The 130,274-nt window shown below is 49.7% G+C and overlaps 2 protein-coding genes, 1 non-coding gene and 1 pseudogene across 12 annotated transcripts; all 4 read right to left on the bottom strand.

Moving 5' to 3' along the window:
- Positions 1 to 4,371: 4,371 nt before the first annotated feature.
- On the bottom strand, positions 4,372 to 30,654 carry CAPN15 (calpain 15). 6 transcript variants are annotated; one of them, XM_045570317.1, is made up of 13 exons: positions 30,369 to 30,653; positions 20,334 to 20,613; positions 10,377 to 11,823; positions 9,040 to 9,248; positions 8,777 to 8,960; positions 8,477 to 8,700; positions 7,589 to 7,714; positions 7,356 to 7,523; positions 6,779 to 6,940; positions 6,398 to 6,630; positions 6,155 to 6,321; positions 5,895 to 6,073; positions 4,372 to 5,829 (listed from the first exon to the last, which is right to left on the bottom strand). In XM_045570317.1, exons 2-13 carry the CDS (start codon positions 20,513 to 20,515, stop codon positions 5,652 to 5,654), a joined length of 3,459 nt encoding a protein of 1,152 aa, XP_045426273.1. In that variant the 5' UTR covers positions 20,516 to 20,613; positions 30,369 to 30,653; the 3' UTR covers positions 4,372 to 5,651. The 6 variants fall into 6 exon arrangements, with proteins under 6 accessions (XP_045426273.1, XP_045426274.1, XP_036316241.1 ...); XM_045570318.1 differs by having other exon boundaries at positions 8,477 to 8,622; XM_036460348.2 differs by having other exon boundaries at positions 7,356 to 7,508; positions 30,369 to 30,651.
- Positions 30,655 to 35,979: 5,325 nt separating this feature from the next.
- Positions 35,980 to 127,277, bottom strand: RAB11FIP3 (RAB11 family interacting protein 3). Of its 5 annotated transcripts, none has more exons than XM_045570310.1 (16): positions 126,639 to 127,277; positions 80,114 to 80,207; positions 70,427 to 70,518; positions 58,728 to 58,939; positions 55,719 to 55,868; positions 54,423 to 54,557; positions 51,309 to 51,344; positions 46,183 to 46,276; positions 44,958 to 45,061; positions 41,768 to 41,908; positions 39,503 to 39,584; positions 38,410 to 38,547; positions 38,029 to 38,184; positions 37,773 to 37,913; positions 37,536 to 37,655; positions 35,980 to 36,557 (listed from the first exon to the last, which is right to left on the bottom strand). In XM_045570310.1, the coding sequence occupies exons 1-15, from the start codon at positions 127,275 to 127,277 to the stop codon at positions 37,542 to 37,544; spliced, it is 2,328 nt and encodes a 775-aa protein (XP_045426266.1). In that variant the 3' UTR covers positions 35,980 to 36,557; positions 37,536 to 37,541. The 5 variants fall into 5 exon arrangements, with proteins under 5 accessions (XP_045426266.1, XP_036316027.1, XP_036316026.1 ...); XM_036460134.2 differs by having other exon boundaries at positions 35,980 to 37,655; positions 126,639 to 127,048; positions 127,079 to 127,277; XM_036460133.2 differs by having other exon boundaries at positions 35,980 to 37,655.
- On the bottom strand, positions 87,242 to 87,367 carry LOC118731689 (annotated as a pseudogene).
- LOC118731677 lies at positions 120,160 to 120,262 on the bottom strand. The gene has a single exon (XR_004991935.1). It is a non-coding gene; the product is annotated as a U6 spliceosomal RNA (small nuclear RNA).
- Positions 127,278 to 130,274: the final 2,997 nt, after the last annotated feature.

Here is a 130,274-nt window from a genome sequence, read left to right as displayed (position 1 = left end):
ATGTTTTGGGCCCTGTGAGCCAGGCCTCAGTTTCCCAATTTGTGCAGGAGGGTGACAGGCCATGGCCCAGTTACTGGCACAGGTGTCCTTGTCCAACCCACACGCGTTCATAAGGAACAGAGTCCCGAGGTCCGGGGGGCAGCCAGTGCGAAGGCACTGATGTGAGGGTGAGCGAGCCGGTCGGTCTCCCTTCTGCTCCAGTGCCACCTTCCCTGATGCAGCTTGGGGTGCTCCATTTCTCCCCCTCAAGTCATGGCGCAGGAAGGGCTGCTGTGGGTGGCACGGCATGCCAGCTTCCCCCGCTGCCGGCCTGGCCTGGCCCGGCTGACCAGCTGACCGTGCAGGCAGCCCCGGGCCGGGAGACAGCTTGAGCCGCCGTCACGCCAGCAGTCCTGTGGAGAGCGGGGGCCAGGAGGCCTGCTCTGTGCACACAAACCCAACCCTGCTGTGCCCAGCCGGGCCCCGGCCCCTCACCACAGGCGCTGCCCGGAGAGGGCAGTGGGCACAGGTCATCTTGAGACAGTGTGAGTGGGGACCCCAGATCTTGGCCACATGGTCCCAGAACCAGCTTTGTGCTTCCCTGCCCCTCACTGGCTGACCCCTTTGAGAGGCCACAGCTGCCTCCACAGGGGATGGGCTGGCTAGAGGCTGTTGCCATCATCCAGGGGAGGGAAAGGTATTGGATTAGAAAGTTTGCTCGAAGCACGAAGAACAGGCCAGTGAAGTCAGGTGACCAAGCCCCCCCCCTTCTGAGAAGAGACTCGGACTGGGTTCTGGGAAAAGGAGGAGGTGGCCTGGAAAGTGAGTTCAGCACCAGCCATGGTGGCTGCGGTTGGGGCTGTTTCCCCCGCCAGAAATTTGGGTGAGAGGAGATGGCAGCACCTCCAGGGGGACTCAGCACCCAAGGGGTATGTTTCCAGGCTTCCAGGAGGGGTCTGTGCAGGGGCTTTCTGGGGTGGTGGGGGAGGCCCTGGGAGCTCGGCTGCAGCCGCAGCCCAGGGGCCTGGCGTGTGTCAGGCCAGTCCATCGGGTGCAAAGATGGCCATCCCCACCACCCGAGACCGGGCGAGGCCAGGACGGCAGTGCCAGCCCCCCACACCCTGTGCTTTCTGCTCGAGGCTCTGCGGGCACAGCTGCTCCCGCACAGCTGGTACACACTGTGCCTGGGGCCTGTCCCACTTTCCGCCCAAGTGGGCTGTGGGGGTGGGTGATAACCTGCCCAGTGGGACTCACCCCACATACTGGGGTAAACCGGCCCAGGGAGGCTGGCTGTCTCCTTGGCACGGGGCTTGGTCCCCATGTTGCCGAGTCCTGAAACCCTTGCTTCGGTGCCCTCAGGTGCAGAATGGGAGGTGGAGCCTGACTTAGTCTCTGGGTGCTTCTGGCACCAGGTCCTGGGGAGCAGCCTTCTCTCCTCAGCGGGTCCTGGAACAGGGTGGTGTGGGGACCCACAGCCCCCTTCTGCCCTCAGAGCTCATCTCGCCCATTAACCTCTGCCCCTCTTGCCCACAGCCCACTGCCTGTCACCTCCACTAGCACTTGTATGTGTGCCTGGGGGCGGGGTGTAGGGGTAGAGGGGATGGGGGCCCAGGGAAGGCAGGGCGGTGGCACGGTGCTCAGTAGGCCTGTCTCGCCCCCTCAGGGTACACACACTAGGGCAGGGGTAGGGACTGAGTTAGCCTGCCCAATGGAGAGAGGAATGGGGGTGGGGCAGCGGGAGCCCCAGGCAGGGTCGGACAGACTCTGAGAGGGGTCAGCACCACACAGGGTGATGGCATGGCTCGCTCACCCACACGCTGATGAGCCCCGGGACATATGGCAGCCTTGGTGTCACACGCCCCTGGGGCCCAGAGCACGGGTCATCCTTAGCACTCCCCCCACCTTGCCCACTCGAGGTGGCCTCAGGGAGCCAAGGCTGGGAGGGGTGGGCCCCACAGCAGGGTGGAGGGGCGGGGCAGAGCCGGTGATGGGGCTGGGTGACTGTGTGGATGGGGATCCCAGCAAGTGTTCACCACTCCACTCAGTGACATGGAGGGAACCTGTGAGGGGCTGCTGGAGTGGCCCCCCTGAAGGGAAGGGGCCCAGCTGGGACCCTAGCAGGCCTCTGCATCCGCTGTCCCGGGCCGGCAGGCTGTCCCGGGCCTACTTCAAATGTGCCGCGCCATCCAACCAGCTGCCCTCCCACGTGCTGTACCCGGATGCATCAGGTCCCCAGTGGCTCTGGCGTGGGGTGTGGAGACGGTGCCTCAGACGGCTGTGATGAGGCTGCAGCGGGAGTGAGCTCCCCGTTGCGGGAGGCACGCGGACTGGCCCGGGAGCCTTGGATCAGAGGGAGCAGCCTGGCCAGGTGGGTGGGATTGAGCGGCTTGGGCCCCCTGAGCCCCCACCCAGCTTCAGCCGGCACCGGCCAAGCAGCGCCCCAGGCCGACAGCAACCATATGTTGGAAGAGGAGCTGTGCACGCTGCTCTTCGGCCCCCGGGGCCTGGCCTTCCTGGGCCTGTCACAGGCGATTTTTCCTGCCTGAGTGGCAGGCTGGCCAGCGAGCGGGGGCTGCAAAGCCTCTGCATGGCTCCCGTCTGTCCCCCATGGCTCTCAACGGGGACCTGACATGGGGTGGATCCAGGTGCTGGCCCCCGATATATCCCTGCACGCCCCACCCTCTGAGGTCCCACCCAGATCAGGTTGGGTCCTCGAGAGAAGCCCTGGCGGCTGTGGGTGGGTGGCCAGGGGTGCACGGGCCTGGCGCCCCAGCCCTGGGGCAGGCGGGAGAGGGCCGGGAGCCTCAGCCTTGTCAGTCCAGCGCCCAGAGCTGTGTGAGGGAGGCGGGAGGCAGAGGCTAATTTGTACACTAAGTGCTTCTGACAGGGATGCCTCACAAGTGAGAACACAGCACCGCCCGCCGTGGGAAGGCTGCCTTGGCCAACGGGTGGGCAGAGACAGCCTGGGACAGGGGCTGGGAGAGGGGGCAGTGGGGGCACACAGGGCCAACCCAAGTGGCAGAGAGGAGGAGGGGGCCAGGGGTGCTGGGAACGGGAGGGCAGGGAAGAGAAGGGGAGAAAGGAGAGCCTGCAAGCAGGAGCCCCAGCAGTCAGGGGGGATGCAGCAGGCTGTGTGGCGCCCAGCCCCACAGTGAGGAGGGTGGCAGTACCCATCTCATGCCCTCCCCTGCTGTGGCCATTTGCCCGGTCCACTCCCTGGCCTGGGGTCCAGGTGCCACCCTGTACGGCTGAGAGCACAACCGGTGGCTCACTCCTCAGGCTGGGTTGGCTCCCCCATCCTCTCACCACCAGCGGCCTCAGCCCCTCTGGTGGTTGGCCCTGCCAGCCCATCCCTCAAGCTTCAGTGCCATGACTAAGGGTCTTTCCTGTGGGCCCCCCAACTCCTTGGACACTGTGCCCTCCAGGGCTGGGGGCACCTGGGCCTTCTCTTACTCTCTCCCTGTTGGAACCTCTTCCCTTCCAGGCTGGGGCCCAAGGGGAGGTGCTGGCTGGGGGGGAGCAGGGTCTCCAGGCTGGCCGAGGGGATCGGCATGCAGCCCCATGACCCGCCGTGCGGACCGCTGCCTGGCTGACACCGCAGACGCCGTTGGAACAGGTCCAGGCTGCCTGAACGCCGCAGGGGCGACCGAGCCAGCTTCCCGACGGCTGGAGGGTCTGCGAGGCCCGGCCCCGCCCCACGGGAGAGGGTCTGGCCGGCCCGCACAGCGCCTGGATCGGGGCGGGCGTCTCTGGGCGTCGAGGTGAGATGTGTTGTGGCAGCTCCCCCGCTGCCCGAGGCCCGCCCGGAGGGAACACTGCTGGTGGCTTTAATTGCTTTCACATTCGATAGGCTGGCCTGTGACAGGCCTCTTACACTCGCTGAGTGCCAGCCTCTGTACCCCAGACCCACCCCCCAATCAGGGAGGAGCCTAGACTGAGACCAAAAACCCCAGACCAGAGGGGGAGCTGGCCTTCGACAGGAGGATGGGGCCTCTGAGAATGGACGGGAGGGACCACCCGGGGCCAGACAGTAGCAGGTCGCAACCCCCAGGAGAATGGAAACTTTTCTTCCTCATCGGCCCCCACGCTCCACCTGCTCCTGCCTGATGACTGATGACCCCAGAAGGCACCCCAGAAAGATGGCTCTGGGAAAGCCGCACCTCCGTACTATCCCGTCTGCGTGCGGCCGAGGCCTGTGGGGACCAGCCTGCCGACCCCACACGTCCGACCCACCCTCTGGACACTTGCTCCTTTCTGGGTCAAAGGCAGCTGTGAGCAGGTGGCCCTAACAGCTCCCTGTGAGGGTGAACTCCGGTACCAGGAAGCCACCCCACCATCACGGCTCTGCACATACAGGCGGGGGGCGGGGTACAGACAGATGAGGCGGCAGCATTATAAAACAAAACATTTCATTTGGTCCATCAGAGCCTGAGTCTGGAAACACCATGGAGGATCATCCTAAGGGGCGGGGATGGCTGATAAAATAGTCTCTGTGTCAGAAGAGCTGGCTGTATGTACAGGGTTAAAAATATTCACAGCTCGAGAGTAAAAGGAGAAAATATAAAGGAGGCCCAAAGGGGAGTGTAGTGCTTCCTGGTGTTTCTCCAGTTGTAAACCCCCCGCAAACCCTAGGGGAGTGAGGGGCGGTGGGCAGAGCTGCCCCCTGCCTGGGGGCGGGAGGGCAGAGGCCAGGCGGGCCCCTGGAGGCTGGCCTCAGGTGCACAGGCAGGTGCAGGACTCTGAGCAGCCATGGGGGAGGGCGGCCGGGAGGCTTGAGGCAGGGGAGAGCCACACCTCCGTGTGTGCCGGACGGGGCTGGCCAGGACTTCTGTTTGGACCCTGGTCTTCCTGGCAGAGTCAGTGGTGCTGAGGACAAACCACCTCACCAATGGCAGCTCCTGACCCGCGGTCCCCGGGGCATGGCTTCGATCCTGACTAGCGGTCCAGGAATTGCATAGTGTCGCCAGAGGGGGCAGGCAGCTAGGACCCTCCCCATCCCTGGCCCTGAGCCCATGGTCGCCAGGCACCTGCCTCCTGGGATACACTGCTGGGATTCCAGGGGCCCCTGCTTGTCTTGTGGGGGTCCAAGGGTTGGGAAGATGGGCTCTTGAAGCAAGCTGGGGATAGGAGGCTCATGCCCCACCAGGGGCTGGTCCCTGCTCACACTGGGGTCCTGGCCTCTGACCCCACAAGAGGGTGGTCTCTGCTCACCCTGGAGTCCTGGCCTTTGACTCCCACAAGGGTGGTCCCTGCTCATCCTGGGGTCCCAGGCTCTGATCCCCACAAGGGGGGATGGGGTGGTCCCTGCTCACCCTGGGGCCCCAGCCTCTGACATGCCCAGATTTGGTTTTGCAAATGGAGCTCTTGGCTGCCTCACCCAGGCAGGAGGCCCCAGGCCCACAGGAGACGGGCGGCCACAGCTCAGCCCTGGCAATCTGAGCCCGGCCTCGAGGCAGGCTGGTCAGAGGAGCTGGCGCAGGCCCCTCGCGCTGGAAGCGGGTGGAGGTATTCTGCTTGGTGGCGGGGAGGCCCAGGGAGGAAGGCCCGGGGGAAGGTCTGCTCTGTGGCTTGCAGCTCCCTGGGTGGGGTCCTGAGATTCTGGTTCAAGCATCTTCTGTTGGGGTCTCCCTCCTAAAGTGCATGTGGGAGGCAGGCAGGCGGGGGCAGGGCGGTCACAACGGCCGGGGCGTGTGCAGGCCGGCAACCTCGGGTGTGAGGGGGGGGCTGTGGGTGCCCTTGGAGGCGGTCCAGTCGCTGAGGAAGGCCTGGGCTGCCTTGCGGTGTGCCAGGCGGTGGGTGATGGAGAAGCCGGCGTTGCCCTCGAGCTGGGACAGGATCACCAGGACCTGCCTGGGGGAGGGGGCCGGTGAGGGCCAGCGGAGGCCGGGGAGGGGGCGGGGCGGGGCGGCGCCCACCTGTGCAGGGGCGGCACGCTGTCCTGGGTGCGCAGGCTGCCGCGGGTGGACACCACGTTGAAGCTGTCGGAGCAGTCACACTGCACGTGCAGGTAGGACTTGGGGTGCCGGTTCTCCACCACCACGATGAGCCCCGCCCAGCCGTGCGTCAGGTAGTAGCAGGTCATGCCCTCACGTCCCTGCAGGGGCAGGGCAGGCGTGGGTGGGTGAGGCCTCCTCCTCCGGCCCCGCCCCGCCCCCCGCCCCCCTGCCCACCTCACCTCATGCCGCTCCCCTCGGCTCTCCGTGAGCAGGATGATGGCGTCTGCCAGCGTGGTTGGCTGGGCCTCCACGGGCTCCACCATGACCAGCCTTGAGCTGTACACAGCCAGCACATGGCCGGGCGGCTCCGGGGAGCAGCGCGGAACCCCCGCTGAGGGGCTGGAGGCTGTGGAGGGTGTGAGTGAGGGGGCCTGGGGCTGCGGTGGGGAGGGTCGGGGATGGGGCTCAGGGGGCCACGTTACCTTGTGTGGTGGCCAGTGGGCCCGGCGTGGTGGGGCTCCAGTGGTTAAAGGCACAGCACACCACGGCGTACTCGCCGGGCTCCAGCATCACGTCACAGTTGACAAACTTCTTGACAGCTCGCTTGCTGTGGGCCAGCAGGCGGCCCAGGCTCAGGCGGCCGCCGCTGCCGAAGGAGGCTCGGAAAACCAGGACGCACAGGTCCAGGAGGTGGCTGTCAGCAGAGTCCGCACGCCTACGGCCAGACCCAGCACCTGCTGTCTGTGGCTCCACCGCCCCACGGCACCACCCAGTCCCGTTTCCACAAACCCCCAGATCCACGTGCCCACCCCAACCAGTGCTCTCGTCCCCCCACCTTTCCCCCCGAGCACAGCCTCCCTCACCTGCTACCCTCCTGGAAGAGGGCGAACTCCAGGGACGCACGCTCCAGCACGGTGAGTGCCGTCACCCCGACGGGCCCGCTGGCCGAGCTGGGGAAGCAGCCCTGCACCCGCACCTCCTGCCAGTCCGAGTGCACTTTGCAGATGTCCACGGAGTCGAAGTACCTGAGCAGGGAGAGACAGCCCACTGGACAGCTCCAGACACAGGAGCCGTTCCCAACAGGAGTCCAGTTCTCCCTTCCCAATCTCCGCCCCACTGTGCCCTGGCCACTTCTGGGGACCAACGTCCTAAAACCTTGTCCTGGCTGTTGCCCACGAACACCACTAGGAGGCCCCATGCCCAAGGATGACCCCGAGAGGAAAGAGTCCTCAGGGCAGAACCCACCTCCCACAGTCTCTCTCAGCACCCCACCTCCGCCTCAGGTCTGCCGAGGGACAGGCCAGGCTCCCCAGCAGGACATACTGGGGTCAGGGCAAGGGAGTGAGGGAGACAGGTCAGGCGGGCCGAAGTGAGGGTGGCTAGAGCACAGCGGGGCCGTGCGGAAGACACCGGACGCCCCCTGCTGCGGAGTCCAGGTACCTGATGAAGTCGCTGTACTCCATCCAAAAGACTCCTTCGCTGCTGCCGTGCGGCATGAGCTCACCACGCAGGTGCCCCGGCCAGTGCGGCCACTCGTCCGACCAGCTGCCGTTCCAGGAGAAGCGGCCCCACGGGTTCCGGAGGCGCAGGAGCCTGCGGACCACGGGGCTGAGGGCCACGGCTGCCACCACACTCTCACATGCCCCGGCTACCCACGGCCACCCAGCGCCTACCTGGAGCCCTGGACATCGCGGACGTCCAGGACGGAGTAGGCGTGGCGGGGGCGCAAGCCCAGGCTCTCGTAGGCAGCATCGTCCACCTTCATGTTGCCTCCCCCACAGGAGGCGCCCATGAGGAACCTGTGTGGGCAGAGCGGCCTCGCTGACCGGACAGGCTTGCCGACCAGGGGTTCTTAATGATGGGGCCCCTTAGCAACAGGAGCCTCCCTCACTGAGGAGGGCTCACTCACCGGGGGCCTCTGCTACCCTAGAGCGGGGCCCTGCCTGCCTGCCTGCCTGCCTGTGGGGGGAGAGCGGATCCCAGGAACACAGGAAAGACACCCAGGGCTCAGGGAGTGTGGGCCTGCTCCCTACAGTGGCCCCAGAGCTCCCAGCGTTTGGGCTGGGCGTCGGGAGGCCTGGGCCCCATCAGCTCCGGGCCACACGTCCTGAGGGGATGGGGCGGTGGTAATGCCTGCTATCAGCTGAGAGCAGGGGGTCTCAGCACCACGCCATCTCTCTCGGGCTTAGGATTCTGTGCCCTTACAGCCACGCTGGCCAATGCCTGCCAGGTCTCAGAAGGCAGCCCACCCCCACCAGGTGCCTCCACCGGTGTCCAGGCAGGTGCCGATGGTCACCCTGGCCCAGGTCTGATCAGCAGTATTCTGCCTACCGCCCTGGACTGGCAGGCGGGACCCATGAGCCAGCAGTGGGAGAGGACGGGGCTGCAGATCAGGCCTTCTAACTACCTGTGGTCAGCCCACACTGGAAACGCCTTGTGAAACACAGGCTGCTGGTCAGAGGGTACTTGCCCCTGAGTAGCCCCCCGGCCTGGCTGTCCCCTCGCCTCCTCTTTCCTCTCCTCCCAAAGCTGCTGACCGCCGCAGCACCCGCCCCTCTTACCCAGCCTCCTTAGAACTCAGCATTTTGGCCCAGATGAGGTCAGTGTCAACGGGTTCCTCTCGGGGGTTAGTGGAGCTGACCTGCAGCGCCAGGCTCTCACAGGGGGCCCCGGTGAGGGTGGCCAGGCCTTCGATGGCGCGCCCTGCCTGGAGGGCAAAGTAGGAGCCGTGCAGCTTGGCCAGCGCCTTCTCAATGAGGGCCACCCACAGCTGCTTCCGCTGGGCCTGCAGGGAGGGGCCGAAGTCACGAGGCCCACCGGGACCCGCCCCGCGCCCGCCCCGCGCCCGCCCCCCCTACCACCTGCGAGAAGAGGAGGAAGCCGGCCTCGTCGCAGGGCAGCATGTCGTCCACCAGCACCGTCGTCCACGTGCCGTCCTTGCAGAGCCGCACCTGGTAGGCGCCCTCCGCGCACAGGCTGCGCGTGACCATCACCCGCTCCACCAGGTCCGGCCGCTCGGCCAGCACGGCCAGGGCGCTCAGGAACCTGCACAGAGCCGGGGCCTCACTGGAAAGCCCGGCCAGGCTGTCCCACCTCCCGGCCCGCGCAGACACCCCAAACTCACCAGCAGTTGCCCAGCAGCCCCTGGAGGATGTCTGAGGGCCGGAGGGTGTGGAACACGGACCAGGAGGCGCCGTGGTCCCTGAAGACGGAGCAGTTGATCTCGTGGGGCCGCAGCCACTGTCTCACGCGCTGCTGGACGCTGTCGCCTGCAGGGAAGCCCACAGACTCGGGCCCGGGGGGGAAGCTGTCATCCACGAAGTTCACGCTGTTCTGCAGAGACCAGAGCCACACATGCTGAGCTGAGTTGGGCCGCCCCAGGCCTGAGTGCACCCCGCTCCACCTGGCAGGCCAGGACAGCACTGAAAATGCTACCTGAGTCCCAGAGGAAAGGGGGCAGGTATGAGCAGCCACCCTGACCTGCGTGGTGAGCTCAGCCGTGCAGGCATGGGGGCCGGTAGCAAACCACGTCACTGAAGCCTGGCGACAGGTCAACGGGAGGTGTGTATGCCCCGAGGAAATGGTGACGCCACCAGCTTGGAGGCTGCAGACGTGGAGGGCATGGGGCACAGGGAACTGGGGCAGCATCGCCAGGTAGTCCATGGGCCACCACATAAAGGCCCAGGAGGAAGGTGGAAGGACCCAACCGGGATGGGGAAGGCAGGACCCAAGACCAGATGGGCCCTCCCTGGTTTGGCTCAGTGGATAGAGCATCAGCCTGAGGACTGAAGGGTCCGGGTTTGACTCCAGCCAAGGGCACGTGCCCCGGCTGTGTGCTCGATCCCCAGTGGGGGGCGTGCAGGAGGCAGCCGATCCATGATTCTCTCTCATCTTTGACGTTTCTGTCGCTCTCCCACTCCCTTCCTCTCTGAAATCAATAAAAATATATTAAAAACGAAAAAAAGACCAGATGGGCTGTCAGGGTGGGCGACTGGCAGTGACAGGGGCAGCAGCCCCCCCAGTTGACCTGAAGTGACACTACCCTGGGCTCAGGCCTCCCACAGCTCCAAGGGCATGAGAACCCCGAGTTCTGGCCATGCCTCCCCAGCTGAAGGAAACAGCGCTGCCTGCTGACGTGAAGCCTGTCCCCACCTCCTCGCTTCAATGTCTGTGGGAAGTCACACCTGAGAGGGGTCAGGACCAGAGACTAGGCGGCCAGGGACTCTGTGGGCAGAGACAAAAGGGACAAGACATGGATAGTGGGGGCCAGTCGCACTCAGGTGAGGGGTGAGTGGGTGCCAGGCGAATGCTCAGAGCCCGGGGAAGAGAATGCTGCCTCTCTTGCCGCCGGTCCCTCCCTCTCCGTGGCTGAAGAAGGCGGGAGGACAAAAGACACAGAGAGAGGCCCACGGGAAGGGGAGCACCGGCCCCGGGGTGGACCACGGTCCCGAGGGGACTCACCTCCCGGCAGAAGGCCACGATGTTCTCCCAGAGGGCCTTGGCCTCCCCCTCATCCGTCTGCCGCCGCTTCTCCACCAGCATACTCTCCCTGCGCCTCAGGGGCACGGCCCCCCGGCGCTGGGCCTCCAGGAGCTGGGGCGTGTGGCAGGCGGCACAGTGCTTGGCCCGCGGCCCGTTGAGCAGCGTGCAGGCGGGGCAGGCCCACTGGCCGGGGCGCTCCGGGGCCTCGGGGAAGAGGCGGCCGGCTCTGTGGGCAGCGCAGGGGCTGGGCTTGTCGGCGCTGCAGTCGGGGCAGCGCACCGGGGGCTCGCTGTGCTCCTGGAAGCCGTGCAGCTTGGAGCAGCCGCACACCGTGCACCGAGGGGCCACCGTGGGGTTCTTGAGCGTGCACTTGGCGCACGACCACGTGGTGAAGTCGGGGCTGGAGGGGCTGGCTGGCGTGAAGCGCACAGTGTCACCGGCCAGGTCAATGACATCGCTGCCCGGAGCGGCACCGCAGGCTTCGCACAGGCTCGAGGGGCCGGGGGCCGAGCAGGAGCTGCAGCGGCGCAGCACGGAGCCCGCCTCGGCCTCCTCCTCCTCCAGGGCGCTCAGCCGCTTGCCTGCCAGCTGCTCTGCCAGGCGGGAGGCCCCAGTTGGAGTCCACCCTGGGCTCTGGGGGGGCCCCTTGAAGCCAGCAGGGGGTGAGGGCTGGGCGGCCTCAGGCACCGGTGGCTGCAGCTGGGGGGGTACCTCACGGCGGCTGCGAGGCACGGGGTTGTTCTGTAAGGTGGGCAAGAAGGGGCTGAAGGGTGGCAAGCGGGGCGGCTCCTGGTCAGCAGCAGAGGGAGGGTCGGCCTCGGCACCTTCCCCCGGCTGGGGTGGGGCAGGTGTGATGTGGAAGCCGGCGGGAGCCACAACCTCGGGGACCACCAGAGCCTCCGGAGGGATCCTGGGCAGCGAGAGTTTCCGGGGGCCCCCGCAGGCAGAGCAGGAGCTGGCGACGGGCGTGTTGTGCAGCGTGCAGCGCGGGCAGGCCCAGCCGCTCCCGGGTCCTGCCGCCCCCTCCTCCTCCGCGGGCCGGCCCACCGCTGGCTCCATGGCCACTGGCTCTTCTGGCTGCGCTGGACCCGCCTCCTCCTTGCAGCGGCCCTTGGGCTCCACCGGGACGGTGGGCGGCTTGGACAGGACCCCGTTGATGACTGGCAACAGGGAGGTGCCAGGCACGGGCTCTGGGGCGAAGCCGCACACCTCGCAGGCCTCCTTGCCCAGGAAGTTCCGGAATGTGCATCGGGCGCAGGGCCATTTCTGCTCCTCCACGCTGAGCCGCAAGATCTGGTCGAGGTCGGGCTTGTGCCGGGGGGCCTCGCAGATGGAGCACTGGCGCTGGCCGGCCGGGTTCAGGAAGGTGCAGCGCGCGCAGGACCACTCTCCCACCGTGGCCATGGGCCCGGGCGAGGGCGTGTGGCTGCAAGGGAAGGCCCCGTCAGTGGAGGCCCGCGGGATGGCGCCCGCGTCGCCACCTGGGATGAGGGGGGTCAGGCCAGCGGGACCTGTGCCTTTCTGGGCTGTGACAGACATCAGGCCTGTGAGGGGCAAGGACTCTGAGGAGAAGAGGCCCCCCAAAGCCTCTGAAGAACCCCTTAGCTCTGTCCTCAAATCCTTTCTGGAGGGGTGGACCTGTGGGCACAGAGGAATGGGCTGAGCCACACCATCTTGGTAACCACAGGGCCCTGGCCGTTCAGTCAGGAAGGAGTAGGAGTACCTCCTCCGCAGGAGAAAGGGCATCAGCCAAGCACCCAGAGCGAGCGGCACGCCCTGAGGCGAAGGCATGCATGCTGTCCTCCAGGTCAGGAACTCCACATGCTAGCAACACTGCACTGCAGGTCTAGCCAGAGCAATTAGGCAAGAAAAAGAGATAAAAGGCATCTAATTGTAAAGGAAGAAGTAAAACTATCTCCGTTTGCAGGTAATATAATTCTACACAAAATCCCAAGAATCTTTAAAGTAAGGAAAGAATGACTAGAGCTAATAAATGAATTCAGCAAAGTTGTTAGGCACGAGATCAACACACACACAAATCAGCCATATGTCTGTGCCAGCAGTGACCAATCTGAAAAGGCAGTTAAGAAAAAGTACTGTCCTGGCCAGTGTAACTCAGTGGTTACAGAACGTCCCATGTACCAGAGGATCACAGGTTCGATTCCTGTCAGGACACATACCATGTTTCGAGTTCAATCCCTGGCCCGGGCTTGTGCGTGAGGCAACCAATGGATGCTTCCTTCTCACATTGATGTTCCTTTTTTCCTCTCCCTCTCCCTTCTCTCTCTCTAGTCAATGAAAAAGCATGTCCGTGGGTGAGAATTAAAAAAAGAAAACAATACCTTTTAAAAATAGCACCTAATAAAACACCTAGAAATAAATTTAACTAAGGAGGTGAAAGATTTGTATTCAGAGTTACAAAAATTGCTCAAATTAAAGACCTAAATAAATAGAAAAATCCTATGTTCATGGATTAAAAGACAATATAATTATGACAATACTACTCAAAGTGACCTATAGATTCAATGCAATCCCTATCAAAATCCCTACGGCTTTTTGTTTTTTGCAGCCATTGAAAAGTTGTTTCTAAAATTCACAATATATTACAGGAGCCCCCCAAGTGGCCAAAGCAATCTTGAAGAGAGGTAGAAAGTCGACAGTGTGATACTGGTGTAAGGACAGACTATATGTCTATACTATATGGTTTTTATGACCAATGGGACAGAATGAGGAGTCCAGAAATACAACCTCCCTCACATATGTGGTGGAGTGATTTTTTAATAAGGGTTCCAAGACCATTCAATGGGGAAAAGATAGTCTTTTTAACAAATGGTGCTAGACAATTAGATATAAACACTAAAGAATGAAGTTGGGCTCTTACCTCATTGTATTAAAAAATCAACTGAAAATGGAGCAGTGACCTAAGTGTAGGAACAAAAGCTGCAGAATTCTTAGAAGAAAACATAGGTAAAATTTCATGACCTTGGATTCAGCAATGGATTAGTTGACATGACACAAAAGCATGGGCAAATAAAGAAAAAAATGGACTTCAAAAAAAAAAAAAAAAAAAGAAAAGACAACTTGCAAAATGGAAGGAAATATTTTCAAGCTGTATTATCTGATAAGGGTCTTGGTCCAGAATATGTAAAGAACCCTTAAAACCAAACAACAAAAACAACCTGTTTTAAAAGTCCACAAAGGACTTGCATAGACATTTCTACAAAGAAGATACACAAATGGCCAGTAAGCACATGGAAAGATGCTCACCACTAGTTATCAGGGAAATGCAAATCACAACTCCTGACACACCACTTCACACCCACTAGGATGGCCAATATCAAACCTGCAGGTAAGTGCTGCTGAAACTGGAGAAGCTGGAGCCCTCCCCTGCAGTGCCGATGGGAATGCAAAATAACAAATCGCACAGCGGCTATGGAAAACAGTTCTTCAAAAAGGTAAGCTGACCTACCATATGACCCAGCAATTGCACCCATAGGTCTCTACCCCACAGAAGTAAAAAGTAGTATTCTACACACACACACACACACACACACACTATATTATAACAGCCAAAGATGGAAACAACCCAAATGCCCACCAATGAATAAAGAATGAAATTCTGACGTATGCTATAACATGGATAATCTTGAAAACATGCCAAGTGAAAGGTGCCAGACACGAAAGACTACATGTTGTATAATTCTATTTACAGGAAACGTCCAGGACAGGTAAACCCATGGAGGCAGAAAGAAGACTGGTGGTTCCAGGGGCCGGACAGCAGTTGTGTGCTGGGCACAGGTTTTCTTCCGGGATGGTGAAGATGTTTTGGCTCTAGGTAGAAGTGATGGCTGCACACTGTGAATTTACTAAATAATTCATTGTTTACTTTGAAATAGTTTTATCACGTGAATTTCATCTCATAAAAAAAGCTTGAGTACATGAGGAGAGGGCAAGGGTGTGCATGGTCATCTCCCAGCTGGCTCCCGGCTGGCCCTCTGCTTCTGGAGTTTCCTGGGTGGGAGCCAATCCCGACAAGTGCTGAGGGATACAAGTATCTGACCACAAAGTGAACCTAGCAGAGTTCGCAGCACCCCCTGAGTCTGTCCCTATGCCAAGGCCCTTGGACTGACCGTCTCCAGCCACGGGCAGTGATCCATCTGCACTCCAGCAGCCCCTGAGCTCTGTGGGGGCTGAGGAATCTCCACTCATCTGCCCACTTGGACCACTGCTGGCCCAGTCCTGCTTGACGGAGGTTAAGGAGGCAGCTCAGTGTCTTGAAGCAACATGCAAACCCTCTTCCTCTCGTAGCCCGGGTCCCAAGGTGGTGGGGCCACGGTAGGCCCACAGAGTGGTGGTGGGGGACAGGCTGCCGAGCCCGGGGAGAGCGAGTGTTTGTGGGGATATCCAAGCAAAGAGGAGGGAAGGGGCAGGGAGACCAGTGTCCTGAGCAGCCTCAGCCAGACCTGAGAGATCCTGTGTGCAGCAGGGCACTGCCCTTTTGAGACGGATGGAGACTGGCGGGGGGGGGGGGGGGAGGAAGATGCACCTGGGTGTGGCTATAGAGCTGACAACACTCAGGGTGGCTCCACCCTCCGGAGCTTCTATCCCAGGAGGCCTCTGGCTGTGCAGCAGGGGGTGGGGGAGCTGCTGTCAGACATACCAGGATGGGTTTCACCTCAGGGGGATGGCAGACCCTCAAGCCCTGGTCCTGGAGCAGGGCCCCAAGGGAGCCTTGCACCACAGGCCAGGTGTGGCCAGAGGACACGGTACCCCCAAAGTTGCCAGGCCTGAAGGACAGGGAGGTGGGAGTCTGGAGACCTGCACTTGGCTCTCAGGACGCTGCTGGGGTGCAGAGCAGGGCAGGGCACCCACCTCCCACCCTCTTAGGGTCTCCTTGCACAGCCTGCCCTGAGAGCTGCTTGGAGCCTTGGAATGCAGCTCACATTGCTGGGTGGGTTCTTGGACATCGGGCCTGCCCACCTCCCCCGAGGCTGGGCCTCGGCTTCTCCCGGGGGCAGAAGGCGCTCAGGCCCACAGCAGGGCAGGTGGGATGCCCGCGAATGGTTCCTCCCACCCATTTGGGGTAATAGGTCTGAGGGGAGGGTGAGGTTGACCCCCTTAACCTGCCTCTCAAGGGCTAACCTGGCCTCAAGGGGGTGCCCAGACACCACAACACACACTCTCCTTCACGGCTGCTCTGCTGGCCAAAAAATCAATTGTTCTCTACAACAAGGCATGAAACTTGTCTTCTAATGCGAGACTCACACCAAGCTCTTTTGGTTCAGGAAGAAAGAAAACTTGCCTCTTCAATAACAAATAGAAAAATCCACCCTGGGCAACACGACTGTTTCCCAAGATCCAAAGCAAACTCTGTGAAGCCGACTCCTGTGGACTAGGCCTCGGGTGAGCAAGTGGGCACCAGCACCGGCATAGGGGCCTGGCCTGGCTTCGGTGCTGTGTGAACCTAAGAAATCTGCCTGGATACCTCTTCCCGCTGCTCCTCATCAGAGAAGGGCCCATAGTCAAGATGTGGCATGCCGTGTTCCCACCGCACCACGTGCACACACAGGCCGGGGCCCAGGCAGCCTCCGCCCAACCCCAGGCTCAGGCGATGGTCACCCGTCTTGCGCACCCCACCTGGCCTGGGAGGTCTCCAGAGAAAAGCCTCAGGACCCTCCCAGGACGCACGCCTGCAGGTCCCAGGCACACTGAGCAAGGACAGCCTTGCAAACACCAGAGGGCACAGATCCCAAGTCCTGTTCACTGTGTGACCCACCCGCTGGCCAGTCCCTGGCCTGGGCCGGCTGCACACAAGGCAAGGTGTCTGCAGGTCCTGGACAGCACCCGGGACAGGGCAGGTTCCACAGCCGTTCCGGGACAAGAATCAGGAAGGTTTTGTCTGGAGTTCAGAAAAGTTTCAATGAAAACGGGGCCTAGAAATCCAATTTATCCCTGGGGAAACAGTGAGCTGGGCAGCCTCTGGCTAGCAGGAGGCTCTGGGGATGGTGCTGGCCCAGCTGCAGGATTGGCACAGTGCTCCCTCCCCGACCAGCAACCCACACCTTACAGCTCACACCCATCTTGGTGCCATCGGTGGTGAGAAGTGGCTCAGGGGTCAGTCAGTGATGAGTGATAGAGGAACGCTGAGCAGGGGAGCAGTGTGGCCACCCTCGACGGCCACCCTGACACGTCTGGGGCGCAGGAGACACTCGGCGAGGCCTAGAGGCGTGAAATCCCTGGAGTGTCCAAAGGTGAGGCCAGATCGCCAAGCAAAGCCTAGAAATAAGAGAAGGATGGGCCCTGGCTGGTTTGGCTCAGTGGATAGAGCATTGGCATGCGGACTGAAGTTTCTTAGAAAGTTAAATACAGTACAGCCAAACTGGCCAGGGCCCAACTGAAGGGTTCGATTTCAGTCAAGGGCATGTACAGTGGGGCGTGTGCAGGAGGCAGCTGATTGATGTTTCTCTCTCGTCGATGTTTCTCTCTATTCCCTCTCCCTTCCTCTGTAAAAAAAATCAATAAAATATATATATATATATATATATATATATATATATATATATATATGTTTATATTTTTTTTTTTTTAAAAGAGAGAGAAGGTTGGGAACCTGGAGTCAAACCAAACTCTCAACATAAAATGTTCCCAAGTTCTACGACACTCACTCAAGAGGCTGAGTCACTTGTGCTCCAAGACACAGAAGCAATCACTTCTGGGGGAGGAAACTGGCTGCCCAAGTTACTCCTTCCAACAGGAAGACCAAGTAAAATGGAATACTGAGACAACTGTCCAGAAAAACTCAACAACAAATACCTTCTCTACCCTCATTATCCGAGTCACCAACACTCACTTCTAAGTCAAAAGGGAGGCTTTGGAACTGCTCTTGGGGCTCTCTGTGAAGTCCACCCAGCGCCCAGGACATGCATGTTTGCAGGGATGTGAGCGGCCCAATCCTGGGAGATGACCTTTTTGCTTCCCTGGAAAGCTGAGAGCAGTAAGTAGTGTCCACACACAAGGCCAAGCCACTGAACCTGAGGCTGGGCTCCTGGCAGACCACGCCAGGAAGTCTGAATTGTGGCAGCACAATCCCGGACACCCTGCTAGTTCCAAAACGTGCTGGGGCCTCATCTAAGGCCACCTTCAGCCGGCCTTGGATCATCTTCCTGTCTCTGTGTTCCAAGGGAAGGCCCAGAGTTGAACACAGCCCATGCTCCCACCAAATGTTTGTTTGTTTATTTATCTTTGTTATTGATTTCAGAGAGGAAGGAGAGGGAGTGAGAGATAGAAACATCAATGATGAAAGAGAATCACTGATTGATTGGCTCCCTTTTGCACGCCCCCTTCTAGGGATAGAACCTGCAACCCGGGCACGTGCCCTTGACTGGCGTTAAACCTGAAACCCTTCAGTCCATAGGCCGAGGCTCTACCTACTGAGCCACACTGGCCAGGGCCCAATAATTTATTAAGATGAATAGCTCCTGGGGCATCAAAGTTCCTGCCCCCAGACTGGTAGTCTGATGTGGCCACACCTAGCTCTCTTTGCTCCAGCACTGCCATGGGGCTCTCCTGGCCAAGGAGGCTGCATGCTGATGTGGAGGCAGTTTCTTAGATTGAGAAAGGGCAACCCAAGTCACCAGGCAGTTGGTTTAAGGGTGTGAGTCAAGGTCCAAAGTCTAACACACACACACACACACACACACACACACACACACACTAACACACACACACACACACACACACACACACACACACACACACACTAACACACACACACACACACACACACACACACACAGTGCTCGCAAGGCCTCAGGAAACTGCCTGGCAAACGCCACCGGGTCCACAGCTCAGTTGCTGCTCACCCGGGGGTCCAGCCTCTTTCCGTGGGATCCAATAATTCTACTTTTACCAACTTACCCTAAGGAAATAAGTGAAAGTAAAAAGACGTCTGTGGATAGATGGACATTTGAAATGATGCTCAACGTCGCCAACCATCAGGAAAATGCAAATCAAACCACCACGAGACACCACCTCACACCCACAAGAAGGGCCAGGACCAAAACCATGGATGATAAGTGTTAACTAGAGCTCTCTGTGCTGGTGGGAATGCAAAATGGTACAGCTACTTTGGAAAACTGTCCAGCAGTTTCTTAGAAAGTTAAATACAGCACAGCCAGCATGCTCACTGGTTGAGCGTCGACCAATGTACCATGAGGTCACCGCCTGGTTCCTGATCAGGGCACATGCCAGGTTTCAGGCACGATCCCCAGTGTGGGGCATACAGCTGATGTCTGTCTGTCTGTCTGTCCGTCCGTCCATCCATCCATTCATCCATCTATCTTTCCATCTCTGAAGTAAATAAAAATATACTTTTAAAAAGTTAAATATAAATTTGCAATAAACTTCAGAAATTCCATCCCAGGTATCTACCCAAGAGAAATGAAAACATACATCACCCAAAAACTTATATACAAATGTTCCGAGAAGCGCAATACATAAAAAACAGGGGGAACAACCCAAATTCCAGCAACTAAGGGATGGGTAAACAGATGTGCTACCCGGACAGTGGAATACTATGCAGCCATAAAAAGAATGAAGCATTAACACACGCTGTACATGGACAGACCCTGAAAACATTAGGCTCAGTGAAAGAAGCTAGACACAGAACACATAGGATTCTTCTGATGGGAAATTTCTAGAAAAGGCAAATCTGTAGACACACAGGAAGCTGAGTGGTGGTCTGGGGAGAGAGAGGCATTGCAAACAAGCAGGATCTTTGTGAGGCAGAAAGATGCTGAAAACTGGATTGTGGTGATGGTAGCACAACTCTATGGACAGACTAAAAATACCTGCACTGTATGCTTGTGAGGGGTGCATTTGATTGTAGAAAGTTATATCTCAATAAAGCTGGGACATAGAAATGCTCACTAGTGCATCATCAACACAGTAACAAGGGGATATTCGCTAAGAATTCACTGCACTTCATTCCCAACTCTCACCAGTCCCTCCACCGACCTGCTCCTGGACCTCAAGCCCCATTCTTGTAAGCTATTAGGGTGACCTCCAAGACTCTCCCACACAGCTCTGCTAGCCCCTCTCCCCCTCCCAGACGCCTCCTCTGCCAGGGACTCAAGCCTCAGCTCCCATGCCATCGCACGTGTCTGGCCCCCTCCTCATGCCCATCAGGACCTGCTCGGTGCCCACCTGGCAGGAAAGCCCAGGACATGCTTTTGCGACAGGAAGAAGCTATCTATGACCCATTGAACCCGCGCCGGGCCCCTGAGAGAGCAGGAGCTCCCCCACCTCTGCTCCAAGGTCTGCGGAACCTGAGTGTGTGCTGAGCACCGGGCACCCCTCACCCGGCAAGGCCTCGGGACAGGGTGAGAGGGCGTCAATGCCAGGGTGGGACACGGAGCCTGCCCTGCCCTCACACCAGTCACCCCAGCACCTCTGAGGGGTGATCCAACAGGCAGCCCGAGCTGGGAAACCTGGACCAGTCCGGCCACAGCCGGAGGAAGCTGGCATGTGAAGGTCTGCCCCTGTGGCACAATCCCGCCCCCCGCAGGCAGCTGTGTCAGAGCAGGGGTGACACGCACAGATGGGTCCGTGAGCAGTGTCCCCCAAACCCGATGGGAAGCAAGCCAGCATTCTCTGCGCGTGCCAGCACCACCCAGGCCTGGGGTTGGCAGACTCCCCACCCGCCAGGCAAAATGCCCCAGAAGCTGCCCCATCACAAGCACCAGACGGAGGCCCAGCCAGCTCCTCCGCCAAGCATGGAGCAGCCCCAGAGCCTTGCAGGTCTCGTGCCATTAAGGGGAAGCAGGTCACCAGAGGACCCTAAGATATAGGATCCCCACTTCTCTGCAAGCCCCTCTGCCAAAGGAGGGGCGCCAGCAGGGCAGCACGCCCACCCCTGGGGCCCGCCATCTTTCTTACCTTCGGGCCTGGGGGCGTGGGGTGTGGTGCTGCCGGGTAAGCAGGGCACTGCCCCAGACAGGTGCCCCGGGACCGCTCCTACAGCAGCCGGCCGCTGCCGGGGGCCCTGGGAAGGATGGCCCCCCGGGAAAGCTGTGGTCCGACTCGGTCTCGGCGGCCAGCGAGGAAGCGGAGTTCCCCATGGCCCCCGTGCCGGCAGCCGCACTGAGAGCCGGGCCCGGTCACATGCGGCCGGAGCATGGAGGGAGGTGAGCACCCGCACAGGAGTCAGGGTGGCCGGCTGGTCAGAGTCACACGACAAAAATAAACAGAGAGAATAAAGAGAAAGAGAAGAAACAGCATGACTCACAGGATCAAAGCCCCCAGGAATCCGGGAGGGTCGCCCAGGGCACGTGGCCTTGAGGCGGGAAGGGGACAGCCATGGAGCGGGAGCGGAGGGCCCGCCTGACCCACAGCAGGCACCCTGCACACCCACTCCAGGCTCCTCCACAGCAGAGGTTCCCACGGGGCTGAGGGACCGGCATCGACAGAGTGTACCCCCAACACAGGCACACTGGGCCAGGAGCAGGGCTGCAGGTGCTCAGCCCCTGGCCCCATAACCTCTGCTCTTGAAAACCCGCATCAGCCCATCAGCTGCCACCAGGAAAGGGATGATGGTGCCACCAGCCACCGGTCTCCAAAGACACTTATCTTCAGTGAGAAGAGAAGGACACACTTTTGCTTTCTTGTGGAGGAAAGAATCAAGAGGACATTTAACCAAAGGAAGAGGAAAAACAAGGGGAGTGAGCACAGGGGAGCACGTGCAGCCCTGCAAAGCCGGGCAGAGACCTGCACAAACCTGTACCCACCGCCCCCGAAGGAGAGCCGCCTGCCCGAGAGGAACATCAGGGCCCCAAAAGGAGCTGAGTGACGTGAGAGGCACTGGGAGGCTGGCCAGTGGCAGCCTGTCTACTGCAGGGAGGCCCTACCTCCACTGGCCAAGAGGAGGAATGAACACAATCCAAGAGCATCCACCATGAGATGGAGGTGGCACATCTCATTTCTTTCTTTTTTAATATATTTTGTTGATTTTTTTACAGAGAGGAAGAGAGAGGGATAGAGAGTTAGAAACATCGATGAGAAAGAATCATTTATCAGCTGCCTCTTGTACACCCCCTACTAGGGATGTGCCCGCAACTAAGGTACATGCCCTTGACCGGAATCGAACCTGGGACCTTTCAGGTGATCTCTATCCACTGAGCCAAACCGGTTTTGACGGCATATCTCATTTCAAATGAGGCAGGTCACAGTCAGGTTAAGGAAGATGCCATCCAGCCTCCTTTCACCCACTCGGCCAGGCTCTGGGCCAAGATGGACATCTGCTTGGCCATCCAGCTGTGCAGGTGACCTCCAGCAGAGCCCCATCCCCAGGTCCACTGTTACCACTGACACCCTTCTCCCAGCTCCCAGGTAAGCCGCACGGTAACGGGGCGAGGGGCTGGAGGGAACTGGGAGTGCATCCTTGCGGTGCAGGCCTAGGGTTTGTGGGTGGGGCTGTGCCGGACTCCCTACACGACACAGAAGCCTGTGACCCCTACCCCATAAGAGCTTTGGTCAGACAGGCCGAGGACCCCTGTAGCAATAATGTTCGCCCGGATGCCTTTTCTCCAAGGGACATGGGTGGGACACAGCAGCACCAGCCCTGATTGGCATGGTGGCCCCACAAGTCACCTGACACTCAGGCTTTCAGCACAAAACACAATACAACTGCCACACAAGGGAGTGGCAGACCCCCGTGGTGGTCCACAAAGCTGACACCATCCCTACCTGGCCCCAGAACGGTTGTCTGCTGGCTCCAGCCTCCAGGAACTAGAGTGTCCATGCAAGTGTCCAGAAGGAGCAGCATGCAAGCCACAGAAGTGGTTTCCAATTCACCAACAGCCACGTAAGAACGTTACCACGGACAGGTTATGGGAATCTCGATAACCTATCGATACCTCACATAATCCAACGCACCGAAAACATTATTGTTACCACGTCAGTATGAGGCCGGTGGAGCCATGCGGGAGTCCCGTGACACCATCGTGGGTCAAGGTCTTTGGCCTCCGTCTACTGCGGTCCATGCCCATCTCTGCACGGACGAGCCACGCGTGCCGGTAGCTTCTGTGCCGGAGCCTCTGAGCAGGCGCAGAGCACACCACCAGGGTCAGCTCCACATCAGCCGGGGTCACTCAGATCACCTGCCTCTCCCATGATTACAAGTTCATCAGAATATGAACGGCCCCCCAGAGTTTAACCACCACTCCACATAGGAGCCCCCTGAGGGGAATGGGCCCGGAGTTTCTGACACTCCCCTTCCGTGGCTCACCTGAGCAGGTGAGGGGAGGAGAGAGACAGGTGAAGCCTGAAGTAGAGCATGCCCAGCAGAGGTTCATGGAGCAGACTGCTCGTAACTGGGTCCAGGGCTGGTTTGTCTCTGACAACGAGCTCTGCCTTTGGAGAACAGAGGACTAGGCAGTGAGGGGAAGCCTGGCCAAGAATGCCAGAACAGTGGGTGGGGATAGGGTCCACAGTGCCATCCAGGTCTGAGCTAACACCTGGCCATGCCCCGGGTGACACCACCCTGTGCCCTGATGCAGGTAGAGCCCGAGGGAAGCCGGCCCCAGCGCAGTGAGGATGTGGCCCTCAGGTGTGGGGCCTCAGGCGCCAGGCTCTGCCTGGAGGAAGGAGCAACGAGGCCGGTGTGGGCTGGACGTGCTGCCCAAAGTGCAAGCTCCCGAGGACCACCTGCTCCTCAGCAGGGCCCTGGCAGGAGGGCAGCGAGAGCTCAGGCCTGTCACGGACAGTTGGGGTGTGTGCTGGTCCCCCAGACCTGCACATGAAAAGAGCAAAAGGCACCTAAGCAGGGCCAGCTCCCTGACACGCCGTTAGGAGACTCTGACCCTGCAGACCGATGGGGGCAGGTGGGAGGCCTGCTGAGGGGTAGGCGAGGTGGCAGCTGCTCCTTGGAGGGCAGGGGCAGCACAGGCCCTTCGCTGGGGGCTTGAGGACAGAGGCGGTCTGCAAAGCCTCCAGAGAGCAGCGGGTTCCAGAAGGGCCTCTCTGGGGGTGACACCCACACCCTGTCTTGGCCCAAAGGGAGTGGGGAAGAGCTCCCCGGAGTGAGTCCAACACAGGATCACCCTGGCTGGGCAACGCACGTGGCCACGTGTGGGCTCGGCTAACCTGAGGGCTCCACCTGCGTGGCGGAGACGTGGGAAACTCTGCCAGGGCAGGGCGGGTCTGCCCACGGCTGCCGACTCCTCATCAGAATAACCGGGAAAGAAGCTTTCACAAGTACCTCGCCCAGGGGCCGTCCTCTGATGCGGACCCCAGAGCAGAACAGACCTGCTCCCAGGTGACGAGCCCTGCTGTAGGCACTGGATCGGCAGCACTGGGGAACTCTGCCGGCAGGGCGCTCACTTGTTGGCTGCTGCGTCTCAGGAAGAGCGTGATGTATAGAACACGCCTCCAGGCAGAAGCCGGAGAGCACAGATGATGGCAGCAGCAGCCTCCTGGATTGTGCAAAGGGGCAGGCCTCAGGAGGAGCCACTCTCCCAGACCCCCGCCCCACCCGTCCTGCCCTCTCAGGAGCTGCTGCCCCAGATTTAAAGGGGCAGAGGCCCACATCTGGCCTGGGAAGCACGAAGGTGGGGCTGCCGCCGCCCCCAGAGCACGGGTGTGTGTTAACCCACAGGAGCTGCCTGGACTGTCTGCCAACCCCGTGTGAGGCGTGTGCCTGGCATGGCACCCTGAGGACAGCGGGGTCCCTCCACCAAGATGAGGGTGACCCTGATGGGGTACCCTGTCTTAACCGCGGCAGGTTGGATCCCAGTAATCACACACACACACACACACACACACACACACACAGGACCCCCCCCCCCCCCCCCGCTCCCCACAGCTCTGTGGGCCCCTGAGGGTGCATGCTGAGACCTCAGCATGCGAGTTGCTGTCACCAAGTGAGTTTCCCCGCTCAGGGATGGGGTGAGCAGACACCAGAAGCCTGCAGCCATGGGGGCCGGTACCGAAGCTACCGGCCACAACCAGATCCCAATGGAGAGAGATTGGGGTTTATGCCCTGTTGTTCCAGCTCCCACCCCTGGGCTCCCTGAGTCCGTGTCCCCCCGTCCTGTTAAAGCGAATCAAGCCCTATCGCCCCATCCTGCAATAATGGTCCTTTTCCAACCGCAGCAGCCGGACGGGCCACCTGACATCAGCCCCAGGACGGGGCCCAGGCCAGGGACAGAGGGAGAGTGGCCCCCAGGGACACCAAGCTTTTCTGGAGCATTGCTGCTTGTGCCAGGAAGGATACCATGGCCACCACCCACCGTACCCCGAATTCACCCACCAGACGTGAAGCCAGGGCTTGCAGGTAGGTCCCCGCGGCCTGAGGACGCTGCTACCAGGGCGGACACCGAGGGCGGACGTGAAGCTCTCGCCCGAGTGAGGGAGGCCTCTCGTCTCTACCAGAACCGGCTGGGATCCCACCCCGAGGCGCCCCACCCCAGGGAGGGCCCAGACTTTGACCTCCTGGCTCCCGGGGACTGGCAGGACAGCATTCTCCTGCTGCCATCTGCTTCCTCCAGTGGGTTAGCAGCTCCCCCACTGACAGCTCCCCTGGAGATGGAGGACAGCAGGGCGGAGCCAGGGGATGGGCCCTCTGGGGCATGGCTGTTCCATCGCCGGGGGGTGTGTGTGTGTGTGTGTGTGTGTGTGTGTGGAATACCAAAGGAACGACAGACTGCCCAGCAAAACAGGTCTGACTTGCAGTGTGCCCCTGAATAACAGACCACAGCCCCGAGCCTCTGTGAGGCCATGAGAACCAGGCTTTGTTAGGGCAGGGGCCAGGCAGAGGGGGGCAGGGGCAGGCTGAGGGGGGCCAGGCTGAGGGGGACCAGGCAGAGGAGAATCAGGCGGGGGGGGCAGAGGGGGGCCAGGCAGAGGGGGGCCAGGCAGAGGGGGATCAGGCAGAGGGGGGCGCACAGGGGGGCCAGGCAGAGGGGTCAGGAAGAGGGGTTCTGCAGAGGGGGCACCCACACTGCCCTCCAGCCCCACCATCCACCGCTGGTCCGTAGCCCCAGCAAACCCATAGCACCTGGAGGAGACGCACCCCCACCGGGAGATGGCTGAGCTCTCCCATGCCCGGTCAGTGGCACAGTGAGCTTGCCAACAGCACATCCACCCAGAGGACATGCCCCTTCTCCTAGAAGATGCTGGACTCTGGCCTTGGAACAGATCCAGCTCCCAGGCTTCATGGCTCAAGCCAGAGTCCACTGAAGGCCATGGTGACCAGCCATATGCTCCAGGCTTGGTGGCCACCGTGGCTTCTGTGCTGGCCCATGTCTTCACCCCAGGCCAGGCCACAGGGAGGACTGCCCCCTCCACACACAAGGGCCTGAACAGGGAACTGCCCTCAGGTGCCCTGAGAAAATTCCCACGTGGGAAATGGTCCAGGGACTATCCCCGCCCCCAACTTTTAAAAATCTTTTTATTGATTTTCAAGAGAGAGGAAGAGGGAAAAACATCAATGTGAGAAACATTGATCGTTTGCCTCCTATATGCATCCCAACCAGGGACCAAACCTGCAACCGGGGCGTGCCCTGACCGGAATCAAACCAGTGACCTTTCAGTATGTGGGATGACACCACCCAACTGAGCCACACCGGCCAGGCAGGACTCTGTCCCTTTGAAGCTACATCTGTCCCTCACCCAGAAGAGACCAGGGGTCTCAGGGGGTGACGTGGCTCAGCCCGCTCCTCACTGCCTAGTCCAAGGCCCTATCTCTGGGCCAACCGATGTGGCAGGCGGTCTGGGCTGTTCAAGACCCAGGGCCCAAGGGAACAGGGAAAGTGTCCCGGGGGACAGGGCTCCGGACAAGCAGCCAGGCATCCGCTGAGACTCATCGGGACCCAGATCCCGGCACCTCCAGGCGGCTGTAACCTCCAACTACTGCTGCAGGCGAGTGGCCCCAGCCTGCCCCTCCTGTCCTTCCTGGGTGTGGTGCAGGGGGCCCAGGACTGCCTGCAGCAGCCTCCCCCACTCTCACCTTTGCCCTCAGACAAACACCAAGGATGGCCACTCCCTACCCGAAGGGCCTGCCCTCACCAACAGCAAATGTCGCAACACTGCTGACCCCTGAGAGGCTCAGAACAAAGGCCGTGGGCTCCAAGAGTGTCACTACCACTTCCTGCCCCAAATACCTGCCCATCAGCCATGCTAAAAGGCAGTCCCTCTTCCCCAAGCTCTTTAGTCCCTGAAGGTCCAGGCCACCGGCTCTCGGACAGAAGTCAGGGCTCCTTGCCCCGTGCCCCTCCCCGTTTCCTCGGCCGGCCCACCCTGAGCACCGCGGAGACGCTGCTCACTGAGGACCAGGGGCAGGCAGACCCGCTCTGCTTCCTGAGGCACCTGCCTTCTGGGGCGGAGGAGACAGGCCCTCCCAGTCAGAGGCTCAGTGAGGAGGCTGAGGGCAGCCTGTCGGGACAGCGGGGCCCCTGTGCCTCTGCTGCCTCTGGAGCCGTACACGGCCTCAGTGGTGCACCATAAAAAAGGAAACTGTTTTCATACGGCTCTATCAGAGAAACCAGACACGCGCAGGATTTTAATTTCTGGTTACAAGTTCGATACTGGTCCAAGTCGAATACTGTTTTTAATGGGAAAAGAGAAGGTGCCAGACAAGCACTCTTGCTTTCTGGCAGTCCTGTCATTTGTTTGCCAGGTGGCAGGAGCAGCCCTGGTCCAGGCGGCCCTGCTGGCACCCACCAGCCCACACCGCTGCACGGAGCACTCCAGCCTTCAGCTCTCCCCGGAGGCGGGCGGATGGGGCTCTCGGCAGCCCCCTCCAGGCCTGCCGCCGTCCCTGCGATGTGGCAGGAGCGCAGCGTCAGGCAGGGGCAGAAGGTCCTTGAGACTTTACCTGCCCGGTGATCTTAGCGCCAAAGCACAGCTTTTCTGAGAGATGTGGCTGTGAGGAGGGGCTGGCCGAGCAGGAGCTTCAGGTGGGGCTGTGATGACACAGGAGGAGCAGCGAGCCGCAATGGCTGCCTTCCTCTAGACGCAGACACACGTGACAGTTCCGAGTAGCAGCTCCGGACCTGCTTTCCTCCTGATACCTGGAGCACCGCCCGGGCACAGCCCCCAGCCCAGCCACCGGGAGGTGGATGCAGCCTTGTAAGCAACCCAGACTTCGGAAAAGCCAAGGAGCAGGGCCCGGAGCCCCGCTGGAGGGTGCCAGTGTCTGCAGGACGGGAAGCGCACACTCACGTCCTCGCAGAGGGACAGGAAGTCACTGACCTCTACAGTGGCCCCTCCTATGGCATCGGGAGGCCTCACACTGCCCATCCTGGGGCCTCTGTGCTGGGCTAGGACACCTCTGTCCTCCACAGCCCCCGCTCTCTGCAGCCTGGCAACAGGCCTTGGCCTGGTGACACCAACGCAGCCATCCGCAGAGTCCCCGCTCAGACCCCTCCGCACACCACCACCTCAGTTGTGCATCACAAAAAGGAAATTGTTTTTCACACAGTCCTGCTGCCATGACCCACAGTGACATGATGAGGGGAGGCTGGGCAGGTCCCCAAGCCTGAGAAGTGGAGGCAGCCCAGCCTCAATCCACAGCCTCCTTGCAGTTCATTCAAAGAGGGTAGAGGCCAGGGAGTCTACTCATCTCCAAAGAAGCCTTGGGGTGCCATCCCAGACGCCCTAGGAGTTCCCTTTGGACCTCAGGGCAGGGTGGCCACAGAGGACACGCACTGACCATCTAGTGTAGGGGTGTCGAACTCAATCAGAGAAGGGGCCAAAATCTAAAATCCAGCCTAAATCGCGGGCCGAATGGTTTACTGAACAGTCATAAACTGTCATTGTGATGGAAACACAGCGGAGTGCAGTGATGACAGCGCGGTGCGGGCCACATTGCAAGGCCTGGCGGGACGGATTTGGCCCGCGGGACGGATTTGGCCCGCGGGCCTTGTGTTTGACACATGTGATCTAGTGAGTGGGACCATGCTGGGCAGCCAGGTGCGGCGTCAGAGCCCAGCGGAGTGGGGAGGGGGAAAGAGAGAGAAGCTATCTGTTCTGAGAGGTTTGGCGGAAGAGATTCAGAGAAATGAGATTATACTGTATTAAGGCTGTGAGTCAGTCCCATGAGTGCTGATGCTGAACAATGGGCACAGATGGAACCAGAGGAACAGGTAGTGAGTGAGGACATGCCGGGCAGTCCAGGCAACACAGAGTGTGAAGAGAAGCTGGCTGTGCCAAGAGCCCCCGCAGAGTCCTGGGGGCACGGGGTGCCCTTGCTCAGGATCTGGGTGTGAACTTTTAATGTCAGATGAAGACACCGTCAAACCCAGAAAACCCACCCCGCCAACCCAAACCATTTCCACTGACTCACGCCACCTGCCTCGCCAGCACCCTCTGTGCCTGGGGTGCGAGCAGCACGCAGAGGGCCAAACCAGAGGCTGCTCCCTCCAAAACGCCATGATTGGGGGTAGTTGGTCCTGTCAGGCTCTTCACTGATCAGCTGGGACTCATGAATGACATCTGGGTTTGGGGGCATTTTTAGGGCCGCTCCTCAGTAAAATGGGGCTCACAAGAGTGCTGCCTATGAGACAGGGGCCGGAGAGCTTGGTGCAGAGGAGTGCAAAGGAGCTTCAGTAAATGTTACCACTGTCAAGCCAGCCACGTCTGGCCTCTCTGGTGAAGAAGGGCAGAGAAACCCAGAGTTTCCAGGATGACTGGGATAGAAAGGGTTCTATGCAGATGCAGGATTAGGGGGTATAGTCACTTCCTGCTCTCAGAGCTCAGGTCTGGGGGGCTCAAAACAGACACAAGATCAGATAGAGACACTAAGCCTTGGGCCCAGCAGAACTTAAATCTGTTTGTCAGAAGGTCATGAGGTCATGGGTCTGTCTGCTTAGGAAAAGCAGCTCCAGGGTTTTCAGGTGCAGAAGGGAAGGAGTGCTCGTCCTGGGAGCAGACCAACCTGGGAGGAAGTAAGATGTGCCCATCCCCAAGGCCAGGCTGCACTGCCTTCCTGCAATGCCCTCTTCCTGCAACGCCACCAGCCAGGCCACAGAGCTGAGATCCAGGCTCCCCCGTCCCTGAGGCTCTCCTGCGACTTGGACCAGGAAACACTATCTCTCACTTCACAGTTGAGAAAGTCACTTAGAGAGGAAGGATGGAATTACCCCACCGGCTGCCCAGCGTCTGGGGGCTGGAGATAATCACTCTCCACACCTGACTGACACAGCAATCCAGATCTGGGCAAAGGGATCCCCAAAGGAGGAGTTCCTGGGACGAGCTCAGACCCAATTCAGCACCAAGCTGAGCCATTTCCCCCAAGTTGCAGCTCCCTGGCCTGGTTTCCTGGAATTCCTGTTGCCTGCAGTCTGGTCCCTGAAAGCCATCCAGTCAGGGCTACGCGACCACACAACAGGGGTTCCCTCCTCAGGGCCAGAAGGGTCCCTTTGTGGCCAACAGGAAGAACCGGCTCCACCCGGCAAACATTCGCAGAGATTATCCTCTGTAACTTCCTCGTGCAGCTCCAGCGCCAGCCCAGAAGGGGAACAGAGAAGAGGAAGCGTGGGGTGGTCAGTGGGCACACAGGACGCGCCTGCGCAGGGGCCCCCCATTCCATGGGGCGACCCCCAGGCAGTGTCCAGAGTCCTTGAGCGGGGAGGGCTTCGGGCACTACGGGGCACATCCCCTAATGCAACCAAACCAGGACGTTGCCTGGAAGATAAGGGCACTCAAGGGCAGGCAGGAGCTGAGGCCGCCGTCTGTGTCCGCAGCATCCTGGGGCTGGTTTCCCAGTGACTAAGATGACCAGGCCCTCGTCTCCCCTCTCCAAGCAATGAACCCATCCCTGCCTGGGCTCTGTCTAATGCCCAGGAGGCGCCAGCGAAGCAGCAGGTTGACCTTCGCTGTGAGGCCGGCAGTCCTGGCGCTGAGAAGCGCAGCCCACCAGGCTCGGGCTCCGGCGAGGGTCCAGGCCGCGCCCCCGGCCCGGCTGGCTGGACTCACCTCTGCAACCCGGCGGCGGCGCCTCCTCCGTCCGTGCGGCCTGGGGGAAAGGGCCCCCGGCCCGCTCGCCCCAGCCGACTGACTTACAACTTCTGCCACTGGCCGCCCTGCCCCGCCGGCCCGCCGCGCTGAGTGGACAAGCCGCCAAACGCCCAGACCCTGCTGGACACGGCCCGCGTCCGGAGCCTATCCTACGCCGCCTCCGTAGCGTAGCGCCGGGCCCGGGCCCCGCGGCTACGGCGCGCCCCGGGCGCACGCGGCGCTGTGAATCGCGCGCCGGGACTACAGTTCCCACAGGGCAGCGCGGCGCCGCCCGGCAGAAAGCTCGGGGCGGTGCTGGGGGCGCGAGGCAATCCGGGAGTTGTAGTCCTGGGGGTGGCGGCCTCAGCGGCCCCAACTAGCGCCCTCTAGGCGCTATCCGACTTTCTCGGCCTCCCCACCCACTACCGCCACTGGAGATGGCTGAACCCCGGGTATCAGGGAGCACTGCCGAGTTGAGTAGCAAGGAGGTGAGCTGAGTATGGGACTGGGACTACAGTTCCCAGGATGCCCTGCGCTGGAGGAAGAGACAGGGCCTCAGTATCCGCCTCAGCCTAAGCGCTTCCGCCTGCGACTGCCGGGCTCTCCGTACCAGCAGCCAGCTCCGCTCTGGCCCTACGAGCCCACGGGGCCCGTATACCTTATTTTTCTCCAGGGCCTCTTCAGTCCCTACCTCACCCGTCAGCTGCTTCGAGCCATCTGTGCAACTTCTCCGTTTCTCGGTTCCTCCCAAGGGCTTCACGTCAAAAGCTTCAGTTTCAGTGGGACTGACCCGATTCTAAGACACGGCCTTGGCACTTAGAGTGTGACCATGTGTGGCAGAGAAATCACTTCGGGGCAAGTTCTCTGAGCCTCAGTTTCTTCCTCGTTAATAGAGGGAAATTAATAACTAAATGGGCCAGTGGGAGGACGAAATGAGATACCACCCCAGAACAGGTAGCCCAGGGCCTAGCCGGAAGGAAGTCCTGACACCAGGGAAGCTGGTGTTACTCCTTAGAGGCCTCTGAACGGAACCCGCCCCCTGCACAAGAGAGCCTCCTCAGGCTCAGTCTCCGTTAAAGTTCCTTTTGTACACCCCTGAGGTCACTCATCCTGCTGCCACCAAATTGGAGCCCTCTGCCCTCTGTTGCCTACATGCCCTGGAGGCAGCAGGACTTGCAGGAAAACTGAGTCACCAGTTCACCAGACGCAACTTGAGAGGCTGCAGTGGGAAGAGGAGATGCAGAGCCCCAAGGACTCTAGCACTCAGGGACACTTGGGGTTCATGGGAAGGCACTGGCCATGCAGAAGGAGATACAGAAGCAAAGCCCATCAGCTAAGATTCAGTGAGTGTTTGGTTGTGGTTCAATTCTGCCTCAAGATGGAGTGGAGTTTGACAAATAGGAGTTTGGGTAATGTTTGCTCCAGCGCCCATAAAGGCTAAGCTGACCTCAGGATGACCTACAGGGACAGGGGTCTGCTCTGGGAGAACATTCCAGCCCCAGGGAAGCTTCCGTCTTACCCTCCAGATGCCGCAGGGTCCCAATGTAGAGACTTGGGCTTCAGCTGCAACCAAGACGCTGCTTCCTGAAGGCCCCAAGGTAACCAGCTGCCTGCAGCACTGGGCCATAGTGACTCAGCCCACCTCCAGCTTCCTTTTCTGCACTAAGGTGACGAGGCTTCTGACCATGTGTGGCTGAGAGGACTGAGTCAAGGGCTGACTCCCACTGCTTCCCTTCCCTGAGTCTGTTTGCGGGGCAGATCGGGGGTGGTGGCCTGGGGGTGGTTGTGTCAAGACTGGTTGTGTCCACAACCCTGTAACCTCTCAATAAAAGGAAGTTGGTGTTGAGCCAGCGATCAGGTAGCCCATGTTCCTGCCTGCTCGCTGCAGATTTCAGAAGAGCCAGGCCATACAGGGGGTAAGGAGAGAGCAGGAGGATCCTAGCCCTCCCCAGTAAGGAACCAAGGCCTGCCACCAGAAGAAGGTCTTGGGAGGAGTCTTCTAGTCTGTCGAGGTGTATACTGTCCCAGCAGGGAGCTGGAAAGAATGGGTTCGATGTGTAGTGGGTTGCAGGAGGACCAAAGCAGCAAGATGAAGGACACATCTGTAGAGTCAACTTGTGATCATCTTAAATATTCTGAGGCACACAGATGTAAATTTTAAATAAATAGAGAGTAGAAGATAAGTGATCTTTGACTACCCAGACCTTGACCAGTACCATCCCAGCCAGTACCCTCACAACTCTAAAGATGTAGAAGATAACCCGGCCAGTGTGGCTCAGTGGTTGAGCGTCGACCTATGAACCAGGAGGTCAGGGTTCGATTCCCAGCCAGGGCACATGTCCAGGTTGTAAGCTTGATCCCCAATAGGGGGTACAGAAGACAGCCAATCAGTGAGTCTCATCATTGATGTTTCTATTTCTCCTCCCTCTCTGAAATAAAAATATGTATTTAAAAAGGTACAGAAGATAGATCCTATGAAGGGAGAAAGAAGAGGGAGGTGTGAACCCACCTAGAGAAGGGGTAGGAAGGGTCAAGCAGAAAGATCATTAATTCAATCATTCCTGTGCAAATCTACTTGTACCCTCACTGTCCTCGGCTTTGAGACACAGCAGTGAACACATGGCCAGATGCCCTGTGAGCAGAGATTTAGCAGGATGGAGACACAGGAACCTTCATTGGTGTGACAGGCATGTGGGACCCAAGGCCAGAGGCAGGCCAAAGTACACCTGTGTTGGGAAAGACTCATGTGCTGGTTGATTTTATGGAATGATCCATAATCAATTGCCTGCTTTGTGAGATGCCCTCACAGTTAAAATATAAGGGCCCTTCAACTCTGCATCTCTGAAATGCCAGCAGGTGGAGGGGCAGGTCCTGGGGCACCTGGGAGCAAAGACAGGTACTCCCTTTTTCCCTTCTTTTGTTAATCCTCACCTGAGGATATTTTCCCATTAATTTTTAGAGAGAGTGAGAAGTGGGGTGGGGTGGGGGTGGGAGGGAGAGAGACACATTGCCTCCCGCATGCACCCTGACCGGGGCTGGGGATTGAAGCTGCAACCCAGATATGTGCCATAAATTGAACCTGAGACCCTTCGTTGTGCAGACTGATCCTAGACACTGAGTGACACCAGCTAGGGCCAGGTATTCTTTCTTTAGTGGGGACAAGCTGGAGCAGGCCTGAGCTGAGGGCCCAGGCTGTGCACATGGGACAGTTGGAGGAACCAGGGCCTGTCAATCAGTCTTCTTTCAGGGAAGGGTCAGAGCCTTGCTCTCTGCACTTCAGAACTGACCACTTTGCGGGAGAGAGGGGAGCTTTGTGGCCAGGTACTTCAGGGTTGGGCGTGAGCATCCCCCCAATGGGAGAGATGCACTCAGGCATGCCTTGACACTGGCACTGGCTTCACATGTCCCACTGTGGCCCCCTCCAGCACACTCTTTGGGGTTTGCCCAGGCCCCCTGCCCCCAATCCTGACCCTGGAGAAACTCTCCAGGTAGCTCATCCTGGGGAGCAGCCAAACACTGCCCTGTATCCATTTACAATGTTTTCATCCTTTGTTTCATCCCAAGTGTTTCCCATGGGGCTAGACTCCTCCCTGCAGGGCCAGGGCAGGGACTTTAGCTACTGGGGGCCACCAGGTGTGAAGAGCGGAAGTGAACGGTAGGGCCTGGCAGGCCTCAGTGGGGTAAAGAGGAGGAAGCAGCTCCCCACCTCCCCTTCCTGGCTCTGGCCTCATCTGGTGGACCCCTCCCCACTTCCAGCTTCTCCTCCTAGGCATAGATGGTCCTGCAGGCGCCAGACAGACAGGGTAGGTGGGAGGCAGGTGTCATCCGGCATCAAAGCAGAGGCACCGGCCTCTTCCTGGGCCCGCAGAGATCCCTCTGCAGCAGGGCTGGGAACAGGCCCTCTAGGATACCCGCTGATCTAGGACCCCTCGCTGACATTCTAAACCTGGCTAGGCAGTGCTTCGGCGCCCCGAAGTGACGGAGTGGGCCCGGAAGCCCCAGGCTCCAGCACAAGGCTGCCCTATTGACCAGGATTGGGCCCAATGGGTGGCCTGGTGTAAGTTCACCATCTCTCTGATGGTGGCCCGGGGGAGCTTTATCTTCTAAGCACCAGCAGCACAGGTGGAGACCAGACAGACTAGATAAGGGCCGTGCGCTCCACACTGTCCTGGCCCTCCCCGGGAATCCTGGTGGAAGGTTGGCTCCAGGCAGAACCACACCGTCCTAAGCTTCTTAGTGCCACCCCAGTGTCTACGGCTCCCAGGCCAAACTCTGGGGACCCCTGGAGTCCTGCTACATCCTCACTGATGAGGCCTCCGGCCCTGCTTGCTGCTGGGATGGATGTATCCACCTATCACTACCCTCAGGTCATCAACCCCATGGAAAGCAGTTGGGGCCAGCAAACCTGAGCTAAGCTCCTTTATGTTGGCTGGGTGGTTGGGGCAAGGTCCTCAGTTTCTCCATTTGCGGCTGGCATGCAGGTGTAAGGGGGAAGTGGGGGAGATGCAGTTTGGGAGACTTTTAGCTAACTCCTTCCAAGTCAGATTCAGTCACTTACCGTTAGTAACCTTCTTGGTGGTGTCCCTGACTGTGGTAGCAGTTGAGCTCTCCTCCCAGCCTGCCTCCCCTTTGTCCCTCCCCTCAAGCCCAAGCCTGTTGGGATCTTAGCCTTTTCCGTGCCTTTGATTTGAGTAGTGTACATGGCCGTGCCTGGGGCCCTGATTACATGCCCCATGGGAACAGCTTGTTCACGAACCCCAGAGACTTGCAGTGCTGCCCACTCGGCCCAGCTGGCCCCGGGTGTCATGTTGGCAGCCGGGCTGCACTCGGGCCAGGTCCTATCATGATCTCATGGCCCCACATGGCCCTGCTCCAGGAGTGCCCTTGGACAAGCTCTGCTGGGGGCCCAGCCTGCAGGTGTCATCCTGGGACCTCAGAGGTTTACAGCGAGGCCAGGACCAGGAGGGGCTGGCTTGACTAGGTCACCTCCTGCTGTCTGAATTCCGATGACACATGGTTCCCAGTACCTCCACCACCACCAGGGGGTGCGAGCCAGGCCCACTGCACGCCACCTCTTGGCCCCACAGGGAAAGGAGCAGACTGTGTGTGATCACTACAGCGTTAATCTGTGGTGACACTGTCCTAGCTTTGCCCTTCTGTATCCAGGCCGCCGTCACTCTGCCTGGAAGTCTTTTTTTCCCCCCCAAAAAATATTTTTACTGATTTTAGGGAAGGAGAGGTAATAGATAGAAACATCAATGATGAGAGAGAATCATTGATTGGCTGTTTTTTGCATGCCCCCCACTGGTGGGGGGGAGGAATCGAGTATGCAACCCAGTCATGTGCCCTTGGCTGGAACTGAACCTGGGACCCTTCAGTCTGCAGACTGACGCTCTATCCACTGAGCCAAACCAGCGAGGGCTGGAAGAGTCTTTCTTGAGAGGATGAAAATAGGGTCAGTGTGCAAGTCAGTGCCTGGGTATTTGTGTGAAACATCTCTGGGCAATTTGTCTTTAGTTACAGTACTGCAGAAACAAACAAACCGAAATAGACTCAAGGCTGTCAGCAGGGTGAGGCTGGGCACAGAAAGCAGAGTTCTCATATTTATTATCATACATACATACATATATATATATATTTCATGTGTATACACAGATAGTTTTCTCTCTTGAAGTATTAAAAAATTGATCAACCTTCAATCTATAAAAAATACCTACTCTACATGATAGAAAAATCTCTCCTCCAAGTTTACACTGATTTACACCCAAGGCTTTCCCCAAAATATACAATACGAGGCAACGTCTTAAGTCTTAGTGTAGAAGGTGGGCCATGTAGAAGATGGAGGGATGCAGGGCAACACACATGCTTACACGCACACACACATGCATACACCTCCCATACGCAGTCACACACAGCAGCAGCCAGTTTGTGGTGGGTCTTGGCCCACCGGGGTGTGCCTGGAGGCTCCTGGCCAGTGCTCGGGCTAAGGTGGGCGGCAGGCCCAGCATCCCTGTGGGGTGACACTGCTGCTCCTGGCAGCGCAGGTGCTGGGCAGTGGTCATGTAGAGCTGGGCAAGAGGCCCCCCAAGCCGCTGGGAAGGCCTTGTTCTCTGCTCTTGATCTGTGTCCTTGGACAGCCTGCCCTGCTCGGCCTTCTGCAGAATGTACCTGGGGAAGAAGGATGACTTCTAATGAATTCGGACTCCTGGAAGAAACATTTGGACTCTGGCCCGGGAGAGTGGACTTCACCCAAGGCAGCAAAATCTGCACAGGGGATGGGGTAATCCAGGAGGCCAGGAAGGCCATGCCCCTGGCGAGGCAGCACCTCACCCTGGCTCTGTCTATGCGCCAGGAGTCAGAGGGATCTGGCAATGTCCACCCTTCCAGATAGTACATTCCACACCATTAGACTCTGAAGCCCTGATTTCAGAGCAGAGGCCCCAGCTCCCACAGGAGGACCAGAGCTCCCAAAGGTTATGGTAGAGGGTCCAACTGTGAGGACGGACGCATGGCTGGAAGCCCCTGGGCCTGAAGCTGGACTAGATGCCCCTTCTGGCTGGGGGACACCTGAGCAGCTCAGGGAGATAGCCTCAGAGAAGCTTGGGGGAACAGAGGGGTGGGCTACAGCTTCTGGTCAGACCCTGACTCGCACCAGCCTCACTGCCTGTCTTCCTTTCACATGCCACCACATCTGGTGCAAGGGTCCTGGGGCCTCTCGATGGCCCAGGACTTGAGTGGCACCAGATCAGGATGCCTGTGCAGACGGGGACAGCCGCACCCCAGGCGGGGACCCATTTCCTTCCTTTCCTTTCTTCCCTGACAGAGCGGGATAACGGGAGGGTCCACTACGCGCGAGGGAGCTCATGGAGAGGCTCATCCCAGCATAAGATACCGCTCACATCTCTGCAGAGGAGGGGGCGGGGGAGGCCAGAGCTAGAGCAGGCCCAATGCCACCTGCATCTGCGGTGGGTTCCACACCAAAGGCTTCTCTTTCCTCTCCCCTCCCACCACCCCATCTTCATGTGCCCCAGCTCAGCTGTGTGCTCTGGGCTCAGTGGGCATGGGACCTGCTATTCTTGGCCCATGTGTGCCGTGGCCATCGCTGGGGTGTTGGTGGAGTCCAGAATCAGCCTGGGCTGGGCTTGCCTGCTTCTACTTGACCTCCAGGATGGACGGGTTGGTCTCCATGATGGCCACGATGATCCTGTCAATGTAGTCCTGCAGGCGAAAGTTGATCTCTTCCTGCTTTTGAATTGCTTCCATGAGCTGTGGGAGAAGCAAGAGGTGGGCACTGGGCACAGGCTATGGGCACTTCCTTTTTTTCTCTGGAGACTGTGGGCCCTTTACGGTAGAGCCCTAGGCCTCGGAGAGTGGATACATTACCTCATCGCGGGAGACGGAGCTGATCTCTGCAGCCAGAGACTCAGAGAAGGATGTGGAGAAGAGGTTCTTGGCGCCCTGGATGCTCAGGTTTATGATCTGTCCATTGAGCTCATCGTTCTGCTCCTTCAGGTTACGGTTATCCTAGGGTGGGCAGCACGACAGTGTCATTGCTGGGCTGTGACCCTCCAGAGACCCCTCTTCCAATGCGGGCTGCCAGGAAGCTTCTTCAGGTGTAAGGGTGTCTGCCCAGCAGTACCTGCTTCAGCCTGCGGACCTCCTGCTCCAGCTCGCTCTCCCGGGTGCGGCTGTTGTACTCCTGTAGGCCGACACTGTTGCTCCGGCCCCTCCTCTGCTCCGCCTCCAACTTGAAGAGCTGTAGGTGCTCCAGCTGCTTCCGCAGGTCCTCAATTAGCTGTGTGGAAGTGCAGAGTGAGCAGCCAACCCAGTCCCTGGTTTCAAATCTCTGCATCGGTCTAAATGCCATTTCTGAGGAGGAGGATGCCACACTTCCCAAACACCACCATGCACCCAGTACCCCCCTCCTCCCCTGCTGAAAGCAGTGGGCCCCCAGCTCACTCCCAATGGGCCCTATGGATCCTTGGACCTCACTAAGTGACAGTTCTGGGCTTGTGTTCACCTCCTGGGTTGCCTCCTTGTCTTTCTGGAATTGGTGTCTCTCATGACTCAGCCTGTCCCCCAGCTTCCTCCTGTTTTCCTGCTCGTCATTGAGCCGCAGTGACAACTCTTCAATCTCATCCAACAACTTCCGTTTCTCCTGCAAAGTTAAACACTTGCCATAGACATACTCACCTGCCACCCCATATACATGGCTTCCCTCAGCTGCACGTGTCCTGAGTCTGTTCACTGACGTCCACAGTGCTGCACCTGAGCCTTCCTGTCAGAGTCCAGGTGCACACACACAGGCATGCACTCAGGGCCTGTGCCTGCCCGAGTGTAGTTCATATGGAAGGTGGGATCTCGGTGTGGGGCAGGAAGTGGAAGATGGGGAGGAGAAACCTCTCAGTGAACATCTACAGAATAGGGTGCAAGGGGTCCAGCTGAAGTCAGCCCCTCCAAGATACCACTGGGTTCAAACCTCAGGTCAAGTGAAGCATGAACCTCTGGACCCAGGGATCCTGTGTCTGGGAAAGCTGAGGAGCCAGGCAGGCTCCCCCAGCAAAGGGACAGTGGCCTGAGCTGCGCTTGTTCCCTCACACTCAGCCTGATAGGCCCGGCATCAGCCTGCCTTTGGAGCAGCCCAGTTCCCGAGCCTGTGGTGCCCCCCTTGGCTGGTCATATCCCTGCAGACCCTTAAAAATATGAGGAACGGGCCCTAGCTGGTTTGGCCCCGTGGATAGAGTATCAGCCTGTGGACTGAAGGGTCCCGGCTTCAATTCCAGTCAAGGGTACATGACTGGATTGTGGGCCCCATCCCCAGTAGGGGGCATGCAGGAGGCAGCCTATCAATGACTCTCTCTCATAATTGATGTTTCTATGTCTCTCCTCTCTTCCTTCCTCTCTGAAATCAATAAAAATATATTTTTAAAAATGAGAAACATTTTAAATTAATAAAATAAAAAAATAAATTAGCTGGCGGTGTGATTGCCCTGCTTTGGATAACCTGTCTCGGCAAATCCCGATCCAGAAGGAGTGGGAAAGCACGTAGGCCAGCATGACTGCACACAGAGGTCCTGGCCCTGCCCACTCACCGCTCCTGGCAGGCAGCTTACCTCCTCCAGGCGTTCGATGTTGGCCTTCAGACAGGGTGTGCAGGACCTCAGCTCACCGTTCTCTTCGTCCAGTTGCTGCAGCCTGGGATATAGAATGAGGCTAGGACCCACTTCCTAGGAGTTCATCTCCTTGGGGTGAGGGGGGCTGAGTGTCTTGGAAACCTCAATGGGGGCTTCCCAGGGATCCACAGAGGTTACTCCCCAATGCCTACAGCCCAGCCCTCACACACACAGGTGCTCTGGGCCAAAACTTTTTGCGGACTAGGACAGATGTTCAATACACTCTGGGGGTGGGGATCATTTCAGGTCACAGAGCAGCTGCAGACACAGTGCAGAGTCCCCGTGGACCCTTCCAGCTTCCTCTTGAAGCATCTGCTCATCACCGCAGCAGGTTTGTCACAGCCCATCACTCTCACCTCAACACTGGTCACCAAACCTTGGATGCAATTCAGCTTGTCCACAAGTGCCCCTCTGCCTAGGATCCCTCCCAGGACCACACTGTGGTTATCTGTCTCCATTGTTCCTATGTGCTGGGCAGTCCCGCAGATTTTCCTGGTGTTCATTCCTTTGACAGTTTTGATTACGTATCTAGTCTTTCTTGTGTGTTCTCATGAGTAGATGGGTTATGATTTGGGGAAGAATCCCACAGAAGTGAGGTGCTGCTCTTATCACATCCGATTAGGATGCCTACGTCTAAATGGGTGATGCCTACGTCTAAACGGGTGATGCTACGTCTAAATGGGTGATGCCTACGTCTAAATGGGTGATGCCTACGTCTAAATGGGTGATGCCTACGTCTAAACGGGTGATGCCTACGTCTAAATGGGTGATGCTGACCTGGATCGCCTGGTTAAGGTGTGTCTGCCAGGTGTTTCCTCTGTCAAGTTCTACTTTCCCCGCCCGTTCTCTGTATCTGGAAGACGGTCACCGAGCCCAGCCCACGTTCCATGGAAGGCAGGACTCGGCGCCACCCCTGGGAAGGGGGTCTCCATGTATTATTTGTAATTCCTCCTCTGTGAGGAAGGTTAGTGTCTTCTCCCTGTTTGCCAACCGTCACGTTTAGTTACACTTTGGGTTGTGGTCCAGTGGTGTCAGCAGTCGTGTGTTGCTCAAACTGTCCCACCTTCGACCTTCAGCTGGCTTGTGTCCTTGGCTACGCACCCATCACTGTGTGTATGCTTTTGTATGAGCACTTCCCTGCTTTCTGGCACCGCAAGGTGCTCTAGGCTCTGCTGGTCTACCCTGTCCCGGCCATAAACACAGCCCTTCCTCTAGGACCCCTGGTTCCTTTCCATAATCCAGTCGTCCTCACCACTAAGTTGCTCTGAAGCCCCCTCACTGAGGGTGTCTTCCTATACACCATAATGGGCCGAGGCCATGCTGGGGAGGCCCCTGACCTTAGGGTGCTGACCCAGGGCCGCAAGGGCTTCTGAGGATTTGAGCAGCCCCCCAAGAACCACAAGCCTCCTCTGTCCCCCATCACACTCCCAGGGAGCTGCAGGAGGCTGATGAGGTCCGGGCACACAGAGCCAGTGACCCTAGGTGCACAGGGCAGGCAGCAAGTTTGGCCAGAAGAAGCTGTGACACCACTCCTGCGGCATGAGACCCCATCCACCATGTGCCCCTCCATGCTGCTATCTGGTGTGGCCAGCAGGGCCCCCTGGCTGTGTAGGCTCAATGGACAACCAGTGGAGGTGCTCTGGGAGTGAGAATGGAAGAGAACTCTAAGGTGACCATTTTTCTGCGGACAGACATCTAAGTATCTGTACAAAGAGTATTTTCACAGAACCAGCACTCACATGCGTAATATGAGCGTGTGTCATTTGCTCTAGCTTGAGGGCCGAGCAGCACAGGACTGCTGCACCTCCTTCAAGGTATGCTTTATGTACAAGGTGCTCATCTCTCTCTATTCCCTCCTTTTCCTGACTCATGCAAGGCTTATGCCTCCAGAGAGGCATAAAGGTAATTTTAATTTTGTCAAGTTGCCTTAAAAAAGATTGATACTTTGACAGAGATAATATCCAACTAGAGATAGATTTAGAGAAACTGATATCTATGGTCATTCTTTGAATTTAGATCTTTTGTGGCCTTCGGTAGTTTTACAGTTTTCACCACGTAGATTTTCCAATTTTTCTAAAATAAAATTTGCTCCTAGTCCCTGTATCTTCCTGGGTGGGAGGGTAGGGCCGTTATTCATGAAAGCACCCACTTTTCATTTTCACTTTCTCACTGACTCCTCTGGAGAGTTGCGGCAGCCTTGCCTACCTGGCCTGCAGGTTCTCGATCTCAATGCTCTTCTCTCTCTCCATCTTGCACAAGAGCTCCTTCTGCTTCCGCGTCTCTTCCAGAATCATCTCACAAGCTCTCAGCTCTTGCTCCTTCAATTGCTCCTCAAGGGCATTGGCTCTGTGAAGGCCAAGGCAGGAGGTGAGACGGTCTGCCCTCCAACCAGGGCTAGATGCCGCCCAGGACCCTGGGAGAGCTGCCCTGCCTCGAGAGGGACAGGAGGCGGTGAGACTTTCCCCCTACAGCTCCAGAGCTAAGGGCAGTCTGAAGCAGGAGGTGCGCCACCTCCAGTCTCTGCTCCCCCCACACTAAGAATTGCATGTGGACCGGAGACCCCCTGATGGGCACAAGTCCCTGAATGTCCCTTGCACTGACACACCAGGATCTGGTGTACAAACCACCCACCCATTTCATCAGCAGAGATAAGGGAAGGTATCATCAAGAACACATGAACAAAGGAATATTCAGATGGGGACCATGGCCCTGGCCCTTTCCCAGACCATTATGTCAGGAGACAGAAACTGACCATCCCAAAGAGAAGGGCTCCAGGCCCTGCCCACGGGGGGCGTGGAGCCCATAAGCTGTCCCTGCACACAGGGCTTCTCGTCTGCTTCTTGGGCCTCACACCTAAGAGAAAACGGATGGCCAAAGACCCCCAGCTATCACAGGAGAGCTTTAACGCAGAGTGGCCAAACAACAAAAGGACCTCAGAGGAAATGCACACCGTGTGTAACTAACAGACCTAAGTTCCACATCCACAAAACAGAGGTGATGTCCCAGAAGGAACAGATGGCAGAAGTAACTTAGAAATTAAAAGCATGAGGAACATTGCCCTAGCTGGCTTGGCTTAGTGGATAGAATGTCTGTCTGCAGACTGAAGGATCCTGGGTTCGATTCTGGTCAAGGGCACATGCCTGGGTTGTGGGCCTCATTCCCCCAGTAGGGAACATGCAGGAGGCAGCCTATCAATGATTCTCTCTCATCATTGATGTTTCTATGTCTCTCCTCTCTCCCTCTCTGAAATCAATAAAAATATATTTTTAAAAATATGAGAAACATTTTAAATTAATAGAAGAGTTGGAGACAAAAAAGGGTATTACATAGAGGTGGGGAAAAGAACAGGAAAGTCGAGGACATGGGAGGAAAGGTCTAGAAGGTCTAATATTTGAGGAATAGAGGTTCAGATAGACGAGAGAAGTAAAGACACTGGAGAAATTCTAGAAATCTTCCTGAAGCTGAGGGGCACTCGTTCCAGGTTTAAAGGTTGAAAAGCACGGGCCCAGCACAGGAAAGAGCAGGAAGCCTCGTGCTGAGGATGCGAACAGGCTACACAGCGGGCCAGGCATCCCACCCACAGTTCAGGCTGGAGGCAGCAGGGCCATCAGGCTCTCAGGGAACCTACTTCCAATTAGAATCCCAGCCTCGGCCCCGCTGTCAGTGCAGGTGAAACAGTCTCAGATGTGCAAGGTCTCAAAGGACCTGTTGCTATGCACCCTTTCCCAGGCAACAGTGGGTGATATCCTCACAATATGAAAAAAAACGGGGAACCCAGAAAATAAAGAACCAAAGGCAGAGGCAGCATGTGGAATTCAACGCCAAGAGACGGCATCAGAAGCACGCTGTTTAGGAGCGGGGCCAACACAGAGAAACCCCTGCAGGAACTGCGGCCGCCCCCTGTGAAAACCCCCAGAGGCTCTTGACTGCACAACAGAGCTCGTTTTAACTCCATTGAAGTGATGTGGCCCGGGTTGGCGTGGCTAAGTGATAAGAGTATTGGTCTGTGCACCAGAGGATCATGGGTTCAATTCCCAGTCAAGGGCACATACTTGGGTTACAGATTTGAGCCCCAGGCATGTGGGAGGCAATCAATCAATGTGTCTCATATCGATGTTATTCTCTTCCCGCCTCTCCCGCCCTTCCACTCTCTCTAAAAACCAATGGAACAATATCCTTGGGTGAGAATCAAAAGAAAATAAAGTGGTGTCATCAGTAGCATCCAGGATGAAAGCATTACGACAGGAACCAAGCATAACCCTGAGTCTATGATGCGAATGCCATGGGAGTGTGTGGGCCTACGTCCCATGCTATTTAAAGCACTCGGAGTCCACCTGTTCAGGTCCTGGGTGCGAAAACAAGGCTTCGAAAACAGGGCTCTTCTTGCCTGTAGCCGGAGTGTGTGGCAGAGCCAGCTTTCGGCTCCGGCAGCCGGCGTGGGGGACCTCTTGTGGAGATCCCACACACCATGCTGCCTGCCTCCCAGGCCCCTCGGGACTCTCCTCTGCCTGGCTTCCACACCAGATGCACTTGTGCAGCCCGGCCTGGCAGCTGATGCTTCTGGGCCACGCTCCCCTCTCACACTCCGCACAAGCACATTGCTGCGAGCAGCATGAGGTTACACAGAGTGACTACTGAAACTCACATGGTACTCTATAAAGTCTGCACAACAGGAGTGGGTAGTAACAGTAGTTTCTCCTCAGTTCACACATCTATACCCTCACTATCAGAATCAGACTGTGCATCCCACCATGTGTCCAGCGGTTCCTGCTGGTTTCCATGGCGAAGGATCTGTGAGGACAGGTCATGCCTCCAAAGCAAAGGGCTCTGAAGGCACTGGCTCTCACTCCCAAAGCCCCTCTTGCTGTCGGAGGCCCTGGCAATCATGTGATCTTCCTCGCCTTGGTTTCCTCTTTGGTAAAATGGGAACAGTAGTATCTGCCTCACAGGGATTATAAAGATGGAACCAGATGATGTGAGGGGAGTGAGCAAATCACAGCAACTCTCAAAGCCAAGGAGCCCGTGTCCAGGACCGAAGGCCTGTAGTTAATACTATTTCCCCTGGATGGGCTCTCAGAGTGGGACAAAGCCAGGGCCTCACATTAGAACCCAGAATGCTCCTCTCACCTGTAGCCTCTGCCACCCCTGAGATCAGGCTCCCTCCCCGGGCACTCTGTGCAGGCAGTGCGGGTGCTGGCCTCAGCTGCTCCTGAGGGAGGGGTGAGGCGGCACTCTCTCCACACTCTTTCCTCTGAGGCCCTACATGGGCTGGAGACAGTACTAAGTCGAAGCCACACTCAAAAGGCAGCCCGGCACCATCCCCTGGGCTGGCTCCCAGCAGCAGGATGGAGGGCAGCTCCAGGTGAGAGCCAGCCTCTGCACAGCAGCTGCTCACCTGTGCACCAGCTGGAGATTCTCCTGCCTCAGGCGGCTGTGTTGCTCCCCGTTGGCAGCGGTGTCCTTCTCCAGCTCTGACACGCGCTTCTCCAGGTAGACAACCTTGGGAGCAAGACAGTTTTCATTCGGCTCCAGTTGGGTCTATGTTGTTATGGAGACTCTCCCCGTAAATGAGGCAGAACGGCCCCCACAGGCGTCAGTATGGACGGGGACACTCCCTGGCCTCAAAACTACAAGTGCAGATGTTAGCCGGTGACCTGGAGAGGCCTGAGGTGCCGACAGTGCCTTTGTGATGGATCTGTGATGGCTCGTGGGCATCTGCTCTCTGCCAGCCCCAGCCCTTGGAGACATCACAAGACAGGGGACTCAGAGAACAGCAAGGCCCCAAGATTTGGTACCTCTCTTCTCAGAGAGCTCACTGACAAGATAGGAGACAGATGCCTAACAGGTGATAAACAGACTGAGACCTGCAAAGTAGATATTGTAGGTGCTACAGAGAGAAGATGAGGGGAGACAGGAAAGGGTACAGAAGAGGTGAGGGAGTAGTACAGGAGGAGGTGAAGAGGGGGGACAGGATGGAGTGAGGGTACAGGATGGGGTGAAGGGCATAGAAGGAGGTGACGGGGGACAGAAAGAGGTGAGTACCTGCTCAGGTGCCCATGGCTGAGGACTGAAGCAAGGAGCTTCCAGAGTGTGGAGCCCCAGGGGTGCTGCCACTTTCCTCTTCCCCTCTCTCTGAAGCTGGTCCTCATGAAGTATGGGTCTGTCCCCACATAACCCATTTAGCAGGCTTCTCTCAGGGAACAGCCCGTTCTACACATTGTTTAATTCTGCCGTCACTGCTGGGCGAGTGCCCTCCTCCCCAAAACCTCCAGTGCCCCCAAATCCTGCCTCCATGGCCCTGGTGAGCTGGGTCTGAGTCAGTGCACCCTGAGCGGACACTACAAATATGGGCTGATAGCCACTGGCGCTCACTGTTCTGTTCCCATCGCCTCAGTCCCCTCTATCTTTGCATGTGAAATGCTAGAGATGGGCAGGGCTGGCAGAGGGTCAAATTAATTAACTCTGTGGTGCTGTCACTACTGATGTGCTCTGCTTGCCAGGATGAGGCCTGGTCCCCTCAACAAATACACCCCAATGTGGGTCCACACCCTGAGCATAAGTCGTGAGACTGGGACCTTCCTGTCCACAGGTGTCCTCTGGTGTCCCCCTCCAGGGCCTACCTTGTCCGCAATGTCTTCTTCCATGCCCTCCACGGCGTCTGGGGGAGGGTCCTGCAGGGCCTCCATGGTCAGAGCCCCTGACTGATGCAGGTGCCTGTGGAAAAGAAACAACAGCCCAGTCCAGAGAAAGTCTTTCACCAGAACGAAGAGAGGAAAGACGACGTGAGAGACCAAGGCAAGTTCTTCAAATATGAGCATTTCTAGGTCAGTCTGAAAAGCAGATCCCAGCAGCCTGGGACCTCTGGGCAGGACACTATTACCGAGGGGCTAGAGTAAGCCAGCTGTACTCTGTGTTCAAAGAGTCCTCCTGCTGCTCTTTGGAGCCTGATAAGCCCAGCCTTCTCTCACCAGCTGATGGGGCAAGGGTACTTTGTACTTGGATAATAAAATACGACGTGGTTCCTCCCTGAGATACGATATAATCTCATATTCCACTGGCCCATGAAATACTAATTCGGGTCCATGACTTTTACACACAACGTCACCTACATGTATCTTAATATCTGACTTCAAATGTACTTCCAACAGCAGCAACAGTGAGAGACTTGGGGGGTGGTGTCTTTCTGGGAAAGGCATATAGGCCCGACAGCCCTCTGCCAGAGCAGCTCCAAGCACCTGGCTCCAGTGGGCACAGGTCTCCAGCCATGTGGGCCATGCTGGGTGGCGTGCAACCTAGGACATAGGTGACACGAGCCCCGGCTGTCTGTGGAAACCCCTGGGGCTCCACACTCTTGAAGCTCCTTGCTTCAGTCCTCAGCCATTGGCACCTTAGCAAGTACTCAGCAAATATATGTTCAAAGTCACCCGAGAGATGATCTTGTTAGTTGTGGTGATACTAGATCAGCTGTTATTTACCTGGTGCCTGTGAAACTCTCAGAGCATTTGGACAGAGTCTGCATATACTGAGCCAGGTTCCAAGTTGTCAGTCTGATACTCAGTTGTGTGACCTTGAAAAAGCTACTCACCCTCTCTGAAACTCATTCTCCTATAAAATGGGGATCTGCAGGCTATTATGGGGTTTAAATGAGGTTTTTAATATATAAACAGCTCCGATAAGGACATAGCACAAGGTAAGGATTCAAAAATATACTATTAAAAATCACATTGAAATTTTCTACATTATCTTTATAAAACGTATCACCTTCTATTTCCTTTTTAGTGCTGACTTAGCTTGTACATTTCTTTAAGTTTTTTTGACTCCAAAAATGTTCTAAGGGGAACAGAAAAGAAGGGCATCTTCGTCCCTGGGGACCACGAGTCCCTTAAATGTGCCCAAGCTAAGACACAGGAACACCTCCTGGATCTCATCTCATTCGCTGAAGGTCACTGAACCCTAAGGGCAGGGCCACCATGTTCTTGTCCAATTGGTGTTCTCAAACTCCAGTGACTTTGACCCCAAACACAAGCTCCTGGTGCCAATCCTGAGATAGAAAGCTGCCCACACAGACTCAGAGACCATGCTGAGGAGGGGCTATGGCCTAGGGCCTGTCACACAATCCTGAGCTCCTACTAGGGGCTCACGGCACTTCTGAACAGCTGAACCTAGGGCTGGGAGGTGGCACCCAGTCCCCAAGTACCCAGCGTGCGGCCCCAGCATGTGGCTGCTTCGGGGAAAGGCCAGGTTTCTTGGCACTGTGGGTGAGGGTCTTGTTTATTTAAACCCACCCTACTTAGGAGGCCTCCCCGGAGAGGGGACTATGGGAAATGCCTGATCATCCCAAAGGGAGGCAGGTAAAGCCCGGCAGGTGCCAGCACACTCAGGGTCAAAACCTGCTTTCTGCTCTGAGGCAGTGCCACTGGCGCTCCCTCTGGTCCTGAGGCTGGCTCTGTGCCAGTGCTTTGCGGTTGTCGCTTGCACACTGACCCCAGAGCCCTTTCCATCCATGTTAGATACAAGTCAGGTCACAGAGGCCAGAGCTGGTGGCTCCAAAACCCATACTCCAGCCACACTGCCACGTGAAAAGGGCTAAAACACTGTGAAGAGTGAAGTTACAACAGTTATTTTGAGTTTTCTTTAAATTCTGGTGGTGGTATTAAGAGCAAAATAGCAGCAGATTAAAACTGCATCTACCGACCACAAAACATGCCTCTGTAAACTCTAAGTGCACATTCCTGCAGATTGAGCTTTTCTATACCAAAGGGTAGCTGTGAAGGAAAAGGAAGTTCTCAGAGGGTGTTTCATGGAGGGAGCAGACACAAAGCCCAACCGTCGAGGCAGCCTGGGCCCTCAACAACCCAGGGGCCCCCAGTGTCCCAGAGGTGGGAGGCTGAGGAGATGACTCCGATTTTTACCTTCCTTAGTTTTACTAGCTGTAGCCTCTTTGGGGTAAACTATGAAAGTGGTGTTAAGACTGTAATACAGTGTGGTTTGGAATTAAGATTATAGCCTTAAAAACTTGGATGCTTTTCTGAAAGGGGTGATGTGAGAAAACAAATGGAAGTGAACTGATGATAGGCAGCTATGCTTACTCTGGATCCTAAGACCTCACGATGATAGAGGAGAGAAGAGAACACCACACACAAATGTTTACATGCCCAAGGACAAGGAGAACAGAAGAGAAAATGGCATCAGAAAAGAGATGTCCAGTGGTTAGAGCCCACGCACCAAAGGGTCGCAGGTTGGATTCCCAGTCAAGGTTGCAGGTTTGGTCAGGGTGTGTATGGGAGGCAACCAATCAATTTGTCGCTCTTCCAATCCCTCCCTCGCTCTTCCACTCTCTCTAACAATCAGTGGAAAAAAGAGCAACAAATGTCCTGGGCACTGGAGGGCAGAGGAGGGCCACAGCCAGCCAGTGAGACACTGGAGCCAGCCGCTTCCTCCGGACAGCCCTGAGAACGGGGCCTAGAGATGAACATAGAGGGTGGGAGGGGCGGCATCTACCGCACCCTTGAAAAGGACTGTCCTAGACCAGGAGCAGCCCTGACCTCAGGACACAGGGCTTACAAACAGAATGCACCCCCAGTCTGCAAACTAAACGGTGGGCCCAGCACAGCTCCCCTAACGCTGGCAGCTGGCAGCTGGCAGCCAGGCAGAGTTCACTCTGTGAGAACAGGCCAGCCTGGCTGGAGAAAAAACCTACTGACACAGGGGCCTGCCCACACCACATGTTGGCCAGCTGTGAGCAACCACTTCAATAAGCACAGAGAGTGTGCCCCCACTTGTTTGAGAGAGACCTCTAGAGTGACAGAGCCCAGATGAGAACCCAGGAAGAGATGGGAGGAACAGCTGGTGGCATGTGGGTCATGGGAGACAAAGCCAGAGTAGAGAGAGGCATGTGGGGCCACAAGCGGGAGTCCTAGAAAAAGCAGGAAGTGGAACAGAGAGCACTGTCAGAGAAACAGGCTGACAAAGCTCCCAAAACTAAGGGACAGAAGCTTCCACAATGAAACAGCACACCTTTCATACAGCCCAGCATAAGTAATGGGAATAAGGACTCACAAGACTGATCACTACCAGGACAAAGAAGAAAACATCTTAAAAAGCCCCCAGAGAGGGAAAATGAGAAAGCATCCGACCTCTTAGCCGCAGCAGTCCTAGTAGAAGGCAATGAGCAACGCCTTAAAACACTCTAAAGGGAAATCACTTACAGCCCTGACGTCTACGCTAAGCCAAACTGTAAGAGTACAATATCTAGCACGGTCTCAACATATCTCCTGGTAAGGGGTGGGGGGGATTTATCTGCTGGGTACCTCTTTTTCCAACATGCTACAAGAATATATGCTGGACAAAAAAATGGAGATAAAAAAAAAAAGGAAGACATTATCAGGGAGTGAGATGATCCAACACCTGAAACAAATATCTCGATCCCAAAAGTGTGTGGGGGAAACAGGACCACAGCAATGCAGCCTGCACACACCTGTGCAAAGGGCAGAGGCTCTGGGAGGGAATGGCCAGGAGGCCCAGGGCTGCCTCGTGGCCCTGAGAGAGGGCTGGGCAGAGCAGCACTGAAGATGACATAAGGGCTGGGCAGAGATAGGCAGGGGGGAGGGGTGGGGAGTGGGAACAGCTGTATTAGCATCAACAATAAAACTAAAACCTAGCCGAAACCGGTTTGGCTCAGTGGATAGAGTGTCGGCTTGGGGACTGAAGGGTCCCGGGTTCGATTCCGGTCAAGGACATGTACCTTGGTTGTGGGCATATCCCCAGTGGGGGGTGTGCAAGAGGCAGCTGATCGATGACTCTCTCTCATCGATGTTTCTAACTCTCTATCTCTCTCCCTTCCTCTCTGTACAAAATCAATAAAATATATTTAAAACAAAACAAAACAAAACCCTAACCAATGGACACAGACACCAGGGGGCTGAGAGCATGAGTGAGGGTGGGGGTGGAGGGATAAGGACACATATGTAATACTTTAATCAATAAAAAGAGAAAAAAATAATTAAAAATTAAATTAAATTTAAAAAGAGTTGAGAAAATTTAGAATAAATATTACTTAAAAATAAATAACTAAAAGATGAAGCAAATAAAAACATGAAGACAATCACTGACTCCAGGAGAAACAATGACTTGTGTTAAAAAGGAAATAAAGTACATGGTTCCTATAGAGAATTCTTATAAATCCTGTGAAAATTGTTTTCAGAATTAGCATAGAAGGGGAGAGGATAAAGGTATATGCTGTCATCTTTCACTGTAGGAAGCCAATAAATAGTATCTAAAACTGAAGAATGAAGAAATGACCACAGAAACATGTTCTTTAGAAACCCAGAATCAGGCACATCTCCTTCCTCTTCTAACCCTGGGGAATCAGGGGATGTAAAAGGCAGATCCAGATCTTCTGACTGTGAAATCAGGCCCCTTATAGACTCTCTCTACAGCAGACATGGAGATACGGCCCCCTTCTGGACCTTGTTGGTAAATACTCAATAAAACAGAAGGGATGTCACACACTTTCAACATAAACTTTCTGGTCACAAATTCAGGTCCCAATCCACAGCTATGAAAATTATTTTGACAATCCATCTTGAATTATTTTTAGTCTCAAACCATGAAAAGCAACTTTCAAAAGTTAAAAATAATAATAATACATTGGAACATAGCATTTTCTAAACATGTTTTTGAAAAGAGCTATAATTAATGAGACATTTCAGAAGAATATCTCAATAAATAACAAATGGTTTCCTACCTTGCCACCTTCTTGCTGGAGAGCCGCTTCGTTGGACTGTGCAAATCAAAATAAACAGGAAAATCGTGTCAGAGAACAGACAGGGAGGAACGGGAGGAAACAGGAAATTCGGGCTGAAGAGATATGGGGATGGGGGTGCGTCCATAGGCATGCAGCACCGTGCTTGCCAGGCCAGCTCCATGCATAGAAAGGCCCACTCAGCAAAACGTTCAGGAACATGGGAGCAATCTCAGGGGCTTGTCAGGGACTCAGCAAACTGTTATTTCATGCCCCAAGAAACTTCCAATAGGTCCACAGTCGGACCTCAGTTCAGAGGCCGACCCCCGTGTCGACCCTCCAGCTGGTTGCACTGGATCCAAGCCATTGGCCAATGCCACATCCCAAATGCTTTTGGAGCAAATTACCCTCCAAACAGTGGGCCCCCACATGAAACTTAACATGGGCCTGTTTGTAACAGCAAAGTGTTGTCATCAATTTAACTTAGGCACTAATACTTCACGCTCTGAAATCCCACCTGGACAGCTTCCCTGGTGCCAGCACCCAGCAGCACCCAATGCCCAGCAGCTTCTCCTGACACATCCTACAGCAGTTTTGTAGCAAAGTACTGGTGAGACTCCTCCCAACGAATAGCTTTCCTGGCAGCCGGAGAGCAGATTTCCAGCAAGTTCTAGATGGTAGATCCCAAAAACGTCGCCTCTCACAGCCCCCCATCTGTGAAGCACCACAGTGGCTTACTTGCCATCCAGTTTGCCATGGCTACACCTTCTACGGCAGGGTCAGCCCTGGGTGAGGTGGGTGGCTGGCTGTTCCATATAGATGCTATTCTTACATTCTTCCAAGTTCTCTCTACTCTTACTGGCTGACCCCTTGTTATATTATAGTTAGGCATAACTTAACCACACTCTCAGGGAGTAGACTGGCAGTCTAGTGACTAGGTTTATAATTTGAAAATATGCCTCTGGGTAAAGCAGATATCTATAACAGTTCTGTAAAATTAATTGTTTTTACAGAGGCTCCTGGGTACCTGGAAAATATGATAGCTATCAGCATCTTCTGAAGCTCACCGAGTAGAAATTGTATCTGATGTCAAAGCTTCCACATATAGTTTGGATTATAACGCCTTTTATCTTCCACAAACCATGACCAAATACATTTATTTGGAGGCAATTCCATGGACAGCAACATGCAAGACTCAGATATCTTTGAGTGTTTAGGGGAAAATGACTGACAGCTGTGTCCTCATCATAATAACTTTAATGATATATTAACCAACCTTGGTAGAGTCTTTCTTAGGGAATGGGTGGCTGAAACGGGGTGAGACCCCACTAAATTTGCTGGCCATACTATCCACGTGTCCGAGTTTATTATCTGCCCCAGAAAGCCTAGCAGAAGTGACCATGGCAGTCCTGGGACAGAGTCTCCAGATGGGAAAAAAAAATTTCTCTGGCCGAAACCGGTTTGGCTCAGTGGTAGAGCGGACTGAAAGGTCCCAGGTTCGATTCCGGTCAGGGGCATGTACGTGGGTTGCGGGCACATCCCCGGTAGGGGGTGTGCAGGAGGCAGCTGGTCGATGTTTCTCTCTCATCGACGTTTCTAGCTCTCTATCTCTCTCCCTTCTTCTCTGTAAAAAAAATCAATAAAATATATTTTTAAAAAGTAAATAATAATTTCTCTGTCAAAAATCTTCAGAGAATAAGAGATGTCATACCTGTACTGGAACCTACTTATCAGGAAGGCAAGTCTTCACATGAAAAGGATAAATGACCTCTCACCAGAGCACCCATGTAACACACAGAGGTTAAACTGGTTTTCCCTAAACAGGCCAGTGGATCTTTGGGATCACAAGACATCACATTTTCTCAAGTCTGCCTGGAAGGCACTTTTCAAAGAACACTTCCCATTTCTCATCAGTGCTGCTGGGGATCCACCAGGCTCCCTTCTGAAGCTGCCAATGGGCCACGATGTTGGGGTCCACCTAACTGGGCACTTGCTGGACTCCAGCCTGTGTTGGCATGTTGCACAGAACAAAAGAAAAAGTGTCCAAGATGTAAAACTCACTGGAATTGGAACTAGGGGCAGAACAGCAGGTACAACAGGGCCAAGGTCACGAGGACCCACCAGAAAGACCTAGCTGGCACTGGCTGAGGCCCAAAGGGAAGGCTCCTTGGATGTGTAAGTGGTTTTCAGAAGACTACTCTAAACATGCTGAAACCATCAGGGTAGTTCAAATGTCTGCCCATCTTTACGTAACCTTCCAGCCCTTCTCCAAAAAGCTCCCTGGATTACTGCCTGGGAGCCCACAGCCCTCATCAGCACACACCAAGTAGCCCACCCAGGGGTTTGCCCATATGACCGGCTAAGTCAACAATAAGCTTAATGGGCATGTCAGTACCCAAAAATGTTTTCTGTAACTGGAGCTTGTGAAGTTGTGAAAAACCAGCAAAAGGATCTGTTTCCTCCTAAAACTGTGACCTGAGCTGGGACTGGGTATTGGGGACGAAAGGGGAGCAAATGGTCTGACACAAACTGGAGCCAGGAGATGGAGGAGAACAGACTCATGAGGGCAGGGAGCAGCGGTACATGCTGGGGTCCTGTTTTAAAAACAGGGCAGCAAAGCTGGATTCTTCTGGAAACGGTGTCTGAGGCAGCCTTATGAAAGCAAGTTCAGGAAAGGGGCTCACCTAGAGACTGCGTACCTGATTTAAAACAACATTCCTGAAAGCTGACTGCAAATATTTTGAAAGACCAAATCTTACTTTAAATTTCCCATGCTGTTTCAGGTGACTCCCAATTAAAGAAATCTTTCAGTAAAATGAAGAAAGTATCTCTAAGAACAAACTTTCATGAGCTGGACTTCCTTACGCAGGATACATAGCATCTAAGATTGTCTCCTCCCTCGTTTCCTCCCAAACAGCTGATTAGGCTGCGGCATGCACAGGAGCAAGTAGGGTGAAGGGCACCAAACAGGCTCAGCGCATGCAGGGAGCGGGGGCAGGGCTAGGGAACAGTCCGGCGTCTGCATGCTCATCTTCAATTCAGGACCACCAGCCAGGGGCAGCTGTGGACAAGAGTGCCCTCACCCTGGAACACAGAGCCAGGCTCTACACCAGTTACCTATTCTTTTCAAGATCATTCAGGCGAGCCGAAAGATCCTCTAGGCGGTTGATTTGTTTATGGCACTGGCTACAGTAAAACTCAAAGGCCTCATCAGTGAGGATGCTGTGTAGCTTTGTGGCAAGCGGGTCGGCGCTAGAGAGACAAGAAGTGTCAGTTCAGGAGACAGCGAGGACTGTTCAGGTTACCTGTGACTCCACACAGGGCTAGAACTGGCCAGGCAAAAGCATATTGTCAGGTAACTGGCTGTGGAAGATTCTGACTCTTAACTTTCAGACTGTTGTACACCCACCTCCTCAACGTCATCTATGATTCATGACACACACCAGGTCACGTTGCAGGGGGCTCAGCCACACACCTGCTCCTTCCTGCTCAGGTGCTCAGAGGAAACAAAGTGGCCCATCAAGTACCCTTAACAAGAAGGAAGTGCCTGCACACTCTGCTTCCTCCTTGGTTAAGCACTCATCAAAGCGAGCGCAAAGCATGTCTCCAGGTAGGTTTTACTTACTATACTATAACTGCTTTAATACACTCTGAAAATCACCAATAGCAGCCCTGGTCGGTATGGCTGTGGTTAGTGTCGACCCACGCACCAAAGGGTCTTGGGTTCAATTCCCGGTTAAGGGCACGTACCTGGGCTGCAGGTTCGCCCCCTACTGCCTGTTGGATACAGTGCTGGCTTTCTCCCAGGGCCTCCAGGAAGGACAGCTGAGAGTAGCCAGCTCCATAGTGTGAATCTCACCCTTTAGATATTTCAGTGCAAAGCCAGAACTTTCCAGACAGTTTGGGGAGGTCAGATAATTATAAGGAAATGAATCAAAGAATTGGTTGTGATGTTCAAGGCTCCCGCAGAGGTTGGTCAAAGGGTACATATTTTTAGCTACAAGAAGAATAAGGTCTGAGGATCTAACGTAAAACAGAGCAGAACTTACATGTTCTCTTATACATACATGCACACATTCATATAGCTACCCTCAAAGCCAGCTACCAACCATAATGAGATCACAACTAGTGGCTAAGGAACCCACAAAGCTGAGTGTGCCAACACAGGCTCTGTGCCATGTGGTTCAGCTGAAGCCTCAGATACGTGGAGCAATCTGGGGATATAAGTGGATGAGGAAAACTTCAGCTAACTTTCACTGAGGCATAAAAATAAAATTTTGAATGTGTATGTTAGTTATATTACAATGAATGCAACAAATTCTCTTTTACCAATTTATGAACCAAAAGGGGAAACTTCCCCACAACTAACTATGGGTGAGCGGGAGGAGGACGTGTGCTCCAGGGGTGCGTTACCTGGGGGTGAGAAAAGCAGGGTCTCCGCAGCCGTGCTCCCCATTGCAGAGGGTCTCTAGGGACAGTTCTGCCTCACTGCCCTCACCATAGTCCTCAAAATGCTCCTCATCACCTATCACCGTGACGACAGACTGGCTGTGGAGGTGGGATCTGAAAAGGCAAAACAGAAAAGACACACTGTGCTCAGGGCCATGACAGCCCTAGAACCGAAGGTGTGACGAGCGCTTTCCAGCAGAAATGAGTTCAGATGTAGGCACCTCACGGGACCAAGGTGACACCTGCACAGGAAGAAGGAGGAATCTTTCCAGAATAAGGCTGAGTTGTTTGGATATCAAAGTGGAGAAAATTATTCCTACCTCACATCATACACAAAAAAGAAAAATAACAGAAATGGACCTCTGTCTCTGTCTCTGTCTCTGCTAAGCTCCAAGGCCCTTCTTTTGCTGTAACTTGTTTCCTGAGCCCATTTCTTCTAGGGCTCACTTATACCTCTGTGACTTTCTAAATAAATTTTCTCTTATTAAAAAAAAGAAAAAGATATCTGCAAAGCACACAGAGGTTAAGGGACTCATCTAAAATATATTAAGAACTACTACAAATCAGTACGGAAAAGACAGACCCCAGGACCGACAGACGTTGAGAGATCAAATCCCACCTACTTATGTGCCACTCTGCACTTCAACAGCACAGGTGAACAGCAGCCAGGAAGACCAGATGGCCTCCAAGCCAAAAAAAAGTTGTATTATCTGGCTTTTTACAGAAACGGTTTAAAAAACGGGTAAAAGACATGAGCAGCAACTTCACAAAAGAGGATCTCCAAATAGGCATAAAGGCAAGGAAAGATACAAAAGGTGCTCATCCTCATGAGGCTCCTGGGAAATGCTAGTAGGAGCGATCCCACACCAATATTGTACTCCATGTACTCCAGAAAGCCAACATGAAGAAAGCGGGCTGTGCCAGTGCTGCCAAGGACGGGGAGCAACCAGAACCCACAGCACTGGCCCGTTAACTACTAAAGCCCTGACTGTAGCCACCAGTAAGTAAATAACTTCTAAAACTGAACATGTGTGCTCCAGATGCACTACTGACATGTAATGTTTACAGCAGCTTCAGTCATAAAACCAAAGTACATTAAATTAAAAAGCTGCAGCACATTCATACAATGTAATGCTCTACTAATAAAGTAAATGATTTATAGCTGTGCATAAAAATATGAATAAATCTCATAACTGCAATATGAAGGGAAAGAAGTCAGGTGTAAAAGATATTTCAATCTTGCCGAAACCGGTTTGGCTCAGTGGATAGAGCGTCCGTCTGTGAACTCAGGGGTCCCAGGTTTGATTCCGTCAAGGGCATGTACCTTGGTTGTGGGCACATTCCCGGTGAGGTGTGTACAGGAGGCAGCTGGTCAATGTTTGTCTCTCATTGATGTTTCTAGCTCTCTATCCCTGTTCCTTCCTCTCTGTAAAAAATCAATAAAATGTATTTTTTTAAAAAGGTATTTCAATCTTAAGGTATAAAACCAGAAAGAGCAATCCTGCCATTAAAAAACCAGGATAGCCCTCCCTGGTTTGGCTCAGTGGATAAGACCTGAGGACTGAGGAGTCCTGGGTTGGATTCCAGTCAAGGGCACATACTGGTTGCAGGCTCTATCCCCAGTAGAGGGTGTGCAAGGAGGCAGCCTATCAATGATTCTCAGTAATTATTGATGTTTCTCTCTCTCTCTCTCTTTCCCCCTTTCCCTTCCTCTCTGAAACCTATAATAAAATACAAAAAATAATAATAAAAACCAGGGTGGCTCTAGCTGGTTTTCTCAGTGGGTAGAGCACCAGCCCGCAGACTGAAGAGTTGTGGGTTCGATTCCAGTCAAGGGCACATACCTTGGTTGCAGGCTCAATCCTGGAATGTGGGAGGCAACGTCTGTCTCTCATAAAGATGTCTCTCTCTCTCTTTCTCTCCCCTTCCTTTCCACTATCTCTAAAAATTAATGAAAAAATATCCCCGGTGAGGATTAACAATAACAAAAAGCCAGGGCAGCCCTGGCCAGTGCTGTTCAGTGGATAGAGCATAGGATTGTGGGTTCCATTCCAGGTCAAGGGCTTGTACCTGGATTTGATCCCCGACCCCTGTAGCAACCAATTGTTGTGTCTCTCTCACACCAACACACCAATGATTCACTCCCTTTCTCTCTCTCCCTCTTTTCCTGCCTCCCTTCTAAGATATAAAAAAAAATCAATGGAAAAAATATTCTCATGTGAGGATTAACAACAACAACAAAAAAAGCCAGGGCACCTGCTGGGGAGCTGGAAGGTCTCCTATGTGGCATGTCTGTACTGTTATGACAGGTACACTTGCATGTCATTATATAATACTTCAATTAAAGAGGAAAAAAATGAAAAATTCTGTGAGGACCAAACAAAAAATAAAATAAGCTGAAAATAAAACCCAACCACTTCCAAGGTTGCTAAGCATGGTGGCTTCCTAAGTAGCAGAGGGGAAACCACAAGCTGTCATTCAGGTCCACATGGGCCACGGGCACCTCTCCTACCCTTCCCCTTTCTCTCACCGCTCCTCAAATGCATTGGGCACCAGGAGCGGTTGGGCAAACAGGAGGTCTGATTAGGGATGCCACGAAGATGAGTTTCTAAGATCCTGCCAGAAGACATTTACTGAATGTTGTGTCTTGACTGGTTTCCATCACAATTCCTGGAAAATCCAAAGACCAAGTTAATGTTTTCTCCTAGAATTTCTACTTCTGTGGCCAAAGAAGTTGTGCAGCATTTGTAACCACTATAATGTGCTGTCAGCAGGAGGGGCATCTCCTGACAGCTGACAGGGAAGCCAGCTGTGACCAGGAGTGGCTCAGGGCCACTCTGCAGGGTCCACATTCTCTCCCACATCCTGTGATGATTCTGAGCCACTCTGACTTACACCCCTACATGAACCGAATCTGCCCATCAGACACATCTTACGCACAATATCCAGACCGTGCTGCGGTGGGTTACAGACCTGCCTGGGAGCAGCAGCAGAGCACCATGGCCAGGCTCCTCCATGGCATCCAGGCACTCAGAGGGCACGACTGAGCCGCCCGCACTATCCACGTCCCCTTCAGGCTGTAGCTCAGGATGCACCAGGTTGCTTGTGTCCTCATCGGTGAAGGTTTCGCACTCGCTGTAGGTGCTCTCGGAGCCCATGTATGCGCTGTCTGTTACCTCATTGGCCTAAAAGAGAGTGCCAAGAGTCAGTCCTGGCACCTGGAGATAACAATGTCCATGTGTGACATTTGGTGCAAAACACCCCAATACCGCCCCTAACTAGTTTGGCTCTGTTGATAGAGCATCAGCCTGAGACTCAAGGGTCCTAGGTTCGATTCTGATTAAGGTCAAATATACCTTGGTTGCAGGCACATCCCCAGTAGAGAGTGTGCAGGAGGCAGCTGATTGATGTTTCTCTCTCATCGATGTTTCTAACTCTCCCTCTCCTTTCCTTTCTGTAAAAAAAATGAAATACAATGAAAACAAAACAAAGCAAACAAAAAAACCCAACACCAAACGTAACATACTGCTTCTGCGGAAGTCAAAATGACCACATGGAGGGGGTAGCTCTCACACATGAAAAAAGTCCCTGCTATATTTCTAAGCAGAAACATTAGCTTACAAAACAATTTAATATTGTTTTAAAATGAAACATAGGCACTATGTCCAAGTACAGAAACTAATGAAGTAATTTTTTAAATATATATATATACTAGAGGCCCAGTGTATGAAATTTGTGCACAGGGAAGGGAATGTCCCTCAGCCCAACCTGCACCCTCTCCAATCTGGACCCCTCGAGGGATGTCCGACTGCCCATTTAGACCCAATCCCACTGGGCAGTCGGATATCCCTCTCACAATTCAGGACTGCTGGCTCCCAACTGCTCGCCTGCCTGCCTTCCTTTGTGACTGCCCCTAACCAGCCTGCCAGCCTGATCACCCCTTAACCACTCCCCTGCCAGCCTGATTGATGTCTAACTGCTCCCCTGACAGCCTGTTTGCCCCCAACTTCCCTCCTCTGCCAGCCTGGCCACCCCTAAGTGCCCTCCTCTACAGGGTTGATCGCCTCCAACTGCCCTCCCTTGTATACTTGGTCCCTTTCAACTGCCTTCCCTTGCAGGCCTGGTGCCTCCCAACTGCCCTCCCCTGCTGGCCATCTTGTGGTGGCCATCTTGTGTCCACATGGGGGCAGGATCTTTGACCACATGGGGCAGCTATTGTGTGTTGGAGTGATGGTCAATCTGCATATTCCTCTTTTATTAGATAGAATAGAGGCCTGGTGCACAGGTGGGGGCCAGTTGATTTGTCCTGAAGGGTGTCCTGGATCAGAGTGGGGGTTCCCTTGGGGTGTGGGGCAGCCTGGGCGAGGGGCCTGTGTTGTCAGGGAAACACAAGCCTCCCAACTGCTCTCTGTGGCTGCAGCCATCTTGGTTGGGATTAATTTGCATACTCACTCTGATTGGCTGGTGGGTGTGGCTGGTGGATATGGTTTGCATGGAGTGATGGTTAATTTGCATATTACTCTTTTATTAGGTAGCATGCATATATATATATATATATATATATATATATAGATAGATAGATAGATATAGATATATTATATATATTTTTTTTTTTTTAAGAAAGAGGACGGGAGAGGGAGAGAAACATCGATGTAAGAAACTGATTGCCTCCTACAAGCCCCCATACTGGGGATCAAGCTTGAATCCAGGCATGTGTCCTTATCAGAATTGAACTGGAGGCTTTTTGGTGTATGGGATGGTGCTCAAGCAACTAAGCGTATGCATACTGGCCAAGTCTGGAGAAATCTTTATAGTTAATAATTATACTTAAAAAATATATAAAGCATCTCAACACATGGTATATCTCAGAACAATCATCTATTTTGTGACTTCCAGCATTAGAATTATTTATACCTAAGAATTAGTATTCAAGAATATGCATTTTAATTTAAAAAGTCACCATGAAGCACAGGCTCGTGTGGCTCAGTTGGTTGGGCATTGTCTTATACAACAGAAGGTCACTGGTTTGACTCCAGGTTAGGGGCATACTCTCACATCAATGTTTCTTTCTCTCTTACAATCAAGAAACTATTATTAAAAAAAATATATATGTGTTTGTGTGTGTGTGTATTTTTTGTTTTTACTTTTTTTATTGATTTCAGAGAGAAAGGGAGAGAGAGATATATATAGATTGAAATATCAATGATAAGAAAAAAATCATCGATTAGCTGCCTCCTACATGCTCCACAATGGGGACTGAGCCTACAACCTGGTCATGTGCCCTGACCTGGAATTAAACCATGACCTCCTGGTTCGTAGGTCGACGCTCAACCACTAGGTCACGCCAGCCAGGCAATAAACTATTCTTTAAAAATTTTTTTTTTTTTTTTTTTTTTTTAAAGAAAAGTCACCATGAAGCCCTGGCCAGGGTGGCTCAGTTGGTTGGGCATCATTTGGTGCACCAAAGGGTTGCTGGTTCAATTCCCGGTCACACCCAGGTTGCAGGTTCAATCCCTGATCAGGATGGGTATGAGAGGCCATCAACAGATATTTTCTCTCTCCTTCTCCCTAAAAAAATGAATAAAAACATACCCTTTGGTGAGAATTTAAAAAAAAGAAAAATTCAAAAAGGCGTCATGAATACCTATTATATATGTTCCAGGCTATGGAAATGAAATTCAATTATGTGCTGCCCTAGCCTGTTTGGCGCAGTTGATAGAATGTCCATCTGTGGGCTGAAAAGTCCTAGGTTCGATTTTGGTCAAAGGCACATGCCCAGGTTGTGGGCTCGATCCCCAGTAGGGGGCATGCAGGAGGCAGCTGATCGATGATTCTCTCTCATCACTGATGTTTCTATCTCTCCCTCTCCCTTCCTCTCTGAAATAAAAAAAAATACTTAAAAAAAAAATACTAATTAGCCCTAATCAGATTGGCTCAGTGGTTAAAGCGTCAGCCTTCGGACTAAAAGGTCCCAGGTTCGATTCTGGTCAAGGGCATGTACCTTGGTTGCAGGCACATCCCCAGTGGGGGTTGTGCAAGAGAGAGCTGATTGATGTTTCTAACTCTATCCCTCACCCTTCCTCTCTGTAAAAAAATCAATAAAATATATTTCTAAAAGTATTAAATAATCAAATTTGAACCAATTAATTATGTTCATTGGTTAAATGTCTACTTTCGCACTAAACTTATCTTTATTTTTACCCATGTGGACTCAGTACCTAGCACAGGTCAGCACATAGCAGACAGGAAGTATCTGTGAACTATACAAATTAACTTAATCTCAGCTCTAATTAAAACACAATTGCACTGGCTAAGAAATGTAGCCAACTTGTCATGCTTAAAAGATCCCAAGTTTAATAATTTACAAACAGGCAAGATTTCAGAAAGTAGCTGGGAGAAGTACACTTTGTACTCGGGTTCAGGTATCACGGTTGGTGGACAGTCTGCTCAGATGTGCGAGGGCAGTGGTTGGCAAACTCATTAGTCAACAGAGCCAAATACTAACAGTACAACGATTGAAATTTCTTTCTTTAAAAAAAAAAAAAAGTATTTTATTGATTTTTACAGAGAGGAAGAGAGAGGGATAGAGAGTTAGAAACATCGATGAGAGAGAATCATGGATCAGCTGCCTCTTGCACACACACACATACACACACACACACTCCCCGGGATGTGCCCACAACCAAGACACATGCCCTTGACCGGAATCAAATCCAGGACCCTTCGGTCTGGAGGCTGATGCTCTATCCACTGAGCCAAACTGGTTTCAGCTGAAATTTCTTTTGAGAGCCATTTAGGTCTCATTTGTAAAAGAGGGGTTGTATGCCTGGTTTGGCTCAGTAGATAGAGCATCAGCCTGCGAACTGAAGGGTCCTAGATTCGATTCCAGTCAGGGGCATGTGCCTTGGTTGCAGGCACATCCCCAGTGGGCAGTGTGCAGGAGGCAGCTGATCAATGTTTCTCTCTCACTGATGTTTCTAACTCTCTAACAAAAAATTAATGTTTTTCTCTTCCTTCCTCTCTAAAAAATCAATGAAATATATTTTTTTAAAAAGGGGGGTCAACAGGTTAAAACCATATGGGATCAAAAGAGGCCACAAAGGCAGGTCTCGAAACAGAAAATCAGAAACGAGTTCATGTGTTATGGGTGGGTGGAATCCCTGCCAGCTGCTTGTAAGGCCAGAATAAAATAGGCAATGGATGTTACTTATGTTTTTAACAGAAAAACCAATCTTCCTTGGAATCTATGGCAACTAGGTTCACTTCAAAATCTGAAACCAGGAAATCACTTCAAGAGGCTCTAGTTCTACTCATCAACCCTGAGCAGGCTGGCTGTGCGCTTGTTCTGCAGGTGGCATCGGCAGAGGAGTTACCTGAGCTGGGGAGAAATGCCACTCTGTCAGGGGGGAGCGAGAAGGGGGAACACAACCAAGGCGGCACAAAATCCATTCAATCCCTGATGTCCTCTGAGGTGTGGCAGCTAATCGGCTACCCAGATGGCACTGCTCACTTGCATGGGATACACCCAAGAACCGCCCAAGGGCACCAGGAAGACCCCCACACCACATTTCTAACGATGATGGCAAAGACCAGTCAGCTATTCAGCATTCAGCTGAAAACTCCTCCAAGAGCACGGCTCCTTCCCTGCAGGACGATCCCATGGACCTCCCCCACCTCAACCTCAGTCCTCAGTCCTCAGACCGAGGAAGCAGGCAGGGCCCACACACCCTAATCCTCACTACACAGGCTATTGAGGGCCTCCCAGATACTCTCTGTAACAGTTTTCTGTGAGAAACATTATTTGACTCTTCAAATTTTTTTAATTTATTGATTGTAGAGAAAGAGAAAGGAAGAGAAAAACATCAATTTTTTGTTCCACTGATGAATTTGGGGGGCGGGGGGGAAGAGAGAGAGAGAGAGAGAGAGAGAGAGAGAGAGAGGGGGGGGGAGAGAGAGAGAGAGAGAGAGAGAGAGAGAGAGAGAGAGAGAGAGAGTGAGAGATGGCGGGAGAGAAAACATTAATTTATTATTTCACTTATTTATGCATTCATTGGTTGATTCTTATATATGCCCTGACTAGGGATTGAGCACACTACTTTGTTGCATCAGGATGATGCTCTAACTAACAATTGAGCCACCCAGTCAGGGCCAGAACTTGACTGTTAAGGTCAGCTTTTAAAAAGCTAACCACATCCTGGCTGGTGTACTCAGTGGTTAGAGCACCAGCCTGCGCACTGAAGGGCCATGGGTTCGATTCCAGGTCATGGGCATGTAACTGGGTTGCAGGCTCAATCCCCAGCCCTGGTTGGAGAGCGTATGAAAGGCAACCAATTGATCTCTCTCTCCCTCCCGGGCCCCCCACCCTCCTTCTCACCCTCCCTTCCACTCTTTTTAAAAATCAATAGAAAACATATCCTCAGGTAAGGATTAAAAAAAAAGAAAAAAAAAAAAGGCCAACCAACCAGCGCCTCTAACAGATGCATGATGCTCTTCTCTGGGCTGCATGGGCCCTCGATGGCAGCTCAGCATCTATTATATAAGGGCAAGTCAACTCAGCACCCAGCATTTCTCTCCAGGAAGAAGGTCCAGGCACGTGGGCCTGTTATTTCACCCGGAAGGAACTGCCATCACTCATGCAGGTGAGACTGGGGCTGCAGCTCAAACTCCCTTGAAGCTTGGCTAGAATGGAAATAGCTCTCCACTGTCACAGAAACAATGAGGCAGAAGCTATAAAACTCAACTGTTTCAAGCTAGGCACTTATACTCTCCATTCTGGGCATCTCCCCATCTTTTAAACAGATAGAGGAGGGCAAACACTCTCCCCCCTTCACCCTCCTTTCTAAAGCAAACCTGTTTCCCTGCACCAAATGAGTCGTACACTGATGAATACTGTTCACCACTTCACAAAAGGTTTGTGTTTGCACTTACATCTTCATTTGCCCAAAATTATAAGCAAACAGGGTGGTGAAGGTACGTCCCCACAGCACAGCTACAAACGTGCAGACATCCTGATGAGGGTACTGGTAAACAGCCTCTATCTGGAGCTCCCCACACAGACTGAGGACACGACAGCAGCCCAAAGGGGACAGAGACTGGTCGGCTCCATGAGCACCCAGGGAGGGTCAAGCAGCCAGGAGAGGGACAGCTCATTTCCCAGGTGCTGCCCCACCGGTGCAGCCCCTGAGGGTCAGTTTCTATTGGTCAACGCTGCTCTGAACAAATGGCAGCCAGCGGGTAGTTTTCCAGGGCACCTGGGTGAGCACCTACATTTCAAGAGTGGCAGAAAGGCATCTTAGATGGTGGTGCGTGCTCACCCACAGCCTACTAGACAAAACGTAAGAGCAGCTCACGGACATGCCCCCCCCCCCATTCATATTTGCCACCAGACAGGACCTAGCTTTGCCCAGAAGCCCACAAGTCTATGCCACCAACTATAAAAATGTTTAAAATTACACGTTAAAATGAACTCTTGTGCATCTTAGCAAACTTCACATGTTAATGACACCTTCACCAGTTAATAAACAATCTGCCAACAGACAGATAAGGAAGGCTGCATGCAGAGCCACCAGTAAGGAACTCCTGTGTGGCCAACCCTGCCTGGGGTCCCCACTCTCCAGGCTGCGGTCCCTCAGAGGGAAAGTAACTGCTGGGCATGGTGTGAGCCTTGTCCCGCCACACACAGCCTCCTCTTACCCTCAGATGCGAGCCCGCGCCAGCTCCGGCCAGGGCCCGCTCGTGGAGACAGCTGCCCCATCGTATCAGAAGTGCGAGGGCCTTCCGTCCAGACTCTCAACAGACAGGTTGTGCTGGGGTTTCTGCCAAACCTGTGTTCACCTGAAGGCACATCGCTCCCAGGGAAAAAGTTTAACCTGCTCCCAGACATGCTCTGTTAAACCTGCTGTGGCCGTGGTGGGTGTGGGGGTGTGGAGGTAGGAGCAAAGTTCAGGAAGTGCCCTCCTAGGTTCTTAACAAACAGTCACATCTCAAAACAGAATGGCTTTTGTTTTTGACTCTCTAACCTCAGATAACAGTGTGTACAAAAGACACATTTCCCTGTTATATTTTATTAAGGCAGCTCTTTTCTGCAGCTGCTGATAGTGGGAGAAGGAGGGAGGAACAGAGGCGGTACAGCAGGGACAATTCCTATCAGTTCTGTTTGTGCCCGTTCTATGACTCTCCCATCCCCTTCCAGAAATCCTGGTACACGAGATCACCCCCTGCAGGCCTCCAGCACTCCTCCATCCTCTCCCTCACTCAGATTCTCAGAGCAGCAGCTTTCCCCTCATTCCCTGAACGTCAGTGATAAAGCCTAAGTCACTTCCTCACTTCTTCCCCCCTCAGACATGCCACATCAGCGACTTTCTTCTAGGAATTCTGTTACAACAACCAGCTCGGAATGCCGGGAGCTACGGAACCCACTACACAGCCCTGGCAGGAAAAGGACAGAGCAGCAGCCCATCAACAGGGTCCCCTGACCAACACTGTCGTGTGCCCAGCCAGAAAAATCAAAAAGGCCTATCTCTGAGGATCTCCAGCAGAGGATCTCCAAATGTGGCATTTGGATGTAATGCACAGTCTCCACTCATATTTTTATTGGACTTTTAAAGACTATATAATGTAGCCGAAGCCGGTTTGGCTCAGTGGTGGAGCGTCGGTCTGCGGACTGAAAGGTCCCGGGTTCGATTCCGGTCAGGGGCATGTACCTTGGATGCGGGCACATCCCCGGAAGGGGGTGTGCAGGAGGCAGCTGGTCAATGTTTCTCTCTCATCGACGTTTCTAGCTCTCTATCTCTCTCCCTTCCTCTCTGTAAAAAATCAATAAAATATATTAAAAAAAAAAAAAAGACTATACAATGTAAAATTTTAAAACATAAATAAATAAATAAAGACTATACAATGTACTGGGTTTTTTTTGTTTTGTTTTTTTAAAGAAAGCAATCTTTCTATAAGTTTCACAATACCTAGTTTCACTCTCCTAAAAATGACATCTAAAAACCTTAAAAAGCACAAAAAGACATGAAGGAATCTTAAATGCATATTATTAAGCAAAAGAAACCAGCCAGTAAAGGCATACACTGTAGGACTCCAACTATGTGATTATGTGACATCCTGGAAAGGCGAAACCATGGGGACAAATAAAAGATCAGTGGTGCTGGGTGCTAGCAGTGGTGGGGGAGTGACGCACGGATCACAGAGAACCGTTAGGGCAGTGACATACTTGGTATGATACTATAATGGTGGGGACATGACATTGAACATCTGTCGAAAGTCACAGTTTGTACGCCACAGGAGTGAACTCGCATGTAAACTATGAACTTAGTTAATAAAAATACATCAATACTGGTTCACCAGTTTTAACAAATGTACCCCACCAAGACAAATGCTCATGAGGGAGAAAACTGTGTTGGTGTGTGGGGGGGATGGAGGAGTGGAGGGGGGGTGAGAGGAACTCTTTGCCTATCAGCTCCATTTTCTGTAAACTTAAAACTGCTAAAATATAAACTATTGATTTTATTTTATTTATTTATTTTTAATAGTATATATATATATATATTAAAATATATTTTATTGATTTTTTACAGAGAGGAAGAGAGAGGGATAGAGAGTTAGAAACATTGATGAGAGAGAATCATCGATCAGCTGCCTCTTGCACACCCCCTGCTGGGGATGTGCCCGCAACCAAGGTACATGCCCTTGACCGGAATCAAACCTGGGACCTTTCGGTCTGCAGGCTGACACTCTATCCACTGAGCCAAATCAGTTTCGGCTATAAAGTGTATTAATTTTAAGTAACAAAAAGAAAAACTTTTAAAAAATTCCTCCATTCTAAAAAAATTAAGACTTAAAAACCTGAGAAGCATTCCTTTGGCATACTCTTTGAAATGTCAGGTTCCCAAAATGCCGTCCAAATGCAAGAGGTGGGACTGGCACACCCCAGGACAGGAGGGCCACAGTCATTGGGGTGAGAGGGCGATTCACCCACTCAGAGGACAAAACGGGGTCATGGTCAAACAGCACCCCTCAACCGAAGGACTTCTATACATGCATATAAGTACAACCAATGGACACAAAACTCTGGGGAGGGAGGGTATGTATGGAAGGGGGGGCAATGTTAAAATATGTACACAGATAATAATTTAATAAAAATAAAAAAATAAAAAAACAGCACCCCTACCTACTCTACCCAGGTTTCAGGGAGGCAGCCCACTGCAGTGGCTCACTCTTTTGGACCAAACGAGAACTTCAAGTACAAAATGTGTTGATGCCTTTACTATCCTGAGTAATCATTGTATTAGTTTTCTGAGTAATCATTGTATTAGTTTCCTAGGACTGCTATCTCAAATTACCATAGACTGGGTGCCTTAAAACAATAGGAGTGTATTCTCCACTGAGCCAAACCGGTTCTGGCAATAGGAGTATATTCTCTGACAGCTCTGGAGACCAGAAGTCTGAAATCGAAGTGTCAGAAGGGTTCAATTCTCCCTTCCTGTCCCTTCCAGCCTCTGTAGGTCCCTGGCAGTCCTTGGGCCAGTGGCTGCATCATTCCAGCCTCTGCCTCCATCTTCGTATTGCCTCCCCCCCGCTGTCTCTCTTTCTCTTCTAAGGATACTCAGCATGATCTATCTGATCTTGAGGTCCTTAACTCAATTACATCTGAAAAGACCCTTTCCTTTCTCCAAAGAGTCACATTCACAGAGTCTGGGTTTGGCTCAGTGGACCTGCAGACTGAAAGGTCCCAGGATCCATTTCGGTCAAGGGCATGTACCATGGTTGCAGGCACATCCCCAGTAGGGGGTCTGCAGGAGGCAGCTGATCGATGTTTCTAACTCTCTATCCCTCTCTCTTCCTCTCTGTAAAAAATCAATTATATATATATATATATATATATATATATATATATATGTGTGTGTGTGTGTGTGTGTGTGTGTGTGTGTGTGTATGTATGTATGTATGTATGAAGAAAAATGGCAGCAGAGTAATGCATGCTGCATGGACATGCTCCCAGGAACAAACTGGTATTCCTATTAAAACACAGAAAAAACTTCCTGATTAATCAATGAAAAACTTCCAGGAGAGAACCCCGGTACCCAAGGACCAAAAGTGGAGACTGCATAGAGACTGGGAGGAGGGGTGGAGGCACAGGTTCTGGGTGGATGTACCTTTGAGGGACCATCATTCAATCCACTACATATAAAATATTTATTAAAAATGATGTAATGTCCTAGTAGAAATATGAGAGAGGAATAAAATAAAAACACTGATGACAAAGCATATGCTCTTGAGACATGATAAGGATTCAGTGCTGACGACATAAGTAACAGGATCCTGCCATACTGCTGGGAAGGCAATTCTCCAGATGCTCCAAACAAAAAAGGAAGGCTCTCCCCCTGGTCTAGCCACATTCCTGGAAAATTCAAGATGTGTCACACCTCACAGATGTGTCCTACTCAGGCCTTGTAAGCAGCCGCTTCAGTCACAGAGGCTGGCAGTTCATCTGAAAGCTGACACATCAGAGACATGCACACCGGGTCCCCCACCTGGCCACACTGTGCCTTGCAGTCAGTACAAGTCCCATCTGGGTACTGGCCTCCATATGCCAGGACTGGGCCCGGCACTGCCCAGTCACATCCAGAATGCACATGGGGGACAAAAAGCAGTGACCCTGCCTTTGGGGGCTCAGGCTCAGCTGGCACTCTAGGACAAAGCTGTGAAGGACAAACAGGCCCAGGTGGCCTGGCGGGGAGCGGGCGTCTGTGCTGGCAGAAATGATAATCAGAAGTGGGCCTACATTTATCTGAGGGTCCCCAATACCTGGGGCAGCTCCCCACAGGAGGGACACGAGACAGAAGGAAAGCAGTGCAATGCTGAGGTGAGTTAATATTCAGAGGGAATTTCAGAAACTCTTCTGTGCAACCCCCTCATCTCACAAAGGAGCCGAGGCTCAGAGGACTCATGTGCAGGGCTTCAAACCCAGTGGGTCTCAGCCTAACCCTCCTCCCCTCACTGGGAAACAGAGGCTGAGGGGCTGGCAGTGTCCACCACAGACTTCAAGGACTCAGGAATTCCAGTATATTTTTAAAAAGTCCAGACTCAGCCACCTGGACTCTCTCAGCATCTGCCCCAGCCCACCTCTCCCAACTAGTGGGACACAATGATAGTGGTCTATCTCATAGACCTTCCCCAAACCTTCCCCAAATTACTAGCAACACCATGTAACCATAGCAACCCTTGGGGGGGGACGACGACTAAAGGGCAGAGTAAAACAAAGCATTAATCAAAGGTCTCTAGAAGACCCCAGAAAGTGGTTTGAAATGTGATAAAATAAAAACCACAAAATGAGTCCCCTGTTCTGGCCTGCCAGAGAGTCCTAACTGCTCAGCGTGTCACTCTGCTAACAATCTAAGAGCGCCTCTTGTCAAGAGTCTCAAGTATGTGACACTCAGAGTAGACACGTATCAACTGTGTGCTGGAGCCAGGAGTCCCCCCAAAGCCCACCAACCACAGTGCCCCCCACAGGGTACACAGGGCTGCAGAGTGAGTCCTTCCCTTCCCTTCCAGCCATTTCCTATATAAACAGCCAGGGAACCACTAAGTGAAGCAGGATTTAAGATTGCACAGAGAAGTAGGCGTAACATCAAGTTCCATCCAGCTCTCTTGTGAAAGCCACTTGCCTCAAAGGTAACAAAGTCCTCAAACTCATCAGGGCAGGCCTGCGGCTCCTCGTCCTGGGCAGGTACGATGCTGCACAACTGGCCATCAGAATCTGTGGGAGAGAAGACCCAGATTTAGCAGAAAAGCCAGATCACCCAGACAGGTCAAGGGGGCAATGATGTGAATGGCCAATGGAGCCTGGACTGGCTATGAGAAACCTGGGAGGAAAAAAGGTTAGGATAGGGAAGCAGGTCTCCGACTGAAACAACACTTTGTGCCAGAGTTCTTAGGCAGCACTGTGGAGGCCAAATGATAATTACTTCTTCAAAGAGCTGGACAACACTGCAAAAGAGAAAGAGCATAATATTATACTAGCTCTGGCTCATGGCCAAAAAAAGTATTAGATGCCAGGCTTAATTTTTTTAAAAATTGTACATATTTGGGGAGGAGTGAGTATAATGAAATATTACCAAAACTAGAGGCCCGGTGCACAAAATTCATGTATGGGGCATGGGGGGGAGAGTCCCCTCAGCCCAGCCCAGTCTGCACCTTCTCAGATCCAGGACCCCTCGGGGGATGTCCAACTGCCAGTTTAGGCCTAAAACCAGCAGTTGGACATCCCTTTCACAATCTGGGACCACTGGCTCCTAACTGCTCACCTCCCTGCCTGCCTGATTGCTCCTAGCTGCCTCCCCCTGCTGACCTGGTGGCCCTTAACCGCCCCCCCCCCCACCGGCCTAGTCAGCCCTTATTACCCCCCATGCCGACCTGGTCACCCCTAACTGCCCCCCACTGCCAGCCTGGTCACTCCATGCAGCCTACTGTTTGGTCGTTTGGTCACCCCTCACTAACCCCCCTGCTGGCCTGGTCAACCCACGCAGCCTGCTGCGCAGTCCTTTGGTCACTCCTCACTAACCCCCCTGCCGGTCTGGCCACCCCATACAGCCTGTTCAGTTGTCCATTCAGGTGTGATGGTTGGTTAGGCTTTTATTATTATAGACAACCCCTTGTCCTCAGTGCTGGACTCATAGGCAGTTTTTTTTGTTTTGTTTTGTTTTTTAATATATTTTATTGATTTTTTTTTTTTTGCCCCCCTCCCTCCCTCCCATACATACCTTCCCTTCCCAGAGTACAGGCAGTTTTTATTTTCTTCTTTTTTTGCTTATCTTTATCTTCTACAATATATGTTCTATTTTATAACTAGAGGCCCAGAGGACAGATTTGTGCACATTGAAAGGAAATTAATTAGAAGATGGCCAGCGGGGCGGGACTGGGCAAGATGGGCCAGACATGTCCTGGAGCCAACCTCCTGCAAACCGTCCCTGGCTGGCCATACCTGGGGCAACGTCTGCGAACTGAGTGGGGTGGGTCCCTCTGGCCGGTGGGGTCCCTTGGCCTGGCCTGCAGGTATGGGGCTGAAACCAGCAGTCCAACAACCCCCAAGGGGTCCCAGAATGCGAGAGGGCACTCTGCAAAGTTGCTATCACTTGGCAGCTCCTGTGTTAAGCGTCTTTCCTCTAATGGTCAGTGTGCATCATAGCTACCGGTTGGTTGGCCAGTCACTTGGGCTTTTATATACACTGAGTGGCCAGATTATTATGACCACCCCATCAGTTCTTCGTTGGGCCACCTTTTGTCTTCAATACTGTGGCGATTCTTCTTGGCATTGACTTCACGAGATGTTGAAAGGTGATGTGAGGAATCTGACACCATACCTGATGAACAGCATTGCCTAGTTCTGTGAGATTTGATAGTTGTGGAACCAGCTGCCTGATGGTTTTCAACTTCATCCCACAAATGCTCAATTGGATTGAGACCTGGTGATTGTGGGGGCCACCTAAGCAAGGTAAAGTCGCCCTCCTGTTCTTGAAACCACTCCTACACAATGCGAGCACTGTGGCATTGCACATTGTCTTGCTGGAAGAAGCCATCTCCATTGGGATACACCATCAACATGATAGGATGAACTTGATCAGCAACAATATTAGGTATGTTGTGCTATTCAGACGTTGTTCCACATGAATTAAAGGGCCCAAATCATGCCAGAAAAACATGTCCCAAACCATAACACTGCCCCCACCAGCTTGAAGGGTTGTACTCATGCATGTGGGATGCATGCTTTCATGCTGTTTCCACCAAGTTCTCACTCTGCCATCTGCATGATGCAACTGGAAACGTGATTCATCGGACCACATGACTTTTTTCCAATGTTCGACTGTCCAATCCTTGTGTTCCTGTGAGAACTGGAGACATTTTATCTTGGTAACTGCAGACAGCAAAGGTGTTCGAGTAGGCCTTCGGCTTCCATATCCCATATGATGCAGTGTACAGCTAATGTGCCTACATACATCAGGTGGTCATAATAATCTGGCCACTCAGTGTATATCAATAAGAAAAAGTTAAAAAGGAAAGCAATCTTTTCATAATGGACAGGCTATAATTCTGACATCAGTATCGAAACATCACTTTTCAAACAACCAATTCCCACAAAGAAAAGGTACTGGCTTCCACAGTCTCCTGACCCTGTTCAGACCTAACACTTGCCAAAGAGCATGCAAGCTATGGAATTACGTTTCCTGATTTTGCCTCACTGCTGTATACTGTCATATCATAATAAATATTTATTTGGTTTTTATCCTCAGTTCTGATGCAGAGCTCCTAAAACTCTGGGAACTTCCTTGAGATGGGATGGAAAGAGCATCTGTTGTTATCATTAACAAGCCCCTTTCTGCCTTACCTGGGTTTAAACTAATGAGGGTGACTCTTGGAGGATGGGGGTTGGTTAGGGAACTGACCTTGTGATTAGAGGGCTGGATTTCAGTTTCACCCCAACTTCTCAAAATGAGGGGGTCCAGAGAGCTGGGTTAGTGAACACATCATATGGGGAGAATAGCACATCCCAAATTCCACAGAGACAGAAGCCCCTACATGTGGACTCTCCAGACCACCCTATAGACCTCCCTCTTCATCTGGCTGTTCATTGTAACCTTTATAATAGACTGGAGACAGAACTAGTGTTTCCCTGGGTTCTATGAGCCATCACAGCACATTATCAAACCTGAGGAAGGAGCTGTGTCAAACAGAAGTATAAGTGACCTGGGCACCTGTGGGGTCTGCGCTAACTCTGGGCAGTTGACGTCAGAACGAATTAAACTGTAGAACACTTAGGTGGGGTCTGCAGAGAATTAGAGAATTGCTTAGTGAGGAAAACCCACATATTGAATGTCACAGTGTGAGCAGAAAACAGATCACAATAGTACCCATTTAAAATGTATCATTTACTTATTCAATATATTTCACATAATCTAACACAACATCAGTCACTTATTTAAAGAGTGGAGTGGAGTCTTTGAAGATCAAATAGAAGAGCAAACCTCCCTGGACGATCCTGGGGAGAGTACTTTGAAATGGTCATCACTAGCTTCCTTGGCTAGAGAACATTCTTCTTTGGCAACTGGACCATGTGGGAAAAACGCCATCCTGCACATCCCTCAGCCAGGTTCTGGAGGGTCAGTGGTGTGAAGTCACTAGGACAGCCAGAATAATTGGGAAAGGGAGAATGAATGTTGAAGGACCCTCACCACAGAGCAATCACTGGACACATGGCTACTCCATCCAGTTTCTAAAGAGCTCTCTCAATTTAAACGACAATGCTTTCCCTCAACAATTATGAAAATTCAAGCATTTATGCCTTTAGTATGAGATGTCTTTGCCAATTAAATACTGCTTTGCAGTAGTAAGTAAGGCCCTTAAGCCAAAGTCCCTTATGTGGCTGCTGTTTTGTACTGTTTTCCTCGGGAGTGAGGGCTCAGACTACGGCAGAGTGAAAGAGACTCAGGGTATGGCAGGCTGACAGCCTTGGAGTCTCCTGCACTGGAGGTTTGGGTATTTGGTGCATGTGAACTACAGCAAACTATATGTGCTCTTTTTTTTTTTTTTTTAATTCATTTGAGAGAGGAAAGGAGATGGAGAGAGAATTAGAAACATCAATGATGAGAGAGAATCATTGATTGGCTGCCTCTGGCAGGTCCCCTAAGGAGGATCAAGCCTTCAACCTGGGCATGTGCCCTTGACTGGAGTCAAACCCAGGACCCTTCAGTCCACAGGCTGATGCTCTATCCACTGGGCCAAACCAGCTAGGGTTACCAGTGTACTATATGGGCTCCTTTTGAAGGGGGAGAAGATTGCTGTGGACAGAAGTTTTTTGTTTCTGTGACAGGAAGTGAAGGAGGACCATTATCCCAGTAGTTACACGTCTATAATAATAAAAGGGTAATATGCTAATTAGATTGGGTGTCCTTCCGGGCATCATTCTGGACGAAGCCAGGGCTGGAGGGAACAGCCCAGGTCCTGGATGCCTGCTGGTGGCCAGGGTCCCGAGTGCCAGAGGAAAGATGGTGCCAGTAGCCAGGGGAAGGAAGGTCTACTTCTGCACGAATTTTTGTGCATTGAGCCTTTAATATTTTATAAAAGGCTACACTGTTTGGGGCCTATTTCCTCCCTCTTAAATGTTAACAATCTCACCCTAACTGGTTTGGCTTAGTGGATAGAGCATCAGTCTGCGGACTGAAAGGTCCCAGGTTCGATTCTGGTCAAGGACATGTACCTCGGCTGCAGGCACATCCCCAGTAAGGGGTGTGCAGGAGGCAACTGATCGTTGTTTCTCTCTTGTCAATGTTTCTAACTTTCTATCCCTCTTCCTTCTTTTCTGTAAAAATCAATAAAAAATATGTATTTTTTAAAATGTTAACAGTCTTGTCAAAACCGGTTTGCTCAGTGGATAGAGCATCAGTCTGCGGACTGAAGGGTCCCAGGTTCGATTCCCGTCGGGGGCTTGTGCCTTGGTTGCAGGCACACCCCCAGTGGAGGGCGTGCAAGAAGCAGCTGATTGATGTTTCTCTCACATCGATGTTTCTAACTATCTCTCTCCCTTCCTCGCTGTAAAAAATCAATAAAATTTTTTTTAAATGTTAACAGTCTTGCTTGCACTTCCAAAAACTGAAACACAGAATTTCAAACTCTCAAAACATAGCTGATCATTTCAGACATGTCTATGTGCTCAGATTCCAGTGGTGAGCATGTGATCTAGGAGTCTTGCCCCACACAGTGAAGAGAAAGATGTGAACATAGCTGGTGTTTTTCTATTCTTGATGGGAACTAAATAGGACTCTTCTTTCAGTTTTCTTCTATAAAAACTAAAGCAATTTTCAATGAAGTGGACATTTTTAATGTGCATTTATCTTATTCTTTCAGAGTCAACAGGGTGGGGGGTTGGGGAAGGGTGGGCGGGGGGAGTGGAGAAGAGCCAGAGCAATGGCCTATTTGTAATAATTCCCTCTCTATCTCATTCTATTCCTGAAATAAGGCCTGTGGTTGTGACAGTAACAATCTCCTTGCACTTTCCCTGCAAACTGGGTCAATATATTGTGTCACTTGCTATGCCGCTCCTAGTTACAGAATAAAAGTCTGTCAGACAAGACAGGCTGTGAGCAGCCATGATGGCACTCTGGTGAACTTGAGCTGAAATTCAGTTCGCATAATCATGCTTTCCACTCTTCCAAATGCTATGAAATAACATTCACAATCATCTTTGACTTGCTTTGATCCTAATTTTATTTTCACTCTCCCTTCCTAACAAAAATTAAATGATGAAGTCAAATTACAAAAAATTTTGCAAATTACCAAAGAAGTAAAGCCAAGCCCACAGCCCTGAGCAAGACAGGCAGTATATCCGACGCACAGGGTGGGGTGTTCCCCACGCCCACACCAGCTGCAGTCCCCTGCAAGCCCAGCCACGTATGCCCACTCCAAGACATAGGCCTACTCTGCTGGTGTGGAGCCAAGGGGCCTCTCAACAGCACTTCCAAAGGGAGCCTGGATGGAATTGAACTGTGAGGCCTCTTGACAGGAAGGGCAAGTCCTCCCCACAGTGCCCACAGCCCAGTCCTGCCCCCACCTGTGATCCTGGTTACCCAAACCAGCTACAGTAACCTCCCTTCAGCTCCCAAATGGGCAGGGCACACTCCCCGCATGTCCCTCACCTAGACCCTGCCACCGCTTCCCTGACCTCCTCAGGGAGAATTCCATGGACCACCTCTGGTATTACCCTCCTCCTGAGTTCCTGTTACCTCTCCTAGCTATACCGCCTCAACGTGTATGGGCTGTCCTCCATAAGAATGCCGGCTTTCAAGGGCAGGCACTCTACTTCCCAGAGTCTGGAACAGTCCAGCTCAACAGTGTCCATACCTACAGACCTTACAGGATGAGCTGTGCCTTCCCTTAGCTACTGCCCCTCCATCCAGCCTGAGTCAAGCTCTCATCACTAAAACCTCCCTTCAGCCCACCCAGTCAAGGACCTGCCCATCTGCTAGCAAGCCAACTCTATCCAAAGCCTCTGACCTGTCTGCCTCCTCAACCACACCCCAAGAAGCAGACGGTCCCCATATTCTAGAGTCCACCACCTCACTTCAGGAGCAGAGGTCTGTTCTACACAGGCTAAACTCGGGGTGGGGGGGGGACACCACCTACAATGCACCTCCCAATATATTAATAGTTTCATGTTGAGACCAAGCCTTGCCTTCTGGGGATGCTTCTATTTCAGAATGTTCTTGCCATTGGAGAAACACAGCATCATTGCCTGAAGATATCCATTACTTCAGGACTGGCTGGGGGAATGGGGGGTTATTTTTAATTAAATCAAAGTGGAAATATTACCAACAAGAATGTAAAAACAGAGACAAACAATCCAAGTGGGGTTCAGTGGTGTGTGGGCTGGACAGAGGCAGAACTTTCCCAAGGTGAATGGATTTTGTGGGACTTAGAATTGCAGGAGGGTGCTCCCCAAAACAGAAGAAGGTGCAGCTGCAGTTAGCTAGTTGCTTAGGGAATGGGGACAGGTCAGGCGGAACAGGCCATGAAGCCAGGAGAGGTTAAAATGGGAGAGCAGACTAGAGAGACCTCTGGATGTAGACAGAAGAGCCCTGGACAGCTCCTCTCAGGCAGAGGCACAGAAGTCCTACCTCGTGCTTCTCTCTGCAGCCCCGGGGGAAGGCAGAGAGTGCCTCAGCTTCAGTGGGAATATCCCAGGCAGAGGCAAGGAAGAGGGTGGAGGGGTGGGGTGCGCAGGCCGAGGTCCTACCTCAGCGAATCAGGGTGATGGTTAACTATTAAGGAAAGATCAGGACTCAAGGAAACAGGCCATTCTCAGGTGACCATTTTCCCTCACTAGACTGATTTATATCTACGCATGCCTGAAGTCACTGAACTTCAAGACACGTGCAACCCACGAGACAACATAGAGGGTCAGCAGCCAGCAACGCGTTCTGCCCGACAGATAATCAGCTCCTGCTGAGACAACTCCTGGCTCTCAGTGGGCAGGTCAATGGCCTGAGAACTTCACTGCAGTGGACTACTGTGCCTGCCTGGGTCAAGTTTTCAAAAAGTACATGCCGATTCCCAAGTCACACTCCCCCAGGAACTCCTGCGGTGGAGCCTGCTCCATTTCGCACTAACCGGGGCCCAAAAGAACAGAGAGCAGCCGCCAGCCTGAACTTTGACTAGAGAGAGCCTCAGATTTGACCACGCAGCTGGCCCAGGCTCTATCTCTCACTGACCATGGGCCCAGCTGTGTGGTCAAACCACTGCTGCTCCCAGCCTTGACACTTGAGAAGAATCTGGGCCCCTCAACCACCTGAATCCAAGGAAACCCAGTCAACCCTTGGCTGGAAGGTGCAGAGACTATAAGGGGCATGTCCGAGGCCCAGAGCTCCTCCAAGACTTTCAATTTGTGTCCCAGGGAACACACTGATGTCATCATCCCCTGTGCTAAGGACGTGCAAGTCAGCCCCCACCCTACTTGCCACACTGACGGCAGCAGCACCTCCCCTGTTGTTCCCCCTCATTTAGTGCTCTGTGTACACAAGGTCCCTGGCTGCTTGTTCACCAGGGGACTCTGGGCTGTGTGTGTTTATATTTGTGTGGACTAACTTGGTGAAAGAAGCGGTAACACACAAGGCTCCACATACAGAATGCTACTCAAAGCCATCTGGGTTCGGTGTTTTAGGAAACCCAAGCTCTATGTGACATTGGTCGGCAATAATTTTGGGGGGCGTAATAGAGAAGACAGGTGAGACTCTATCAACAACTGCTCATAAGACCTTGGGTTCAAAGGTACTCCCCCCTGACTGGACCACCATGATGACCATGGGCTCTGCTGAGTCTCTTTATGCCCCTCTTCCTCTGACAAGGTGAAGAAGGAGGGAGACAGCCTGTGACTTCCCAATACTGCACGCCTGACACCAGCTGGCCAAATATGGGGAGTGACAAGGAAAGGTCTACTCAGAGCTTCAGAATTTCATTTGAAGAGGAAAGTGCTTGGGCAACGGTTAAGAGAGTAAAATGGTACAACTACTTAGAAGAACATTTGGCAGTTTTATACGAGACTAAACTCACATGTACATGACCAGCCACCCCACTGTCACGTACAGGCCCCCAATACATGAAAACATGTATCTACACAAACCTGCCCACAGATTTCACTAGAAGCTTTATATATAACTGCCAACTGGAACCATCCTAGCCCCAAACAAGTATCCACCCATTAGGTACAAGAATATGATGGAGCACTACTCCATAATTGAAAAACACACGAAGTTGTCAAAACTCACAGAATGGCATACTGAAGGTTTCACTGTAGGTAAATTTTTACTCTAAAAAGACTGCAAACAGCCGAAACTGGTTTGGCTCAATGGATAGAGTGTCGGCCTTTGGACTGAAGGGTCCTGCGTTCGATTCCGGTCAGGGGCATGTACCTTGGTTGGGGGCACATCCCCAATGGGGGGTGTGCAGGAGGCAGCTGATCGATGATTCTCTCTCATCAATGTTTCTGACTCTCTATCCCTCTCTCTTCCTCTCTGTAAAAAATCAATAAAATATATATTTTTTTAAATTAAAAAGACTACAAACAACTATTGAACTCTGGGTAATGTCTGATAGCAAACTGAAAAGTTTAGGCTGAAGTGTATAGAAGTATACTGATTTGAAATGCAGCCCATTAGAAAAAAGAGAAAATAGATAGGAAGATTGATGGATAAAGCAGATACAGTAAAATGTTGCCTGCAGAATACAGATAAGAGATAAACATATGGGTATTCACTGTGTAAGTCTTTTAATACTTTTGTATGTGTCAGTTTCCATTAAAAGCTCGTTGGGAAAAGTGGCAGTAGCTTTCTAACATTATGGATTAGTAGTTGAGTCAGTCAATTCTGGAAGACAGGGTGTGTGAAGAGCACATAACAAAAAAGGAGAGAGAGCATCCTTAAACCTGGGGCATTTTAGGGACTTCAAAGAGAAGGGAAGACATTAAGATCAGCAAAAAGAGTCTGAGGCCGGGACCGGTTTGGCTCAGTGGATGGAGCATTGGCCTGCGGACTGAAACATCCCGGGTTTGATTCCGGGCAAGGGCATGTACCTTGGTTGCGGGTACACCCCCAGTAGGGGGTGTGCAAGAGGCAGCTGATCGATGATTCTCTCTCATCGATGTTTCTAACTCTCTATCCCTCTCTGTGAAAAATCAATAAAATATATATATATTTTTTTTAAAAAGGAGTCTGAGGAGAAAGGGTCATTAGAGGTGGCTGAGCAAGAGGACAGTGGTGGAGTTGAGGAAGGGGTGAGGCGATGGAAGCACAGAGCGGGAGATGACTGACCTCCATTTCTGATTGCCGTAATCCCTTGGTAGAAGTCTTCAAAACTGATCACGCCGAGCCCACTGGGATCCAAGTATTTTGTTAAGTCCTTCACCTGCAATTGCCAAGTAAAAATATGTTATCCAAGCTTTACAAAATTGGAAGGGGTGTATCATACACTTGACCTTTTCACCATATTTAGGGAAGCAGCCTACTTGTAAGGTGCCATGCTGAAAATAAGAGCCACTGGTTCCTCTGATCCAAAGCTCCAGACAGAAAACAGGCGGTACCCTAAGAAGGTGCCAACGACACCTGGGACAATGAGTCATGGAATAAGATCCTGCTTTCAAAAGTCCGGAGCCATGCTTCCCAAGTCTAAAGATAATCCGGTGCTAACATTTTAGTATTATTCTAGCATTATCTAGATTACTACACATAGCATAGGCCCGCCCATCCTTTCCCACAGTTGTGCGGAGTTCTTAGGAAAGACAAAGTAGGCAAGTAGATCTGAAAATCATAAATAGTAAGTCGAATAATTCCCAGATGAATGTTACAGAAAGTGAAAAGACATATTTATATTTCCAAGTATAAAATGGGAATTTTCAAGATTTGCACCTCAAAAGACATCATTAGTAAAACTAAAAGACACAGACTGGGAGAACATATTTATAAATCATACTAGAGGCCCGGTGCATGAAAATTCATGCACTGGAGCGGGGTCCCTCAGCCTGGCCTGCCCGCTCTCACAGTCTGGGAGCCCTCAGAGGCAGGAGGTGACTCGGCTATCAGGAGAAAGAAATACCCCCCACCCCATCACCTCTGCTGCTGTCACTGCTGGCAGCGCAAGTCTTGGCAGCCCTGGTTACCTGAGCCCGTAGCCCTTGGCAGCTGGGCAGCCGCCATCCGAGGCTTGCCTGTGCCTCAGGCTGACCGTGGGTGGCTAAGGGGCTGAAAGGGGGCTCTGGAGGCAGAGCGGCCGGACCTGGGGCAGGCCTGGCTTTGCTGCATGCCTGCTGCCCCAGTGGGGCTGAGGGGACTAGGCACCTCAATCTTTGAGGGAAGAGCAGTCAATTAGCATATTCCCTTTTATTAGATAGGATATCTGATAAAGAACTTGTATCTAAAATGTATAAAGAAATCTCACAGTACAACAAGAAGACAAAAAACACAATTTAAAAAAAAAAAAAAAAGTAAAAATTTTAAACAGTTGCCCTGGCCTCATCCCAATGCACAAAAATATCATGGTTCGATTCCCAGTCAGGGCATATGCCTAGATTGTGGGTTCAACCCCTGGTCGGGGTGCATAGGGGAAGCAATCGATCCATGTTTCTCTCTCACAGTGAAGCTTCTCTTTCTCCACCTCTCCCTACCTCTCTCTCTCTCTCTCCATCTCAAAACAAAAATTTTTTAACAGTTATTTCATCAAAGATATACCATCGGCTTATAAGCACACGAAAAGATGCTCGAGATCATGAGTCCTCAGGGAAATGCACGTGAAAACCACAAGCTATCATTCACTAGAACAGCTGTAATCAAAAGTACTGACAATAACAAGGGTTGGTGAAGTTGTCAAAAAATTGGAACCTCATATTGCTAGGAAGAATGTAAAATAGTCTGGCTAATTTGGAAAATCATTTGGCAGTGTCTTGAAAAGTTAAGAATAAGCTTAGTATACAACACAGCAATTCCACTCATAGGTACGGAATCTACCCAAGAAAAAAAAGATGTATATGCAAATATTCATAGTAAGCAGCAGTATTCACTATAGCAAAATAGCAAAAGCAACTCAATGTCCATCAATTGAGGAATTGATAAATAAGATGTGATCTATCCAACAAACTATTATTCCTCCATAAAAAGGAATAAAATCCTGATACATACTACAACATAAATGAACCTCAAAAACATTTTGCTACGTAAAAAAGCCAGACACAAAGATCACAAATTATATTCTTTCATTTAAAGAAATTTTTCCGAAAAGATAAATCCATAGAAATACAAAGCACATTAGTGGTTGCCTGGAAATAGTGGGGTGGAAGTGGGATGATTGCTAACAGCATGAGAACTCTTTTTGGCATGTGGCAATGTTGTAAAACTAGGCTGTGATGATGACTGCATAACTTTATAAATTTACTAAAATTCACTGATTTGCACACTTACAGTGGGTAAATTTTATGGCACTTAGATTATACTTAAACAAGCTCTTAAAAACAAATGAGCCGAAGCCAGTTTGGCTCAGTGGATAGAGCGTCAGCCTGCGGACTGAAAGGTCCCGGGTTCGATCCCGGTTAAGATCCTGGTTAAGGGCATGTACCTTGGTTGTGGGCACAACCCCAGTGGGGATGGTGCAAGAGGCAGCTGATCGATGACTGTCTCTCATCAATGTTTATAACTCTCTATCCCTCTCTCTCTCTGTAAAAAATCAATAAAATATATTTTAAAAAAACACACAACAACAACAACAAATGAATAGCCCGGACGCCTTGGCTCAGTGGTTGAGCCTCGACCTACAAACCAGGAGGACATGATTCGATTCCCCATCAGGACACATGCCCAAGTTCTGGGCTCGATCCCCAATGTGGGGAGGACAGGAAGCAGCTAATCAGTGATTCTCTCTCATCATTGATGTTTCTATCTTACCCTCTCCCTCGCTGAAATTAAAAAATATATTTTTAAAAACTATATTTAAGAAAACTTCCCTTAAAAAATTAACTACATATTGAAAGACTACATGGAGTACCTAAAAAAATCAACTCCCAACCCCAAAAGACCTACTCTAACACTTAATCTGGTAATTTTTTTGGACTTGGAAGGAAACAAACACCTTTGAATAGCTATGTAAAAATCAAATTATTTTATAATAGAAAATTAGATTATCATTGAACTTTCCCACAGCAGCACAGGAATATTCTAATTCCATTATTCTAAGAGTTGTTGAGGACTGGGATCCTCCCCATCACCATGAGGTATCTATCACACATGATATTTTAAAACCAACAAAAAAACCAACCAAAAAAACCCTTCTAATTGTGTTCAATTAACAGTGAGCACCTGTAGCACCTAGGTTGTGGTATTTAAATTCAATTTCCATTAAAAGGAATCAGGACCCTTGGAGAAATGCCAGGAGATGTGCAAGTTAAGCCTGAAATGTCTTGTCAAAACTGAAAGCAAAGTCTTTATTAGGTCACATCAAAGAACTCAGAAGCCAACCTAAACAGGATTTTACAGTAAAAAATGAAACAATATGAGCATTGATGGGAATGATAAATACAGCAGACTGAAATATATCAAATTTTAGTCAATTAAAGCATAATTATGGTAAAACAAAATAACTGGTCATTAGTGGAGGACACTAATGAATCAATTTATCATTGTGAAAACGAGGAAGAGAGAACCTGGGTGCTAGGTTGGTTGGGCATCGTCCCTTGCACTGAAAGGTTGCTGGTTGATTCCCAGTCAGGGCACAGGCCCGATTTGTGGGCTTGATCTCTGGTAGGGTGCATGCAGGAGACAGCCTATCAATGTAGTGCTCTCACATCAATGTTTCTCTCTTCTCCCTTCCTCTCTTTAAAGATCAATAAATTTAAATAAATTTAAAAAAAAATTTTAAAGATCAATAAATTCTTTTTTTAAAAATATATTTTTATTGATTTTTTACAGAGAGGAAGGGAGATAGAGAGCTAGAAACGTTGATGAGAGAGAAACATTGACCAGCTGCCTTTTGCACACCCCCTACTGGAGATGTGCCCGTAACCAATGTACATGCCCTTGACCGAAATCGAACCTGGGACCCTTCAGTCGGCAGACCAACGCTCTACCACTGAGCTAAATCGGCTTCAGCAAAGATCAATAAATTATTCTTAAAAAAAAAAAAAAAAAAAAAAGAATCATTCCATCCAATAATCCAAAGAAGGAATGATGGAATGATGGGATTCTAATGTCACCATCCTGCAGTGCTTGATGAAGAAATGGACATAAGCAATGACCCTCAGTGCTTCCAAAGGGTACCAAAAGACAGACAATAAGACACCAAATGCCTCCTGATGGAAGTATGTGACACCACCTAAATTAAATCTGAATCCAATTACCAATTTTAGGAAATACAATGATCAAAGCAATGTGTTTTAATAATATCACAGGGATGTAATCAACAAAACCCAACCCATGTGGACCTTAAAAGAGACAGATAAGTAGCCTGGTTGGTGTGGCTCAGTGGTTGAGTATCAACCTATGAACCAGGAATTCATGGTTCGATTCGGATCAGGGCACATGCCTGGGTTGCGGGCTCAATCCCCAGTAGGAGGCATGAATGGCTCTCGCCATTGATGTTTCTATCTCACCCTCTCCCTTCCTCTCTGAAATCAATAAAAATATATTTAAAAAGAGACAGATAAGTGACCTGTTATTTTCAAGGAGAAAGGGAAAAAAAAAGATAGAGAAAGTAAACCTTTTAAGAGACTTAAGAGCCTGGCTGGTATGGAGCTGTGGCTGGGCATCAACCTATGAACCAGGAGGTTTCAGTTCAATTCCCAGTCAGGGCACATGTCTGGGTTGCGGGCTCAGTCCCCAGTAGGGAACGTGCAGGAGGCAGTCAATAGATTATTCTCTCTCATCACTGATGCTTCTATCTTTCTCTTCCTCTCCCCTGCTCTCTAAAATCAATAAAATTATATTCTAATATATATATTATGCAAGACTAGGCCTTCCTTCCCCAGGCTGCTGGCACCAGCTTCCGTCTGGCACCCGGGACCCGGGCTTCCCTGGCAGCCCCGGCTTCATCCGGAAGGACGTCCACTCTAATTATCATAGTACACTTTTATTACTACAGTATATATATTTTTAAAATCACATTTATAGGTTAATTAGAAATTTGAATGCTGATCCTGGATAATGAATATTGACTGGGTATTTGATATTAAGGGACTGTTGTTAATTTATGCACAGCGTTTTTTATATATTTACTAAAATATTTAGGGATCCTTTAAAAACCTGGGGACTGCCCTGGCTGGTGTGGTTCAGTGGATAGAGCATGAGCCCACAGACTAAAGGGTCCCAGGTTCGATTCCAGTCAAGGGCAAGTACCTTAATTGCAGGTTTCATCCCTGGTGCTGGATGGGGTGTGTGGAGAAGGCAACCAATGTCTCTCACATTGGTGTTTCACTCTCTGTCTATTCCCCTCCCTTCCAGTCTCTAAAAATCAATGGAAAAAATATCCTCATGAGCCAAGACCGGTTTGGCTCAATGGATTGGATAGAGAGTCGGCTTGGGGACTGAAGGGTCCCAGGTTCGATTCCGGTCAAGGGCATGTACCTTGGTTGCGGGCATATCCCCAGTAGGGGGTGTGCAAGAGGCAGCTGATAGATGACTCTCTCTCATCGATGTTTCTAACTATCTCTCTCCCTTCCTCTCTGTACAAAATCAATAAAAATATATTTAGAAAAAAAAAATATCCTCATGAGAGGATTAACAATCCTATATAATAAAAGTCTAGTATGCTAAGTGTCCAGTTGCCCATTCAACCAATCAAAGTGTAATATGCTAATAATATGCTAAGGCCGTTCAACTGCTCTCGATGACCTGCACTGACAACCAGGGGGCAGATACTCCAACTGGAAGGTTGCTGCTGAGATCCAGCTGATCAAGACTGAGCAAGACAGCCCAGACAAGACCTGGAGCTCTTTCGAGATCCCTCCCCAGCCAGCCAACCTCCCACACCCCTGACTGGTCCCAATCACACACAGGTGGTGGGGTCCCTTGCGCCCTCACTCAAACCGGGACCCCTCGGGGGATGTCGAAGAGCCAGTTTCGGCCTGATCCCGTAGGCCAGGCCAAGGGACCCCATTGGTGCACGAATTTGTGCACGTGGCCTCAAAAATAAATAAATACAAACCAACCAACCTGGGGCTGTCCTGGCCTATTTTGCTCTGTGGTTAGAATGTCAGCCAGCAGATTGAAGGGTCTTGGATTCCATTCTAGTCAAGGGCACATAGTTGCAGGCTTAATCCCTAGTCAGTTGCAGGCTTGATCCCTAGCCCCAGTTGGGGCAGGTGTTGGGGGCAAACAACTGTTTCTCTCTCAAATCCATGTTTCTCCGTCTCTCTCAAAAAAACAACAAACAAACAAACTTGGGGCTCAGGTACATCTGGCTACATATATTATACATAACCAAATGGCCATGACTGAGAGCTACTGAGGCTGGGCATGGGATACTGGGAAAGTATTACACTATTCTCTCTACTTTTGTATAGAATTGAACTTTTCCATAATGAAAACTTTTTTTTGTTTTATTAATCCTAACCTGAGGATGTTTTTTTCCATTGATTTTAGAGAAGGTAGAAGGGAAGGAGAGAGGGGGTTAGAGAGAAAGAGAAACATAAATGTGAGAGACACATCAATTGTCTGCCTCCCACACATGCCCCACACCTGGAATCCATGTTATGTGCTCTTGACTAGGAATCAAACCCATGACCCTTCAGTGAGTAGGACAACACTATAACCACTGAGAAACAGAGGCCAGGGCTCCATAATGAAAACTTTAAAGACAAAGAAAGAAAATAAGAGAAAGAGATTGGACAAAAATCTTACACCTATGGATGAAGATAGTGGCATGGGGTGGAGTGGGGACAATCAGGTGGAGGGGAGCTATGGGAGGGGGAAAAAGAGGAACACCTGTAATAATCTGAACAATAAAAATTTATTTAAAATAAAAAATAGAAAATAAAAATAAAAACCCTCAAGATGGAAGAAAAAAAAAAGAAAGAAAGAAAAAGAGAAAGAAAATGAGAGAAAAAGAGCAAGAAAAGAAAAAGAGAGTGGCGGGGGGAGGGATGAATTGATTAGCCAGGGAGAGATGACCTTTGACCACAAAAGGAGGGAAGGACAATACAGGAAAGAAGAAAGGTAAGGAGGGTTTCAACATGTGAATACTTAGGACTAGGGTGTAGGCAGGGTGTTTCAAAGGTAGAGATTCAAAGCTAAGGCTATGATGGGCATGAGCAAACCCATAATCCACACCAACCACAAATATCTCTCAGGTGTCCTCGGCACTGGGCAGGCTGGCAGATGCTGCAACATATAGCCCTTCCAACATCATTTGTTGACGACAAGCGACATAAAGTCAGACTGGAACTGGACCAGCTCAAACTGACTGGCTAACAATCCAGGATTCTTTTTGTTTTCCCCCGCCGGGGTCAGCACATCTGGAGTGCAATGGATAAGGCTTGCCCTGAGAAAACCACCTTCTTGATCATGGTATCTCCCCTGCCAGGTAAGTATACAATCCAGAATCTTTGAGCCAGAAACCACATCTCCCTTTCCTCCCTCCACAACAGGAGGAGATGGCAGCTCCCATCCCTCCATCTCAGGGCCATTGGGTGTTTGAGACACTGGGCTCAGAAGTTTCCTCATCAGCTGATTTCCTGAAATAGCTGAATGACTCCCTCCTTATTTCACAAAAGCCTTTATTCCTAAAGCACATGATGTCTACTGAGAATCTTGCTGGGTATTTAACCTGGAATCCATACTGGCCAATCTGTCCTTAAGATTCCTAAGAATTTCAACAGTGAGGCTACTAATTGGACACAAAGTACCAAGACATTCATCCTGAAACATTAACCCAATGCTTTATAAACAAACTAGAGGCCTGGTGCACGAATTCGTGCACAGGTGGGACCCAGCCTGCCCACCACAATTGGGGCCAATAGAGGCTGCCCACTTTGAGAAGGGGATGTGGGAGGTTGGCCACCAGCCCTGCCCCACCCTGATCGAGGTGAGGGTGGACCTATTGGGGCCACAATTTGCGTCAAAGAAACCGGTTGTTCTGGTTGTTCCAGTTGTTTTGGTCACTTGGCTTTTACATGTAGAGATAATTAACTGAGAGTAGGTCCTTTTATATGTTACCATGTTAAAATGAGCAAAGATGAATCAAAGTATACATTTTTTTAAGTCCACTTTATGTTTTCTTTGGAGAATAAATCAACAATGATTCGGAGGTGGTTCTAATGATCTAAGTCCAAAGTTCTCCATTCACAGGCTTCCCGAAAAACACACAATAAGACTGAAATATAATAACCTGACCTTTCTTGGAAAATGAGCAGAGCCACAATACCACGCCAGGAGGTGCACACCAGAACAAGGTGAGCCAGCGCTCCTCCCTCAAACAGACTCAACAAGTTGCAGAAAAGCCATGGGAGAAGAACCCATTCTGCAACCAGCTACAAGGGGAAGGAGCTGGCTCCCACAAGATTATTTTAATATGAAAAATTTACTAACAAATTGTATTGTTTCTGCTTCAGATGTGGAGACACAAGCTGCAAGAGAGGAAAGCAGAACAAGCTCTCTAACTACAGTGAATTCCAAGTACAGAAGTACAGCTCACAAAAATCACACTGAACGCACAGCACTTTACAGGGGAAAACTACCCCCATTTCTGCACCTTGTTGTGACTTGAATTATAACATTTTCAAAAAAGCTCATCTTATCAAAAGCCATGGTGATACTAGTAAGCACTTCAACCTTTCTAACATATAGAACACTCCAGCCAAAGAAGGGAGAATACATATTCCTTTCAAGGAAGTGCTTGTGGAACTTTTACCAAGACATATGAATTCTAAACCACAAAACAAGTTTCATTAGATTTTTAAAATTTCAAGTCAATATTAGCCATTAGGGAAATGCAAATTAAAATGACAATAAGGTACATACACATCTACTTGGATAGCTAAAATTAAAAAGATAGGCCATACTGTGTACACCAAGTGTTTGGAAGCATGTGGAGGAACAGGAATTCTCATACACTGATGCTGTGAATATAAAATTACAGAACCACTCTGGAAAACTACAATATTTAGAAATTCCTTAAAGGGTTAAGCACATATCTACCATAAGACCCAATCATTTCACTCCTAGGTATTCACCCAAGAGAAATGAAAGCATGTGTCCCATTTGTGACCCGTCTCTTTATCTCCACATTTTGGTTGCTTCTCTACGTTTGTGTCTATGTACTAGGCATAACTGCCATGTCTCCCAGACTTGGTAGAGTGGCCTGGTGTTATAGTAGGTGACCTGTAGGGCCTAGCGCTGCCCTACACCCAGATGGGTGCTCCAAGTGCATCTGTGTGGGCTGTGTGAACTGCCCTGTTGTAGTTGAGTCTTGATTGCTGCTGATGTTACTGAGACAGATTGATCCCCTGGCTGACTGGCTGTGAGGACCAGCTAAGACAGTAGCAGAGGAGCTGCTGTGCAGGAGCTGAATCTTCAGGACAGGACTTGCTTCAATGGACTTTGGTGCCTGCCAAGTCCACCCCTTGAGTGTGTCGCTCATGGAGGTGGTAGGATTGTAATCTGGCATTGTCTGAAACTCTCTACTAGGTGTACTGGCTCTGGTGTCTCCCTGGCAGTGTAAAGGTCAGTCACCCCTGTGCTCTGCCTGAGGATCCCCGACAGAAGTTATAGAGTGATCTGTAGATGGCTGCTACTTGTGCTGGGCTTGGAGGTGCCCAGGAGAGGCCAAGATGTAAACCAAGGCCAGCTGGCACTAGTACCAGGCCTGGGGCCACTTAGCAAGAGGTACGGGGAGAGACAGAGAGAGAGGTTCTGTAATTTTACATTCACAGAGAGAAAAATGTCACTGTGAGAGAGATACAGCAATTGGTTGCCTACAGCACATGCCCCAGTCAGGCCAGCGATTGAACCTGCAACCAAGGTATGTATCCTTGATCAGAATCAAACCTGCAATCCTTCAATCCATGGGCCTATGCTCTAACCACTAAGCAAAACCATCTAGAGCAAATCATTAACTTTTTAAAAATTTGGCAGCTGTGTGGACACAAAATGAAGGCTCATTTTCTCCCTAAGTCCTCTGGAATTACTGGGTCCTGCTGGGGAAAATGAAGTCATATAAGTATATCTAATGTTTACTTTTTGGGCAATTTAAAAGGTAAGGTGTGTTTACTTCTAAACTTATATTTAAAAATAAAACAATAACATTAAGAGTTTTCCAACATTGCATGTGCTCAGTTGGAACTCGGTTTTTCTGCTTGAAGTGTAAGAACAACTTCCTACATCACCTGTGATAAACTGGTTAACCACCCTTGTTTAGGAGGTAGCGCTTATAAAATTCTAGAATAAAAGTATCATGCCGGTCTTATAAGGAAAAAGTCATCACATATGTCCGCCAAGAGGCATGTATACCATTCAGGAATACATTTTGTCTTTCAGAAATACGTACTGCAATGTTACCAGCTGTGCCTCCCATCACTGGAAGGAGCCTGCTGAGCATCCAGGAATAGCAGTGCTGGGCTAACTCTTCTTGACTAACTCTTCTAACGTTCCTCAGACAGGGACGTGAGTTGCCTCTTACAGGCGTCTTCAAACTACGGCCCGTGGGCCACATGCGGCCCGCAGAGGAGTCTGATCCGGCCCGCCAGGTTTTTTGGGCAGTGAGCACAGCCGAGGTGTTACAGTAGGAATTAGTAGTTCATATAGTCCGGCCCTCCAGCTCTCTGAGGGACCGTGATCTGGCCCCCACTTTAAAAAGTTTGAGGACCCCTGCAAGCTGCCTTCTCCCTAATGTGTCACCACTGGCATTCTGGCAGATTGCTGCTCTCCAACAAGTCCAACACCCACTCTGAAGATGTCGGTGGAGGAGTGGGGTGGGCTGCAGAGAGACCAGAAGGTGGTTTTCCCAGTTCTGGCTCTCCATGCTAGTTCTGTTAACATCGTTATGGACATATAATTCATTTACCACATGCTTCATCCGTTTAAAGCAAGCATGTCAAACTTGCGGCTGGCAGGCTGTGAGTGTGACATGCTTGATTTAAAGAGTACAATTCAGTGGTTTTTAGTATATTCAGAGAACTATCTCCGTGCTATTTTAAATATAATAAAACCTTAAAATGTACATGAGAATCCTCAGAAAAATAGTCAACTGGACACATCCAAGCTTCATGTAAATATGCTAAAGAAATGAAACAATGTACAGAAGTTACCAAAGAACACATACATTCAACCTTCATGTAACCGCATTAATGGGGGGGGGGGGACACAGTGGCACCTCAGGAAGCAGAAACCACTCCTCCTTGTTCCTACATTTCAGGTCTGGTGTTGGGGAGAGCTGGGTGCCAGAGGAGAGGGGGGGAGCACCTCTTAGAAAGGGGCATTCTTGGCCTGTGGCCCCCTCCAAAGGCCTATAAAATTATCCCCTCCGCGACTTTTCTCTGGAATGCTAGCCAACTGGACAGAGGGTGATGCAGCTTACAGAGCTCCACTCCAGGCTGTGAGGGCAGCATGCCCTCTCTGAGCACAACAGAGAAGTGGAGACTTCATTCCTTAAGTTGACTTCCCTCAACTCCTGGCCCAATCTAGACCCCTGAGAGAGTAAATAAAGAAGAGGGAGGAAAACAAACTAAAAATTATCAAATGCAGGTACATAGTTCAGAAAGTCACCGTGATGTAAGACGTGGAACCAGTCACAGCTCCTGCCCCTCTCACCCTGCTCAGGGAAGCCCTTCTTTCTGCTCTTTAGCTGGTTTGTTTTTTTCAGCTTACTAAAAAACAATTATGTATTCCAAGTTCCATCCACTTAGGTTTTTCAGAAATTATTACAGAAATAAATACTGAAATCAGAAACAAGTGTTAACAGCTATAGCAGTTACAACAAAGTTAATATCTACATGCTCTTGACTTAAAAGATTAAAAATGTTTGTGTCATTTAAAATCCATGAGGAAAGTTTCCAAGTCAAGATCCAAATCAGAGACGAGGACACAAAGTCACCAATAGAGGGACACTTCTGAAGCAGACCTTGCACCAGGAGCATGGGCTCCCTGTCTCCACCATTGGCAAGCTCTCTCTTTGGTACCGCTCCCATCACCCTGTTAAAAGGATTCTATAGGAAACATTCCTTCCAAACCATGGAAGCTACTGCCCTAGACATCAGGTAAGAGTAATATTTAGCACACAGCCCACAAGGTGACTGAATCGCAGCTGCCAGTCAGTGTTTGGAACATATGGTAAGCCATAACGTTTCTCCTGTGTTTCCTTGAGAATATCTGTGGTGGACCTCCTCAGGGGATGCTTCCCATTGGTAAATTTGATCCAAAGTGGCATAACAGACCTGAAGTTGCATATCAGCTATAGCACAAACTTTTTTAATTCACAAAGAGGAGACACCATATTTTTGGGCATTGACTGCCCTGTTTGATCATTTCTGGCAAACTGGTTAACCACTGGATAGTCATTTGCAAAGTATTCCATCAGAATAGAAGGAACCTCAGCAAAATCAGGGGGGGTCCCTGGTCCCTGGTTTCTCAAAGGATTGTAAATCTCCCATCTGGAACAATATCGTTCTCTACCAAGTTAGTAAAAAAAAAAAAAAAAAAAAAAAGGTCTTGATCTTTAGCTTTTTGGAGGGTCTATGCCTCCATGTCTGAGGACATACCTCTGACACTATTTCTTGGCTTTTCAAATGTACATGTTGCATTTTGGCCTACTGTAGTAAAAAAGGAGAATTTAGCACTCTCCCTACACCCTTCTGAGTTTGGCTGGGTCTTCTGCAGTGTTTACATCATTGACTACACAAGTATTTTTTGCTACTGAACCACATTAAGCTATAGCACTGCCTTTCTTATATAACTTTCCTATATTTAGCAATTCCCTTGCTTTTCGTTGCCTGAATTTCCTACATACCTACTGCTCCAACATCTCTGCAGGATTTTACATGCCTCCTTTAGACGCCCACACGACCAGGCCCGTAGGGCCTCATGCTTGACACTGCCCCTGCCCTCCCTCCTCTGTGCTGGGAGGCTTCTAGGTGCTCCTTCCTGAGAAAGAGTGTGGTCTGCACTTCGAAAGCATTCTTCCCCCCTGGCAAGTACCTGTACACAGAGTTGTAGGTTGGAAATGAGCCCAAAATTGGGAAGGTTGCTGCCCCAGCCCGGTCTCCCTCCTGCTGCTGCCACAGCGTCTAACACTGCCCTGTCCTGATGCTGTGTGTGGGACCTGTTTTAATCTCTGGAAGCTGCTGAGATCCTCCTCTCCATCAACAGGATTTGGTGAGTTTCCTGCGGGGACTTCCCCCTCACTGTTCTGAGCATAGGAAGAGCTCTTTCAAACAGAGACACAGCCGGGAAGAGTTCCAGGAGGATCTTTTTGATAAGGACCCTAACCCCCTCCCCAGCAAGGCTACCAGTCAGATGCTGTGCCTGATCACATACTTTCCTTATCTTTTATCTCCTACTAGTGGCCTGGTGCATGGATTTGTGCACATTGAAAGGAAATCAATTAGAAGAAATATTTTAATATTGCTATTCGACCTTTATAATATAAGTGTCGGAGATGAAAGAAAATTAGTAAAATGTATATGAAAACAATATGTAAATTGATTACTAAATAATACTAACATAATATAACAACAAAGACATATAAAAACAACTAAAGCATGATATAAAAACAACAAAAACAAAATATAAAAACAACACTAATAAAAACAATGACTGATCAGCCGAAACCGGTTTGGCTCAGTGGTAGAGCGTCGGTATGTGGACTGAAAGGTCCCGGGTTCGATTCCGGTCAAGGGTATGTACGTTGGCTGCGGGCACATCCCCAGTAGGGGATGTGCAGGAGGCGGCTGGTCGATGTTTCTCTCTCATCGACGTTTCTGGCTCTCTGTCTCTCTCCCTTCCTCTCTGTAAAAAAATCAATAAAATATATTATTTAAAAAAAACAATGACGGATCAGTTGATTAAATTTAGTCTACTATCTCCCTGTATACCACATTAAGAGTAAAACACTTTCAGAGTGCTTGACTAATTTCCCTTGTGATGAAGTAGTTACACTTTAACTCCACACACTCTTCGAACTTGAGAGAAAGCAACATATAACTGACCATATCTGAAAACAGTTTCAGGTAGAAAAATTCCTACTTTGAATAGAATTTATCCTTGTGATTTATTAATAGTCATCACAAATGCTGGCATCATGGGAAACTATCTTCAAATTAATTTAAAGGGGAGGCCAGTGTCAGACAGGGACAAATCAATTCTTGGAATCAGAAGAACCACGATCGACAATGACAAATTGAAACACATGCATGCAATTGGTGCCAGCGAGAGCTTTATATGTATCATGCATTCATAAGTCAACGTTCATTTTTAAATTGCCAGTGTGCGTCACATGTACCAGCTGGCTGATCAGTCGGTTGACAGTGGGACAGACATACAGTCAGTCATTCAGCCTATATATATATAATGGCACAAAATCCGGCCTGCACCCTCTCCAATTCGGTGCCTCTTGGGGATGTCCGACTGCCGGGAGGGATTGGGCCTAAACCGGCAGTCAAACATCCCTCTCACAATCTGGGACTGCTGGCTCCTAACCACTCACCTGCCTGCCTAACTGGATCACCCCTAACCTCCCTGCCTGCTGGCCTGCTCACCCCCCATTGGGCCCCCCCTGCCGGCCTGATTGCCCTCAACTGCCCCCCCCATTGGCCTGATCACCCCCATTTGCCCTTCCCTCCTGGTCTGATCAGCCCTAACCGCCTCTGCCTTGACCCCGCCACCATGGCTATGTCCAGAAGGACATCTGGAAGGTCTCCCAGAAGGTCTCAGTCTAATTAGCATATTACCTTTTATTATTATATTCTCATGCAGAGCCAACAGGCTTCCTGATGGAGCAGATCTAGGTAAGAAAAAGAGGCTTTGGCATGCGTCACTGTGAGGATGGGATTGCTATTTACTGAGATGGGGAGACTACAGGAGGCACACTCATAGCTTTGGCTATGTAAGTCTGAGATGTTCATCTGACATCCAAGTATGAGCCCAGAGTTCAGGAATGGGCTGGGCTAGAGATGTAAAACTGGGGGCCATCAACACAGAAGCCACATTTAAAGCGGTGAGTCTGGGAATGAGTGCAGATAGAAGAAAGAGGGTGAAAGAACCCAGGACCAACAAAGAAGACTGGAAAGGAGACTCCAGCGAGATACGACTAAATGAGAATAGAATACTAGAAGCCTGTAGAGGAGGAGCAATCAGCTGTGTTCACTTCTGCAGCAGGGCCAGTAAGGGAAACTGAGAACCATAAATTGGATATAACAGCACAAGTGTTGCTGCGTTGAAACCTTCACTATGTGAGGGCTTTTCATTTCTACTGCTACTTTACCTTCAGAAAGGCTATGAAAATAAACTTTTAAAATTGCTTTTAATTATGATAAAATATACATAAAATTTACTATCTTAACCATTTTTAGGTGTACAGTTCAATGGCATTAAGTACATTCATGGACACTAAACTCTTCATTTCCCCCTCCCACAACCCCTAGTAACCTCTATTCTACTTCCTGTCTCTATGAATCTGACTACTCTAGGGGCCTGATATAAATGGATCACACAGCATCTGACTTTTTGTGATGGCTTATTTCACTAAGCATAATGTCCTTACAGTTCATCCACATTGTAGCATGTGCCAGAATTCTCTTCCTGTTTAAGGTTGAATAATAAGCTACACACACACACACACACACACACACACACACACACACACATATATATCACATTTTGTTTATCCATTCACCTGCCAATAGACACATGGGTTGCTTCTACTGTTTGCCTATTGTGAATAATGCTGCTATGAACATGGGTGTGTAAATATGTAACAGTAAACTTTTAAGAAGGAATTAATGTACAAGCTATACAATTATAACCCAATGATACTTGGCTACCTGGGTAAATATTATATTACTTCTCGAAAGAGTGTCTGTGTAAAATGGTAGTGATATCTTCTCATTTCAAATCCTCCCTCCAGAACTACTGATGCTTTGAATTTATATCTCCTCTGTTTGTAACTGGTTGTTTTCCTTTCTTGGACCAAGTAAATTTTTCCTTACTGTATTAGTTTCCTACTGCTGCTACTATAACAAGTACCCACAAACTTATTAGCATAAAATAACAGAAAGCATTCTCTTACAGGTCAGGAGGTCAGAGTCTGAAATGAATCTTAAAGTTAAGCCGTCAGGGGGCTGGTTTCTAGGGGAGACTTTAGGGGACAATCCATTCCCCGCTCTTGCCATTGCCAGCGTTCCTTGACTCATGGCAGCAGCACACTTATCTCTGCTTCCATAGTCACATTCCCATCTCCTCCTGTGTCCTCCAATTTCCTCTGCTTCCTTCTTACAAGGACCCTTATGATTACATTTATGGCCCACCAGGATACCCCAACTCAAGATCCTTAGTTTAATCACACTCGAAAGCCCCTTTTGCCATATAAGGTAACATTCACAGTTCTAGGGATTACAACCTAGAAGGAGGCATTATCAGCCTAACACACCCACCTTACTTTTTTACAAATATGTTTCCCCCCACTCTATTGTTTTAAGTCAACTCACTGTATTTTTTAAACAAATTAGGCTCATCTGATACTGATTTTAAACCTTTATTCTCACCCTTTTTTGGAAACCACTGACATGTTCATATTGTTCACATTAATCAGGCACGGGTTTTGAGCGTGACTCTAAATAAACTTTGTTAATAGGTACATATAGAATTTTAGGTTAGGCTTGGATGAACATCAGTTATGTTAACTTATATTTGATGTCTTAAATAAGTACTTTTTCCTAGGCTAATCTTCAGGTAGAGGATTTTGGTTTTTTTTTTTAGAAAATGTTTCTGAAAAAATATGAGCTGCATGGAGAAAATGGTTCACTCTCTGAGACAACCTTTAAAAACATATCTATTTGTTACTAGTCTTACTTTGTAAATATAGTGTATCTAAAATATTTGGGGGGGGGGGGGAAACCTGGGGTATTATACCATTTTGCTCACTGCTGCACCCACAGGCAAGAACAGTGTTACTGAACTCAAGAGGTTTGCCACTCGGTCTAATAAAAAATGAGATGTGGTTGTCACAAGGCAGCTTTATTTACTTGCAGCAAGAAAAGAAGAGAGAATTCCTATCCAAAGCTCTGCCTTCCCGAAGGGAGACTTAGTCATTCCTTACATATACTGTTTGATTTCTTCTTTGCAGTTGGCTATACTTATCAGGCTGGGTTCCTATCCAGCTGATTCTGTTTACAGCTGCTCTGCAAATCATTGTGCTACATTTTAGCACTTAGCAAACATAGCATTTAGTGTACTAGTACGAATGGCCCAGCCCTTGAGATCCTTGTCCTATCTGACAATAGTGCCTGGTCCACAGCAGGTGCTCAGTGAGCATTTACTCAGTAAACATTTGCTGCATTTGGACAACCAATTTCTGAAAGGAGTGATCCATCACAGTGATAAGAAGCTGGAAGGGACAATGGGAGGCTGGTCTAGGGAAGTCAGTTTATCCCTACAATGGGACTTCATCCGGCCAATGAAACCAGGCCTTGGAAGAACAGCTGCCTCTCCTGAAGCAGTCCGCTGCCTGGAGTGGATTGTAATGTCCCCCTCACTGGTATATAGTAACAGATTCCCACCTCCCCACTGGGAAACCCAACACCCTCTTGGATCCGATGCTCTCCCTCAAAAAAAAAAAAAAAAAAAAAAGTCTCTCTCCCTCTCTCTCTCTCCCCCCCTCCCTCCCTCCCTCCCTCCCTCTCTCCCTCGCTTTCTCCCTCCCTTGGTGGAATGGAACCCCAGTGCTGCCATGTGGAGACAGTCTGCCTGAGAAAGACACCAACCACAGAAGTCCAGGCTCATAATGGTGCCTCCAGGCTAAGATTTAATGAGGCTGGTGCAGAATGCTGCAACAGGGTCTGGCATGTCACGGGTTGTCACTAAAAATAAGCTCCTACACAATTATCAGTAAAACATGGTACAAATACTCATTTTATTTCCTGGGAGGGTGTATACAAGCACAGAAAAGAACTGGAAGACGCACACACACACATTTCAGTGCTCTCTAGTAAGCATGGGTCGTGGAAACATGACAAAGCTGCTGATTTGAATATGCTTGCTTTACTAAATAAGAGCTTTACTAAGTAATAGTTACTAATGCCATTTGAAACATGAAATCACTGCAGTAAGATACCTAACTGCCTGCTATCCCCACTCTGATCTCTGTGCTCCAGACACTTGAGAACCCGAAACTCTTACCCTTGTGCCTTTAGCTCCTGGGCATATGTAAAGGCACAAATTCACAAACAACACAGATATGTTATTATGTGATTTTTTTTAAGACTTTTTTTTTTTTTTTTTTTTTTTTTTTTTTTTTTTTTTTTTTTTGCATTCCTAGGTCCTTTCCAAGACAGTCTCTGGAAGGTATTTATTTATTTATTTATTTATTTATTTATTTATTTAAAATATATTTTACTGATTTTTTTTTGCCCCCCTCCCTCCCATACATAGAGTTTTATGTCCATTGGTTGTACTTATATGCATGTACACAAATCCTTTTATGTCCATTGGTTGTACTTATATGCATGTACACAAATCCTTCGGTTGATCTATTATCTAACCCATATCATCCTCCCCTCCCCACTGTAATTTGACAGTGTGCCTGTTGCTTTACTGTCTCTATATCTGTCTCTTGGTTCATCAGTTTATAATGTTCTTTATCATTCACAAATGAGTGAGGTCATGTGGTGTTTCTCTTTCATTGATTGGCTTATTTCACTCAACATGATGTTCTCCAATTCCATCCAGGTTGCTGCAAATGATGAGAATTTCTTCTTTTTTATGGTAGCATTGTGTAGATGTACCATAGTTTTTGGATCCAATCATCTGCTGACGGGCACCTAGGCTGTTTCCAAATTCTAGCTATTGTAGATTGTGCTGCTATGAACATAGGGGTGCATATATCCTTTCTGATTAGTGTTTCTAGTTTCTTGGGATATATTCCTAGAAGTGGGATTACTGGGTCAAATGGGAGTTCCATTTTCAGTTTTTTGAGGAAACTCCACACTGTTATCCACAGTGGTTGCACCAGTCTGCACTCCCACCAGCAGTGCACGAGAGTTCCTTTTTCTCCGCAACCTCGCCAACACTTGTCGTTTATTGATTTGTTGATGTTGGCCATTCTGACAGGAGTGAGATGGTACCGCATTGTTGTTCTGATTTGCACCTCTCGGACAATTAGTGACTTTGAGCATGTTTTCATGTGCCTTTTGGCCTTCCTTCTGTCTTCTTTTGAAAATATTCTATTTAGGTCCATTGCCCATTTTTTAATTGGATCATTCATCTTCCTTTTATTTAGTTGTATAAGCTGTCTGTAGATGTTGGAGATTAAACCTTTATCAATGGTATTATTTGCAAATATGTTCTCCCACACCGTGGGCTTTCTTATTGTTTTGTTGATGGTTTCTTTTGCTGTAAAAAAGCTTTTTATTTTGATGTAATCCCATTTGTTTATTTTTCTCTTTAGCTTCCATTGTCCTAGGGGCAGTATCAGTGAAGAAGTTCTTTTGGCATATGTTAAGACATTTTTTAAAATTACATTTTTGTTTTTTGTTTTGTGTTTTTTTGGTTTTTTTAATATTCTATTGATTTTTTACAGAGAGGAAGAGAGAGGGATAGAGAGTTAGAAACATCGATGAGAGAGAATCATCGATCAGCTGCCTTTTGCACACCCTCCACCTGCAACCAAGGCACATGCCCCCGACCGGAATCGAACCTAGGACTCTTCAGTCCGTAGGCCAATGCTCTATCCACGGAGCCAAACCGGTTTCGGCTAAAATTACATTTTAATTGACTTTAAGAAAGAGGAAAGAAGGAGAGAGAAACATGGATGAGAGAAACATCAACTGGCTGCTTCCTACATGCCCTCTACTGGGGATCAAACCCGTATCCCAGACAAGAGCCCTGACCTAGATTCGAACGGATGACCTCTTGGTACATGGGCCAATGCTCAACCAATTGCGCATCACTGGCGAGGGCCATTATGTGATTTAAAACGTAAAATCCTTCTGTCTAAAAAAATAAAAAGCTTTGTGCTATACGAATAAGCAGCACCATGTGAACACATCATCACCCTCTGGAGTGCTCAGGAGCCATCTTAACCAAGATGTCTTCTGAAAGACATGTCTAGACGTTGGCCCACAGCAGCAGAGCTCCCATCTGCAGCTGGCCCTGCAGGTGTACCGAGCGCCTACAATGCAAGCAAGCCTAGGTGAGTGAGTGGTATTGAGGGGAAAGAAACCTTGGCCAGTGTCACTCTAAGTCCTTCTGAAGGAAACATCCTCTACCAAGGAGAGCCTACCCTACAAAGTCATCACCAGAAACAAAGCAAACTTTGATGCCCCTGACCATGAGTGGGGCCACTGTTTTGCTGCACTTGGAAAACCAACTTCTGATATGCACCACAGAGGCAGAGGCACCTACTTAGGAAATAAGGAGCTGAAAAGGCAAAAAGCATCCTCACCTGGAAGTCCAGGATCACCAGAGAGACCAATACTCCTACCCCCAATTCTCGTTAGGATGCAATTCCTCTAACTATCATCCTGTACTAGGGTCTAAGCACGTAGAACTAGTCCTTATCCCCAGCGGCTCCACCCCAAGAACGTAGGGGCTTGTACTAAGCCTCAGGACTCATCCAAAGGACACTGTTCCTTATAGGCTTCTAGGTGCCTATGTCCTAATGTCCCATTTGCTCATCTGCCTCCCCACACAAGGACCAGGCCTGTCCTGTCCACCTCTGGGAGCCCGTACCTGGACCAAGGTGATACAAGTGACGTCCCTGTGAACACACAGCTGGGAAGGGATGGATGTGTGCCTAGGGGACAGGTTTTACTCTGAGGCTCCCTCTGGCAGAAACTGTGTCCCCAAAGCAAACCCAGTACAGGAGCAACAGTTACCCGGACTCACGCCTCTCATTAGCCACCTGAGTGGGAACGATGCCCCTCAGCTCTCAGTCCCAACACCAGACCAGATCAGAAAGATTCACATGTGTAGTGCATGGTTGGCTTTTATGTCCTTTGAGATTTGGTTTAAATCTAAAAAGCGACAGTTCCTAGATTATGGTAGTACCTAGGACCCAAGCTTGAGAGGACTAAAAAATTCCAGAAGCTCTAAAATTCTGAGCTTTATTAAAACCTTGGTGTATCAGACCAGCACTGCTGAATAAAGTTATTATAATTGCAGATCTGGCCCAATGTCTATGATTACCATACTTTTTTAATCATCAAAAGATCATTCAACAGTGGAAGAAATTTTAAGTAAAAAACAAAATGAAAATTCTTCAGGCTCTCATTCTGTCCAACATCCTCCCCATTTTCTCTGCTTTCATCTTTTGTACTTTGCTCTTTAAAAACAGAATGTGATCTCTGGCTGTTGAGGCTCAGTTGGTTGAACATTGTCCTGTGCACTGTAAGGTCGCTGGTCCCATTCTCAGTGGGGAACATGCCCATGGTGTGGGTTCGGTCCCCGGTGGGGGTATATATAAGAGGCAGCCAATCAATGTTTCTCTCTCACATCAATGTTTCTCTCTCCCCCTCCCTCTCTCCTTTTCTTTCTCTCTCTCCCACTCCCTGCCTCTCTCACTAAAAAAAATCAATTAAAAACTAAATAAAAGCAGAATGTTAAACCAAAATATAGACAGTATTTATTTCTAATTTAATAGCATAGAATGGCATATATCTGAAACAAGAAAGGAAACCACAAAAGAAAGGAACTCTACAGAAACTCATAACATTTAAAAGCTCCACAATATTTTAGAGCACATGTGTCATTAAACACAAGGCCCGCGGGCCAAATCCGTCCCGCCAGGCCTTGCAATGTGGCCCGCACCGCGCTGTCATCACTGCACTCCGCTGCGTTTCCATCACAATGACAGTTTATGACTGTTCAGTAAACCATTCGGCCCGCGATTTAGGCTGGATTTTAGATTTTGGCCCCTTCTCTGATTGAGTTCGACACCCCTATTTTAGAGGCTGCCTGAGCTGAGCCCACATAACAGGTTAAGAAATGGAGGTCTCATGCCCAGCCAGCATGGCTCAGTGGTTGAGTTTTGACCTGTGAACCATGGTTCAATTCCCAGTCTGGGCACATGCATGGGTTGCGACTAGATCCCCAATGTGGGGAGTACAGGAAGCAGTCAACCAATGATTCTCTCATCATTGTGTTTCTATTTCTCTCTCTCTCCCCCTCTCTGAAATCAATAAAAATATATTTTAAAACAAATAAAGAAATGGAGGTCTCAGGCCAGGTAATACTCATATTATGACATAGAAGATACACATGCACAAAAGTACTTATTCACTAACACTTAGAGGAACTTCAGCTCAAATACACACAAGAAAAGGCAAATTAAAGCTACAATAATATACCATTTTTCCTTTATCAAGTTGGCAATACTTTTCTAAATACTTTCCTTTTAAAATCCTTTAAAATCTATATATCTATCACCCCTGCAATTTCATTTTTAAGACTTTAACCTTAGGAAATAATGAAGATTGTGCAGGAAGATTCAATAAAGCTATTATAGGAGTAGAAAAGTGAAATCTAAAATACCAAAGACAAAGAATTAATCAAATAAATTCTAGCACATTCATTCATATAAAGAAACACTAGCCATAGAAAGTGTGTTGTAAATGGAGGGACCTGGAGAATATTATGCTAAGTAAAATAAGCCAGTCAGAGAAAGACACGTATCTACCTGATCTCACTTATCTATGAAATTTAATAAATAAAATAAACTGACAAAATCAGGGGGGAGAGAGAGGGGCAAAGGAGAGGAGGGAGGGGGAGGGTGACAGGGAAAGGGGAGAGGGAATAACATTGGGGGCTCCTCCTGAACACCTACTGGGGATGAGCCGGGAATCAAACCAGCAATCTTTTGTTGCATAGGACAACACCTAACCAACTGAACCATACCAGCCAGGGCAACAGGTTCTTATTTTTTATATCTATTTTAATTTATTTCAGAGAGGAAGGGAGAGGAAGAAATAGCTAGAAACATCAATGATGAGAGAAAATCACTGATTGGCTGCTTCTTGCACGCCTGCTACTAGGGATCAAACCCCCAACCTGAGCATGTGCCTTTGACCAGAACTGAACCCAGGACCCTTCAGTTTGCAGGATGATGCTCTATCCACTGAGCCAAACCGGCTAGGGCTACGGGTCCTTGATTCATGTATTACAATTACTAAGATTCCTCCCACTAGAAAGTTCTTAGGATAAAAGAGAAAGCCCAACCTAGCCAGTTTGGCTCAGTGGATATGGAGAGAGTGTCCCAGGTTCGATTCCAATCAAGAGCACATGTCCAGGTTGTGGGCTCAATCTCCAGTAGGGGGCATGCAGGAGGCAGCTAACCAATGATTCTCTCTCATCATCAATGTTTCCGTCTCTCTCTCCCTCTCCCTCGCCTCTGAAACCAATAAAAATGTATTTTTTTAAAAGAGAGATAAAGCCCAATGTTCTTCTAAGAGCTGATGAGGCCTCACTAACTGGTACTTCCTGTGAATGCATTATAAGGCAGGCTCCTTGAATGAAGGGAGGGGATGTGTTAAAAATAAAATCACCCAGCCCGGATGGTGTGGCTCAGTGGTTGAGCATCGACCTATGAACCAGGAGGTCATGGTTCGTTTCCCAGTCAGGGCACATACCCAGGTTCCGAGCTTGATCCCCAATGTGGAAAGTGCAGGAAGCAGCCAGTAAATGATTCTCTCTCATCACTGATGTTTCTCTCTCTCTCCCCCTCTCCCTTCCTCTCTGAAATCAACAGAAACAATTTTTTTTTTTTTTAAGTAACCTTGTTTTTCTTGGATTTTAGTAAAGCAAACCATCCCACCCAATGCTGAATGAAACAGCACTTTTTTAAACAAGTGAGAAAAGAAGAAGGGTGAGAGAGGGCTGGGAGAAGAAAAGAGGGAGGAGCAAACACTTGTGGAGGTTACTGCTCCGGCATGGCCTGTCCTTACTCTTCTTTCTCTCCGGAGAATCACACCTGCCAGGAAAGACTATCCACCTTTGTGTTCGAAGAGCCACCTGAGGAAGCTGCTGAGGGAACCTGAGCTCCTGCCCACAAAGGGCCGCTCACAGGTGCTGCCTCTGAAACCGGAGCGCAGCTGTGAAACACCATCCCCGCGCTCTGAGGCCGCAAACAAGGCCTCTCCGTCAGAAAACAGCACACGGCACAGAAAGAACTCATCTTCCCCTTAACTTCACCCAGTGCTGCAGCGGAGGCAGAAATCCAGAGAAGCACGAACAGAAGTGAGACAGCTGAACAGGAGAGAGCTGCTCAGGAACACAGCCCAGGGCAGTCTTCCGTACCTTGGCAAAGATCCACAACCTTCATGAGAATGATCACAGGCTCCAAAATGAAAGAGAAAAAAGCACTTTTGTATCAAAGCATGTGCACCACACCTACCCGGTCCTGCTGATTTCTCCTTGAGAATCCTTCACACTGACTGAGCCTAACCCTGGCAGGGGTCAGGGCAGCACAGGGACAATCACAAAGGAAGCTTGTGCCCAAGCAGCAACTTGTGAGCCTGACCACACGCAAACTTTAAGTTCCTGATTATGCCCTAGCCAGTGTTGCTCAGTGGTTAAGAGTGCCGGCTGCACACCGAAGGGTCTCAGATAGGGTTCGCAGTCAAGTGCACATACCTGGGCTGTAGGTTGGCTCCTCTACCCCAGTCAGGGGTCAAGATGCATGCAGAAGGCAACTAACTGGTAACTAACTGGTCGATATCTGTCTGTCTCTCCTCCTCACCCCTTCCTCCCTTGCTCTCTCTCTGAAAATCAATGGGGAAAATATCCTCAGGTGAGGATTAGAAAATAAAAAAAAGTTTATTGCTTACTTACTGGCAATAAAGGCCCCACTGACTCACAGACCGCAAGGACCCACAGACGCCTAATACACAGCTCTGGGGCTTTTCCCCAAGAAGGCAGCACCCCGAAATTGAAAATAATCGGACTTTGGGTTTGACAGTTCCACGTTCAAATTCAGCCTCTCTCACCAACTGCCTTCTCAGTGCTGTTCCTCAGCAAGCTTCCTAGGCTAAGGTGACAACAAAAACAAGCCACCCAAACCTGCTCTAAGTTCACGTGCTCCCTCCTGGGTGAGAACAAAGGCAACCCTCCTCATCGAAGTTCTCAACCTCACAGAGCGCAGAATGAGGCATCCTGCTCTCTCCCTGGCCCGCCTCCCGGGTCTGACTGAGCACAGCTCTGTTGTAATTCCGTGTGCAGCTTGGGTCAAGAAGCACTGCTTTGGAGTAGAACATTGCTTGGAAACTAGTTAGAAGTGCTCCACCCAGAAGTTGCTAAAAAGGAAACCTGCTGATGAGACCTAGCACTGAGTTTTAATAAACCCTCTAAGGCATTTTGATGCCTCTGGAGCTTGAGAACCTCCGGAGTGGAGGGAAGAGTAGAGGTACAGTCCAAAGATATCAGTTAAATATGTAACTGCATGTAACATCCCCAACTCCCCAGAGACACCCACAAACAGAAATATTAACCCCACTTCAAAAAACAGTGTCATTTAGGGAACCTCTTATTTCACAGGTTGGGAATAAGAACCTGGATTCTTCCTTCTTTAAATACACAAGTCAAGAGTACATACCTGAACATCAGTCACTCAAAAAACTATGTTGTTATATCATAGGAAAAGAGAATGAGAGCTGAGCATGGGGACAAAGTATGTGTTTGCTGAATGGTGGAAAAAAGCAACACAGGGCAAAGTTTATTGGCCTGCTGGGTAGCAGCACTGACTGTGAGGTCCCACCTCACATTAGGGTTCACGCACAAAAAATCAGCTTATGGTAGCAACTACAGAATATCATGCATAGGGATTGTTTTATTACTGTTACAGGATATTTCAAATACCTGATTTATTTTCACCACTTGTCTACATGTGTGCATCAGAAGCACTTTATGGGGAGTAGTGTGGATTTATCCCAAATAAGAACGCATTCCCATTGTTACTAGTGACTGGAGAAGAATTTATGTCCTATGGCATGCATTTCTGGAACATTTGTCTATTTTAATAGTGGACAAATAGGACTTTAGTTACCAGGAATAGCAAAGGTTGTAGAAAAACAGGCCCAAGTCACTTTCCTCCATTTAAAAAAATTTTTTTTTAATTGATTTGAGAGAGGTAGAGAGAAGGAGAAATAGAAATATCAATGATGAGAGAGAATCATTGATCGAATGCCTCCTGCACACTGCCCACTGGGGATCGAGCCTGCAACCTGAGCATGTTCCCTAATTGGGAATCGATCCATAACCTCCTGTCCTGGTTCATAGGTCAACGCTCAACTACTGAGCCATGCCAGCCGGGCTAACATATACTATTACTACATATAATAGGTAGCACATAGTCAGTAAATTAACATGTTTTATAGATGCCTATATTTAGGAAATGAGAAGACATCAGTCACAACTATAGGAATAGGAACAGGGGATTCCTAGGAGGTAAGAAGGAATGTTTTTCCCATAGTAAAAAGTAAATAGAAATCAACCAAAGAAAAAAAAATAGGATCTGATCTGTTGATTGGGTCATAGGTAACCGGACAGAAAAAACAAACAAACACACAAAAAGCATGGACAAGATACAGAGCCTCACTTTAAGAGTAAGTAAAGCAGCCCAGCCAGTGTTGGGCTGAACTCATGAACCAGGAGGTCAGGATTCCTTACAGGGCACATGCCCAGGTTTCGGGCTCAATCCTCAGTAGGGGGCATTCAGGAGGCAGCCGGCCAATGATTCTCTCTCATCATGGATGTTTCTATCCCTCTCTCCCTCTCCCTTCCTCTCTCTGAAATCAATTTTTTTTTAAGTAAGAAAAACATTTATCTTTCCTGTCCTAACTACAAACAGCCCCCAAACCATTACCTCTTATAAGCAGGAAATGTGTTTCTTAATTTCCTTTGTGAACTCCTCTAAAAAGCTAGCACCCAGCTTAGTTTACGGACACATGGTTTCAGGTAAACACACAACACCCTAGGGCCAAGCTCTTGAGCCACAAGCCTCGAATACACATGCAGTTATTTTAAGTTCCCCAGGAACATCCTGGAGGGGAATTAAAATCCAGAGAGCACTTTGCCAAAGTGAGCCCTCAATCATGCTGACTCTTACTCTTTTTAAAAATATATATTTTATTGATTTTTTTACAGAGAGGAAGGGAGACTAGGGATGTGCCCACAACCAAGGCACATGCCCTTGACCGGAATCGAACCTGGGACCCTTCAGTCTACAGGCCGATGCTCTATCCATTGAGCCAAAACGGTTAGGGCTGACTCTTACTCTTTACAAGGTACTCCCCCAGTGTCAGAAAGAGTTCAATTATTTCACCTGCCTTATGCATCGCTCACAGCCACCTCTGAACTAGGTACCATTTATTTAGAGAGAAACCTAGAGCAGCTGAGTAACCTGTCAGGGCCCTTAGCGTGTCTCTGCCACTCAGCCTCCCCTTCCTCAGCCTCCTTTGTGATCTCTATCCTGTGACTTTCACTCTGCTCCTCTGCTCCCCCCGAATGGTCCTCAAAGGGGCTTCCTAAGTTCTCCTCTGGCAACTCTAGCTTAACACCATTGCTCAGTGCCAGCTGGTCCCAACACCACTCACCCTCCTTTTCTTGTTGACAGACTCCAATCCTGTTCAGGTCTTCCTCCTTCCTTTAATTCAGCAAATACCTCAGAGTGCTACTACACTCCAGCCCGCCAGGCACATTCATGGAGGGTGGGTGGGAAGGGAGGCAGAGATGACAAATATGAGAATAAATAAAACAGAGTTTGCTAGATAATGGTAAGTGCTAAGGAGAACAGTAAAGTGGGCAAAAGGGAATGGAGAGTGTTGGAGGCAGGGAAGGCTGCCTATAGTCAGGCCAGGAAAGGGATCCTGACTGGTTTAGCCCACGGTTCTCATTCTCTGCACACTCCAGCATGAGTACTGCATTTCTAACAAGCCCCGAGACAATGCTAACGTAATGGTGCTGCTGCTGCTGGTCCAAGGACTCCACTTCGGAAAGCTCTGCTCAAGCCAACTGTGGAGCCTCCACCCTTTGCAGGGACAGGCCTGGGGAGCCAACAAAGGGGAGGAGGGTCAGGGGGCCTGGGGAGGACTGTAGAAGAGTTTCTTAAACAGACACAGGGAGAGGATTCTTTCTTCCCCAGGATACTGGCTGCTACAGCCACAATCCTGACATCAGTGAGCTAGCATGCTGAGTAGCATAGACAGAGCCAGATTGTAAGGACGCAGTTAAAGTGTCACCTGCCCAGGGCTTGTTCTGTGTAAACGTTCTTAATTCTTGGAGCCATTTACAGTCCAGCTTTCTGTTACTTTCTGCTGGACTCTCAGACTGCATCTCTAGCCTAGACCTTTTCTCTGAGGTCCAAGCCCTGAGAGCACTGGGAAGCCCATGGATATGTCCAGAAGGTCTACAGTTGGGCTCCCACCTCCCCATCCCTCATCCTGATCCTCACCCACAACCTTTCAGCCATGGGGGTCACATCGTTACTGCCTCCCGGAGCTTACAGCTCCCTCTCCACTCCATCTCCTTGAGCACCACTAAGCCCAAGTAGTCGCCAGCCCTGCGCTGACCTCCTGACTAGTCTCCCCCAACTATTCCTGTCCTCCATAAACTGAGCCATCATTTGAAAAAATAAATCATGGAAGAACCAAGGTGGCAGTATAGGTAAATGCCTGAACTCGCACCTCCCACAACCACATCAAAATTACAACTAAAATACAGAACAACCATCATTCAGAACTGCCTGAAAGCTGGCTGAATGGAAGTACTACAGCTAGAGAAGTAAAGAAGAAAGCATGAGACTGGTAGGAGGGACTGAAGGAGCTGGTCCAACACCCACGTGTGTGTGTGTGTGTGTGTGTGTGTGTGTGCACCCTGCTTTTTTAACCAAGGGGAGATTGTCTCTGTGGAGGCTTCCCGTGGGGAGCAAGGGGCCCCAGCTCCACACCAGCCCCCCAGCCCAGGATTCCAGAGCTGGGAAGAGAAGTCCCCATAACTACAGGTTGTAAAATTCAGCAGAGATTGTGGCTGAGAGACACGGAGGCTGCTGGAGCCCCTGCTGTTCTGTTTAAAGGGCCAGTGCACAAACTAGAATTCGGTATCTCTGAGCTCCAGCATCATTTGGCTCTGGGGTCCCAGACACATATGAGCAGGAACTGGACTGTCTGACAGCAGAGTAGAAACTAAGGGTGGCTTTCTCCCTCACAAGGGTCATTGTTTCTGTGCTGGGACCTCCTCTGAAGCAGGTCTGACTGGCAGCCATGGTGAGTCTCAATCAGCCTGGAGCACACTGTTGGCTCTGCCCTGGGGATTCGCTGAGACCCCGCCCCATCCAATTTGCAGCCCTACCCAAGCTGTTTGTAGCAGCTTGTCCTGGCTCAGGCTTCAGACCTTGCTAAAATCCCCCAAACAAGCTGCAGCTGGTGACAGTGTGCTCCAAACCTATCAATAAAAGGTCCAAGACCCAGCACTAGTACCAGCCTGCCTTGCTTCACAGCTGGGAGTCACCTCCTGCACAGCAGCTCTCCTGCTGTAGATCCAGCTGGTCCTCACAACCGATTGGCCTGGAGATCAACTCCTCCTAGAGACACTAACAGCAATCAAAGCTCAACTACAAAACTGTGCACACAGCTCACACAGGGACACACCTAGAGTGCCCAGCTCAGGTGACTGGGGAGGCTGAGCCACTGGGCCCCACAGGACACCTACTACACAAGGCCACTCTTCCAATTCCAGGAGACATGACGGCTCTACTTACTACAGAGAAACAAACACAGTGCTTTGCTGGATGGCTGGCATCCCCTGTGTTTAATATCTTGAGGAAGGACAGGAAATGGGTTAATCTCACTTCTATATCCTACCTTAATAAACATCATCACACACATTTGCTGAGCTAGAAACAAAACCAAGGTCTGTCTGATTCCAAAGCCCCAAGGACACCTTTTTGGTTCCTTTAATGTTACATATAAATTCGTTTTATAGATGGAAGTACAGCCCTTACATAACTTAATACAAAAGAACATGACATTCAGCTACACACAGAATGGCCAGAATACCATCACCTACAGCGGCTCATCAGACATTCAGTTCCCCAGGATTTCAAGCACCCGCAAGAGCACCGCCCAGGGCCAGGCTCCTGCAGACGGGGCAGGGGAAGGAGTCGCCTGAAGTTACTCCGTTTACAGCTTCAGGGATTGGATTTTAGAGCCAGTAACAGGAAGCTCTTGCTGAGATAGATGAGGTATTTCCAGAAGCTCAGCCAAAGACTTCTGCCTCCTCCCTTTATTACCTACTCTGATGCCACAGAAAAGCTCTGAAATGCTGGCTAAATAGCTTCAAAATGTCTACAACTCCAAAGCCCAAGACAGTGTCCTCAAAGTTCCCAGCACAAAAATTAGGTCCTACTAGAAGTCAGGTACATGAAAAGTGACCAGCATGGTTGGAGATACAGTGACATTACTCCTGTTAGAGAAGAATTGGACAAAATAAATGCCTAGCAACCATAGTACATTAACATAATGAAACATCTCAGATTTACAAAAACTAAGTTGAAAACTTTCACACACAAAATAAGCCAGTCAATGAAAGAGAAACACCACATGACCTCACTCATTTATGGATAATAAAGAACATTATAAACTGATGAACCAAAAGATAAGATATAGAGACAGTAAAGCAACAAGCAGACTATCAAATTATAGCGGGTAGGGTAGGGAGATCTGGGGGAGATAATAGATCAACCGAAGGACTTGTATACATGCATATAAGTACAACCAATGGACACAAAACTCTGGGGAGGGAGGGTATGTATGAGGGGGAGGGAGTCTTAAAATATCTACACAGATAATAATTTAATAAAAAAATGTAAAAAAAGAAAAAAGAAAAAAGAAAGAAAACTTTCACACACAAAATGCAAGAAGAGAAAGGCTAAACCAAATAATTTGTTGACTCAGATTTCCTGCAGATCACATTTGGGGGGGAATAGAAAGGGGCAGCAGCATCTGAGTTCCAGCACTGCCACCCCGTTTTGAGACACTAACAAGTCTTGTGTATGGTATCTCACAACTATGGTGGGGGCAGTGAGGAAAGTGCACAGGCAGATTCCTAAACTAGTCTGACAGATCCACGTATGGGGTGTTGAGGAGGGAGAGGAGCTTAAAACAGTTAAATGGGGTGAACCCATGAGTTTCTCTTCCTCCCTCCTGAAAGTCCACTAGAAAATTGCAGCCCCAATGTTCTGGAAGACGCACAGAGATGGACAAGTGGAACTCAGAGCAAAGAGCACATAAATGTAAGGCCCAGAGAGGGGATGTCAGATAATCCAGCAAAGCACAGAAGTAGAACAGATATCGGTGTTGTACCTGGAAAAAAAAAAAAAAAATCCGGGTTGAGTGTCTGACATGGAACCTAGGCAAGAAGACTAACTCAGAAAAGACAACCAGGGATGCCCCCAAAGCAGGACACTGGGCCCAGAGGACCATGGGGGTAAAGAGGAGCCCGAGTGACAAAAGGAGCTAGTGCACAGCAATGGAAGTCCAAGAGAGTGTACTGAACAATGACTCCTGCAGACAGGCTAGAAAGAACTTTTGCTAATCTGTAGAAAACTAAGCAAATAAAAACATAATGTTGTATGGAAAAAACAAAGATTGCATTAGAAAGGAAAGGTAATCATAGCACACTAACAGGTATGAAAGATATCTACAGTCAAAATAGATAAATACAGAATGTCTATTTAGGCAAGATTAGAATTAACTGTATTGAAAGAATGGAGGAGACAGAGAGAAATATGTGGGTGTACCCTTTACAAAAGAAACTCCATAGCAACTACCTAAAACTGAGGGGCAAGGAAGAATACCAGAAGGAAACAGCCAGCGGTCTGGAAGTGGGAAGTAAGGAGAGTGTAACTACTTTGCTATATAACATGTAGCTCACTACTTGATTTTTTTAAAAATATATTTTATTGATTTTTTACAGAGAGGAAGGGAGAGAGATAGAGAGCTAGAAAAGTCGATGAGAGAGAAACATCGACCAACTGCCTCTTGCACACCCCCTGCCGGGGATGTGCCAGCAACCAATTACATGCCCTTGACCGGAATCGAACCGGGGACCTTTCAGTCTGCAGACCGATGCTCTACCACTGAGATAAACCGATTTCGGCACTACTTGATTTTTTAAATTATACACATGACAAAAATTAAAATTAAACCAAAATACAAAATTAAAATAAATACCAAAAAGAGTGCAGCAAGCTGAGGTAGGAGGGTAGCTGAGATATATCAGAAAGAAGGCCAAGGTGTGCTGCTTTCCCAGGGTGGGTCCTGGCTTTTCCTCTGTAACTTCCTACCACGGTGAGAGCAGTGAGGGCAGAGGGAGCTCTGAGGCATTCTGCGAGCCAGCAGAGTGGGTCCTAAGTAAACATTTATGAAATTAATGTGTCAGAATAAATACAACAGTGAGGGAAAGAACAGTGTTAAATAAAATATGACAGGGGGTGGGGGAGAGATGCAAACATTTTCAAAATTCTCTAGGAAAACTGAGTGACATACCGGGACCAACAACAGCAGCGTCACCAGAAACTAAGTAGAAACACATTTCTTAGCAGGCCTCACCCAAACCAGATAAATCAGACACTCTGGGAAGGGCCCAGAAGTCAGTTTTAAGGAGATCTAATTGTGTGAGATCAGGTGACAACTTGATTCCTGCAGTGGTGTAAAATAGTCTATCTCAGCCTGGAGATCCTGAGGGAGACTGTGTCCGGGAAGTGTGGTATCCAAGTTCATAACAAATTTCATAACATGCTAAGACATTCTTTCCTTTCTTTCATCTCACTCGCCCACAAATGTACAGTGGAGTTTTCCAGAGGTTACATGATACATTGCTTGCAGAGGCAAATAAAACAATCCAGCTCTCACCCAGCCTGTGTGACTCAGTAATTAAGCATCGACCCATGAACCAAAATGTCACTGGTTCAATTCCCAGTCAGGGCACATGTCTGGTTGTGGGCTTGATCCCCAGTAAGAGGTGTGTAGGAGACAGCCAATTGATGTGATGTTTCTATTTCTCCATCCCTCTCCCTTCCACTCTCTCTAAAATATCAATAAAACACCTATTTAAAAAAAACAAAAAAAGAATCCAGAGAGATGCAAATAAAAACAACAATGCGGTACCATCTCACACCTGTCAGAATGGCCAACATCAACAAATCAATAAACGACAAGTGTTGGCAAGGTTGTGGAGAAAAAGGAACCCTCATGCACTGCTGGTGGGAATGCAGACTGGTGCAACCACTGTGGAGAACAGTGTGGAGTTTCCTCAAAAACTTTAAATGGAACTCCCATTTGACCCAGTAATCCCACTCCTAGGAATATATCCCAAGAAACTAGAAACACCAATCAGAAAGGATATATGCACCCCTATGTTCATAGCAGCACAATCTACAATAGCTAGAATTTGGAAACAGCCTAGGTGCCCGTCAGCAGATGATTGGATCCAAAAACTATGGTACATCTACACAATGGAATACTATGCTGCCATAAAAAAGGAATTCTCATCATTTGCAGCAACCTGGATGGAATTGGAGAACATCATGCTGAGTGAAATAAGCCAGTCAATGAAAGAGAAATACCACATGACCTCACTCATTTATGGATAATAAAGAACATTATAAACTGATGAACCAAAAGATAGATATAGAGACAGTAAAGCAACAAGCAGACTGTCAAATTACAGCGGGGAGGGGAGGGAGATCTGGGGGAAATAAAAGATCAACCGAAGGACTTGTATACATGCATATAAATACAACCAATGGACACAAAACTCTGGGGAGGGAGGGTATGTATGAAGGGGGGGGCAATGTTAAAATATGTACACAGATAATTTAATAAAAAATTGTAAAAGAAAAAAAAAAGAATCCAGCTCTCTTCAATTAAACCAGACATTTAAGAGATTTGCAAAAATGTACAACAATCCCACTCATCTCACTATTTTAGAAGTTATTTTGCATAAAAATGTCATTAATGTTAACATGTAATGATTTATTTTTAGTGTTTTTAAGTTACAGTTTTGCTTTGTTTTCTTTTCTTGTCTATTGAGGCATTTTATTTGCCATGTATGTATTATTTACATACATATTACATCTCTAGAAAAAGAATCCCAGGATTTTCCTTCTGTATTTTCATCTACCTTTTTCATGGTCCATGATGCCCTCAAAGGTTGTCAGTACAACGAAACCAAACTGATGGGGCAGAAGCAGATGGTTCTGCCATTTTTTTATACATACATATATATTTTTTAATTGACTTCAGAGAGGGAGAAAGAAAGAAATATCAATGATGAGAGAATCATTGACTGGTTGCCTCCTGCATGTACCCTTCTGGGGATTGAGCCCACAACCTGGGCACGTGCCCTTGACCAGAATCGATCCAGGACCCTGCAGTCTGCAGGTCAATGCTCTATTCACTGAGCCAAATCAGTTAAGGCCATTTTTCTATATTTTTGAGTTGCATATCAAATCTGAGGCTGATAATTCCACACTTGCCTAACCTGCCTGTGAGGTTCACAATTTCCCCAGCTCTGTGGTCATCAAAATTTTCAAATTCGCCAATGTAACCAGGCTTCATCATTACAGTGAGAAACATCATTACAGATATGACCTTGGAGCATGGCCTAATAAGAACCTAGTGTTTGCCTCCTTTTGGCTTTGTTGACACTCTTGAGAGCATCGGCCAGGACATCCACGAGCACCATATGCAAGCACGGAAACATGGCGAAAAGAGCGGTTTTATTTTCTTTTAATCCAGAATCCAATCAAAGGCCAGGAATTAGTTGTTACAATTCTTTGGGCGTCTTCAATCGAGAAGTGTCCCAATCCTTTTTATGACAGTGACATTTTGAAGAATTCAGGCTGCTGCTGTGTAGAATGCCTACAGTCTGAGTTTATCTGATATTTTTCTGCTTATGTGACTCAGTTAAACATGTTTTGCATCCCATCCAGAGACACATAATCTGTTATTGGGGAGTCTGAATTTGATCACCTGGTCAAGATAGAGTCTACCAGGTTTGTCCAATATAGAGATATCTTTTTCCTTTTGAAATCAATCATCTGTAGAATGATACTGTAGACTGTGTGAGTATCCTGTTCGCCACCCCAATCCCTCACAAATGTTTACACAATGTTTCTTGCCAACCATTGACGATTGTTGCCTGATTCAATTATTACCTTGGTGGTTGCAAAATGCTAATTCTCTAAATCTTTCACTCATTCTACTTTAACTGGCATTAGTCTATAAGGAGCCCAATACACCCTTTGGAGTATCACTGCGACTGATTTTTAAAAATATCTATTTTATTAATTTTTTACAGAGAGAAAGAGAAAGGGATAGTGTTAGAAACGTCGATGAGAGAGAATCATCGATCAGCTGCCTCCTGCACATTCCCCACTGGGGATGTGCCCACAACCAAGGTACATGCCCTTGATGGGAATCAAACTTGGGACCTTTCAGTCTGCAGACCGACGCTCCACTGAGCCAAACCGGTTTCGGCTGGGACTGATTTTTACTATGTGCTGTGAACTTTAAATTCAATGTATCCTTTATCATAATATCATTACTCTTTTTTTGGTGCTCAAAAATGTCCCAGATTTACCCAGTGAGAACCCATTTGAGTTGCTTTTGTTTCAACATGTCTCCATCAATTTTTGAACACTTCCTTGCTTTCTGGTACAAAATAAATCAGGTTCACATTGAATTTAGTCTGCCCAAAATCTGGACTATTTCTCCAAGGATCTTTGTTTCTTTTAGTGGGAAATGATATTTGGCAACCAAGATCTGGGGGCAAGGGGTACTCATTGTTATTAGGATGTCATTGCCCCCACACCCTCTCAGAAGGCAGAGCTAGGAATTTTTTTTTGAACAGGTATTCACACTGATACCTCTAATTTAAATCCCAAGATGACAAGGTTCTTCCCCACATTTTTCATACCATATTTTTATCTCCCTTCTCCCAGAGAACTGTGGTTCCCAACACTAATCAGTATATTTCTCAATGGCACTATCCCAAAATATAACCAAAGTAATTTCAAAATTACTACTGCTGATCTATCAACAACAAACCTACTTTGTAGTTCTTTTTTTCTTTTGAACATATTCCACTAAAGGTATACAGAGCTCTGTATTCATGTGACTTGAATTATATTTGAACTAAATTTTAGGGGTTCCCCCCCCCCATTATTATTGCTTTAATTGTATTTTTTGAGTATTTAGAATATTTGCATGGTTCAAAGTCAAAATTATATAAAAAGGCATACTCAGCCTGGCCGGATGGCTCAGTTACTTAGAGAATTGTTCATTAGCAAAAGGTTGTAGGTTCAATTCCCGGTCAGGGCGCATATCTAGGTTGGGGTCTGATCCCCCGTTGGGACAATTCAGGGGGTGGTCGATGTTTCTCTCACATCAATATGCATTGATATGTCTCTCTCTTCTTCTCTCTTTAAAAAATCAATATAAAGATTTTTTTTTTAAATGCATTCTCAGGTAAGTTTGTCTCTCACCCATATCAATTATACCTTTGCCCCACCTGCCTGAGTAAGTTATTTACAATTAGTTTCTAGTCTATCCTTCCTGTGTCTTTTTTTGTAGGAACAAATATATGCATATTCTTATTTCCCTTTTTCTTTCTTTTTAATATATTTAAGTTGATTTCAGAGAGGAAGGCAGAGGGAGAGAGAGAGAGAAATACCTATGATGAGAATCATTTATCGGCTGCGTCCTGCACACCCCCTACTGGGGATCGAGCCCACAACCAGGGCATGTGCCCTTGACTAGAACTGGACCCAGGACCCTTCAGTCCATAGGCCAATGCTCTATCCACTGAGCCAAACCAGGTAGGGCTCCCCTTCTTTCCTATTTCACATGCTTTTTCTTTCTTTTCTTTCTTTCTTTTTTTTTTTTTAACAGTCAGATCCTGCTGGCCCAGTCCTGCCCTGGAGCATGAGTATGGAAACCTCAGATGGGTTGAAGATTATAACTACTACATGATCAGGAGGATAAGGGCAAGGAGATAGAGGCTAGTCTGGGGACTGGTTTCTTATTCTACCTGCGAATTCCTCTTCCTCTATCACATGTGTCAAACACAAGGCCCGCGGGCCAAATCCGTCCTGCCAGGCCTTGCAATGTGGCCCGCACCGCGCTGTCATCACTGCACTCCGCTGCGTTTCCATCACAATGACAGTTTATGACTGTTCAGTAAACCATTCGGCCCGCGATTTAGGCTGAATTTTAGATTTTGGCCCCTTCTCTGATTGAGTTCGACACCCCTACCCTAAGATGAACCATACAATACCTATTCTTTCTTACCACATGTTATTAATCTGTCCTCCCCCTCCTCAATATATCTTAGAAATCACTCCCTACCGGTTCATAGGAATCTTGCTCTTTTATTTTTGCAGCTGCACAGTCCTCTGTTGTGTGGATGTACTTCACTAATCCTGATGGCTATTGGGTTATTTCCATATTTTATATCATAGATGAAACTGCCATGAATAACTCTGTGCACCTGCGATTTATATTTATAAATAAAGCTACATCCTAGAAGTGGGCCTGTTAGGTCAAAGGAAAAATGCATATACAGATACTAAATTCCCCTCAGTGAAGATTGTACCATTTTGTACTCTCACCAGCAATATGAGAGTGTGCCTATTTCCCAAGAGCCTCACAACTGAATGTATTCATGCTTTGCCAAAGTAAACGAGAAATGCTGTCTCGGTGATTTTAGTCTGTGTTTCTCTTATCATGTGTAACTGAGCATCTTTGTTACCAAGCAAGGGTTCACTGCCTGATGCACATACCGTTTCCCCGAAAATAAGACAGTGTCTTATATTAATTTTTTCTCCCAAAGTTGCGCTAGGTCTTATTTTCAGGGGATGTCTTATCTTTCCATGCGCTAGGTCTTATTTTCAGAGGATGTCTTATTTTCGGGGAAACATGGTAGAAGCCAATAAATACTATGGCACCAGCTTTTAAGAAAAGAAAAGGCTTTATTTATTTGTGAGTTGACTGGTAAAGAAACAGGAGGCAAGGTTCAAATCGATCTTCTTCAATCCAAGATTCAGGATGGGATTTTAAGCATCAGATCTTCCTGGACAATGGACCCTTCTCTGAAGGGATTCAAGTTCTGGCCAGATTCTAGTCCTTTGGTTCTGTGGGGAGGAGCAGGTAAGGGTTCACAAGTGCTGCTCATAAGTGGTGTATCCAAGGCTTAAACTTTGGTTCTGGGTCTTGTTGGAGACAGGATAGAACCTGTGAGAGCTGGTTCTGAAGTTACATTTTTGTTTTGTTGTTGTTTTGTATGTCTAAGAGCTATTTGTGTATCTTTTTCTGTGGAATGTCTTCATATCTTTTTCCATTCTCCTATCAGATTTAGGTCTCTTTTCCCTTTGACCTTTAAGAGTTTTTGTATCAGTCTTTCATCTGTGACTCATGTTTTAAAAAATCTTACCTAAGAACACACTGGTCAAGCTTGCTATGCCCTCCTGAATCTTCTAGACGAAGCTCTGAGGTGCCTTCACTGATATACGCAGGAAGACCAGGAATCAGACTGTACACAAAACCCATAAAGGTTAACAGTGCTCTGAAGCAGAACCAGGAACCTAGCCACCCTCTGCTTAGATCTCTCCACAGTTCACAGCTGTCTAGCCATCCCTCATCTGCATTTCAATAGAAAAATGTTCTCACTGGCTGCAGTTTTTAAAGGGCACTTCAATAGGCTTTCAGAGGAAATTCTCATTTTTCTAATCGATGTGGATTTTTACCTATTTTTATTGAGGCTCAAGCAATCTATTAATAAAGATTAAATTACTATTTAACTTTTTAAAATATAATTTATCAGTTCACTGGCAGGTACCTTAATCTAACAACAACAACAACAAAAAGCCCTTGGAATATCTCTGGATTACTAGAGACAGTAAAATGTTCTGTTTAGTGTCCAATGATTTACATACAGCAATGAAGGTCTTTAAAATCCTGAACAATTCCTCTTGTCAAAGCAGATAAACACCTAGCCAACAGTCTTAGCCAACAGGTACCACTTCATTCATAACCTGAGTTTTAGGCTTTAAATTGATTAAACTTGCTTAAAGAAACACAGAATCAATTATGTTAAATGAGAAACAATCACAAAACCCTCTAACACTGAAAACCTCCCAATGCCATGGAGCCCTAGCTCAAAACAGAGATAAAAACCAGCAAGCTCACTTTTGACTACAGCAAGTCTACTTATGTGTGAACACAGAAGGCTCTAACACTATAATAAAAGTTTATAAAAGTATCCAACGAAAGTAAAAGTACAATACAATAGATCATTTAACAAGCTTAAATCCTTCTGAACACATGGGTCTTTAGAAAAATAACTAAGATTTCAATAAAATAGCTAAAAGTTTTAGAAATAGCCGAAACCGGTTTGGCTCAGTGGATAGAGTGTCAGCTTGCAGACTGAAAGGTCCCAGGTTCGATTCCAGTCAAGGACATGTATCTTGGTAGCAGGCACATACCCAGTAGGGAGTGCACAGGAGGCAGCTGATTGATGTTTCTCTCTCATCGATGTTTCCCTCTATTCCTCTCCCTTCCTCTCTGTAAAAAAATCAATAAAATATATTTTTAAAATAAATATTAGCTCTGGTTTTAAAAATAAAAAACACAAGAATACAGTTGTAACTCTAGTTACAACTAGTTAAAACAAGCATGTAATATTTGGACAGCAAAATAAAATTGTACCTACTGAAAAAATGTATTTTCTTTACTAACCATGATAAGGAATCCCTTTATCCTAATCCACTAGTCTCAGGAACTTTTTAAATTATAGGGTAAGTGTAACTTTAAGTAATTCCTCCACGAATTACTTAAAGTTACTTATTAGATATTGACGACAATGACCAACTGGAAGCCAACCTTCAAGAATTACAGGCACTTGCCTAACCGGTTTGACGAGATCTTCAATTTTAAAAAATTGGTCAAAAAGCAGGTCCAAAGTAACAGATATTGAAATTATACAATTTTTGTACAATGAAGCATTTATTATACATATTTTCATTTATTATATACTAAATACTTAAGTAACTATCTTTCTAGATGGAATTATAGTGATACTTATTTTTCTGATATTGCTTATGGTATTTAATTTCATCTTTTAATTTATTTTTAAATATGAAACACTTTACAAATTTGAATGTCATCCTTGCACAGGGGCCATGCTAATCTTCTATTTCCTTCCAATTTTAGTACATGTGCTCCTGATGTGAACATTACTTTGATCTTTTTAAGCAATGAACATCTATTGAAAAGACTTAATTTTCTAACCAATTATCCCAATTGTGTATCTTTATACACAGTCGTGTGTGTGTATTAACAAAAAAGTTCAGAAGTACCACACTGGTATGACTCAGTGGTTGAGAGTTGATCCATGCACCAAGAGGTCACTGGTTCAATTCCTGGTCAGGGCATATACCTAGGTTGTGGGCTCAATCCCCAGCAAGGGGTGTGCTGGAGGCAGCCGATCCATGTTGATTTTTCTCATCAATGTTTCTTTCTCTCCCTCTCTAAAATCAATAAAAATATATTAAAAAAAAAAAAAAAAAAAGCCGAAACCGGTTTGGCTCAGTGGCTAGAGCATCAGCCTGGGAACTGAAAGGTCCTAGGTTCGATTCCGGTCAAGGGCATGTACCTTGATTGCAGGCACATCCCCAGTAGGGGGTATGCAGGAGGCAGCTGGTCAATGTTTCTCTCTCATCAATGTTTCTAACTCTCTATCCCTCTCTCTTCTTCTCTGTAAAAAATCAGTAAAATATATATTTTTTTAAATCCAGAAGGAAATGCACTAAAATACTAATGGTATTTTTCTCAGGATAATGCGATTGTTAGTCATTTTTTGTTTTATATTTTACTAGTAGCCCCAAGCACGGATTCGTGCACACTGAAAGGAAAATAATTAGAATATTTTAATATTGCTATTTGACCTTTCTCCCTCAGTGCCTGGTCACTATCTGCAGGGCAATTGGGCCTGGCTCACACCTGCCTTTGTCCTGGCTCACCTGCTGTGGTCACACTGTTACAATCCATCAGGACCAGCATTGCTTCTACTGCCACCTGCTGCCAGCACCACCGAAGCCCACCATGTTCCACACTGCCCCCTGGTGGTCAGCACACATTATAGCAAGGGGTCAAACTCCTCGGGAGAGGACAATTTGCATATTAGGCTTTTAGTATATAGGACATCACTCTGTATTTTCCAGGATTTTTTAATAATAAGCATGCACCCTGGCTGAGTAGCTCAGTTGGTTGGAGCATACACCATGGTTGCAGGTTCGATGTCCAGTCAGGACACACACAAGAGCCAAACAATGAATGCATAAATAAGCGGGAAAACAAATGTTTCTCTCTCTTAAAAAAAAATCAATCGGCCGGGACCAGTTTGGCTCAATGGATAGAGCGTCGGCTTGGGGACTGAAGGGTCCCAGGTTCAATTCCGGTCAAGGGCATGTACCTTGGCTGCGGGCATATCCCCAGTAGGGGGTGGGCAAGAGGCAGCTGATCAATGACTCTCATCGATGTTTCTAACTCTCTATTTCTCTCCCTTCCTCTCTGTATGAAAATCAATAAAATATATATTTTAAATCAATCAAAAAAATTAAAATAATAAACACATGTTATTTTTATAATATGAAGATGACATTTTTTTAAATGTATTTTTTATTAATTTTGTACAGAGAGGAAGGGAGAGAGATAGAGAGTTAGAAACATCAATGAGAGAGTTATCGATCAGCTGCCTCTTGCACACCCCCTACTGGGGATATGCCCGCAACCAAGGTACATGCCCTTGACTGGAATCGAACCCGGGACCTTTCAGTCCCCAAGCCGACACTCTATCCATTGAGCCAAACCGGTTTCGGCTGAAGATCACATTTTTAACACACTAACAAAATTGCCTGTGATCAAGCACATAAAGAAACATTTTCTGGCCCCAGCCCACATGGCTCAATGGTTGTGCTTCAACCTATGAAACAGGAGGTCATCATTTGATTCCAGGTCGGGGTATATGCCTAGGTTGTGGTCTTGATCCTCAGTAGGGGGTGTGCAGGAGGCAGCAGATCAATGATTCTTAATGTTTCTCTCTCATCATTGATGTTTCTATCTCTCTCTCCCTCTCCCTTCCTCTCTGAAATCAATGAAAATATGTATTTTTTTTTAAATCATTACCTTTTACCAATTCACCTGACATACAGACCAAGAGGTACACATACAAACACATACACACACACAAAAAAAACAGAAGCTCCCACATGCACCTACTCTCACATGCTAGGTTCATTCTCTCACACACATCAGCCCCCACATGACCTGCTTACACAAGCACTCATTCTCTTACGCACAGTCACACTCACACACACTTAAATTCAAGGCTAGAGTAGAAACTAGAAAGGACACTGAAGCAACAAAAAGGTGCAGCCAAAATAAACAAAAGGTGCAGCCAAATGTTCCTAGGGACTTCCAACTCCTACCAGCAGAGGAACAGGAATGAAAAGCAGGGAGACCTGAGTATCAACACTCCCTAGCAGCCTACTTATGCAAAGTACTGCCCTGAAGAGGACAGACAAAGCCTACAATGTTACTGAAGGGCTTTCATTCTGTGCTTCGATATATAGGGTTCTCTGAAAAGGATCAGTGTCTATCAAAACGTAAATGTTTAAGTTAGGGCATTCATACAATGTGAAGATAATCCCTATAAGTAATTCTTTTGAAAAATAAAGCCAATCCTTTCCACAATACTCTTAGAATTTATTCTATAATTTCTGCTTTACAATGAGTTACTGATGACTATAAAAGTATCAGAACTCTCAGTATGAATTGTATTGATGAGATGTGGTCAAGCTTGTTTAAAAAAAAAACTATTCCAGCCAAAACCGGTTTGGCTTAATGGATAGAGCGCCAGCCTGCGGACTGAAGGGTCCCAGGTTCGATTCCAGTCAAGGACATATGCCCATGTGTTGTGGGCTTGATCTTCAGTATGGGGCGTGCAGGAAGCAGCTGATCAATGATTCACTCTCATTCTTGATGTTTCTATCTCTCTTTCCCTCTCTCTTCCTTTCTGAAACCAATAAAAACATATTTTTTAAAAAACCTATTCCAAGTTCACAACTAGTGCCTGGGTGCATCTGAGTCCTGCTTCACCTAGAAAGCTCCACTGTAGACCTTTCTCCTTTTCTCTGCTGACTCCTGCCAACACTGTTATATTACACCACACCTGATCTATCACCAGATGATGTAATGAGATCCAAACACACCATGACATTGCTGAAGAGGCACACAAAGGCCATCTGTATTATAAATGGGAGCTGCTTATATTAAAACTTCAGCTATAGCACTTAAATAATTTAAAATGTTTTCTTCATAAACAGATTCCTTAAAAGATACTGAACATAATATCTTTGAAAATTTTGAAATAACCAAGATAATCTATTTGTTATCATAGAGGACAGTAATGTGACCATTCTAAGAGTTTCTTGCACTCAATATTTTGAAATCTCAAGGTGGAAAGTACAAAATTTATGGTTGTATTGCTGTTATCCAATTTATCTAAACAGTTTCTAGGGTTTTCAAAAAAAATCATGAATGTTTTCAAATGAATTCTTATCTTTTAGAAATATATACTGAAATATTTATGGGTGAAATATTATAATATGTCACATATGTGCATCAAAATAATAATCCAGGGATGACCAGCCAGTTTAGCACTGGTCTATGAACCAGGAGGTCACAGTTCAATTCCCGGCCAGGGCATATGCCCAGGTTGCAGGCTCGATCCTCAGTGGGGAGGGCATGTAGGAGGCAGCCGATCAATAATTCTCTCATCACTGATGTTTCTATCTCTCTCTCCCTCTCCCCCTTCTCTCTGAAATCAATAAAAACATATTTTTAAAAATTTTTAAATAATAATTCAGGGATGGGGAGTTTACAGATAAAGCACGACTGCTGAAACTGAGCAATGGCTAGGGAGCAGAGAGATGGGGGTAGGGAGGAGGTCACTAGACTACTTATGAGTATGTTCAAGACTTTTCATTTAAAAGTTTAAAAATATTCATCATGAGGTAGAATTCTTCACTTTTCTCTAAACTACTTCACTATCAGAAAATATTTCTTCTCTTTGCTCCTCTATAATGTATTCTGATAAGGGACTTGGGAAAAGCAAGTCTAAAATCATAGTAAAGGACAGCAAAACTTACATACACAGACAAGTCAGCCTTTCATTGCACTGTGAATTCATCTGCTCCTCCACCATCCCAGGGAGCTCACTCAAGTCCAGGTACTTAGATCAAGCCTAACACTGCTTCCTCCTGAGCAGTCTGGCGGAGCAGGCAGAAGGGGCAATGCCACAGGCCTCCTTACACTTGTCCACCCCACAAAACCCAAGCCCTGCCACCAAATTTAAAATTCCACCAGGACTTATCAGAGCAAAGAATTTTGACTCATTTCTCCTTTGTGATTACAAGAAAGCTCAGCCCCAAATAACAACCCAAAGTTTTTCCCAGAGGGATCAATAAGGACAGTCACCACACAACAAAAGGTGTTTCTCAAATGAAAAGGATTTTATTAAGTCAGTAAGATGAAACTTCATGGGAATATTTTGAGATACCAAATCTAAGAAGTTGAGAGCTATCTAAAAATTACAGGTCAAAAGACCTCGTTCTTGCTCTAGCACTGACAATTTCCTTTGTGGGGTGTTGAGAGTTACTTAAACTTTCTGGGCTTCTGTTTCTTACCTGCAAAGTGAAATGAAGCCTATTGCCACTTCAGAGAAAGGTGGTGATGATCTAGCGAAAACACAAATGAGCCTGATATAAGCTGTAAAGTACTTTATCAAAGTCAGGTTATGGTGAAAAGAAAAAAAGAAAGAACGAACGAATGTGGTATTTTTTTAAACATCTTTGGTTTAATGAGAAAAGGTGTGCTTGGAGAGAAGACACATCACACTAGCAAAACACAACCAAGGAGGATGCCCAAGGTGCTTTCTGACCCCGGGGCAAGAAGGAAAAGTATCAAAAGAGCTTGGACCAGCAATCACAATCCCTGCTAACTATACCGGAAGTTATACCATATATCTCTCTGCCCATTAGACTAGCACGTAGGAGACCCATCTGAGCAACATCTTCCAACTGAGAGCTAAACAAAAGCAGTACACTGATGCCCACAGAAGCATGCACATCTTCCTGGGCTCAAGGGACAAATGGGGGGCTGGGGAGATGGGGGAGCATGGACCCCCTTATCAAGGCTCCTTTTTTCAAATTTCTTTCTTTTTAAAATTTTATTTTTTGATTGATTTTTAAAATAAGAGATGGAGGGATGAAGAGAAGGAGGGACGGAGGGAGGGAAACATCAACCTGCAGTTCCACTTATTCATGGATTCATTGGTTGCGCCCTGACCAAATCAAACCTCACAACCTTGGCGCATGGGGACCATGCTCCAATCAACTGAGCTACCCAGCCAGGGCCATAAAGGTTCTTATGTTATGCCTGATACCCTAAACATTAGAATGTCAATTTCACCTCTTTTCTTAAAGATCTCTTGGCTTAAACATGCATATACACTTGAACGCCCACTTAACAAATGTCTGCATGTGTTGAGAAGGCAATAAAATGCAAAAACTAGAAGATCAGCATTTTAGGGATTTCTTACTACTAAGTGAAATATGCAAAAGTGCACACCAGCAACCTATTTGCTGTCTACCGAGCTATTCTTACCAGAACACACACAGCCGCGCTGCTGTCACCTGGAACTTCCAGGAGTGCTGAGACGGAGGGAAAGGACTGCTCTCCCGGGGCGGCTGCAGCCCTGGGAGGCTGCTGTGCCACCCTGCACCGTGCATGCCCACTGCTGCCTGTCTGTGCACCTCACATCCCCTTCGAAGTGGAGGCTGCTCAAGTCTGCATTCACCAGACCGGGAGGGATCGTTCAGTTGGTCAGAGCATCCTCCCTATAATACACCAAAGTTATGAGTTCCATCCCAGGTCTAGGCACAGACAAGCATCAACCAATGAATGCATAAATAAGTGGAAAAACATTAAGTTGATGTTCTCCTCTCTCTCCCTTCTTCTCTAAAACCAATACATAAAAAAAAGTGTGCACTGTCTCCCAAACAATAAAAGATGAGTCTTTGTAGAACATAATGCCAAAACGGTGTCTATTCGCGTGATCTTAAGTAGCCAAGCACAGCCTGGCCTTTGAGATCTGAAGGAATGAATTAGTACTTCAGCCAAGCCAGACCTGGGCCCTCAGGGGGAGGAACCGCCAGGCACTTCTTCATTCAGGGGGGCACGTCCATCAGGCAGCTGGGCCAGGACCTACCTCCCCTGGCTTTAGGAAAGATCCAGCTCCCTTGGCACAGCAGGGAGGGGGGGAGGGGGGGGTAAGGTAGAAGGGAGGTGCAGTGAAAGAATCCGACTCCCTAGAATAGAACCTCTTTAAAGGAGGAAAAGAAGCTTTAATAAAATTCAACCAAAAAAAGAACTTGCGGGACCATTGGTCCTAACCGTGCATTTCCCGACCACAGAGGACCACGTCGGCCCGAAGGCGGCGCCGGGAACCAGGCTCCCACGCTGCGGGCCCAGACGCCCGCCGAGTTTACCTGCTCAGCCCCGTAGACGGTGGCGAACTGGACGAAGTCCTCCACGCGGACGAAGCCGTCCCCATCCCCGTCCAGGGCATCGAACACGGTTCGGAGGCGGGGGCCGTCCTCCGCACACCCCGCAGGCTCGCTCGCTGGTGAGCGGCTCTGGCTTCCGTCCGACGGCAGGTGCGTGTCCACGGGACCCACCTCCAGCGCCAACTCGCTCGCCGTGGGCGAGGGCGAAGGAGGGAAGAAGCCGACCTCGCCCCTCCCGCGGCGGCTGTCGCCGAAATCCTGCGCGCGGGGAGACGCGCTCTCCGGACAACTTTGGGAGCCATAATCCTCTGACTCTTCAGTCCAGAAAAAAAGCGGGCCGAGTCCGGTCAGCTGCCGATCGGGGTCGGGGTCGGGATCGGGATCGGGATCGGGGTCGAGATCGGGGTCGGGGTCGGGGTCGTCGGCCTGACTCGGCAGCAGGTAGGAGGCCCCCGGAGCCCCATCGGCGCTCAAGCCGGCAGGGTCCTGCGGGCCCGGCCCAGGGCGCGGGGCGGGGTCGGCGGGCGTAGGGGCGGCCCCCTGCCAGTCGGGTCCGCCGGGCTCCGGGTCGGGGCCCGGGCCGCCCGTTGGGGAGGCCGACCGGCCCGGCTCCATCTTCATGGACGCGACCCGGGCCGCGGCGCGGGCCCTCGAGACCAGGAGTGAGGCGGGCGGCGCGGGCGGCAGACAAAGGCGCTCAGGGCGCGGCGGCGGGCGCGGGCATCCCCGCGGCGGCGGCGCGGGCGTGCGCGCGCGGGGCTCCCGGGCTGCTCCGGCTGGCGCTCGGGCCCTGCTCCGCCCTCGCCCATCTTGGCGCCGCGCTTCAGCTGCCCTCGGCCCCGAGGCGCGGCGGATGACGGCCCATGGCGGCGGGCGCGGGGAGGGCGCGGAGGAGGGCCGGGGCGGTGTGAGGCCGAGGGGCCGAGGAGGCCGGCGGAGCGGACGCTGAGGAGGAGTACGCCGAGGAGGGTGAGGAGGAAGGATGAGACGCCCGAGGTACCCAAGCGAACGCCGCCGCCCTGGCCCCGCCCCCTGCCTGCCTTACGTCAGCACGCCCCGGCGCCGCGGCCCCGCCCCCGCCGGCTCGCTATAAAAGGCTGGTGGCGGGGCAGCCGGATAGCGGATCCGCGTGCACCAGTCATCGCCTGGTGGGTGGGTTCTGTTGCTCCCGTTCTTTGCCGGGCCCCGGCCCTCGGGCTCAGGAAGAGGCCGTCTTCTGAGGCTGCAAAAGCGTACATGATGTCACCGCCTGGGAGTGCGGGGACTGCCGACCCACGCACGGTGCGGATGAATAAACTGCGGCGAGGGGGGGAACTAAGTGCACCTGTCGCTCAGGGGTTGAGTCCTCCTGGGCAGTAAAGCGCTCTCACAAATGGATAAGCGAAGAACATGACCCTAATGGGAGGCGGGAATGCGCGTAGCTCTGATCGCAGCCCCCGTGTAGGACCGCCCACCGGCGCACCTGCGCTCGTGGTGCTGTGTCCGCCCCTCCGCAGACACCGGGATCGCAGAGAGGGCGCAGGCGTTCACAGAGGTGGGCACGGAGGTTGGCAGAGGCAGGAGCTGGTCCGCGCGGTCCCTTCCCAAAGGTTGGAGAGCCCGGGAAATGCTGTGCATTTTCCCTTCTAATGGAAGATACAAGTGGTTAAACACGGATCTTTTTTAAGCCTAGGACAAGTGTTTTTCACAGGATGTAGTGCTGGTCGCCAGTCTGCAGTCTGGCCTTCCCAGCACGGTGGCTGTCTTTGACAACCAGCATCTGTTTCTCTAGCTGTCACTTTCGTCATTGAGGACACGGGAGGACAGACAGGAACACGAGTACCCTGCAGCAGGCATGAAAGTAGAGACATGCTAGTTAGAAGCAGGTGACCTGCCGGAGCCCTAGGCGAGGTGCTAAATTTAGCCTGTAATGAAATGTGTCGAGGGAGTGTATGAACTGGTATTTTTAAACTCTGTGGGCACCAAACCAGATATGTTTCATAAGCAGCTTTGGCAAGAACCAAAGGAAACTAAACCTCTCTTTCCAAGTGTAAAGTGTTCATTAACTGAGTCATCTTCCATGACAAAATCCCAGGACACGTGGTACCGGATTTTGTGAGGTTGGCCTTGGAAAAAAAGAAAAGCAAGGAATTCCTCCTCCAATACCACCCCAAACTATATTCTCGATTTCTTTTAAGAGCTGTATGCTCTACTCAGAAGATACTGTGTGCAGAGAAAAAAAATATCATCGCCCGTTTAGGAAAGAATTCGAAATAGGGCAGGACTGATGCCTTTGGCCAAATATTGTACAATTTTCAGATGTAGTTATAATGATGTGTCAGCCTTTCTAAATAAGGGTGTTAATGTGAGTGAGATAAACAAATATACATCAGAGCTGCACCCTGAGGAAATAGGCATTCCTCCTGCTGCTAATGCCCCAAAACTCAGCATTCCTTAGGCTGGCTCATGTGCCAAAACGGAACCTCAGCATGATGAGCTTGGTCCAATTCAAGAGACCTTGTGTGTGAAACATCGGAAGTGGAATTCTGGGTCAGTCATTCAGACTTCAAGTGTCCCCTTTGTGGCCTGTGAACATGTTTACTGGTAGCACTCCAGAGGAAATGAACCAACCCGTCTTGCCATTTTGACTGACTCCTCCTATGCACGGCTTAATTTAACCAGGTATCAGGTGCATAGAAGAGGGAGGGAGGACGGGGTGCAGCTCACATCTCTTGGTTTTGGGGTCTGAGTGAATATCTGTGGAAATCTCCCTCTGTGAATGTTTTCTTTTGAAGTTCCTCGGGATAAACATTTCTTTGGAACTCTCTAAGCAGTTAGGTCTCCTGATCCCTCTTCACTGGTGACGTTTGGCCTGTGGAGAAGGTGGTCCAGCAGAGTCCTGGCTGTGTGGCACAGCCCTGTTGGACCTGCCAGGGGAGTGGAGGGAAAGTGGGTCAGGAAACCTTAGGTGAAGTAGGGCCTCTCCATTATCTGGGTGAGATCTGGCCACTGACAAAAGGAGGGGGAGGGATATAGGAAAAGCTCAGTTTGATTATAAATCCATTGTTTTTAATGTACATATTCTTAAATCAGGAGGAACTACACCAAAATTATATGATTTCTAGCCTGATAAAAAGTCATCTCATCTTCTCTTTTTTTAATATATATATATATTTTTTGCCGAAACCGGTTTGGCTCAGTGGATAGAGCATCGGCCTGCAGAATGAAAGGTCCCAGGTTCAATTCCAGTCAAGGGCATGTACCTTGGTTGCGGCCACATCCTCAGCAGGGGGTGTGCAAGAGGCAGCTGATCGATGATTCTCTCGCATCGATGTTTCTAACTATCCCCCTCTCTGTAAAAAATCAATAAAATATACTTTTTAAAAATATATATATTTTTTGCCGAAACTGGTTTGGCCCAGTGAATAGAGCATCAGCCTGTGGACTGAAAGGTCCCGGGTTCGATTCCGGTCAAGGGCATGTACCTTGGTTGCAGACACATCCCCAGTGTGGGGTGTGCAAGAGGCAGCTGATCCCGATGTTTCTAATTCTCTATCCCTCTCCCTCTCTGTAAAAAATCAATAAAATATATTTTTAATATATATATATTTTTTTAAATTAATTTTTATTGATTTCAGA

The sequence above is a fragment of the Pipistrellus kuhlii genome, unplaced genomic scaffold (assembly GCF_014108245.1).
Source record: "Pipistrellus kuhlii isolate mPipKuh1 unplaced genomic scaffold, mPipKuh1.p scaffold_m20_p_31, whole genome shotgun sequence".
Lineage (NCBI taxonomy): Eukaryota > Metazoa > Chordata > Mammalia > Chiroptera > Vespertilionidae > Pipistrellus > Pipistrellus kuhlii.
The sequence above is the reverse complement of the archived record's forward strand: the minus strand, read 5'-3'. Positions and strand labels throughout refer to the sequence as shown.

Excerpts from the sequence above, each read along its gene's own strand:
- CAPN15 (XM_045570317.1), bottom strand. The coding sequence starts at position 20,515 with ATGGGGAACTCCGCTTCCTCGCTGGCCGCCGAGACCGAGTCGGACCAC. Across the intron at positions 6,941-7,355 it reads GAGTACAGCGACTTCATCAG|GTACTTCGACTCCGTGGACA; the intron begins GTACCTGGACTC and ends CTCCCTGCTCAG. Across the intron at positions 6,322-6,397 it reads CCCACTGGCCACCACACAAG|CCTCCAGCCCCTCAGCGGGG; the intron begins GTAACGTGGCCC and ends CACCCTCCACAG.
- RAB11FIP3 (XM_036460133.2), bottom strand. The coding sequence starts at position 127,277 with ATGAAGATGGAGCCGGGCCGGTCGGCCTCCCCAACGGGCGGCCCGGGC. Across the intron at positions 54,558-55,718 it reads CCTGCTTTTCTCACCCCCAG|CGCCGACCCGCTTGCCACAA; the intron begins GTAACGCACCCC and ends TTGTCTCTCTAG. Across the intron at positions 37,656-37,772 it reads GCTCCGTCTCCCGCGATGAG|CTCATGGAAGCAATTCAAAA; the intron begins GTAATGTATCCA and ends CTTCTCCCACAG.